Source organism: Vanessa atalanta, chromosome 14, assembly GCF_905147765.1.
Source record: "Vanessa atalanta chromosome 14, ilVanAtal1.2, whole genome shotgun sequence".
Taxonomy (NCBI): Eukaryota; Metazoa; Arthropoda; class Insecta; order Lepidoptera; family Nymphalidae; genus Vanessa; species Vanessa atalanta.
Genome location: NC_061884.1, coordinates 10,643,203 through 10,787,381, shown reverse-complemented (window position 1 = coordinate 10,787,381; position 144,179 = coordinate 10,643,203). Strand labels below are relative to the sequence as shown.

The following is a 144,179-nucleotide window of genomic DNA, read 5'->3' as shown; positions in this document are numbered from 1 at the left end:
CATATATTTGATATTCGACATTGCCTATAATTATTATAAAATGTATAGGATACACGTATCAAAATAGCGTATCACCGTAAGTCGGTTGTCAGCATTTCACGAGTGAGATGCGATGATTTTCTTACAGAATCGCACTGCTGGTAGGGCATTGTAATAGGGTTTGTTCGTTTTTTATTGCTGAATAATACTTATATTGCAGAGAATACTTCGTATTGTAGATAAGATATTGTAGCGTATTTAGGTGTATGCGTAAGTTGACACGTCTATGTTTTGTCTATGGAATGATTTGACGTATGACGTACTTCCTTTTTGCTCTTCCCTTCTGGTGTGAGCCGCGGTAACATGTGTTATGTGAGTGCGCCGCGCTTTTAAAAATTAGCTTGTATAACGGACTTATCCTTCTCCTATAATATCACCCATCCCTTTGGTTGTGTTCTTCGAGTGTTTGAAGACCAAGGAAGCTCTCCCAAGAAGAACGTGTCTTCACAAGTCAGAGCGCAGAGTTTTGAAGTAACAACCCCTTTTATACCAAAAATACAGTTTACTTTTCTCTCGAGCGTAAAGATATAGTATCTTGATTTGAGGAGTTAATAATTTCACAGTTCGAACACTGACAGATGACATCTCAGATCTCACAGTTGACATCTTGACAATGTTGAATGCGGCTCACAGTGACAAATGACTATAGGAACAGGTATTGACCACGTAACTTACCGTCTTTGCTCGCCTTCGAGTATAATACAAATTATTAAAAAATAACGTACGTCATAAATGTACATGGAAATATGTTAGTTTGTAAACGTTAAAAATTTAACATAGCATTTGTTACACGCTTATGATGTTTTATTTAACGACACAAAAGTACTATATCTTAAAAATCATGCTTAAAAGTTTATATGTACATTATACAAAATTATTACTGTTATAAATACGAAAGTAACTTTATCTATTTGTCCGTCTGTCTGTTGCTCTTTCAAAGCTACAGAACCGAATTCGATAACATTTGGTTGGCAAGCTTGAACTCCAAAAAAGGACCAAGCTTTGTATGCCTTACACCTGACGACCAATAAATTTATAAAAAAAAAATCAAAAACTCAATAACGTTATGGTTTATTTTTCTGCATGGAATTGTAAAATGAAACAACATGATGTGTCCATAATCGACGGTTTTATTATAAACCACCAATTCCAGTGTCACCAAGCAATCATACAATTAATAATAAAATCAGCCGTTATTAAATTGTTTATTATGTATTATCATTGTTTAATAGAAATTCCATTTGTTTCCGTATTGTTACATTTATTTACTCACAAGTAATGTTGTATCCGTAAAAATATATACATACATTTGATGTTTATCTAAGTCACTTGAGTGAGTTGAGTAAATTTCAATATTTCCTATACGTCTTAATAAAATATGAAATATTTAAATATGCGAAAGTCACGTTTTTTTTTTTGGCATTGATTGACGGACGAGCATATGGTCCACCTGATGGTAAGTGGTCACCACCGCCCATAGACAAAGGCTTTGTAAGAAATATTAACCATTCCTTACATCACCTATGCGCCACCAACCTCGGGAACTAAGATGTTATGTCCCTTGTGCCTGTGATTACACTGGCTCACTCACCCTTCTAACCGGAACACAACAATACAGAGTACTGTTATTTGGCGGTAGAATATCTGATGAGTGGGTGGTACCTACCCAGACGGGCTTGCACAAAGCCCTACCACCGAGTTAACCACCACCACGTGACTTTAAGAGTTAAACAATTATTATTGTTTGTTTTATAATAGGAAGTAAGAGGAATTAATAATAAGAAATTGAATAACAATTCTTCATCCAATACTGTTATGAAAGCCAAAATGGTCCAGTAGTAAGAAAATGTTAATTTGTCTAATCTGTATGATTATATAACCGCCCAGAGAAATAAGTTTCGTATAGTATAGAAATAATTAAGAGGGCTATTCGCGCAATCTATAACCTAGGAGCTAAGGAATCATTAAGGTATAAATTTAAAGAAATTAAGATATTGACTGGATTGCTTCTCAATATATATTCTGTAATGTTTTGTATGTACGGAAAAATATTAATGTTTTTTTGAGAAAATGTGATTCTCATAACATTGGTACAAGGAACAAACACAATCTTGTTACTCCTGTTACTCGACTGCATAGAATCAGTAACTCTTTTGTGGGGCAATGTATACGCTTCTACAGCAGGATCCAGGATCATGTTCCTTGTACTTGCACTGGTTTGTAACACAACAGTACTGAAGATTGAGAGTTCACGCCTAGAACAAGTACCAGTAATTTTTTTACCTGCTCAATTTGTGCGTTATGAAACTTAGACTTAAGCAATATTCAAAGAAAATAATAATAATAAATAATAAGAATATACAGACTATACATAAATTATTAAAAAAAACTACGCCATTCAAAAGATTGCCCTGTGGCATTGTTCCCAGGACAGTAGAACCGCAAGGCTCAGTCTTTAAGCTATGTTCCTAAGACCTAATGTGCTTATAATTCTGACGTGCTCCGTGGCGAAGAAAAACTCCGTGTGATATGAATATGTTGAATGCCAATCTGTCACGTATATATTAGTGTATCCGCATTGTAGCAACTGCACGTATATATTAGTGTATCCGCATTGTAGCAGCCTTACTAAATATCTTCATTGCTATTTCTGTACATTGTTATGTTTAAAAGCTATGAACAGAAATAAATGGTCTGACAGCCATTTTATTTTATTTAATAGCGATATACGTAACGTTTAAGTACCGTAAATAAATTAAATTATTGTACTAGCCTCGTAATGCACGGCGCAACATAGAATCTAAAACATAATTTTATATTTCATTTAATATTCTAAAGGTGTTAACCGTTATTTCTGATCAGAGTTTTTTTATGATGTCGGTAGGCGGACGAGCAAATGGGCCACCTGATGGTAACTGGTCACCTCCGACCATAGACAATGGCGCTGTAAGAAATATTAACCATTAGATAACCCATGCACCAACCTTGGAAACTAAAATGTTATGTCTCTTGTGCCTATAGTTACACTAGCTCACTCACTCTGCAAGCCGGAACACAACAATACTGAGTACTTTGGCGGTAGAATATCTGATGAGTGGGTAAGTACTACCCAGACGGGCTTGCACAAAGCCCTACAACCAAGTAAAAAGTATTAGTAGAGGGATATAAAATTTAATTATTGCTGTCTTAGAATAACCAATTAGTAAGTTCTTACCCATTTAATTACCAATGTAACTTAATTGTCGGAAAAGAGTTGTTGAATTTCTTGCCGGTTCTTTTCGGTAGACTTTACATTCCGAACGAATGTTAACTTTAAATTTAATTTAACTTGTAAATCGACGATTCGAAGTGTAAGTACTTTAAAGTACATTTTGATTTGATTTGATGAGCTTGCTAAAGAACGAGTTAATTAATTGGGATTTCTTAAATCGCCATCGCGCCAACAGCCTGTAGTTTCAGTGGGTCACGTATCCTTTCAAACGAGAACACAATAATAATAAGTTATACTGTTGAAACACTTGGCCCTTGGAATCCGCTTCATTGAAAATATAACACCTCGCCTTATTAACTCCACTGGTGACAGAAGGGCTGATTAGTTTTTTGCCCAGAGAATCGGAATTGCGATTCAACGGGTAATTTCTGCTAGGATTCTTGCCACCATTCCACGCGGTCAAGATTTATACAGTAACTATTTATAATATTTGTATATATTTAAGGACTTATTGCTGGTTGGTAGTAGAATATATTATGAGTGGATAGTACCAACTTAGATGGGCTTGTACAAAGCTGTACCTCCAAGTTTACACATACAAGTATATCGACATAATACAAAATATACAGAACATACATTCTCACTACAAGTCTCTTCTTCGTCTTTCACCCTTAAATTTATATTTACTGCGACTTTTACAACATTCTAAGGTGGCTTTAGTTACGACTTGAGGTCAAACTTTACACACTCCTTACCTTAGCCTTTTTAAAGGGGATTTGTATTTTATGGGATGAGTATTTTATCATTCCACTAGACTAAAGAAATTCATTTATAAATGGAATTAAATTTTAATTGTAAAGGATAACATGTAAGTGTAATAAATATTTTTGACAAGTATTATTTATAACATTCATATTATAATATTCATCCGGAATTATTATTTATTAATTTCTTATGATGAGGTGTATGCCATGTCTATAATTATACACATATTCTCGTAATACAAAGTGCTGTGATGACCCAGTGGATGACACGACGTAAATCTTCTCCGATGATTCTGAGTTCAAAGCCGGGCCAAATACCAATATCTACATGTGCTTAATTCAAATTTATAATTCATTCAGTACTTGGATGTGAAGGAAATTTTCTTTCTTCGTCGTGACGAAACCTGCACGTGGCTGATGATAATTTACCACATGTAGGCACCAAAAGGAGGTCTTAGCCCAACATTGACAGGCTTTTACTTAAAAGACTTAAAAGAGGAAACTATTCTTTTCTTCTTTATTTCACCCCACATTTATTTCTTAGTTATATTAGTGGTTGGTTTATTTACCACCAAGTGATAGTAAAAGTCGTAAGTTAACGCCAGAAAGATTTTGTGTGAATGTTTGTTTCACTATTGTGCTAAAACTTCTGGAGCATACCACCTAATTATATCAGCTTGTGATAAGTTTGGTTTACTTTTCGTCCAGCGAATCAACACCATCATGATTTTTATGATAGAGATATTTAATATATATTAATCTTCATTAATATTAATATTCATACTTGGTTGACTTTGTGCAAGCCTGTCTTCGAACTCACTCATCAGATATTTTATCACCAAACAACAGTACTAAGTATAGTTGTGTTCCGGTTTGAAGGATGAGTGAGCCAGTATAACTACAGGTATCTCTTACTACCTATATCCCATATAACATCTTGGTGCTCAAGGTTGGTGGCGCATTGTGAGGAAGTTAATATATCTTACAGCGCCATTGTCTATGGGTGATAGTGACCACTTATCCTTAGGTGGCAAATTTGTCGTCTACCTAAGGTCCTAAAAAAGGTCCTTCCTTTAAATAGTTCTTATAATTGGTCTTTTAAAAAAAAAAAAATTGACAAGTTATTTGAAGCTAATTCAATAAAAAAGCTAAAGTATTTAGTTTTGTACATCTAAATTAAATTGGATTTAAATTTTTCATAACAGAAATGGATCAGATTTTCATATATTTATTTGTACTTCAAACAGACTGCGCTATTGTCTGAGTCTGGGTTCAAAGGTAAAATACGTTCAGAAGTTTTGCCATTCATGTCGTAAAGCGCATTGTGTGTAAGCTGACGACAAACGGCAGATTTTTGAAACGCTTCAAATATACAAAACAATGATGATATTTAACTAGCTTTAAAAATAATACATACATTCGTAGAAAAATTCAAAAAGATATTTTAGCAGCGGATTGAAGAGTTACAAAAGCAGATGTAACTACATAGATTTAACATTAAATATATCTGGAAGGAATTACATTATAGATTCTAAATTCATATTTATGGTGTTGGTTGATGGAATGATTAATGTCGCTAACGGCGGCGACCACTTACCAGAACAGTATCCATGATTTTGAAAGCTATTTATAGACAGTTACTACCTACTTGGTGGTAGGGCTTTGTGCAAGCCCGTCTGGGTAGGTACCACCCACTTATCAGATATTCTACCGCCAAACAGCAGTAATCAGTATTTTTGTGTTCCGGTTTGAAGGGTGAGTGAGCCAGTGGTAATTAGAGGCACAAGGGACATAAAATCTTCGTTTCCAAGGTTGGTGGCGCATTAGTGATTATGAAATGGTTTATATTTCTTACAGCGCCATTGTCTGTGGGCGGTGGTGACCACTTACCATCAGGTGGCCCATTTGCTGGTCCACCTACCGATACCATAAAAAAACAGTACTGAGCAATCGATAAACTTTACACAAAAATAAAAGTGCATAAAACACATACCAACGTGACAGATGAAAAAATATTTTCCATCAAAAAACGACCCACTTGTTTGTATGAAACGACACGCTCGGAGAGCGTTCAGGCGTAGAACCGACGACGTGCTTTCCGAGGCGAAAGTAAACACTGTATCTTCTACATCCGAGTATACTAGACACTACTGAGAATAATGCGAGATAAACCTCTAAAACTATTTTCTATATTGATCTGGGTTTTAAGACCAGAAACCTGACGAGAATTTTTAACGTTACAGGCCAGTCAATACAGCTTAACATTACATACCAGGATGACAGAATTACAGAAAATAATAACACAGCCATATAGTCAAAATAATTTTAACTTATTTATCCAGAAATCGTTTCCGATTGTAAAATATATAAGTAGATAAGATTGAAAGGCACGTCTCGTTACGCTTCAATACATTTGAATTCGGAAAACAAGAGGCTTTATTTCAATATAATCCAGAGCATGAAACTGCTTTGACTTGTACAATTGTATTTATTTCCAAAAGTTCTTTAAATAGTTGCATGATAAATTTCGTTTATACAGAATATTATAAAATACAAGTAGCTTAAGAATAAATATTTGATAGATTATACGGTTCAGTAGCTGAATCAGCCGAATCTTGACTGATTATGCGGGTTCATATCCGTGGTGTTTATTATTTATTTCAAGCTTGATGGTGTAGAAATTATCGTCAGGAAATTTAAGTTTATCGCAATTGTGCTACATGTGCTGAACTTGCACTTAAGTGGCGTGGTATAATTAACTTCGAATCTCTTCGGGATGAGTAGAGGCATGCAAACACATTCTTAGTCGTTTATAAACATCTTTTTGTTCGATAAATATTATACATTTGATTCAGTCAAGTCAGCCTAGATGGGTGTTGTGGTATGCGTGACCCCGTGATGTCCCCGGTAGAGATGGAGTAGGTACTACTGGAATATAGTGAGTATTCTGGTGTAATCGTCACCGGTAAGCCTCACATTACTTCATGTGGGCGAAATGCGTAAATTCGTCTGTATACTATTTACACCCAACCATTGATAGTTTATTGTTTTATTGTTGTTTCTGCTTAAACAGTAAGGCCTGTGTTTTCAACTAAGGTACAGAACAAATCTGTCAAAGAACCGATAGCCACTGGGACAAGAAAGTTCTAGAGGAGACCACGAATCGGCAATCGTGTAGGACGGCCTGTGGCACGGTGGAGCGATGATGTAGGTAGGAAGTGGATGAGAAGGGCCGAAGATTGGGCTCAGTGGCGCGCCTTGGGGGAGGCCTATGTCCAGCCGTGGACTAACACAGGCTGATTATGATGATGATGACAGAACAAAATTATATATTTAAGACAAGCTAGGCAGACAAGATAAGTCTTCTTTTTTCGGTCAGTGTCTATGGGCTAAAATTAATGCTTACTACAAAATGACTTACTTGCCGTCGCAAAAATAAAAAATTTATTGAGAGAAATTATATAAGGTTCAAAGTTCTTTTGTAGTACGAGTTTATTACTTAGAAATAAATTATTTAGTTTATAAACTATATTTTCAAATTTAGCCAAATCACACACACATCCATATTCTATCGTAAATTTTTCATATTTCCAATATAAACAATATCATCCTGTTAAAATTATTCTTGTTGTATAACAAATAAAAATTATTATAGGAGAATTATTTGTTTTCTTCGAAAAGTTTGTAATGCGTAAAACTTGAAACACAAAACTAAGTATCCAACAATTAATTCAAAATGAACGAGGATTTGTTGAGTTATTGAAATTCGGATCTTCGTTTATTTAAGGACTTATGTATTTTCAAAACATAAACAATAATTTTATATCCGAATAATATTCATTCAACGAGAACTGTATTTAATAAAATCATTTATTCGCAACTTAATAATGAATATTTATTTATAATATTGTTTTAATATTAAACTTTTGGATTCAGTCTTATCTGTTTATGCTGTGAAGCAGTCGTGAAACTCATAAATAAAACATTTTGATATGCATCATAATATACAGAGGCTGAAATATAACACTAAATTATAAAAATATATATAAATTAAAAAGTCTTATATTTATGGCTTTACAGTTTGGAACAGAAAAGGAGAATAAAATCAAAAAGCAACAAAACAGTTCGCATTCATTAATCAATTTAAATTCTAAATACTTTAATCGCGTAGGCTATAAATGACCCATTGTTGGGCTAAGACCTCCTCCTACTTTTTGTAGAGAAGATTCGAAGCTTACTTTAACGCTGTCTTCATTTCGGGTTGGTTTGTGGCAGATTCTCATCCGACATATGCTGGTTTCAAACTCACTAGTTACTTCTTTATAAATTTAATTATACTTTACTCATATACAGTGGCGTAGCTTGGCGGGCAAGTGCCCCGGTGCATAGAAAAATAATCGGGCCCTCACACCCTCTTTAACTTATATTGTTCTTCAAAATCATAGATAGGAATAAGAATATGAGACAGGATACAGTGAGTTGATATTATAATTAGTAGGTTAAATCTATACGTCATCTCTATTCAAAGCTCTTTTTTAAGTTTAGGTTAGAGGGCCCTCTGAGCACCGGATCCCTGGTGCACTGCACCAGCTGGCCCTACGATAGCTACGCTACTGCTCATATACTCTGTAAATAAAATGGTGGAAAAGATTAACTATTGAGTTTCTCGCTGGTTCTGCTCAGTAGAATCTACACTCCGAACCGGTAATAGCGTTATTTAATATAGTTTTAATAAACCTCACATTGTCAACAGGTAGCCTCATTCAAACTTCGTTCGGTAGAAATAATTAATTATTTTTACGTTTTTGTAAAGAAAAAAATAAAGCCCAATCCCAGCGCCCCTGTGGAGTCCATTATCAAGCACCTGAAGATTCATACAAAAATAATAAAAACACTTAAAAATTATTTCCGCCGCTCAGGAGTTCAATGACATAATCACAGAAGAAATAATAATAATACTTTAGAAGTTCATAACTACTAGTAGAGGAGTTTTCAAGTTCTAGTGATAAAAAAATAACTGATTTAATATTCATATTCATATTTGAAGATTTGTAATGTTCACAATAATTGAAAACATATAAGTACTTATTTCGAGTGGCTTAGATTTGAATTCTCAGTGATGACAAGGGAGACCAGGTAATTATGTCAGACATATTGAAGTGCACAAAGGCATGTGCAATCACATGTGGACCTTCTAGTACCTCACTCTAATAACCCAATAGGTGGACAAAACCGATAGATCCGGAAAGAGTTCAGTTGTTTTCAAGGATTTAAGTGGTTTTCAAGGTGCGAGAGTGTATACTTCTTTACTATCTTCCTGTCTCTCATTGGCCCAATCCAATACCCCACCAGTGGTCTTATATGCTAGCCATTAAACCAACTAGGCAAACAAGTAATGCGTATTCATAATGTAAAATAGCGAAGTGGATGAAGATTTAGCCTTAGCTAAACCTTAACGACGCAAATACGAGTCGTCATCATAAAATACTTTAAGCGAAAATGTGATAAAAATGTCGCAAGCCGCGTTAATTCCTGAAGTTTCTTAAGAAGTTCAACATGAAAAATGTTGTTCAGTAACTCAAAATATGAGTGTCTAATTCACAACTTGCAAGCTGTGCGCGAGAAGTAGGGTGAGCAAGCTCAGTGAATACTAAGGATTTGCTTTTATATAATTTATATTTTTCTGTAATCATTATTTATATACGACTCATTTACGAGGTCTGAAACTCGTATAGATATACAAGTCAAAATTAAATATCGATACTGTAAAAAATTGACACTGCGTGGAAAAATAGATAGGATGCATCGTTTCCCGTTTACCATTCTGATTCTCTGGACGTAAAATGAACCAGATATTTTAAATATTTAGCAAAACGGCTATTTACATTAGAATATAACAAGTAATCTAAAATAAAAAAAGCGAATAAAAATATATTTTAATCAATTAAACTCGTAGAACTTTTGAGTCTTCATGTTACAGGATTAAATTACAAAAATTACAACCAATAAAAATACATTAGTTATTCTTCGTTTCAACTGAAATTATACTGTCAACTAATGACGTTCACATTTTTATCATATATATAATCTCATATTAAGTAAATGCGTGGGTACTATAGTTTTCGTGTATTAAAGGGAAATGCTAAAAATATTTCTAATATAATACGTATTATGATTACACAACAAACCAAGCCTATCAAATTTGTATTCAAACCTATTAATTCATCCAATCCTATCACATTATCAGGATCCAATTTCAAATAAATTTAAATTATAATGAATAAATAATTTGTTTGTCGAATTCTACTGACTTGTTTCTCACTGCTTGCCGTCAACAATAAATACTGACTTATTTATTAAAATTTTGATATTCTTGAATATCAAAGCGAGATGTGGTTAGTAACTGATTTAGTCGTTAGTGTTTATATTTAAACACTAAAGGCTTAATTTATAAGACATCTTATAATAACTACCCCTTCGTGAGCGAAAATATCCATAATAATATTAATTCATTACAAATAATTTAACGTCGAACTTGTATTATTATGGATGTCAACCAGCATTCAAAATCAAAATATACTTTGTTTAAGTAGGCTTTTACGAGCACTTTTGAATCGTCCTTTAACAAACTATATTATGTGAAGCTACCACCGGTTGAATGTAGATTCTACCGAGACGAACCGGGAAGAAGCCCAGTAGTTTGTCTTGTCATATATTTATAATATGTCAAAAGCATTTATCTTCTGAGGATGAACAGTATAATATCAAATCAAATATTAGTAATATATTAAGATATAGAATAATATCATCAAAGACCTAACAAGATACAGAAGAGTAATCATATGTATTCGTGTATGACTTTAAAATCAAAGCACATCTGTAACAAGCCATGAATAAATTAACAAGTTGTTTTGAATCTTTGAACACGTTCCCTTTGCAGCGGTTATTATTCAATTGTAAGCACGTCTGTTTATCGACAAACATAAGTCAAATACGTTTACTTTAATATGAGGTATTTCTTAAGCATACTATTATTATAAGTGTATTTTTCTATCATTACGTCTTCAACCCACGGAATTCTTAATACTTGTTTTGTAAGTTTAATTTTCTTTTGACATTAGTAAAATGTATAGTGATAATACTAAATTTTCAGTTTCATTTATATAAAACTGGCAATGTTGGCAAAAACTGCCAGTCTAGACAACCTTGTAACAAGCTTTTGGAACTAAATACGGTACGATATTACTGTTTATCAAGAAAATGCTACAGACCCACACAGCCCTGAAACAAGTTCTATCACCGCTTACATGATATTATTTAAATTACTCATATAAATACACAAGATTTTTTACATACTTTCTAGATCTTATATTAAATCGTTTTTAAGTTATTAATCTTAACCTTAAAAGTTTATTTAAACGTTGTACTCAATATGTAAAAATCATTGTCACTCTCGTACCGAACGGGAGCGTCACGTTCCAACATCCGCGACGTTCAAAATCAAAGCACTTTGAGTTCAACTTGGTTGGTTCATGAATAAATTTGCAGGTTGTTTTCAACGTTTGAGCGCATCCCCTTTGCACTGCAAGCGTTTCAATTGTTGACACGCATATTCATCGGCTTGCGAATAGAAATGTTCAGGAAGTGAGATTTGTAAAACAATAGCACTGTGGTGATTCGAATGAAATCGTACAGCTCCTAGAACAGACTTGATTACAAAGCAATGTAATTTTTTTTTATAACGATTCAGAAGTTATTCATTCCCAAAATCACTTTCAACTTCGACCTTGGCTATGTTTTCGTGGCCATTTGGATTCGATTCAAGATTGTATAAATCGAGCCAATCGAAAATGAGCCGAGATGGCCCAGTGGTTAGAACACGTGCATCTTAACCGATGATTTCGGGTTCAAACCCAGGCAGGCACCACTGAATTTTCATGTGCTTAATTTGTGTTTATAATTCATCTCGTGCTCGGCGGTGAAGGAAAATATCGTGAGGAAACTTGCATGTGTCTAATTTCAACGAAATTCTGCCACATGTGTATTTCGTCAACCCGCATCGGAGCAGCGTGGTGGAATATGCTCCAAACCTTCTCCTCAAAGGGAGAGGAGGCCTTTAGCCCAGCAGTGGGAAAATTTACAGGCTGCTAATGCTAATAATGCTTGTATAAATCCAGCGCTTGACCCGTACTCGTATTTTCTTTAAAATTACTCTTTGCCATCTCTATTAGAACCAAGTTATTGTATCCTATTTTTTTTACATATAGATATTACATTTCGATGAGAATACAATTTTGATAAGCATGATCTGATTCTCCATCAATTATTTGCGCAAAATTATTTGCGAATAGAAAACCTTAATAATTATGATAGTTCTTTTTTAATTTTACTTGAAATTAAGATCTTTATTTATTAATTTTACTGTTTCTAGTTCACTTAAAATGTGAATAAAAATATAAAAAAAAGTAATTAAACAAAAGTACTCATATGTCGGACAAATACATCTCCAGTTACAAAAATAGAAAGTAATAATTTTTATTTACATAATAATGAAAATAATAATTAAAAGATAGTGTATCTATTATTTATTGTAAAATAAAATATATAAAAAAACGTTATTTTCTAGACAGACAGAGCTGATAATCAACTGTTTTGATTCGTGAAACGCATTCATGCCGAATGCTCTATTGAGATTTCAGCACAGAGCGTAAGGCTTACTTAAGACGACCATTTAAGGTTCTAAGTTTTGTCTCACTTTGGACTCTATGTCTGAAGACTTGCGTTTTTGATTTGATTTCCAATAAAAATTGTTTTATTCTTAATAATATTTTGAAATTACTTGGATGTTTTAAGTATACCAACAATAGGACATCATTTGCTATCCTTACGTTCAATGTTAGTAATCGGTACAATTCCAACATGCTCAACTTATATATAGTAACTATATGACAGCCAGTAAATAGGCCACTGTTGGGCTAAGGCATCCTCTCCGTTTAGGAGTTTATTCCACCTTGCAGCTCCAATGCTTGATGGATTTTCTTCCAACAGATGGAGGTTTCCTATCGACGTTTGCATTGTTGAGTACAATACAAACTTTAAATACAAATTAAGCACATAAAATTAAATGTTGCTTGGCCAGATTTGAACCTGTGTCTTCAGATAAGATTTCAGCTCTCATTACATCATCATTATAGATTAAAGTAAGCCCGACCGCTAGGCAAACTGAAACAAAACCTCTGCGCCTTTTTCACTAGTCGGTTAGTTAAATAAGGGTTTGTTCATAAATTGCTTTTCTGAATTATCATTACGCGGTGGACATATCGAATTACAATCTAATAATTGCTGTTAAAGATAATGATCAGCATAAATTATAACTATTAAAATCTTGTGAATGTAATTATAGTAAGTCAAAGTCAAAGTCAAAAATCTTTATTCAATATAGAAGTGTTTGCACTTGCTTATTGATTGTCAAAAATCTACCACCGGTTCGGAATTTAGCACCTCGGACCTGAGAAGAACCGGCGAAAGAAACTCAGCGGGATATATTTTTTTTATTTTTTTTAACCATTTTCCATGTAGGTACAATGATAAGTATATTTTAGTTGTTTGAAACAGCCTGGATTTGAAGGTCTCACATTTATCAAATTTGGTAATGGCCTCTGCGTCATTATGGTTCAATAAGCTCGCTTGATATGCACCGGTAGCATATCATCTGATGACATGAACATAATTGTATTAGGAAATGGAAGAAATGGTTATCCTTACGATGCAAATGGCTACTGGTAGTTGTGATTACTTACCATCAGATGGCCCTCTTGCTCGCCCTTGAATTCGTTAATCAGTAAGTAAGTAAGTGTGTATAGTAATAAGATTTTTTTTAATACGTCAATTAAATTAATAAATTGAAAAAACACTTTTAACCAGGAATTTGTATTTCCATTCGCTTCACTATGATGTTCCATGCGCTCCATTTGCCATTTTTTTAATAACCTTCCAATATTATATTATTTAAATAAGTTTTTTTTTAATTATATATATGCACCTGATAATAATAATATGTAACCGGACTGTGAATAAATAAAAATACATCTAAATTCTTCGCAGTATTCATTCTCAACTCTTCAGAACTTTTCATTTAAGCCATACGTAATAAGCAAAGAAATAATATATTGAAAAGAGATTAAAAATAAATAGCCTATTTTGTTTTCATAAGGGGCGTATCAAAAAATCGTTTATTCGGAATTCAGATAAAATATCCTCTTGTTAAACATTGCATGTAATCTACACCCGGATGGCAATTTAAGGCTTAATATCTGGACGATTAAGTTTATTTTAGATCAACGGAAATTATTAACATTCATTGTGGTGTTTTTATCCATGTATTGCAGTTTTATGTTTTTTGTTTTGGTTTTTACCATTTGTTTTAACATTAAAGAAATAAATATTAATCACATAATCATAATATTTTTTAATTAAATTATTAAATAACATTTAAATAGTGGAAAAGAATAATTACTTAGTTTCTTGCCGGTACTTCTCTGTAGAAACTACTTTCAGAAACGATAGTAGCTTTAGATTTAATTCAACACTGTAACTTGTAAGATGTCGATTCTAAAGTGCTTTTATGAACCTACTTGAAAAAATAATATTTTGATTTTTAAATGTAATGTCAAATATTATTGAATGTTATGAGACGCCAAAATGGTCATAAATATGAATAATAGTAACTGATTTGAATGTTTCGTTAGTGGACAAATGCCTCATTTCCTTATGGCGACAGCGCAGACTTGGACACTCTTGTGGCTGATTCCGTTTGACGCACGCCGGTTTCCTCATACGTTTTCCTTATATTTTGGACGTGAATAAATCTAATGAAGCTCATACAACTGCGTTATGCTTACTACGACTTGAATCTGACTTCTTTATATAATCATAAGTCTTAATAAAAAAAAAAACCTATGAAACGACAAACTGAAATGAATCAAGATATTTCAGGACTAACCGCTCACCGCGCTCTCGAAATTAGAAAAACTCAGCCTTGGACAACAACACAAATGATTTATTTGTCCATGCTTATTGTAACAAGAATTTACTACCAAAGATTTATTTTGTGAGGAATTCTAAGATTTATTATGTAAACGCTTTCTGGGACAGTAAACGGCAGTCGAATAAAAATTATGTCGCTTTTGTTCTAAGAGAAACCAAGAAAGTGTTAGCTAAAGAATGTTTACTTTTTCTGTGATTTATATAATTTCCATATTAAAGTCCATCATAATATGAATACAAGATAGCCGTTCACCGAAAATTCATATACCATGAAATACCAAACCATGCAGGAATTAAATCCTAACCACTGTAGAACAAAATGACCAAGTTACTGGATTTGTGGTAGAATTGCATGTTACGCATCAATCTATTCACCTCATCCTAGCCTCTGAATAGAGCGTTCACTTCGGTTAGTGTACCAACGTAATAGTCTACACAAGTAATATACGTTCATTTGTCTTTACAACTGAAAGTTCTACGTCTGCAAATTATTAATATAATTTAAAAAAATTGAAGTTTACTGAATCCAGGATCGAAGTCTTCGCATTAACACAGGTTGATTGAAATGGTGAGATCTTTTGTGTGACAGCAACAGAATACGCAACATGTGAAGGGACAAGTGAATAAAACCACTGTCTTTCCACTGTCATACGTAGGCCTGAATGTTGGTCAATAAAGAAAGCCCGCGCCATACAATTGTAAATGACGGAAATAAGGATGTTAAGATTGGCAAGATATTTTACTCAACTCGATAGGATGAGCAAAATAGCGTATCTATGGATGTGTTCAGAATCCAATCCAAGAAAGAATCACGGCTATGGTGAAATGTTATCTAATGATAACCAGATAAGTGCAGATTTTAAACACCAAAAAAGTAAGAAAGTCTAACGACATGTCAAGAAGACATCTCGATGACCGAAAATAGACACAATTGGTGAAAAATAACGAAAAGAGCTACCTCAAATTGATGAAGGAGATAATTAAATAATGTAATATTCCTCATTAAATTCATTAATTTTTTTGCATGAGTGCGTCATTGTTAATCAAAGCACAGCCTATGAACTGATCCGCAGACGTCTATGAACAAAATGTATAACTTTTGGTAAAGCTTACTCGAATACTGTGATTTATTGGTAATTTAAAATATTTTTTGAGATTTAATTTAGATTATTTAACTTTAATTGCTTTATTCACTTTTGAAGGTCTATTTTTCGATTGAATGAATTTATAGTTCTTCATTAAGACTATTTTAAATTGAAAGTCGATTGCTTTTATGTTCACTAAAAGGATTATTTTTACAGACAAAAGAAAACTGCTTTTAAATTTTCGTAATTATTCTTTAATTTAAACGCAAAAATAATTTTCGTTATGCTCACAAACTTAATGACAGGACTTGATAAATAAAGATATATTTTCGTTATACAATAATGACTCAACTTTTCGAAGATTTTAATTTATTTTATTTGGTTTTTAGCAGGTGTCATAAAATTTCACATATACCGTAACTTATATCATTTAGGCATGTTAATATTTAAGCTTTTTCATATTACTCTCACCTCTTACCTCTTTTGTTTCCGAATACAAATAAAAAAAAAAGAATTGCTTTTTATTAACTTGATTTTTTGTTTCTAAGTTTTACCTCAAGAATAATTCCAATTTTAATTTGAGCAATAACACAATTCATAATGTTATATTTGGTTTTATTATTACTGTTAAATATTACTGTTAATTTAGTTATTACTATTATATTATCAAATTCCATTATAATCGGCTGAGCAATTTAGCTGATATAATAACTTTCATTACATAGTATAAAACAAAGTGGCTTCCCGCTGTCCATATAATTTATTTAACTTTTTCGGAAAAAAAGGTAAGCTATTGTTCTTCGTTTTACTCAAGATAATATTTATTCTGTAACAGCGTTGCTAAACATTTAATATTGTTAACTTACAATTCAAGGATACTTGTTAAAGCCTTCTTGAACAATAATCCTCCGATAATTCTAAAGTAACTCTTCCAATTCTAATACCTTTGCGTAAATGTAACAGAAGGTCAATTTCAGATGTCAATAAAAAATATAATAACGTGAATAATATTGAGAAAAATAAACAATTGCCATTATACGAAATCGGAATCTTTTAAAATAAGTACTGTTAAGAAAAAGTTTTTTTTTTTTTTTATCGTAAATATAAAAGAAAAAAGAGTCGAGAAATAGTATCTATCGTGTTATTGTCAAGTTCAGCCTCGGTTTCATTGTTATCAACGTCTTAAACAGATGAAGAGTTACATTTTTATCGTCTGATATTATTTTAAAAGATTTTCTCGACTTGAATAAGTCTGAAGTTGAATTCTAATGGATCTAATCTAAAAGTTACGTAACAGATGTTATTGTAATTAATTCAGAATATCTAGGAATTTTTGAACGTGTTTTCCTCCAACCGAATAAAAACGCGAGATTGTTTTTTTTTTTTTTGTAATTATTTTTTGTAAAATCAACTTAATATAAGAGCAATATTAAATAATATTAGTAACGATTTCTCTAATGTTTATCATAGTCCTTATTACAATATAATTAAGGTTTTAATTAATATTAAAAAATACGTACATTTATCAACAATAACGAAAAAAATTGCTCCTCCGAATTTTCATTGTAATAATGAAAATTGAAATACGAATCACGATAATGGATATTAAAATTGACGCAAACAAAACGTTGGAATTATTACCAACAATTGCCCGAATGTTATGGAAAATGTAACGCTATCAATCACATCCGCGGTGACTGTTGCGAATGACATACTGTTTAGTCAACACAGGTAACAAATTTGATGAAAAATAGTTTTTTTTTTTCGAATTGAGAATTGTATGAATTAGTTCATTGAGTGAATTAGTTTTAGTTGATTTCTATTGATTGTTTTTGATATTGTTATATTCTGGTTTGAAAGGTGAGTGAGCCAGTGTAATAATAGCAAACGAAGGCACAAACAGTTCTTAAGGTTGGTAAGGCATTGATGATGCACTACTGACCTTAGGAAACTTGGTGATGGGGCCTTTTGCAAACTCGTCTGGGTAGGTACTATCAATTCATTAGATATTCTACTGATAAACAGCAGTACTCAGTATTGTTGTGTTCCAGTTTTAAGGATGATTGAGCCAGTGTAACTACAAGTACAAGAGACATAACATTTTCCCTTGGGTCCATCACCAATGGGTCACCCATTGATGATGTAAGAAATAGTTAACATCTTTCAGTGCCATTATCTATGGACGGTGGTGACCATTTGCCACCTGGTGGCATTTGCTCGTCCTATATCATAAGAAACGATGTGAGAAATGATAGTATTTCTAACACTGCCAATGTCAATGAGCGGTGGTAACTGCTGGCAATTCGGGCAACATATTATCAAAAAACAAAAAAATGGTTAAGATATTAGCTTTAAGCTATTGTACCATCGTTGAATTTTGTACCGAACAATTTGTTTTCTTTATTATTGTTTATTTATTATGAGCATTAAATCATTTTATTAATTGGAAAATGCTAAAACAAAATTAATATTCTATTTTCGTCATACAAAATACATAATCAATTCCAATTTCAAATATTATATATTATTTGGTTTATTCTAAAGGATAGAATCTAATGTTTTATGCATTGGATTCTATCCTTTAGATTAAAACGATATCCTGTAGATGATTAATTAATATTTATATGATCATTAATACAAGATTAAGCGTGAGAAAAATAGTAAAGGAAACTAATTATTGACGGCTTTACCTCAACGATGCTCAGCAGGTGTTTCATTAAACGTATTCTGACATCGTTGATTTGACCATCCAGAGAAGATTGTTTAATTTCCATTAAAATATTTATAAAAAATAGTCGTTATTATCTGTCATTCAAATAGTAATAATTTGTTATCAAAAAAAAAATTCAAGGACGTTAGCCAGTTCTCAAAGGCTTGAAATTGCGTACCGACCATAAAATAGCGGAATGCACACCGCGCTAATTTTATTTTGCGAACAAACCGACAATGGAAACTGGGATAGAGAGTGTAAAAAAAGGTAGAAAAAAAATATAGTTTGGAAACTCAATCGACTTCCTTTGAATATGCATGGTGTAACTATTGCAGTTTTTTTACGCGTTAACTAACGAAAAAGCGATGTGAAAAATTATTTAAAGTTATAACTAGCAGTGCGGTACAGTCTGATGACAAATGGATGTACTTTTGAGTTCAAAGTTTTGGCATAAATCTGCTTGTTTTTGCAAGATGCTTGTGATTATTTAAATGATATATTTGTCTTTTCTCAGCATTTTATTGAGTAATTTAAAAAAAAATTACGATCCATTAATCATTAATGTCTTTTCGCCTTGAATTCAAATGCACAAAATAATTGCACTGATGGTTAGTTTACATATTCAACATCTTACTGATTCGTTGGTACATAAATAAACTTGTAGGTAGTTGTTAATTTCGAAGCTTGAGTGGGGCCACTAAAAATGTAGGAGCTTGACAAACCTCGGAAATCAACCCCCATCCTTAGTTCTCCACCTTAACTCTCATGGATGGTGGTGTCGGATTATCGTTTCATCGGAATATCTGAGTAGGATATAGTACTTAGATATTCTTTACGCAGATTTCTTGCCTTGCGTTCTTGCCTTGCAAAATAATATTAGTATAATATGTCCATATTACACTTTCGCGGTACAAAATATCCATGATTTAATATTTATTTAGTTAAACTACGGTTACGCTATATTCATTATTTTTACTGACAATCCAACAAAGCCATATAATAAATTCGAAAGACTTTACTAGTTTTATAACTTAAATCAGATATTCTCAGTATCATTACCAATCTACCGACATTCCGACCTACGTATACTATTTAAAACCCCATATATTTGCAATTAACGGAGCGAAACAATACAAAGAAAACCTCGGAATATGGCACGAACGCAAAAGCCTGTGGAGATAAAATTATTAATAAACACAATAAAGAAAACATATTAAATTATGGTTGGATGCACACATTGAATGAGTTGCTTTAATGCATACAAGGAAATTTACTTGGTGGTAGGGCTTTGTGCAAGCCCGTCTCGGTAGGTACCATCCACTCATCAGATATTCTACCGCCAAACAGCAGTACTCAGTACTGTTGTATTCCGGTTTGAAGGATGAGTGAGCCAGCGTAACTACAGGTACAAGGGACGTAACATCTTCATTCCCAAGGTTGGTGGCGCATTGGTGATGTAAGGAATGGTTAATGTTTCTTACAAGTCCGTCCACCGATATCATAAAAAAAAATATATGGAAGATATGAATCATTTATTATTAATCCCATTTACCTTTTCATCTTAATAGTACTAGGAGTAAGTAAGAGCCTATAAAATAATGTCACTATGCTAAGGCCGTATCTCCTTTGGAGGAGAAGAAAATTCTTAGTTCAAAACCTCTGAATTTTCATGTGCTGTTTGTGTATCTATATTAATCTCGTACTTGGTGATGCAGGAAAAGTCGTGAAAAAACCTTTCCTAAAATAATTATTTATTTAAAAAAATCGTAAAATTATTAATAATAGTATAAAGTCATAAAAGTTTAAATGTCGGTTCTGTTGGTTGCTTCTTTTTAAATAGTGAATGGTTTCAGATACGCTTTAAATCCTATTATTTTTTATTTTTTTCATTTTTATTTTATATACCTTTTGTTGAGTTCCAATCTTCGTTAGGACTTTTGTTTGCAACAATATAAAAATATATCCCAAAAGAATAAAAATATATCTTTATCAGAAAATACTGATTACCTTCAGCATAATGGTATACCAGCTTACACAATCGAAATTTTACATTTCGGAAACCAAAAAAGCAACAATAAAGATTCGGAATAAAAAAAAAACAAAACGTAAACGTCGTTTTATCCTATCTATACCTTTAATTTTACCGCAACAAATCGAATACATTGATTCCGATACCAATTTCACAGTCAACAAAGAATTGCAATCGGCACAGCGCTCGATACTGTCTGCGGGTGACGTATTTTAATTGAGACCAGTTCTTTTGTTTCGGATCTAGCCGTTGATCTGAAGGAACGGATGTTTCTATTAAGCAATCAAATATTTAAAAAAAATAATTGTTAATTTTTGTTCTGTGGACGATTGTCAAAACCGTTCTGAAATCACGAAGAAAATTCTGATCATTTAATTCTTTATGATATTATTCAGTTAAATTTGGAATTTGAATATAAATATGTAAATATAAATATTATACAACATCACATACATTACTCTGATTCCAATGTAAGTAGCTAAAGTTTGTGTTATGGAAAATTAGAAGTAACGACGGTACCACAAACACCCAGACCCAAGACTCTAAAATAAAATTCAAAATATAACATTTTATTTCTAGATATTTTAGTTTGTTCAATTAAAGCTTTCGTTTTAAATTTATAGATATACATTAATATATAAACTATATATAGTGAAATATATAACTATTTATCGTTTCTATAAGTGTTTTGAGTAGCAATATTGTTAGTGTGGCTGTGGTAACTTGACATGACTAGTTACTGAAATCGCAATCATTCCCTTGTCACAGTTTGTCATTACGATAGACGTTGAGTGACCATTGAATAGCCTAACAACATCGGTACAATAATCACTCAATATTGTCACAAATATTGAAGTGTTTGTGAAGTCCAAGCGAAGTAAATTCAATACAGAAGTTATATACAACTGTTGTTGTCTTTGAAAATATATATTACAAGCCGCTAAAGAATCGCATCTGTGTATCGCTTATTTTAATATTAAAATTTAATCAAAAACCAAAAGATTAAATTGGTAACTAGAAGTAGTTACCAGTTTCTAGCACCGAAAGACATGAATGTAATTCATTTTAGTTTAGTGTTTGTAATAAAATAGTGAGATATAACATTATATAATATCTTTAAATGAAGTACTAGTAACTACTGTTACTGTATGGCCATCAAGAAAAAAAAAATATTAGCGATCTAAATTTAAACGTAATTTAATCAAGAACGCTCGTGTTAGTTAAATCTTGTTTCTATATTAAATTAAATGTATGCTACTAATAGTTTGGAATTTATATTTTATTTAGAAGAACCCGCGAGAAGTTCAGTCGTACTCTTTTCCACAAATTTACCTAAAATATTTATTTATCTTGCATAAAAATTTACAAATTCTACCTCTATGCTTTTAATCATCTGTATTATAATAGTATTTAATCGAATAGAATTATTTTTAGCGTGATTTTTCAATTTATGGTTAACCTTTTTAAAAAATTATAATAATTCCATTAAAGAGTTATATACGTCGTTATGAGTTAAAAGCGGATTACGGTTATAGGCTAGGCCGTGACATTTGTATCGTTTCAATTTTATAAATAAAAATCTCAGTATCATATATATTGATATATGTGGGGACCTTTAGTTTAGTATCATGAACATAATAGGAATTCATTTTAAAATAATAATTATATAAGTGAGATGCGAATTGAATTATTCCAAAATATTTCTACAGTTCGTTAAGAGTAATCTAAAGTCGGTCTAATAACAAATTACGCGACGTCATTCTTTATCTTTTCATGTCTACATCCATTCTCCGACAATACGTCACAAACTCGAATAGATGACAGAAGCACAATGCTAAAATGTAACTCTTATCTATTTTTCCTTACAAAGAAATATATTTCTCGCGATGCGACACTCGAAGTTGTTTATGTAATCGTTTATTATATGTTAGCCTACTTTTTGAGGCTGCGGCTGTGTTTATACGTAGAGGGGAGAAAATAGGATAATAATAAGAGGGATTTGAAGTTTTCGTGTTGATTACAAATAAATACTTCTTTATTTCATGAAACATATCAAGGGTCTTTTTTTCAGTTTTGATGCGTGCGTGAGTCGAGATGGCCCAGTGGTAAGAACGCGTGCATCTTAACCGATGATTTCGGGTTCAAGCCCAAGCAGGCACCACTGAATTTTCATGTGTTTAATGTGTTTTTATAATTCATCTCCTGCTCGGCGTTATAGGAAAATATCGTGAGGAAATCTGCATAGGTCTAATTTCAACGAAATTCTGCCACATATGTATTCCACCGAACCGTATTGGAGCAGCGTGATGGAATATGCCTGAACCGTCTCCTCAAAGGGAGAGGAGGCCTTAGCCCAGCAGTGGGAAATTTACAGGCTGCTAATGTATGTAATGATGCGTATTTTGTAGAATAGTTGATGGTTACAGACAGCGGCAGACAGATTCGTAAATATCACATAACTTTGAATCAATTAAAAAAGCCATCGTAATTTCAGTTTCACTTTTATGATTTGTAAAACTTTGCCACAATTTTAAAAGATTTTCTTCATTATATTAATTTTATTCAATCGTATTCGAATAAAGCACACGGATATGCTTAGCACCATCAATCTAAATGGTTTTATCAACTCAATTTTCTCAAAGGATATAAACAAATATCTTTTTATTTATAAACGATACCCTGCAGAACGTAACCGGTGATTGAAAATAATTTTAGTGTTTATCGACAGATTAATATTTTATATTTACATAATATAATTATTCTATGAAAATGTCACATAGGACCTTCATCAACTGATATTGTTTTTGATTTAAATTAAATTGAACTAAATAATAGTTAATAGTAGACGACCACCGCGGTCGAGTGGTGTGTACACCGGTTTTCATGGGTACGCCACTCCAAGGTCCCCATTCGAGGGTTCGATTCCCGGCCGAGACGACGTAGAAAAAGTTCATTAGTTTTCTATGTTGTCTTGGGTCTGGGTGTATGTGGTACCACGTTACTTCTGATTTTCCATATTAAACTTTAGCTACTTACATTGGGATCAGAGTAATGTATGTGATGTTGTCCAATATTTATTTATTTATAGTCTTAAGTTACGAAAATCATACAGCCATTTAAATGATTTGTAAAGTTAATACCTTTTATGTATAAGTAAATTGAATCAGCTCGTGGACTTGAAATAAATAATAAAATAATTTCAATAAGTTTGTTGCACGCAGACCTCATAGAAAACTATAAGTAAGAAAATGTTTTAGACATTAAAGGTCAACAAATGTGTATTATTTGCTTCGGAACAAAGTTTGATGGAGATATATACAATTGTGATTCAGTGTTATTTATTACAATGTACTCATAACTGAAATAACCGTAAAGTGGATCGTAGACAAAAAATAATTCTCCAAATGCTGGTTTTGTATAACTTTTTGACTGTTTGTGATCATATACGAGATGTTACCTCCAAATGTTGGATTCTAGGCGCGAAGTATTCCACTTGAGCTTATTTATGGTCTACCATTTCCTTTCGTAATATCTTTATTTTTCTTCTCAAGTATAGTTGCGTAAGGGCTCTTAAGGCACGTAAGTCGGATATGAGGAAAACCGATTGCTTGGATTTGGTTCGTAACTCGATTGTGATACGACTTTTTTCTCCTGTTCTTAGTGGATTTCGAAACAGTTCTTGTTTCGCCTGTAATGTACTTACATAAGAAACTGCTTTGTATTGATTTTTAAGTAGAGGATTTCAAGGTCAGTTTCAGGTTGCAACATACAATATTTCCGACCCAAAGTTATACTTATGCAACGTCTGCTAAGTTACTTGTGCCCTTTTTACTAACAAATTCTATATTCACCTCTAGTTTCTGAATAGTGATCAATATCAGATTAATTAATTAATTTGACTTTAATCTGAATGATCACTGGTCGGTAGTAATTAAATCGGATAAGTCGTTGTGACTTTGCTTACGACTTCAAAAACTAGCGGGTAGTTAAAATGTGTATTCAAAAAATATTAATAGCAATTTGTAAACTACAAGTCGTATAATTGTGAGCTGAGTCTTAGTGGTTATAACACGTGAATCTAAACCGAACATTGCGACTTCAAACCCGAGTAGTTGAAGTTGCTTAATTCATATCGTGAACTTGCGTTCATACAGTATATGTACATTATATCCTCTTTAGATGACTAATCATTCATAGGCCGCCTTGGCTGCAATTTCAATCGTTAGAAAGTATTAACCGTTTTAAAAATAAATCCTATAAATAATAAAATGAAGCGCTTTTTATTAATAAAATATTCCGTTTTTGCTTTTAAACTAGTAAATTGCAGAAATAATTATGACATATTTTATTTAAAATAAAATGTTACAAATATTTATTAATGTAACCTTAAAGACTTTGGTTACCAAATAAACTTAATATTAAGAATATCATCATTAGCTACTAAGTTCTTTGCCGGTTATTTTCGGCAGAATCTATATTCCCAACCGGTTTCAAAATCTCTTGTAAAATCCTACTTGAATAAAGTGTATATTGATTTTGACATTGATTTTGAATCGATATAACAGTTTTTACCCATGGGGGGTGATAACGGTAGGTGGTACTTTAATAATCATTTACCATCAGTTGGTCTAGTATTTGAATAAAGCATGTTTTGAATTTGATTTCATGTACAACATACTGCATTTAATAGATGTTAATTCTTGACATTAGAGATGTTAATTTTTTGTAGTTATATCTTGCTGTGATTCTCTTTAACGAAGATTGAATCGTCTCCTATTTATTTTAGTAATCACAATACCCCCAAAATCTAGTTCATGATTTCGTTCACAAATGTATTGTATTTGGGAATAGAACGAGACTCTTAAAAATCGAATTACGAATCTAAGCATTTCGTTGTATACGGCATGTCTTTAATTATTCTTGGACCTTTTTTGAATTTCCTTGTATAGAGCTTGTGACAATTTCGTGTATTGTTTTAATTAGATATATTTCAGATTAAATAGATAAATAAATTGAGTATATACTTTTGTCAAGTTGATCAAAACAAAATATTTATTATTAACTTTACCTTTTTACATGATTGAATATTTATTTTTTATTATGCGTATGCATATGCCATGTAAGGACGGGACTAGGTAAATGAAGTAGATGTTTAAGGTTTGAAGATAAATTTATTACTGCCCCTCAATACCATGTGTCATCTGCACTTTATATACTACACTACAGCACATTAACGCATTTTAAACAAATAAAAATTACTTTATAATTCACGACCGCATGGAATGATGTCAAGAATGCTAGCAGTATATCTTCGTTGGATCGTAATTTGAAGAAATAAAAAACCATTCGTATACGGCACAATCTCAAAGAAAATATTAAATTATGCATATATATATATATAATATGATAATAGCTTAAATACTTTTTAGAATAAATATTATTAGCATTAGCATTAGCATTAGCAGCCTGTAAATTTTCCCGCTGCTGGGCTAAAGGCCTCCTCTCCCTTTGAAGAGAAGGCTTGGAGCATATTCCACCACGCTGCTCCAATGCGGGTTGGCGGAATACTCATGTGGCAGAATTTCGTTGAAATTAGACACATGCAGGTTTCCTCACGGTGTTTTCCTTCACCGCCGAGCACGAGATGAATTATAAACACAAATTAAGCACATGAAAATTCAGTGGTGCCTGCCTGGGTTTGAACCCGAAATCATCGGTTAAGATGCACGTGTTCTAACCACTGGGCCATCTCGGCTCTTATATACATTCAGTTGGCCGCGATCGTCTAGTGGTTAGGACCCTACGTTGTGTATAAATACTATAAAAGTAAAATCATATATCACTATTAAGATGTTACCAGAGGGACCAATTGCATATCCTATTTCATAGAATATTAAATGGTAACATTTACGCTTTTTCGAATACCAAATATCGAGCATAAATGACATAAATACTCTTTTATATTAAAATATCGATTCGAAATTTGTAAAAAAATGACAAAACATGATTCTTTTTTTTAAACAATTCTTTTTTTTATATTATTCGCTTTTGTCCATTGTAGGCCAGAATTTTCAACAAAGGCTGCTTCGAACTTTTTTCTTTTTAATATCACATAAACCAATAAAATCTGTTTGCAGTTGGGACTACATAGTAGGTATTATTTATAGTCACTATGAACTAGCTTGACTATATATTATTAATTTACTAGGATAAATAAATAAGATTTATGTGTCTAGCAACATGCTGAGTTTGCGTAGATTATCTAAGATTTAATCTATTGCCAAGCCGTCAACGGCCATTAATTTACTGAATACATCAATATACCCCAAACGTATGTTAGGTTGCATAATCATTTTACAAGAGAATACGATGAGAATTTTCTACCCAATATTAATCTTACTTCAAGTGTTTTTTTACTATAATATATCATTTGTTTTTTTGCCACTTAAATTAGCGCCATTTATAATATCGAATTAATGGAAAAAGATACGCCAATAATTTAATGATTATTGGCAAAAGTATTATGTTAATCAAATATGATTTGATTCGCAAGGCTCATATTGTTAATAATTAGTATTGATTATCGCTCGTAATATATGTAAATAAATATATATATTTTTATGAATGGATATACAGACACACAATTATTCATGTATGATTTTTTACGTGTCCATATAAAAAAATGTAAATAATATAATTATAATAAGAACGTTATGTTACATGCATCACGCAAAATATAAACATCAAGGAAAGCTTGTTTTTTCCTCTTCTGGTACATTTTAATACAAAAAAATAATCATTGATCTCGAAATGTTTATCATGTTTAACATAATGAAATATTTTTCAGTTAAAACTTCGCTTTTTGCTGGTCTGGGACGAAATTTCCTTTAAGTTGCTGTAGCGTCGTTTCGAAAGCCTTTGAAAATTTCTCTTTTTCATAACATAATACAAAATTGTTGATGTGTTTGTCCAAGAAATAGTGTGTGAAAAATTAGGGCCTTTAAAATGATTTGTAACGAGGGTGTTATATCCTTTGTGTAGTTGAGAAGAGATTTGCGATGGAGATTGGGTATAATTAAAGAAATCATATCGATTGCTGTCGACAGCATGCTATAAGTCAATCTTACTCATAAAGCTGGTGAAAAGGTAACCTCAAAAGTACTTAGATTTTGATCAGTCAAAGATTAAATCAAATATTATATACCTAAAATTCGGCAAGTTAGAAAGCAATGCGATCCCCAAAGTCTACGGATAACATTGGTTCCGCTTCTCGGACAAATGATGTTCATAAAATAATAGATGGCAGTTTTATTGCGTTTTCAATACAAAAGCGAACCGTTGAAACATCTAATGGCCGGTAATTCCTTTAATGGCGGCGAGGTAAGTTCGAACGGGACCCATTGACGTTTTCCAACGATTTCTTGGTATTTGACTTTTTGTTGAAATATTATCGGATTTTTCTTTGACGCCGCAAGTAAATGACTTTTCAAATCAAGTCGTAATTCTCACTGAACTCTGAGTGATAGAAAAACAAATAATAATAATGTGAATTCTATAACAAAGAAGGAAGTTTGTTTGTCCGATTGATGGATAAACTATATTACAATGATATCTTACAGTGTCAATATAAAAAATGCTTCAAGCTATAGTATATGTAATGAATGACTGTCTGCCTCGTATATTTCTTGGCTAGCTTAGAGAACAGATCTCGAGGTTCAAACTCTAGATCGGACCAATGCAAATATATACTGGGTTTTTTGTCAAGAAACACTCAGTACCAGCCTGAAGTCTAGTTGGCAATGTTTCTTCTATCGTGCCTCGAATAGCACAGAAAGCCGTTAGTTCTGTGTCTGAACTAGTTTTAATCAAGTGAGATTTACTGCGCTGATTAAGAGAGTAAGAGGATAGAAAGTGTACCTGTATTCTATAATATGCTACTTGGGTAGCGGTAGAATTTCTGATGAGTGAGTTACCACTCAACAGTAGCAATGCACCCGAACAGCAATACTTAGTCTAGTCTAGGAGGACATGATAAATGCTTTTTATTAGCAAATGTTGAAATAAATTATAACTTTACATGAAGAATTATTACACGATAGAATATATGTCATATATTCTATCGTGGATTTTTGGATATACTTAATATACGTTAAATATTAAAACTGTCATTTAAATGTTTGATTTCAATTCAGTTTAAAAATGATTTTATATAATAACGACATTCATTGAAAAGTTACGGTGAAAAATACATTAAACATATATTTTAAATAAAATTTTATATAAATATTTGTATTTAGATTTTGTTTAAATTATAAAATCGCTTTTAGAATATATCATAATTAAATTGTCATCTAGTATTATTCTTCATAGAGACTTGTCAATGTTATTCATAAACATTAAATAATATAAGGACGAAATCACTAATAGGTTGTTTGCAAGTCAACTTAAATTCACCCGAAAACACTTAAGATGTAAGAAAGCCAGGTAACTATGTTAAAGTAACATTAAATTGCCGAAAAATGCTGATATTTCCTCGACTGCGAGATATGTAGGTCGTAAATATAAATAAATGGCACATTCAGCTGGGACCCTTCCTAATCTAGTAAAAATGGCGAAAATCACATTAGTAGTAGGACAAATCTTCACTTATGTAAAATATTGTTTTATTAAAGATTTTAATGCTTGGGTGGTAAATGTGCTTTGCAAATTATTTTTGCTTTTCTTTCAGACTAGAAAAATAATGGAAATCACGTACAGTTTTATGCCGTCAATAAAATGTATTATTTGCATTACCTAGATAGATTTTGGTTTCACAATAATTTAAGTCTTTATTTAAGAAATAATAATTTTTAGTAGGGATTTAACTGAATATAGGAAGTTATAGGCTATAAATGTTCTCTGCTGTGAGAATACTTTCCTTCCTTTTGAGGATAAGGTTTTAGAGGTTAACTGCTCCAATTTCATCCAATAAAAATGTTAAAGCAATGTTATTTTACATGTGGAAAACTATGTGTCATGGTAACATGTGCCTCTCTGGCTTTGACACACAATGTTCGATCAAGATTCAATTGTTCTAGCTACTGGATCGTCTTGACTTCAAATATATACAAGGAAAAATTAATAAGAGCTACAAATCATGACCGCCCGGATTGCACGAATGCTAGCCGAAATTCTCAATTGAATCGTAATTTGTAGTCGTAATTCCATTTTTCTGTGTTAAAAATGATCCAGTCCTTCTGTCGTAAATAAAAACAAACAACGAGATCTTTACTTTACTATTGCAGTATTGGAAAATGACACAAATATATTTGGAATTTATGACAAATGTTTTTGGAATTCGCTTACTTCTGTGTGTGCGTCCTGATACTTTAAGCTAATGGAAAATAATATATTAGAAAATTTGCACGAATCACTTTAAGTAAAATTATTTGATTTGTATTTTTATTTCCAAAATTATGTATTGCATTATTATCAATAGCTATTATGGCAAGAAATAAATCTTCATCGACTCCGCAGTGGGAAATATTTTGGAGAGTTATTTGGCTTGATAGCTTTTTATTCCGATCACAGTTTTTTTTTTATGAAATAGGTAGGCGGATGAGCGTATAGGCCACCTGATGTTAAATGGGTGACCATTCACCTCTGGTCAGAAAGATTAACCATTCCTCACACCGACAATGCGTCACCAACCTTGGCGACTAAGATGTTATGTCCCTTGTGCCTGTAGTTACTATGGCTTATTCACTCTTCAAACCGGAAGACAACAATACTAGGTACTGCTGTTGAGCGGTAGAATATTTGATTACTGGAAGAAAATTATGGCGTCGAAGATTTTTTTTCCTGCATTTTCTGATTTTACTTTTTTTTAATGTTATTCTTGGTCTTTTCTGCCAATACTTCTACTGTGTTCTGCCAAAATTACAATATTTAAGAAGTGGATATATAGAGATGTACCGAGATGTACCGATGTATGAGAACCGGCAATGCAATTCAAATATTCTTTGTTCAAGTAGGCTCTTAAATCGTCATGTTATAATAATGAATTAAATGTTAAATTACAACCCGTTCGAAAATAGATTCTACCGTTAACAAATACTAAGTGCACGCTTTTTTGTCATGAATATGATTTTGTATTGAGTGTAATGCCTTATTTATCATTTCTTTTTTGACATGAGCTTTAAATATATTAATAGGCCAAGCTTGTTATGTTAGGTCCTTTCCGGGTTCTGCTACTGTTCATTACAGCGGTGATCAAATAACACCAGGTTCGCTTGCTTCTATCCTAGCAAAACTAATTTAAAAAGATCCCCTGTATAATCAATTCAAAGATAGACATTACAAAACCTATTTTTGGAACAAAATTGTCTTTCAAACTTGTATTTATCCGATACAGCGTGTTCCCTCACATTATCCCGAGCTCAGTCACACAACAATACAAGGCATAATATGTCGAGCAATCTCATCGTTCGAATCTAATTAACACATCTGTCTAGTCTTTCATTAATCACGCTGCCTTCACAACTTAATCAGACGGCTTTTATCCACCGCCTCGTTCTCTTGCACCTTTCTTTATTACGCTCAATAGAAAGATTAATTTTACGGTACAAAAGACGACTACGACTTCATTTTTAGTTCAACAAAAATACTGAACCTTTTTGAAATTCATATTTAGAATTGCATTGTGTAATAAATTCAACAATTTTGCGAGCAACATTACTTTGATATTTTTATAAAAAACATTTTTTTATTCAAATACAATTATAAAACAATATTGTAGTTTTTAATGAAAGATTTTCAGGTGAAGCTCGTAAATGTTAATAAGTTTTTTGGTTTTATATTAAAATTAGTCCTCAAGTCATACGATTTCTTCTTCAACAATTCTAAAGAAATTTGTGATAGTGTATGTGTATCTACTCAGTAATGATGACTCTGTGAAATCGAGTTGAGTTGCTAGTAAAAAATAATTTAAAAAAATTTTAAATTATTTTTTAAAAACAAAAAAATTTGCTAAAAAATTAAAAATAGAATGCTCAAAACGGTCTTATCACTTACAGTGATATCTTCCAAAGAGTCTTTATTATAATAATATTAATAACAAATCTCAATAAATTCAAACAATGTATAGAATAAACAAAAATAAATAGCGTTAAAATAAGAAGCGATATAATAAATGTATAAACTCAGCATTCAAGATAACAATGGATTCCGTCTTCCAAGGGTTGATACAATGAAAAATAAACCGTAATACGTAAGTTTATCTCAGAATGGAATGATTGTTTTGAAACAATTTCGGGGGTGTTTGTTTTATGGACACTGTTTGGTCTGATAAGCGGTTTTGCTTTAGGTCCTCTGCATACTGGATACGGTAGATTTAGGGAAATTAGGCTTAAGTGGGACAAGAATGGGGAATATTGTGATTCCAACGATTTTGTTCAATGTTTATTTCATGACACAACTTCTAGAATACGTGTAACTATTGCTGCTCTTGAAGATACATATAAGTTTATCACAAAGTGCCTTAATATATCTCGTCACGACAACAGTGTGTTTGTTATCATATATACAACAACAAAACGTGTCATCAAAATCAATCTTTTATTTTTTTTCCTGTTTTTATAACTTTTATGTGGATGAATTTTCTCTTTCTTTTGTTCTATTTACGAAGATATCGGTCAGTATGAAAGAATCGGCTCTTGTGCCAACTTCAACACCACTCAATAATACTGACGTTGGATTTTTCAAGTATTTCATGCGGCGCAGTCTTATGAGCAGTAAACGTAATAATTGATTTTGTTCTCGATAAATTTTCTTGGATGGCTTTGAGTAAGAACAAAAGGGTTCTCTGTCATCATACATTTGACCTTCAAACAGCAATACTTATTATAGTCGGGGTCCGTTTTGAAGATTGAGTGAGCCAGTGTCTGAGTAGGTATCACCCAAGTGAATAATCCCTTACCAAGTGGCCCATTTGCCTATTTGCCTTCTAATACAAACTGAAGTCAAAATTATTTTACGATTGAATATGAATATAAAAAAAATTATTCCGACCATAATCGGCTATTATTAATCTTTATCTTGTTGCTTTGTTGGTATAGTGCCTAGATATATGGCTGCAGATCTCGAGGTCCTGGCTTAAAACCCCAAGTCGTGCCAATAAAAAGATTTTGGGTTTTGTTATAGAATTTCTCATTAACAGCTTGGAAGTTGAAACTGAATACCTGTGCCTTGGAAAACACATAAAGCCGTTGATTCATTTACCTTTAAATATACGTAAATCCGGAACGGAACTTTTTCTGGTTGTGTTGGATTCACCGTATCATCGGATTATGGAAGTGCATCTGTGTTAGCGCAAACCCTTATCCACAATAATACGTCCTTTGAAGTTGGCGGTCTGAACGACAAAATATTACTAATCTTAAGGTACAATGAACAAGTGTATTGCCAGCTGACGTTTGATTCGTTCATATTATTGAATGACAAAATTCAACAAACAATTACATTAGACAGGGATTTTTCCCATTTGATAATTTTGATAAAGCGACAGAATTTATTTTTAGAATGACGTACTCTTACATGTTATAATTTTATGACTCGAATTCAGGCTTTATGATAGGCACGTATCAAAGCTTTTGCGATTAATATCGTTGGTACGTTATAGCCCTGATACATAATAAAATCAAGTGAGAGGATATTAACTTGTATTTCGCGGGACATTGTCTTGTAAGGCGTTAAGTGCGGTATAAAGACGTGATATAATGTAATTTATTATGATAATAAAGACGCAAGTCGTCGGTTCCAAGTGCCTATAATAAAATGTTAACTGCACTTCTAGGGCTAAAGTCCGCCTAATTTTAGTATGGGTTTATTACTTGGTAAAGGTTATCATTTCTTGATAAAGAGTATTATTTGTGGTATAATTTAATCATCAAAGATAAATATTTTCAATTGTTTTGTTTAAATTACGTTTTAAAAATACGAGAAAGAAGCCGCGAATAAAAAACATCATTTGATTTGATCTGTTTTAAATAGCAATTAGTTGACGGAGCTACCCCCGGGATTTCATTTGCCCTTTTTCTGTACTGTATTATAAGCAAATTAGGTCTCTAAATGAGACAATTATTTATTTTATTTATCTAGAGAGATGAGCAATAAGTCCCTTGATGGTAAGTGTTTACTTTAAAGAATTGATATTAAGAAAATATTAACTTTTATCTGCACGACCGTCGACTATAGAAACTAAGATGTTAACGAAAGACCAGTCTAATAACTTATGACCTGGACCTATCCAGACAAACTTGCACGTTTACCATCAAGACAATATTGAACCTAATTTTTTAGATCATAAGAGTTATGTTATTAGATCATTTTATACGATACGATTCGATAAACATCTTATACAACTAGTCGTACAAGAAATTTATGTGATATTGACAAAAGTTTCTTTACATTTACAAAATGTTATGTTTTTTACGTCGAGCGGACTGATCATCGCTCATTGATATTGGTGTCAAAAATATTATCCATATCTCATCACCACCAATATTGGGAAATAAGATAAATAAAACATTTTTAATGATGTGTAGATGGGTAACTACAGTCCGTTTTGCAAAAGGCAAAAAAAAAATTAACAATCTTTAAAGCATAAATAATGTACATATACAAAATAAGAATATAAAAAAATAAAATCAATTGTCTGAAACAAAATAAATCTCGGGACTCAAAGACGTATTGAAACGAACATTCTTAATTGACGAAAATTAATTGTTTGTAGAAAATCGTTTTTTAATTTGCTGTCAACGGAAACACTGGAACCAACGTTCATTATTATTATTAATGAGTTTAATGCTTTGTGTAAGTTATTACAAGATACAAAATTCGCTTCATATTAAAATTTATCTTTACTATTTAGGTAACCCAAATCGCAGAAGGAATAATAAGGTCCAATTATAATAGAGAAGAAAAATAATTCTTACAAAAAACCGTAACTTACTAGTATGTCATTATATTTCTAGTTGGTTTAATAGCTGATTTTAGGACGATGATTCAGGACATTGTATCATACGTCAAAAAATGGCTGGGTTTTTATTCAAGTGATTATATACAGCTACATGAAGTTGGAAGGTCGTTATAGAGGTAGGTCCCCGTGTCTTGAAAGGATTTAAATCTTTGGATCTACGTCTGATACCTCTACGATCATGTTGAATTCCCATCCCATCGGGCTTTTAAATTAAATGTAAAGAGTTCGTCTACATTTTGCGCATACATTAGTTACAATAACATCTTCGGTGCCGTTAAATAAATATTAAAATTGGCCGTCTTAGCGAAATTATTTAGGAGGGCATTATTAATTTTAGTAATTTAAAAAATCTGGGTATAGCAAATATTTGTCGATATTATATTATTTATATCAAAATAAATAGCAATTTAATAGATATCTTAGAAATTTTTCTTTAGTTGGAAACTTGAAGGACTGGAAAATGCTCACTTCCTTGAGTTACTCACCTAGAGTAGGGTTGACTGGTATAGATTAATTCAAACCAACCTCAAAATTAGGTCGTACAATGTTGGCATCTGGAAGTTTTTTGTGTACAAATTTGTTTTTTCATCATTTATGCCTTCTTATGAATAAGTAAAGTTTAGTTAAACGCCTAATTCAAACAAGAAATTGTATTTGTCATATTAAATTAAAATAGTCATTAAATGAAAATAGTTATCGTTTTGTTCTTATTCCAAAACCTAAAAACTAAATAGAATTGGAAGAATTTCTACGCTCTATTTATTGCACTTTTTCAATGTAAGTTGTTTCAGGTGCGATATGAGCAAATCTTCAAGGTCGAATTTGAGTAAATCGTGTACATGCAAAGTTTACTAAAACACTGAATTGACATTGACCCAAAAACGTTCTACTGTCACGTGTTTTAAGTTACACGCGTTTTCTTTTTTTTTCAATCGCGTCATAAATATTTTGGACGTATGAATATTCAATGTCCCGCAAAAAAGGTTGAGAGGATATCATTTCGTTCTATTATAACTTTTCAATTGCAAATTCTTGACCGTTTCTATTTACGTCATGCTAATATTGGCGGTTCAAATGTCAATTCATTCAGCGATCGATCATCTTAATCATTGTTCCATTAATCACGACGCAGCCAGCGCGTCCCGAATTGATAATGTTTCGTTAAAAGTGATTGATGGATGTTTTTTAATAAATACTACTCAATACAATACGGATGAGGAACACGAATATTTGTGTTAAAAAAATAAAATGTAATAAAAATGTATTATTTAAATGAAAAGATCGATGAAAAAAGTGAATGGAGTTTGAAGTAGCTCAAAGTAACCCAAGTTTGTGGCTTCTCGAGTATGTCTCCTCACATACTCTTGCGAGGAATATTGAGTAGGTAGCAGATATTGGTTGAAGTTAAGCTTTTGACTTAAATGTATGTATAAATTAACGCCATATATGCAGTGGTGCTTGCCTGGGTTTGAACTCGCAATCATCGGAATACACGCGTTCTTACGACTGGGTCTTTTTTCTCAATGTGACAAAATGTGCATGATATTTTAATTTTACAGTCTGAAAAAATTAGTAAGTAGGTTTGATTAGACTTTGAGATTTAAAGACATGTCTTCTATTACTTAGCAATGATTCTTTTATTTTATTAAGAATTATTAAGAGCTTACTACTACTTCTCATCACATTGCATTGAGGGCCGGGGAAAAATAATAATGAAATATTTTACAGTATTTTTTTTATTTATAGTAGTTAGATAGATTGGCAAACTAATAACTGACTAACAAATGACAACCCGTAGATATTGAAATATTGTGCACGTTATTACACTGGCTTACTCACCCTCTAAGCTGGAACTAAACAATACTAAGTATTGTTATTTGCCGTCCGTGATAAAAGCTTGGTAAATTTCTAGAAGGACTTGAACAAATCACTACCACCCAAAGAAACTTTTTTGTATAATTATATGTATAAGCAGAAACTTGAGATAAATGAGAATGTAAAGCAATTGTTGCTAGATCTATTAAATAATATCCTTTAAAATATTTGGTAAGATATTTAGATATTTGGTATTTTATTCAATGAATCGTATCCGTTCTTATTTATAGTAAACAAAGTAATAAATACTGCTTGGCACTGAACTAATGGCACGGCTTTGATGGTTTATTCAAATTCAGAACTGTTTTCAATATTTCCTGGAGAGGTCTCATCAAGCAATTTACAATAATTTAAAACCAATAAATAGGCATTGCGTTATATATTTTCCAGTTACATTGAAATCGGGATAAATATTATGGGAATAAGATTTCGTAGAGTCTATTTATTTTGTCGCAACATTCGTAGTAATGACAATTCCCAATAATACATTTTCTAATTCTTTCACGTATCGAGGCTGTAGAGACCATGATGACGTCATTAGAGCAATATTTACATAATCGTTTCCACTTTGTCTTTACAACAAACGACCAAATTCAATACTTAACACCATGTAATACAGTTCTAATTGTATTGTCAACGTTTGGGAATGATTCTCGTTACTGGTGTCCTTTATTTGACTTAAATATTCAAAATTATAGGTAATGACAATATCACAGTGAGCTATTCGGGGAACAGTGTTCAATCTTCAGGGATTTATGTGAACGCAGGGAATTTCTCAATGTTAGGGCTAAAAGTTGCTCGTAAAGAAAATGTATTCGATTTCACATTGTAAGTGAAGTATAAGTCAGCGGAGGATCGCTACGATATTCGTGCATTTGAATGTTACCCAAGTTTTATTTTCGGCCGAGAATATTTTGTGAAAAATATCGAAAAATATCGCTACCAGAAGATATAAGATATGTTTTGCGGATTTTTCTCAATTAACAAGCGACTTTTAATAATATCAACACAAGTATAAGGCAATGAGATTTATTTAAATACTAACAATATACAGACTGACGTTTGCGGGTAGATGTTGATCAACATCTACCCGCAAACATCAGTCTCGTGAACAAGACATTCGTAGATAATGTCGAAATATCGAGCTCCACCAAATAAAAATAAAAAAAACATGGTAAATAACCCGTTTTAAATACTGTTAGTAATAAAAAAACCATATTAATTTAAAATCTTATATTAAAATACTGTTGTTAATTTTAAATGTATTGACAATTCAAAATTCAATTAAGTGCGATAAAACAAATTGAAAGCTAAGAAAAATAATACTAAATGTAACAAGCCACGAAGTCATATTAAATTTCTCGTAGGGTACGTATTAAGCGAAAAAAATAATCCCTAACCATGCAATTTTCATGATTTCTTTATTACCGAAAAATACTGGTAATCTACCATTAACAAGATATGACGAGGGTTTAGATGTCTACGGCGCAGCATTGCGAGTGGATAAAGACTCACATATATTATCTCTAGGACGCCACTGACAAGCCAGCTTAGGAAAGAAATTCGGGAAACATTAAGAAACGAATTTTGTATCCGCGTAAAGCTAAATATCATGACACATTTGGAATACACGATGAGACGAAATCGTTCCAATTTATTTTATATGTTAGTAAATCATGTTAGCGAAATGTAATTCGTATTTATTATACGTGAAATGAGATTTGTTTTGAAGTAAAATTGTTTGAATTTATTGTTTTGTCACGAGACGTAAACAGGATGATTGTGATAGAAAATTAAATAACTGTGGGTTTTCTGACTTGCTTTATTTTATTTTTGCTTGCTTTATGATATTATTAAAAACGTTTTTATTTAAAACAAAATAAATTACAATTCGTTCATAGTTACTCATAAACAGAACTGAAATACCCCAAAGGTTAAAATACCTGAACCTTAACCGATGACTGCGGGTTCAAACCAGGGCAAACACCAAATAGTTTTTATATGCTTAATAGACTGTAGCTAATAAAAAACCCAATCCACTAAACTACAAAGGAACGGCGTAATGGGATCAGTTTTAAGCTAACTCTTTAAGAGAGAAGGCATTTGCCCTATTAGTAGGACTTTGATAGGCCATTACATTAAATGTTTTGGGAATTATGTATGTTAGAGGAATAACCATAAGCGAATTTTTTTTTTATAATAATAGTAGGGTTGACGAGTAAATAAGTCTCCTAGTTATAAGTAGTCACCCCCAGCTATATAGATTGGCCTATAAGAGATATTAATCATTTCTTAGATCGCTAATTCACCAACAATCTTGGGAGCTTATCATTAATATGTCCCTTGTGCCTGTAGTTACACCGGCTCACTCACCCTTCAAACCGGTATACAAAAGTATTAAGTATTGCTATGTGGTGGATTATTTGTTAAGTGGGTGGTACTTACCCAGACGGGCTTGCAAAAGGCCCTTCTATCTTGCAAATACTTGAAGTACGTTTTAATAAGCTTGATATAATATTACAGTACAATACTTAAGTATTTGTATAATATCACAAATCTAATTTAACTTTTGCCTCTTTGTATTGAAATGTATATTCTCGTTGTATCGATGAATATTATATTTAAAAGTCAAAGTTACTTCAAAGATACGTAATTCATGTATCAAAAATTACTTTCATGAGTTTATATTAAATTTTGAGAAAGGTAATTTAAGTCGTCAACGATGTTTATATTAATATGAAACAGGACAAATACTGAGCTCTAAAACAATGTTGATTCGTAACTTCACTCATAACCTATGACTTTACAAGGAAAACAAAGATATGTAAACTGATATAAAACAATTGTATACAATGTAACAATTGTGCTAGTTCTAAGCGTCAACTTTGAGTTGGACGAATCGACTATACAAACTGGGAATTCTGAGTGTCTGACTTTCGCTTCAGGATTATCGCACTTATGATTAGGGTCGTAAATGTCATCGTTGAGTGCGTTGTTTTCTGTTCCGACGTGTACACAATGTATGTTTTCACGCTTTGAATGTGGGAGGTGGAATTGTTTGCACTTTCTTGGACTGTCGTCTCGGTCTTACATTTTGAAAGGATTTAGAGGAACATTGACAGTTTTAAATGCACCATTCATTGTATTATGTACTCAAACAAAAACTCTAACTTTACCCAAAAATAATAGTGTTCGAAAGGAAAAAGGAAATTTAATTCTTTTAATAAAAAGAATAAATTATATATAATGCAAAAAAAAAACCTTAAAGAGGATTGAGTAATAATGGAACATTAAAAATATTATTGATTAATTTTTTTATTTTATCAATATTTAGGAAACAATTATATAGCTCAAGAACATTTCTGTATTAATAATTGCTAGATTTATAATACAGTTATTTATCTATTATTGTGTCAGAAGTAATCTTCAAAATCACACTTTCTTATCGCATGAAAAATTGATAACTTTCAATTGAGATATTTAATACAAAGTAATTATATTAAAACAATCTGTTTTCTACTAATTTTTGTAAGTTAGGAAGCGTCAGATTTGTAAAAGATTAAATCATGTGGATCAGTTGTGATCCCTTCGGTATAAATTGTGTATGCCAAACTTTTGTCTAACATAACATGATTTTAATTAAATCTTCTAGGACGCTTATGTAAGTGTAAGGTCTCTGTGTGTATCCAACACTTCATCGTTTGATATATATACATACAAATTTTCATCATAATAATAATGTAGTATTGTGAAATAAATAATTATAAATATAACTCACACAAAAATTATACTTAAGTTCAAAAAGTCATAAAATCATACAAACAATATAAACGAGCTACACATATCTAAAACACAATATATAAAGAACATTTATTAATAATAAGTTAAGTGTACATACCTATTAATTATATAACTGTATTTAATTGAAACAATATTCAATAGGTAATCAATAGTTTATATACATAAAAATTATAAAACCCAAAGTTACTAAAAATAATTACGTAAAATAAGCTAGTTGTAAACTTGCTTCCATTATGTGAACTATATTATTAGTAACCCATTAATAATTAATTACTTTTGGTTTTTTCAGCAGTACTGTTATATTATTTTTATCAAGTAACATATTGGAAATATAAATTAAATATTATATCAGAGTTAATCGAATTGAATTAAACATAAAAAAGAAATGAATGAAATGAAATAAAAAAAACTAAATCATTGAAATTACTATTGATAAATAAATTTTAAGCATACAATAATACGTAACATACTAAATATAATATATATATTTTTTTTTATTTCAGATTGCGCTTTTTATCCCGTACATCGACTTTCTGCTAATGCGTTGAGTTAAGGTATACAATTTTATTATTTACAGTAACTAAATATATTGTTATGAGACCTATTTAGTTATACTGAGTATCGAATATCTAATATTTATAATAATTATAATTAGTATTGAAAATATATTATTTTTATAACAGAAAATGCTACATTTACAACAACATTTTTCATGAGAAATTCAATCAACACCGTTTCAAGAAATCATTCTTATAAATGAAGACAATTATTATCTTAATTTATAAAATAATTACATCTAGTCTTAAAAGTATAGCGAAGAGCAAATAATTTATAATTTTATTAAAGTTGTGATTTGTCTACGCTCTTTATTCTAAACCAAGATCATTGGTTAAATTGGCTATCTGGATTTTTTTTATTTCCTATTTGTTTGCAATACTATGTGGATATTTCACATTGACGGTTTTAAATTTGTTATTATTTTTATAGATAACAATGAAACCAGTCGTTACCAAACAGAGAAAAAGGATTTTGAAGTGATAAATAAGCCGCTTCGTTACGTAACGCGTTACGGCACCAGTTTGGCGAGCTTCCCTCTCTCTTACGCATGTTCAACTTAGATTAGTTTAAGTTATCACTTGTGTCAGCCTCGCGAGACGCACACGTATTTTTTTGATATAGGTCATCAAAAGGAACTTGTCAGGGCGTTATGATAGCTTTCGCAAGCGATCCCATGACGCCCCTCGCAGAGACGGAGTGACGGACGCTGGTGAGTCCCACATACGACCCCCCAGCCCCTTATCATGCGCGGGAAACGCGAAAATGCGTTTTATTGACGAAAAAAAGAAAAAGAGGCGAACGGGCAAAACGGCCACTTGAACTAAGATGTTATGTCCCTTATCATGCCTGTAGTTGCACTCGCTCACAGCACAGCCTTCAAACCGGAACACAATAATACTAAGTATAACTGTTTAGCGATAGAATATTTGATATGTGGAAGGTACCTACCCAGATGGGCTTGCACAGAGCCCTACCAGAACGTAAAATATTGTTTTGTCTTTGCCTTTATATAAAGATGTATTTGTATATGAGGTATTTAAAAGTAGACTGAGTGTTATCTCAATTAAAGGCGGATCGACGTTTGTTTACAATTATGGTGATAACAACTCAATTAACCATATATAATCTAGATTTCCATAAATGTATGTAATAATAAAATAATATTTAACAAAAAAACGAAAGAAAACCCGTTTTTATTTTAATTATATAAATCCGTTTACATTTAACAATTTGAATAAGTATTTTTAGAAGACACACGAAATAAAAACACGTGCAGCGTGCGGTAACACAATCTGGATCGAGAAAAGCGATATTGCTTATATACGGATATATATCCGTCCGTACTCTGCTAATATATCTTGCTAACGCTTGGCACGGTACTGATTGTGCTGTGTATATCTAATAGTATATGTATTTATGTCATTATGCTAATATAAGTAATTAGGATAGAATCTTACAGTAGCTAGTACTAGGCGTATATCATAAATAATACGCCTCTAACTAATTAGCCGAACTATATTAATTTATTGTACGGTACATAAATTAAACAGAAATAAAATAGAGCAAAATAAAAAAAAATTGATGGAGCCAAAATGCCTAAGAATTTCTTCAAGACAACCTATGTTCTAATCCATAGATTAGAACATATGAAAATCAGAGAGGGCAGAATATACATATATACTGATATAAAAGAGTAGATATAAAAAGTACTCATATATACTGATGCAGTTAATAAATACGTTCTATTACACCATGGTAGCAAATCGGTCACCTGATGGTAAGTGATCACTGTGCATAGACATGGGTAGTAGGAAATATCAATCATTCCTCATATTATCGAGAATGCGTTACCAACTTTGGGAACTAATATATTATGTCCCTTATGCCTGTAACATAGGCTCACCCTCCAAACCGGAAGAAAACAATATTGCTGCTTGGTGATACAATATTTTATTATGATGAGAAGGTGGTACCCACCCAGACAGGCTTGCATTTAGACCTACCAACAAGTATAGTGTTAATACTAATAAATAAAGATCTAGATATAATTAATTTAATGAAAAATAATAATGTATTGGAACAATAAAAGTTAATATATAACTTAAAGGGGAAAGTCAAAAGTTACGAACGCATCACTCTGGAGGGAAGGAAATAAATATATTTACAAAGAAACTTAAAGAAAGATGTACAGAGAAGTCAGAAGAATTAGAGTAATTAGAGGTTTTCATTTGTTCATGCGAAGTCCCCGAAATGAGAAACTCTCTAATTAATAGGAACTGTACGGTTGGCAGAAAAAAATATAAAGGTATATCGCGGCGTATAGAAGAGGAAATATTCTTGGACATTATTCAAGTAAAGTTTGTGATGCAATAAGATTTATATAATTTAAAGAAGAATATGAAATTATTTGGTTTTAATTCTAATTCAAGCGATTTCTGTACTCTTACTAGCATGGCTACCGTATAAAGTTATACGAGCCTGAACCACCAGATCCGCTTTATTGGCTAGTATTTTAATTGAATTCGAAACACTTTTAAAAATATGAATACAATTTTAATAAATCAATTACAACTTGATGACTCGTTAAAGAATTTATATTGAAATCAAAGTTTTTTTTTGTAATAAATTTAGAGTGGGTAATCGACATTCAGATTAAATATTAAATTAATAATGATAAATAATAAATTTAATTAATACTTACGTCTAATGATACATTTATTTTCATATATAATGTTATATGTGAGAACTGTTATTGGCCTAATAGTTATTAAGTATATGTTATTTTTGTTTATCAACTATATATTCTCCAATTAAATAAATAAATAAATATTATTGACAACAGTAAAGTGATGTTGTTTCGAATCGTAGACGTAGCATTAATTATGTTTTTATTGAGAGTTAGTTAAAATAAAAATCAAAAATACTTTATTCAAGAATTGTCATTTTACAAGCTATATTAAAAGTCAAGTTACCCCCGGCTCGGAATATAGATTCTACCGAGAAGGCAAAAAACTCAGTCGTTACTCCTGTCTAACATTTGAAATACATTATGTTAGTTCACTAAAATTATATAATTATATATTACCTGCCTCAAAGTCAACAAGTATTAGAGCCACGTTTTTTTATTATCTATATAATCTACTGTTGAATAATTTGTTATTATTTTTTTAATAAACGATTTGAATTAATGAATGAAAAATACGAAAGTTAAAAATATCTGCGGAATTTTAGTACACAATACCTTATTCCAAGAAGGATTTATTACCATTGCGCATTGGACACTGAATGATTATTACTGCTTCCTTCAAAGCGATCAATCGACTGTGAATGTACATGTTGTAAATATATATTTTCTCAGTGTACCCCATACCTAACAATGCTTGAGCAAACTCATCGCGGCCTAACAAATGGGACCTTTAGTCGACGCGAGTGAAACACTCTCGGCAAATGAGACTTCTTTCATGCTTCTCGGCTTATTTACGTATGTTACACGTTTATGTACAACCGGCGAAATAGTTTTATCCTTATAAATGACTTCGATTCGTATAACTTACTCAGAAACATTAATTTGTAGAGCTTAATATTTGTTGATATGCGTATATTTGTTCATTTGAATTTCACTGTAGCTTTTACATACTGTAACAAGATGTAAATAATTGAAAAACTTTATTAAAAAATATGAACATTGACTTAAAAATAAGTTTTTTTTTTTAACTAAAATCAATATGACAAATTAGATACACTTTCAATACGCCACTAAACATGTTTAAGAAAGTTGTTCCCTTGCACGTGTAATCATCACTCAATATCATATCAAAACACAGCAAGCCGTAGATTTATTTGTAAGTGATATTTATGTAAGCGGGCCTGCAAAGGATACTAAACAAAACTGTGAAAAGTTCTGTAAAAGAAAAGATATGGATTTACCAAAAGATAGATTTAAATGCAATATGAATAAGATCCTGGATAATCATATATATATATATATATATATATTATATGCAACTTTAACAGATATACTTATGTATATTGATGTTGATCTAGATAAGTACAGTGATTAAGATAATTCCACTTCTCTACTCTATGTGCGGTTAGTAATTAGTTAAATAATTTGTTGTCGGCCGCGGCTTCGATCGTTAGACCTTTATTGGATTTTCGTCAGGCGTTAGACCTAAAAAAGTCTATGTCCTTCCTAGTAGTTCAAGATTGCTTATTTTTTTAAATAAAATTTCATCTAATTTGGTTTAGAGGCTTGTGAAAGAACAACAGACAGATTGGCAGACAGAGATACTGTCGCTTATAATATTAGTATTAATTATTGTATTGAACGAATCGACACAACAGTAGATCTATAAATCGGTGATGTATGGGCGGAGTGACATGCAATTAATAAACAATACGTTACATACAAATTTTTGTTTCGAGCTGTTCTTAAGGAACATTTAATACGCTATCATTAGATACATAGTATTTGATGATACGCGGAGCAAGTTGCAGACATATCTCATCATATAGTACGTTTTAGTTCTTTTAATTAAAACGTCAGCCTAAATGCCCTAGTCTCATTAGTGTTACGACCAAAATGTGTCAAGATAAGACTAGAAGTGACGTGTCTGTGGTTTTAGCTTTGAATTTACTAACTTTTGGTAGCGATTGTACGACTGAAGTTGAAACAAATCTTCAGTTTTTGTAGCTGTGACGTTGATTAGTTTTTGTTTACAGTTAAAAGTATTTTCTTAGCAAAAGTTCGTTCATGTCATCTTATATTATTGTATAAATTTTAACAATTTATCGATGTCAAAATGCTTATGTCGTTTAATCAGTTTTGAGTTATCGATTGATATAAATTTAATATAAGTTTGGAAAAATCAACAAGGAGTTCAGGATAGCTAGATAAGCTTTTAAGATTTTTATTATTTTATTTGTTATATCGTTTCACCGATGAAACAGATTTGGTAAATATTGATAATTGAAGATGTTATAATTGAAAATTAATTTTGGCCAATCTATACAAAGTGCTATCACCAAAAATTGATTTAAATGTATATTTATGGTATAAGCCAACTGTTACCATAAAAATATAAATGAAGTATACACTTTTTACTGTCATATCATCGTCCTGTCCTTATCCCAATTTTACTTGGGATTGGCGCATGTCTTCTTCTTCCATACTTCTCTGTCGGACGTCATCTCACAAGTAACATTCTTGCTAACTATATCGTCTTTCACCCAATTCATCCATCATTTCTTTGGTCGTCCCCTACCTCTATATCCATCCACAAGCTCAAGACATTCCTCACAACATGGTCCCCATTCCTCCATACTCTTTACTATCATAGCTTTAATTAATTTAAATTCATATTTTATAGTTTATCCAGCATTTTATTTACTAGGAGTTCAGTAGAATTTGAAAACCAGCCGTTTCGTTTAATATTAATACTATTTTTGTTAAACGTCACTTGTATATTGTCGTGTACTAATTGAACGAATGAGCAAGTACAAGCGTAAATTAAAATCTTACTTATAATAATTACTAGTGCATTGACTAAATAGTAAGTAGTCTTTAAGCAATAGTTAATACATTTTAATATTAATAAATATTAAATGGCTAGTTGTACTAATACAAAGCGAAGTAAGAGTCTGACTCCTTGGATAAGGTCCACATCATGAAAATGTGAAGTTTATTCTTCTATGCTGCTTCGATGGACGTTGATGGGATTTGCAGTAAAATTCTAAAAATGAATTTGATAATATTTCTTACAGTGCCAACTACTGGCAGTAATTTTTTCTTTTTTTTTAAATTTATTTATCCATTTAAAATGACAGTACAATATTTAATATAATGATAGCAGCTAAAAAACCACTAAGGTTAATACGTGTGCCATCAATAGTCTACACTATAAATTTATACATTTAAATACTATCGCTATACTACAGATCTAAATACGTACATACACACTTAAAGTAAATCTAAAAAATATTGCTTCAGTTTATGCCTAATGTATATGTTCATTAACTAGTTCATTAGACAGTCTACATATGAATATAAATATAAAAAATGATGCTTGTCCATGCATAAGTGTGCACTATTAATTGGCTATTACGGCTCTTATTTCCAATGAAAGTAAAAAAATATATTTACGACTTAATTTGACCTAGCAACAATGTTTGTGTAATGTACCAAATGTTCTCTCATACCAGACTTATCCTTAGTCTCTCGTACTCTGTTTTTATCTGAACCAGCTATATATTAAGCTTTGTTAATTTAATCCACCAAATAATACATTACATTCCTTATACATTACCAACTAAAGCATAACCCACTTGCAGTCATTTACAACGCTTAACAAGGCCGCATCTTAATGAATGACCTAAATAACACCTTCAGAGCTGGACCGAAGCCAGCCCGCACTGCCTGAATAACGCCTGACGAATGCTTGTACGGAACCACTACTTCGGAGTTTGAATGTAAAGATGACACCGAAACGTGAGATTAAATCTACTTATATCTACTAAACTGTGTATTTTTTTTATTATAATATATTAGGAGTAAGAGATGTATCATATATTTTAGAAATAAATAGAAATCTGCTAAATGTTACAACTAGAGAATAATTCTCTAAAACATAATCAAAGTCACTTTTGCACCTTCAATTTTAGAAACTATATTTTAAATATATTAGATTGAGATTAGGATTGATGACTTTTTTACCTGAATGTTTATTGATCGGCTGTTACGTCATCAGCTTCTATCGGCCAATGATCATTCACTTTTTGGCTGAATTTTTCCATTTTATTTGGTCAGCGTTTCAGGGACTAGAGTTTAGTTAAAATATGCCATGAGCTTAGTTAAAATATGTAACGATCAGTAATTCTTGATTTTTACATCACCGGACACTATTTTATCACTTATTCTATTAAAGACCATTCTAATATTAGAATGCTCATTTTGGTAAAATCGGGACTCCATATGAAAACATTTTTAGATTGCAATGAATACCTACCCCGTGACACTTTCAAGTCATCACGACTACATTGCGCATTTAGCAAACTTAGACTGATGAATCGGGATTATCTGGATTAATTGCGAAACATAAAAGCTATACGATCTTTTTATCAAATATGGTTTTCTAGTAGTGTTCGATCAATGTCCTATGTAACTATATACATAGGTCGGAAATGTCAACACACGTAATTATATTTGTTTGTTCTCAAATATGTCATTAGGAAAGCTATCCTAATGATGCATTTGAAAATTATTACTAGCATCATATCTTAATTACTAGATATTTCACAAGATGAATGAAGCTAATTAGCAAAATCATATTACACCGCACAGCATTGTAATTAGCTCTTTGAATGAACCTGTATAATTGCAAGATGCGATATATTTACAATATTCGAATAAATATATTCAATAAAAAAAAAGTCATCACTTATTTAACGATAGTGTATGTCAATTTGCGTTACTCGTTTTAGGTGGAATGTGTGTGGTATTTAGGTGGAATTTGTGTTACCTGCTTAAATTCGTATTTAATGACGATAGGAAACGTTGTGGGAACCTGTATGGGATGATAAAATGTTTTTACGTATTTATTCACCATCTGCAGCGAAGCAGTCTGGTGGAACGAGCTACAAACTTTCTGATTTACAGGAGTGGGTACAAATTCTAATTTTGTTTAGAATTGGAACATTTAGAGGCTGTTACTGCATTGAGTTCGGATCGCTATCTACCAGACGCTATCTTTAGAGGAATCTTTGAAGAATTCCCAACTATCTTAATCTTTGGAAGATTCATTTATTGAATTCCGTGATGATATTTTTCATTTTAAACATATTTAAAAAAAACCTCGATAGCTTTGTAAAGTTATCGTTGTTGCAATAACTTTATTAGCAACAATGCAGAGTTAGCTCCACTCGGGTTAATTCGCTAAACCGAGTAATCTCATATTTTGCATACGACTAAAACTTGTGAAACAGTAGTAGTTAATTATATTTAGGATAGATTAGATACCGACATTCCTATCACATAAGACTTAATAAAAATAATCATAGTGCGTAAATCTCAAGCAAAGGTTATTGTTTCAAATCATTCATGATTCTATATGGACTTGCCTTTATAATATGGATTTATATTTATAATTAATCAAGAGATTAGAAAAAAATTGTATTTTTAGGATATTTTACAGTATATACGACTTATATAGGAATCTGGCATTAATCATACTCCGATACTAAATGGTGCTGGATGAAGATGGTCTGTTCTTACGAGAGTATCATGTCGCACAAAACAGCAGTGGAGTGAGAGCGCGAGGAGTGCACGAAGATGACCGGGGACAATAAAAAAATACATAAAAAAAGTTACAATGAAGTATTTTGTTGAGATCCTAACTTCTTACTTGGTGGTGGGGTCACCCACTCATCCTGCCATGTACTGCCAAACAGCAATATTTAGTATTGTCGTGTTCCGATTTGATGAGTTAGTGACAATTTATATTAGGTAGGTGAGACATGAATAATATTCCTTACAGTATATCTATGGAAAGTTGACCACTTACTCCACCAGACAGTCAGTCCACCTACCGAAATGTCATCTATCTGAAAGTTCTTCTTGAGAGAAGAAGAGGAGCCCAGCAGTGATACATTTGTAGTTATTTTTTACTTTTTATATTTATAAAATCTTGCTGTATCGCCTCTTTTGATACCGCTATGTATATGAAATCTACATTTATCTCAGATTCACTGCATTCAGAATTTATGATTTGAATGGAACATTAATTATTCTAAAGCGGATAGCTGAAGTACACGAGAGCTAAGGCAAATATCGGGAGAGTAATGGTTTGCATGATCCAGCTTTCCTGTCCCTCATAAACAATAAACGTTCATTCTTGTATTAATATCCGTATTTTGGTGCTGAAAAATCAACAGTTTCTTTTCTTGAGTGTTGATAGTAATGTATCAGCTGATAATTCCATTTAGAATAAAGTTTATCATTGAAAATAATCTATACAAGAGTATATTACTGAAAATTAATCCTTTTAAATCTTAGAGCTTGACTTGTTGGCAAAGATCCACCTCCTTCAAACAACCGCGTCATCACATTTTTTTATCTATTTTGAAATAAATGTATATAAAATAAATAATAGGAAATAACTGAAACCATTAAACAAATAATAAACGTACAACTATTTAATAAACCCTTTTTAGATAAATTCAAACAAACATAAAGAGAACATTTTGCATAATTTCGCCATTAAGCCAGCCGTATAGAACGCATGGGGCCGTTTGTTTTCACGTAATTTCCGTTTTGGATGTAAAGAGCAAATATATGAATATTAGGGAAAAATCATAAAGTTTAGTTTCGATTTTTCAATTTCGATTCAATTCCTTAATAAATGTTTTTGTTATTTTACGTTCAATTTTTTTTCTTTTAAATTTTTTAATGTATCACGACTGATTAGACTTTACCCATTTATCATGTTTCAGGCCAGTGGTAGGCACTAGATTTGGTTAGTGTAGGTATATAATAAGTTGTGATACATATATTCTGAATTTCGATACTACAGTTGAAGTTTGGAAGTTGACAATGTTAACTTTCCTGTGCCACGGAAACTAAATAAAGCTCTGAATTCTTTCTAACGTGTCGAATAACTTTGCCGTCAGATAATGTCAGTGAATCTGTGCTTAGGTATTGACAAAATGAGCAAAATTTATGAGGAATACATCAGTGTCAGACAACCAGCTAATCCTGTGCGACAACGTTTTAAAACCACAGATGCATTCTCTGTTTCCTCAATCTCATAATCCGATGGTATGGCAAAAACTAGAACACCTTTGCGTAATTTTCAAAATGTGTACCGAGAGAGTGTACACCCATCCAAACTCTAGACTGTTCTATTACAGAGAATTTTTCGACTTAAAACCCAATAACGTTTTATTGGCCTACCTTTGGGTTAAACCCAGGAATTAGGAATATGTAGCTACTAGACCAATGAGGCAGTCAATGTTTCAAGATTTTAATAAAAATACCAATCAGTTTTTATCGTATACACGATATATATGTACAAAATTTACAATACGTATTTGGTTCATTTTAATTATAATGATTCGCTATAAACCTCAAAAATGCATTATCACATCACTTAAATTTCGACGATAATTCAATGCCCGTAATTTCCTTCACGTCATTTCCACGCCAATACCCGGCATCTAATCATGTCGGCGAGTCGATGGACGATGTCCATCCCTTTCATATATTTTACGATGGAACGAGAGGACCGTATTCAATCGGTTCCGTCTTGATCTGCAGTGATCAGACGATGGCTTCTGTGTTTGACATTTGCGGTTGAAACTAAATTGACGGTGAATTTTAATAATGCTATCTATAAATACAATAAGGCAGATGAATTTTTTACAAATATAATATTTTAAAAGAAGAGCGCAGAGGGCGTCTATTTTATTATTGTTAAAAATTATTTTATTAACTTTTGCGACTTTAATTTAACCTCGATATCTCAATCATATTCTTCATATATTTCACTATATCTCATTCTTCTAGATAGTTTATAATACTGCATTTTCGGAGTCAAATATTGGGTTGGGTCAATTTAAAGTTATTACGTTTTTCAATCAAGAATTTCTCAGTAACAGTCATTGAAATTAGAAATTTAACTGAACAGAAAACACTCTGTATACAAAAACTTAAGTCCCACTATCAGAAAATTGGATTTTTTATATTAAAAAATATTTGTCAACATATATATACATTATACACCTGCACTGTCAGTTTCTGAAATAACTAGCAAATAATCAATTTGCTAGTCATTTTAGACAGTCAATTAATTGAAAAATTACTAATGATAACCTTCAAAATAATTTAATGTTATGATATTTTATCATAAATATCACATAAACATTGTTGGGAAAGAAACCTGGTCATTTTTATTATGGGACATTAAACTCGTTTTACATAAGAGCGTCACTCTGAAAGGCTACTAGAAAAGAAGGATGGAGCTCTTTAAAGCCCTCCTTTCAACAGAAAATTGTTTTCCGCTATGAAGGTTTTAAACAGACCTCGAATTTAGAAGCGTTTACAAAGCAGGCTTTGTAATGTACACTAACTTTATACCTTGGAGCGTGACCAAGCCGCGCTAATATATTGGTATCAAGTGAAATAAGTGTATAATGCGACGGTTTTAATTAATTATTTAACATGTTTTCAGATAAACTGCCGTTCGAAAACACGTAAATTAAACTGAAAAGTTGTGTTCATTGTCGTTGATCAGAATTAAATTTTCAATTTTAAGTAAGTGATGAATCGGTTTTGTAACATATTAATTATACATGGATTTCTGCATTATTTTGATGAAAAGTTTTATTCAGTTCAACAATGTAATTTTAATGTAATAAACTGTTTACTTATTTACTATATAAATATAATTATTCCGCATTGGTTCCGTGGCTGGGAATTAAGCGGCAGATCTCGTTGTCCTGGGTTATAACCCCAGGTCGGGCGGATAAAAAATATTGCGTTTTTCCGTCAAAAAATTCTCAGTCCGTCTCCATAAATAAAGATTAGCCACCGTGTTCGAAATCGGTAATGACGATATCATCATCATTTTCTACTGGGATGAGATTATTGGATTGCGAATGCGTAGGTCTTAAGTGAAGATCACGACTTCAAATTCGAAGCACCGTATACAATTGGACATGGGTCAATTAACTCTAACACGTGTATCTTCCAGCCAGCTCTATTGCAGCATGGTGTCTTCCAATTGTGTAATAGAAAAGTATGTTACTCAATAAAATACTACGCTTATGATAAAAAAGAATCAATCAATCAAACAAATCAAAATATTGAACTGGTAGGGCTTTGTGCAAGCCCGCCTGGGTAGGTACGACCCACTCATCAGATATTCTACCGCCAAATAACTGTACACTGTACTGTTATGTTCCGGTTGAAAGGGTGAGTAATATAACATCTTATTTCCCAAGGTTGGTGGCGCATAGGTGATGTAAGGAATGGATAATATTTCTTACAGCGCCTTTATCTATGGGTGGTGGTGACCATCACCATCAGGTGGCCCATAGGTTCGTCCGTCAACCAATGCCATAAAAAAAAAATTTTTTTTGGTGTTTCCTCATATTTATAAATGGCCTATTGGTACGTGTGTATGTAACTCTTTCTAAATGGTTAGATCGTTTTCACTGATTTTTTGTCTGTATTTGATTGATTCCTGGATTCAGATTGGACCTGATAGGTGGCGCAAATAATATTCTTATTTCATCTCGACAAAAGTGTTACGGACAGCTAGTAATATAGTATAATTTATGTTCGGAATGGATAATGGATTTTCATTTAATACGTTCTTCGAAAATGAATTAAGCAAATTCTCTATCCGAACATGTGTCAGGTATAAATTATAGAGTACATATAAATAAGAAATTATCTGTCTGCCCTACCTTAAATCTCTATTTATGTTATTATACATTTGTCACTTATATTATATGTAATATCACTTATTGGTAGTTGGAATTTTTGCAAGCCCTTTTGCAGAGGTATCACCAACTCATCATATAATCTACTGCCAAACTGTAATACTTAGTTCCCAAGGTGATATGAAGAGTAGCTAATTTCTCTTAAAATATCAATGTCCAGAGACAATGGTCAGAATACCTACCCATTCGACATAATTTTTTTTTTATCATAAGAAATAAAGATTTTCGTTTGAATTTATGTCACTAATATCTATGTAAATATTATCCTTACGAACAAAGTCACGCGCATAAACAGGACAATAAACAAATATAATTGATTATACGTTAAAAGCTACAAAAGTACCAGGCCATCATGAAATAGCAAGAGCTAAAGCTATTAAGTTATTATCCACTCAGTACTGAAAAGCCGTTTAAAATCACAAATGCACTACGATATACGGACTGTATTCAATAAATGCCATTGAATTTAGTAACATTTCCAAAGAATTTATTTTAACAAAATATCCGAGACTATTCTACCGAAATTATATTTCGTATAATATCTGGTAGAGTCGCGAATTTTGAGTTAATATAAAAAGTAAACAAGAAAACAGATCTTCAAATTTCATCGTATACTCCGAGAACTTTTGCACATCCAAATATTCGTTCCGACCTCACTTACAATGATGAAAATTCAAGCTGTCACTTGTCGAGACGTTGATATATATGTACCTAACTATTTATACAAAGCGAAATGTAAAATAACGGAAAAAAAAATATACGAGAAATCTCTTGGATGTGAGTGCGACAAAGGCGCAAATTCAATACATTTATTACATCATCTTTCAAAGGTATTGACTTATTTCATTATCTTTTTGCCCTTGTATTTTCTCTATATTTTCATAGAACATGTTTATCATTCTAATCTACAAGTCCACAAACAATAAATGGATATTATTTCCTTCATTATTTTCCACAACCTTGTATAAGAATACCGTACAACTATATCTTTGTGTCAAGTTTTCAAAAAGTCTTTATTCAAAATTAATTATGTATATAGTATATATATATAATTAATGTATATAATATGGAAAAAAAATGGGATATGTAATAAATGTGTAGACACAGCATAACAGTGATTCCAAATATTCTAAGAACATGAACATCACGTTTAAATATTCAACAGAAATTATTTTTTCCTATTAACAACATTGGGATCGATCAGAAATAAATTTAGAGAAGACAAACTAGCGTATTGAATTTGAATCCATACTTTTATGTAATATAAATTTTATTTAGACTGTAAAAAAACAAAAGCTAGAGGATTCTAAACCAGCTATGAAAACAGAATTGCGAATGAAGAAAAAACAGAAGGTATAATTGCAGCACTAAGTAACCCGCCCCTACAGCGCGATATCACAATAGTTTTGTCATGGATAATTAAATATACTTGGCGAAAAAACTTGTTTACCATTTTTCCCCGTCCTGGAGGATATTAAAACTTTTTTTTCTATTTTCGCGAAGGGTAGCGAGGCAGGAAAGATATATGCCACTTTCATTCCGCCTCTTACCTGCGGATGACCACAAAAGGAAAAAAACATTCCTTTTAAAACAATGTTATCCAAGTTTGACCGGTAAACTTCTGGGTCCTTTCGTATAGTACCGGTAAAAGTTTTAAATAAGATTGCCATTTTTTTCTTACTCTTCAAATAAATCTCCCTGGAGATGAAAAAGGTGAAACGTTTGGATTTTTGACCTGCTTCCTGTCAATACGTGTAGTCGATTTGATTTCAACGAGTGAATTTCAGCTATAAACAAAATAATAAATTAATCTTGAGTATAAATAAGTATTGTTGTTTTATTGTGTGTTTCATTTTAATTCAACGATACCTAATATCAATGTATAACCTTCAAACATGATAGTTTGCGGTTGATACTGATATTAGTCATCTTTATTAGGGAGTTTTTTATCATATAGGTAGGCGGATGGGTAAATGGGCCACCTGATGGTAAGTGGTCACCATCGCTTATAGACATTGGCGCTGTAAGAAATATTAACAATTCCTTACATCGCCAACGCGCCACCAACCTTGGGAACTAAGATGTTATATCCCTTATAAAATCAAAATATCCTTTATTCAAGTGGGCTCATAAGAGCACTTTTTATTCGTCATGTTACAGTGTTGAAGTAAATTTAAACCTAACACCGGATTGGAAAGTAGATTCTACATTTATATAGTGACACTGGCTCAATCATACTAAAGTAATATTTATGTTTGGTGGTAGAATATGACTGGGTAGCACCTACCCAGACAGCTTTAATACAGCCCTACCACCAAGTAAGTAGAGAACTATTATTTATTGCCATTTTAAGGATTAAATTAGAAAATATGGACGAAGATTTTTATAAAGGACTATAAATCTTTAGTCTACCAAAAAGTTCTTAAGACCAACTTCAAATCATTCCTGATCTTCCCTACAGTCGTTTGATATATGGTTGTTCTAATTCAGCTTCTTTGGACATAAGCCAAACCATCCCTGACAATACTGAAGTACGGACAGCATGAAAACTAATATTAATACTTCATACTAAGTTATAAGTTTATGCTTTAAGACCATTCATAATCGAATGTTATTATGACTGTAATTTTTTTTTTTAAACGTATACTGTCTTTAGGTTTGGTAAATTGAATTAACCTAATAAAATGCTAGTATTGGATTTCAGCTAGAATTCACTTCATATCTCACTCGTAAAATGTTGACATCGGGTTACGATGATACGCCATTTTGAACCGTGTATATTAGCGATTTTGATCTGTTCTTCCACACGTGGACGACTATTATATAAACATATATGTTCTTTAAATACGGTTTTCAAACACATGACATGACGTAATTATGCACTTGTATTGATGAAACTGTTTAATTATGATCATATTTTATAACATTTATCGATGTAAATTATTAATAAATTATTAGAAATGTGTGTCTGGCAACTGCGAACACAATATCACAGTTATAGCTGTTTATTGAAGAAGAATATTTCATTAACTCATATTTATTGAAGGAAATTTTTCGTTCGCTTAAATATTAACGCTCCAAATGTGTTCAGATGTCAACAGTACTAGTTCGTGGCAAAGTTTAATATTTGTCGTGGGAAATATATTGAAGTTTACGGCAGAAAATATTAGGTGTGCCTTTGTGGTCCCTCCGTCAATGAGCTCATAATATGCTATTAAATGGGCACAAATACTTCCATATTTCCTTCTCATTGTTCGTGAAATATTGAGAGACTGTTATTAATAATTGTATTTGGGAATATTAATTTTATTTCGAGTTCCCATAGAAATTGAAATGGAATCCACTTACACATTTTTCTCAATTAGATTTTTTCCGAGATACAAGAAATTAAATAAAAATTTCCTTTCTTATTTTATAATAGATTTTTGTAAAAAAAAAATGAGGCATTTTTTTGCGAATGGAAGGTAGTCTGTAATATAAATAGAAATGGGCATTGTAAGAAATTTAAACCGTTCCATATAACGTCAATGCGACCAACAGTGGGAATTTATGTGCAGTTTAATGTGCCTGTAATTACTACATCGATTCACTCACCTTTCAAAATAAACACAACAATACTTACTGTACTGTATTGCATTTACTACTACTTTACTTTAGCGATACAATGTGACGGGTATACCTATATATTAGTAAAAAACTAAATTTACCAAATAAAAGCCAAAATTATCAAGGTGTCGGTAAAAATACGTAAACCCTAACCGATAATTGCGTCTTTAAGACCGGGCAAGCATGACTGATCTTTCATGTACTTATTTTGTTTCTGTATTTATCTCGTGCTTGGCTGTGAAGAATATAGGAAACTTCCATGAGTTTGATAGAAATCTGTAGACATATACATTCACCAATCCGAATTGAAATAGTGTAATAAGTAAACTCCGAATCTTCTCTTAAAAAGCAGAGGATGACACTAATATTTTCAACATTAAAACGATTATAATTAATTATTTATTCCTGATTTATACATATAACCCTGCTTTTACTGCACAAGAGCCATTATATCCCAGTGGCTACAAGACTTGAATCTAAGCCGATGATTCTGAGTTCAAAATTGGGGTAAGCAATATTTAATGTAGGTCCTTCTTTCATAATTCATCTCGAGGAAGAAGGCGCGAAAGAAAAGGCAAAGGAAAAATGCATCTGGTAGATGAGAATCTATCACGTGTAACAAACCCGCATTGTAACTCTTTGGTGGAATAAGTCTACACAGATTTTTGTCCAACAGTTGAACATTAACAGGGTGTAATTTTTTTTTTTTATATATATATACAAAGGCAAAAAAGTAAGCACAGGAGATTACTGGATTCTGAATTTATTTTTTAAGATCTGATCAGCTCAGTTGGAAGGCGGAATCTTTTAAGGCGATTTCACGCTCTGTTAGTCACTAAGGAATCAGTGCAAGCCCCGAGTCTCTAGGATCAAACGATTTTATATGAGGGAACATTCTTGTATAATAATGCCACTGACCATTTTTTATTATCATTATAGAGTTTCTTCTCGCCGTAAAAAATTTGAGCATCGTCGATTACATATTTTAATTTCCATCATTATTAGAAAATTATGCCAAAAATATGTTCCTTTACTTGGTGGTAGGGCTTTGTGCAAGCCCGTCTAAGTAGTTACTAGTAGGCACTTATCATATACTCTACTGACAAACAGCAATGTTTGATAATATTGTATTCCGATTTTAGGAGTAACTATGCCAGTGTAACTACAGGCACAGGGGTCATAACAACTTAGTACCTAAGGTTAGTGGTGCATTGGCGTTGTAATGAATGGTTAAAATGTCTTATAGCAATATGCTTTTCTGGGCGGTGGTGATCACCTACCATCCCGTCCAACAAATATTTCAGTACAGTAAAAACAAACTTCAAAGCCTTCTCCTCCAAAGGAAATAAGACCTTACAACCAGCAGTAGTAGTAGCAATGCAACGTAAAATTTTAAGGTTAACTTTACATTAACTGTAAGGCTGTAAATATCCCACTGCTGGGCTAAGGCCTCCTCTCCCTTTGAGGAGAAGGTTTGGAACATATTCCACCACGCTGCTTCAATGCGGGTTGGTGGAATAGACATGTGGCAGAATTCGTTGAAATTAGACACATGCAGGTTTCTTCACGATGTTTTCCTTCACCACCGAGCGCGAGATGAATTATAAACACAAATTAAGCACATGAAAATTCAGTGGTGCCTGCCTGGGTTTGAACCCGAAATCATCGGTTAAGATGCACGCGTTCTAACCACTGGGCCATCTCGGCTCCCCCACTTTAAGTATGAAGTTTTTATTATTTAACGTATTATTATAGCTCTGCGTTAATATATTACCTACGTTCCACATAACTTCGGTATGAATCGTTTCTGATCCAAGAGTTTAAAGATTATTATTATTTTAAGAACTTTATACATAGAGCTGTTACTTATTGCATTTTCTTATTGCTTGTCAAAAGTCTTCCAAAAGAAAAACCCCTGACTTGACCAGAGACTCAGAAAATACATTGATATATCTGTATATCTGTAATTTTATTGTACATACATAGTTGTATTTTTAATATTTTTATTAAAACTAAAATATCAACAATGTTGTTATTAGTATAAATACATTTGAACGAGCTGTACCACAAAGGAATTAGAATCACAACAAGTCACAAAGGGAGTCCTTTAAAAATCGCTCGGAAACCATGAACAAGTCCCACCGAGAGATGTTTACTTGAGTAGTGAGACTAGATGTTAGAGTATCGTCACACGGATATGGAACCGCACGGAAACATAGAGACAAAGAAACGTGAATTAACATAAATTGAATACGCTTAGTGCTAGAGTTTCACAATACTCAGATTCAATTACGTTTTTATTAAAGACAGACAGACAGACATGAAAATTACAATTAATTATGCAATCTCTGACAGCTTCTGAATCTATGATTAATACTATGCGATTTATTACAGAAATGTTTATTTACTTGTGAAATAAGTTTCTGTCTAAGTCCTTGGTTTAATTAAAAGTTTATATTATTAAAAAGTTTATATAAAGTAATTTAGCAAATCTGTTTTTTTTTTTTTTTAAACTAAAATCTTAAGTATAATTGTTGTTTTTGAATGAATAAGTTTTCTTTGTATATTATAAAGGCTATTCACAAAATTCTTAATCATGTTTCTATACAAAGTTAAATTTAGCAAAATTATTTTAATACACCTTCATGTCTGTTGCCGGATAAAGTATTTGCAACTTTATCAAACTAATTTTGATTAACTTTGGTATAGATTTAATATTTGTAATATAATATATATTTGAATATTATAATTATGATATTATTAAGAGGATAATATATTTTAAATTTAGAATAATTAATTAAGGGCATCATTCGAATTCGAGCCGTTTCATAACGAACCCAGAGGTGGCTAATTCGCTGAGATAAGTTTTCGTAGTAGGTCACAGAGTAACTGCTGGTTTTTAATTATATATTTATTAAATATAAACAGCTGGTGTATATTAGTATCATTTTAAATAGAATAAAGTATAATTAAGTAGATCACTTTTCATTTATTTGTAAAGAAAATATTATTATTACAAATCTATAAATAACAGAGTAGGGACGAAACGGAATTAATTAATACTTTTTATAAATAAAATATTTTGTTCGACTATTGTTTTATTATCCTTTTTATAATAAGTATATATTATATATTATTTTCAAGTTAATTGTTATTGAAATTTTTAATTAACAATTGTATACAGACTTTTTTTCAAATGGTGTTTTGTTGTTCAATGCAATAATATAAGTTTTAATATAGAACGTTACAGATGAGTTCGAAAACGGATCACATTCGATTGGACAAAGGCTGCGAGGGTACAAAGAGCGAATGACTACTATGATCAGATAAGAACATTTATGTTTGATCTGCAAAAATCAATTCATAAATATTCTTTAATATGATTGAAAATTTTAAATTTAATTGAATCAATAAATGTATTTTAAAAGACGATAGATTTGTAAATTTTGATTAAAGTTTAACTTATTCAGAGTTAATATGTTAGTTGACGATTAATGTTTTTAATCTGGAAATAGGATTGATTTTAGATATAACGGCACAGTGCATAATAAAATCGAAATAAGAATACTGATTTTTAATTTAAAATGTATTATAACAGAATACTATACATATCTTTGAATTTATTTTTTGAATACACGGTATGTGATAATAATAATAAAATAGGCTATTTGACAATGCGATAAATAAAGTGTCAATTATTGTAATCAGTACATATTATGAGTTTAAAAATGGTTATTTATTAACGAAAGTTGAAAATAATAATTAATTTATTCAAAAATCCATAAATTTTGCATTTTTTAAACACAAAACGCTCCTGATTGGTCTGGTTTATGATGACGTAACTTGCTTGTTAACCTACTGTATCTGGATTATATGTGCCACAGATTGTAATACAGGCAAGTGACGAAACCGATCCCTTTGCATCGCCATATTGTCAAAGTTGCGTTATCGCGCGCTATTTAAATATGAAATTTTTAATTTGATATTTTTTAGCAAATATGTACTAGAATTAAAAAAAGGAAATTTTACTGGATTCCTTAACGTCTATTAAATAATATAAAATTAATTTTAAAAACCAGTCAAAAGTCCTATTGTTAAAGGTATGTAATGAAATAGTTATAAAAAAAAATCGTTTAACTCGATTACAAATTAGTAATTGTAATTTTATTTTTGAGTTTATGATCATAAAATAATCATGAATATAAAAAAGCATAATATTATTCCATACCCGATAAGCGCGGGGCTAATACTTGTTGATTTCCAGGCAGGATATATTATATAATTTTATTTTATTTTAAAATCAAATCAAATATATTTATTTAACCAACATGACTTAGTATTTTATATTTAAATGTCGAAAAAGAGTAACTGTTGAGTTCCTTGTCTGTTCTTTTCGGTAAAATCTACATTTCATATCGGTGGCATGATCACTTATATAGTTCTGTAAAAAAAATTACGATTCAAAAGTGCATGTAAAATCCTGCTCTAGTAAGTAAATGTATATCTTGATTTCGATTTATTAAAACGCAGCGAAAACGTTCCAGTCTTAAAGCCCAACTGTTTTTTTCTCCTCATAAGTGTTGGACCGGATAAGAAACAGACTGGGATACCTCTTTGTGGAGTGTTCTCGAGCCGACAGTGACATGTCGCGATACACAAGCCTCCGTTTTGATGAAGGGCTCTTTCGTATTAAGGTTTTAGAACTTCGCTATTTTCACATATTTAGTTGACGTGGTCATACAAAGAAATATTTTTAGATGACTCTGAAATCTGTCATTTCGTATCTCGTTTGATGTTGTTATTTTATTCGTATACAACTTAAATACTAATTACTATTGAAAACATATTAAATAAACTTTTATTTCGTTACTTATTGAAGTTCAATAAATACATGCATCTTTATTTTATTAAAATTATATTAATAACAACAATAGATTTATTATAGGGAGTCATTATTCAGATATACAGTTCGTTCACTTATTGAAGATAAATAAAATACTGGATGTGTCTCTTGATATTCTATGACGTGCGTACCCACCAATCCACAGCAGCGAGGTAAAATAAGATATGAATCACACTCTTAAAAGAGTACCTCTAACTATTATGGGTAACAACCCTGTACTAAAGATTATTATAATAATTAAATTGTGCTTCTGGTTACGGCGCGAAATATGTCACGTGCAGACACGGTCCCAAAATATTGCAATTTATAATAATTATGATTTAATATTTATAATTAATGGCCGAGATGGCCCAGTGGTTAGAACGCGTGCATCTTAACCGATGATAGCGGGTTCAAACCCAGGCAGGCACCACTGAATTTTCATGTGCTTTATTTGTATTGATAATTTATCTCGCGCTCGGCCGTGAAGGAAAACATCTTGAGAAAACCTGCATGTGTCTAATGTCATTAATTCGAACTAAAATCTATAAATGAAAAAATAATATCTTAAGGTTTTTAATTGCTGTTTCGTTTTAAACTCAAACAATATTTGATATCATTTTTTTATATACAAGTATATAAATTCAGGCAAACATCATACAGATACAGATCTAAAACGGAGTTTCAGATATATTTAACCATTATCCCTTCCATAGCATCGAGAGCACGTATCTGTATCGATACAAATAATTCTAAGACTGTCTTACAAAGAAAGCCTGTAGCTTGTAAGATTTAAAATATTCTATGGATAAATACGTGAATATTTATATTTTATTATATGCTTTATGTTTATTTTTTTAATCTAAATCCACATATTATAAATATATTATTATTAAGACAAACAGAAGCGACTTCGTATCTTTATGTTTATTTTTTATAGGTCGGCAAATGAGCAAGTCGATGGCAAGTCTTACATCGCCAATGTGACACCAAACTTGGACCAATAATTTATGCCCCTTCTGTCTATATTTACACTGGCTCACTGATCCTTAAAGCCGAAATAAATAAACTGTTGTGTGGTCGTGCTGATTAGCCATAGCATGTATGTTTACCAAAGTCTTAACAAGTTCTTGTGTTGGCAAAACTTGTAATGATAAAATTAAAAATTTATCATGATATTATATTTTTATGATATTTTATGATATAACTAGCTGAACCTGCGTAGCACACAAATTGTTACCCCATATTTTACCCCTCGAGTGAAAGAAAAAAAACTTCCTTCCCTAGGACTCAAACTATCTCCGTAACCAATTTTATCTGAATTAGTTCAACCGTTTAAGCGTGAAGAGGTAACAGACAGAGTTACTTTCGCATTTATAATATTAGTAGGTATAGATATTAACCATAATTGTCTAGAGATTGAGTTATGCTTATCACGAGGTCCTTGGTTGGTTGTTGTATCTGTTGAGAAATTCCCGGTTAGACCACAAGTTGTCATATTTTGCCTGTCGAGCCTCAATAATGGTGTAAAGCCGCTAGTCTTGCATCTGAACTCTTTCCAGTGGTAATCAATTTAGCATTCCACCTGTTTGAATGTGTGAGAGAATAGCCAGTGCACTTGTATTTATTTGCACACACATTGGTGCTATGTAATATTGTATTCTAAGTGGTCAGCTACTCTCATGAGTATGGTCACCATGGCTGAATGGATATAATACATCATCATCAATATAGATATATTTATGAAAGAATATATATATTATGAAATTCTGATATATGTTGCTAGGGGATACAAAAATGACATAAAGTAACTAACAGGGGAAGCCCTCAGGCGTGAATGTAGCCGGCCAAAAATAGTATGAAATAAAATAAAAATAATTTTCAAGGCAATAATATCCCTTATCGAATAAATGATATAGTAATTTAAAAATAATTCATTACAAAATAGCCTTCGTTTAATGTTCCTTTTGGAAATGTTATTAATATGCGAGTATGCTTAAAATAACTGAACTGAACGTTTGATAAATATTGAGTATACATAGTATATTATGCGAGAGAAAGCCTGCAAACTAGAGTTGTCAACCGTCCCGTGTTCCCAGGATACGTCCTGGTTTTTGTAGTGTGCTGGGATGTCCTGGATAGCTTGAAGCGCTCTGATAAAGTCATGTATTTTAAAATTCGCGCGCCACTTTTGCAATCCTTACGTCACGGGTGACCTCACGGCTCGCGAGTATTTCCGCTGCCCGGGCCTAAATATAATTATTATAACTTGAATTTCATTTAACCTATTTTCACTAAAAAAATAATTTAACTATACTACTTTATATTCTATATTTAAACTAACTCGTCCTACTTTTTGGAAGTATGTGATATGTAAACATATTTTAATCGCCTCTAGTGTCGTGGCAAAATAAAGTATTAGATCTCTCGAGTTGAAATTCGTGGTACTAAATGTCAAAGGTCTTTTTTCAAAAGCAGTCCCAAATCGGGAAATTTACAATTAAATTGTCCCTTAGAAATCAGAGAAAGCTCTGTTTTTTACATTTATTCATTCTTTGTTTTAGTTGTGTTTTAGTGATTAAGTACTTTTTTTTCTTCTTGATTTGTTTTTTTATAACTGACGTCCTGATTACTTCTGTACCGACTTCAATTGAATAGGATATAATATTACGCACTATGATTATAAATAAAGTATCAATCAAGTTTAAATGATTGTTAGTGTCTTCCACATATTTAAGTGTAAACTTTTTCCCTTATTAAGGAAAATAAGTTTACATTGGCTGGAATCTTTTTAAAGTAGTATTTGTTTTATTAACTTCTGCATCGATATATTTTATTTAAGATACATATATTGGAATAATAATAAATAAATAAAAAGATATATGTGCATAAGGATTTCGAATATTTGTGTCTATTTCTATCAATATGTTGTGTGTACACGTGTTACGCAATCGAGAGCTCTTAATATAATTATTTGAACCCCACTCTACGGACTCACGTTAATTCCACGAAACTGGCTAAGCATCTTATCGTGAGTATACCGTTAACAATACGAGTCTAAATATATATACATATATATTTTTTATATAATTTAATAAAAACCCTTATTACGAATAAAAGCGAATCTGTTTTTGTTTTATTACAACGGTTTGTGCAAATGTTTTAAAAACTCCGTTCGAATTCTATTTGATGGATGAACTTTGTCCCTTTTGACGAAACGCAAATTTCCTTTGTTTGTTATTCAACGGATACAATATTGGAATTAGAGATGGTGATAATTGCAATAGATGAAACAGCGGACGTTATCTCTGTAGTAGACAAGCCTTTGTAGAGCGTATTATTAGTATAATATTATTCATGTACCAATGATTATTTTATGTGTTTGTGCGAATGACTTTTGATGTTGCTTATGCTTTAACAGAAAATGAAAGGTTTTTCCGCCAGAAAAAAAAAGAAATATATTTAAAAAAAACATATATATATATATATATATATATATATATCTTCCTACTTGACTATATTTACAGTCATCTGAGTATTAAATATAAAATAATACTAAACACTACATAAGAGCCGAGATGGCCCAGTGGTTAGAACGCGCGCATCTTAACGGATGATTTCGGGTTCAAACCTAGGCAAGCACCACTGAATTTCATGTGCTTAATTTGTGTTTATAATTCATCTCGTGCTTGGCGGTGAAGGAAAATATCGTGAGGAAACCTGCATGTGTCTATTCTGCCACATGTGTATTCCACCAACACGCATTGTAGCAGCGTGGTGGAATATGCTCCAAACCTTCTCCTCAAAGGGAGAGGAGGCTTTAGCCCAGCAGTGGGAAATTTACAGGCTGCTAATGTAAAAAAATGTAATACTACATAAAAATACTTAATATGTAATTAAAATCTCACAGTAAAAACGAGTATTTTTTATGAATACCTTTATATTCTTATCAGATCACCCATTTTGAATTTAAATGTTCATTGTCTGTAATTTCAACCACCTGACAAACGTATACTAAACTAAATGGATTTAATTAAACTATACATGGTTGTGTGTTATGTTCTCGGTTATCTAATGGAAACTTTTTGTCCAGTATACACCAAAGGATTCCAGAGAATTGTCATAATCCTTATCTCAATATACAGCTCACAAGTATGAAGAAGCGAGTCTTGTAATTCGCTGGGAATGTATGAAATTTCAAATATTTGCTGTCGTGCAGTAGCTACATTTATTTATAGCTGACTGAACAGTTATTGGTACTAAATTTAAGACAAATAAATAAATACTTTATAATATTACACATAAAGTTCATATTTGTATTACTGAATATGTGATATATAACCGTCTCTTGAAATATAAGCTTTATCTCTATAATAATTAGACATTATTCTAGTAGCTTAAAAGATCTGGAGTTTAAGCCCCGGGTTATGTTATAAAAAGTTATATTGGCATCCTCAGTAGCAGTTGAAAGTTTGGAATCGGGTAGTATTTACATTCTCATGGCTTAGAAAGTATATGAGGCCATTTGTTAAAAGCCTGATCTCTCTACGGTCATGACTCCCTCTAAGAAATTGAAGGAATCTTAACCTGTATATATTCGAATGATGGTCTATGGCCTCCTCTCGTTTTTAGGAGATAATTGCACCACACAAACACAAATGCAAGTTTTTACACAAGCACAAGATGAATTATAAATACAAATTAAGCACATAGAATTTCAATGAGACTTGCCTGAGTTTTGAATCCGCAATCATCAGTTAAGATGCACGCGTTCTAACCACTACCATCTTGGCTAAAGAAAGGTATTTTATAAATACAGATTGCAATTTTGTACAGAAAAATGGTTTAATTAAAAAAATAAAAAAACCAAATTGCATCCTAAATCACTCTTATCACTAATGAAGATCTCTTAAGATAACCACACGTATTACCGTAAAGAGACCGAATTATACTTAAATAAATTAGTACTTAGGGAAGAAAAAAAAAATTTTTCTTGACTATTAAAAATTATGAATATCTATATGACTATAACTTTGTCGGGCGATTTTCTGTATTTAAAAACGTTTTCCTTGAAAGGAAAACACCTTATTCGCCCAGCAGTGTGCCTTATGTAATTTTATTGTATTGTACATAATTAAATAAATTCGATTCTTCGAAATTTGTGTGATAATGATACATAACAACAAATTTTCCAAGAAATATTTAATGTAAAAATACAATATCATTACAGTTATTCGTAGACTAACTTTCAAATAGTCTCTAACGTTCTAGTAAAGATTTAGCAGTTTTGTCGTAAGCGTAGATCATTCTATTTTTACTGCAAGTATAAATAAAACCACTATACTGCTTATAACATCAATTTTATAGACAAATATTGCTTATAAACTATTTTATGTGCCAAACTTTTTATAGTTTCTGAACGAAATCGAGATATAAGCGTGTATGTGTTTTTTATGATATATCGTTGAAAGTTTTATATTTCGCTGTAAAATACTTAATGATAAACGTCAACTTGGCTTATGATCTAAATCAAAATGTCGTATGAGCTTATCTTATTCTTAATTCCACGAACTATTCGGTTATGAGAGGTCCATTGTATCATAGCTAAAGAAACATACAAATAGTAAAAAAGTATGCTTGTATATTAATAAAATATAAACAAAGACGGCAATTTTCTAAATGATGAATTTTCCTATATTGTTTTTTTTAATAGGTATCACAAGTATGGGGACTGGCAAATAATCCACCTGGTGGTAAGTGGTCACCACTACCATTATCCTATAATAAATATGTTATATCCCATGTGCCTGTTACACTGGCATACTCAACCTTTAAACCAGAATACCACAAAACTATTCTCTGATGTGTGAGTGGTAGCTACGCAGACGGGCTTGCACGGGCTTTACCACTAAGTGCTAGTTTCCTTTAAGAAGAAGGTTTACAATACATTTAGGGAATATAGAAAATTCTTAATTTTGAATTATCCTATATCAGTTTGGTAATTAAAATTTGTAAATTAATCAAAATAATAAAATAAAAATCACTCAGCCGATGTACTGCAAATAATAAAATGTAGGCTCGATTGTATTGTTAGCAGAACAACCGTGTAAAAATCCAGTTCAATCGATTTAGTGAAAATGGTTTTAAATTCAGTTGAATGACGAACATTCATATTATCATTTACAAGCTTTATCTCTAAATTAAACGATATATCAAATATAGTATTCTTTTCATTCAAAATTTTTATTAACAGGTAATTCTCAAAATCGGGTACAACTGGGATTTTCAAGCAGTCCGTGCTTAGAATAACTCATTTTGTATTTGGCGGTTTCAAAGAGATATCGTGATTTTTGAAGCAACAAGCTTTGTATTATATTGGAAAAATCCTAATTAATTTTATCAGATTCAAGATATACTATACATAATGAATTAAATGAAATTAAAACAATATATTCGACGACCCTCGTGGTCGAGTAGAGTGTACACCTCTATGGTATGTCTCTCCGAGGTCCCTGGTACGATTCCCGACCGAGTCGATGTAGAAAAAGTTCATTAGTTTTCTATGTTGTCTTGGGTCTGGGTGGTGTGGTAGCGTCGTCACTTCTGAGTTTCCATAACACAAGTGCTTTAGCTACTTACATTGGGATCAGAGTAATGTATGTGATGTTGTCAAATATTTATTTATATTAATAAAATTATATGAGTAAAATAAGCGAAAAAAATACCAAATATTCTGTCGTCTCGTCTCTTGTTCCAAATTACTTATTTGTCCGATTTGCAGTTGAAACACTTGGGGCTTGAAGTAGCAGTGCCTTCAGTAAAAGCATAACACCTCAACTTAATGCTTCCACTGGTGACAGGAGAGCTAGTTCATTTTTGCCCAGTGTATCGGAATTGCAATTCAACGGGTTAATATCGCTAGCATCCTTGCCACCATTCCACGCGGTCACGATTTGTACAGTAACTATTTCTATATTTTAGTTGTAGTAGTTTAAAGGTTTATAATTATTTTATTTATATGTATATATTTTATCAAATAAGAAAGCTGGTGTCATATTTAAATGCCATGAGACTAAAACTATGTACTTTCACCAATGTTGGTGCACCGGTTCTATATGTAACATTTTGGTTGAAACTCTCCGATATAGGAATGCGTGATTCAATAAATAATATTACTATTTCATAATAGTATTTAACTTAAAAAGGAATATCAAAAATTTTATAAAATTCTAAACACAAATAACCATCCCACGAATGTATTGTACAAATAATAAATCAATAATTTGAGAGAAAACAAACTAAACGTCACAGTACATTAATTTCTTGATCGATTCATACTACTGAGACTCTCGTATAAAACACGGTCAATATTACGTTACGTATACATGATTTCAAACATCAACACACACCCCCTGGGATCCATTTACATCCTCTACAACCGCTTTACATTCCAGCCATCTCATATCCGAAAATATCCTTAAATGACAAGGAAGGATGACAAACGGCGTTGGGTTCCCAGGCCACTGATTTTTAAATAAAACTCGCTACACGTAGAGAATGTGACACGGTATTATGCGTCTTATTTTATCTGAGATACGTGTTCAAGTTCCGTAAAACCTTTTGTTTGAGCTTAGGCACGTTTTTAACGCTTATGTATGTAGTAAATGTGACAATTTTAACAGCGGTTAGTAGGATTGTATGCCTTCATTGTGTGGATTCCGTTGTATTTAAAAGAGGGTGAATTTAAACAACATTATCCGGTTTAATTAAAAAGGTGTAAGATTTATTTCGGTTGCGTCTTTTTAGCTTACATTTCATTTTACGCATACTTATAAATATTACGCTTGTTTTATATGGCTTACATTATTCTTCTGGTACGTTTAACAAAATTGTTGTAGAGTTGTGTCTGTACAGGAATTTTTACTTGTGTCTGATATTTGCAAGTATCTAATATGTATTTAAATCTTTGAATAAAAATGGTGGCAATGTGGCTTGATTTAAAAGAGATCAGATACAATATTTTCTCTCTTTCTCTTTCTTTCTCTTTTCAAATCGTTGTGGTCAATCGTCAAGTTTTAGATATAAAAATCTACTTCCTACTTTGGGGTTCCAGCTTTCTTCACACAAAATTACACTTAATTTGGTTTTGTGGTTCAGCCGTGAAAGAATATCAGGCAGAGAAACAGACAGAGTTACTTCACATTTATAATATTAGTATAGATTATATTGTAGAAATCCATAGCTTACACAAGGATAAAATATAGCACGGGATTTGAAAAAGTGCCCTTGGAATACAAAAGTCTGTGTTTCTATTTCCTCTCCACACGAATGACCTTAACGTAAAGTGTATTATCCGTAAAAGAAAATACGAAAATAAAGAAAAAACTATCGCTTAAGATATGAAAGTGATATTTTAACACGATTACGTTTCCAAGTCAGCGAAAAAAAGTCTTATGAGCTGTGATATGACGTAGGATATAAAATTATAGCTATCTCACTCTAGCTTGAGATATATTTATCGAGATATAGTGAATAATTTGTGAGTCGTAACTATTAATTATTACTAAAAGTTTTTAAGAAATATTTTCAATGATTTTGTGTATTATTTTCACAGGGGGATTTAATTGGATTTTTTTTTTTATTATTTATGAAAATATTAATCGCTTAAACTTATTACGTTTTAGCAATGTGTAGTATTCGTGTTTGGTCAGTGTGTAGGCAACAATAAATAATGCAGATACTGGTCGTCCGGTATGCTTAGTTACTTTAAGTGAATGTTCTATAATACTTTACAATACTGGAATTTAATCTAGATTTAAGAACTCTATTAAAAAGTAAATTAAAATGCGAATGCGTTTTTGTCAAAAACGCATTCGTGTATTGAAAACTTAATATTATCCTCTATCCCACTTACCCAGTGACCGTATCCTTAACAGACCGTTTCACAGAAGGGGTGAAGTTACCGTTGACAGAGAAATATTAACGCTTTTTATGGGACAAGTTTCACGAGACTTTTGCTTCCGAAAATGTTTTATTTTTATTCAACTTTCAACCTCGTCTTCGTTATGAATATTTTTTTCTAACTTTCCTCATTTTCGGGCGAGAGTAACTTAGTGTTATTCAGTTGTAGTAGATAAATAAAGTTAAAGAATGAAACAATTAAGATCGTATTTTATAAGACTTAACTGCCTTTGACACCACCAGGGATCTTCATTATCTTGGCCTGTGAACATTTTAATATTTAAAAACAAAGACGTACAAAGTGCCTTAGTAGCGACTTGGATTTCATATAATAATAATTATGATTCTTTATTTAAAATATAAAAATCAAAATTAAAAATAGCTACCGTCGAATCAAAGAATAAGTAGCGCATCCCCGCTGAATCGCAATTCGGAAATATTAGGTCTTAAAACTGAGTACAAAGAAACTGCTACTCTCAGCTAGTATTAATTTTTTATTGACAGCCAACGATAAAATGAGATCAGTTTATACAGATCATCACGGGCGGATATAAATTTAGAATCAATCAAACGATTCATATTTTTCTATATTATAAATAAACGAATAGTGAGTTAAAACTAGTTAATATTTAATACATAGCTCTGGTCAAGATAAATTCATATATGAAATGAAATCCTTATGAACAAGAGTATCAGTAACTATTTCAGTCACACGTTTATATCGTAAAGCTGTCGCATAAAAAATATAGTACATTAAGCAAGAACATGGCTGAAGAGCGTTTTGATGAGTTATGTTAGGATGCATTCATACTAGTAATGAAATTAAAATATATTTCAACAGAGATAAAATGAGTTTATCAGAATAAAGATACAGGGTTAAAATCTCTGATGATGATTATGTCTTCTTGACCGATATTCGCCACGGTGACTTTTCTCAAGGGAGACTAATCAACTGCGATAAACCCTAAGAGACGTTAAATTTTGAAATGATGACTTTTTATTCTTTTATTTATATAATCGAACGGAATAGACCGGTAAATTCGACAAGAACGTAGAGTCGTCAGATGCAGAACAAATCGCTTTATGTGATTTCCGAGGTAGGAGAAAGTAAACACTAGCAACCTAAAATTGAGAAGCTACTAATTAAAAAATCCTGACAGAAAAGCCTTATATCTAGTAATTGGATTTAACTGGAATAAAACCTTCGTTATATATTGTAAAAGAATAAAAGGATTAAAAAGGGTAAATAATTTTATCAATTTGTGACATAAGTCATTTACATAGAGCAAAACTAATGTTGGACCAAGAATACCCCCTTGTAGTACACCCGAAATTTTACCCTGTACTCTACTTATAAAATTGCTTTCTTTAAAGCTTGTGTATTGTTTTAAAATATTTCGGTCAAAACAACCATTTAGTATTGGGGTTCAGTACGATTGTCAAAGCAAAGGTAAATCATAAATGATGTAGTTGATTTAGATATAATATCACTCAAAATTGTCAACAAAATTACAAAAAGTGTTGAAAAAAACTTCGAAACGTATCCAACACTGCTACAAAGTAGTAAGTCTTGATGCCGAGCCCTGATTAATTACTGTATGTCTGCTTGGAATGAAACGACTAAAACAAATATTTTAGAAGTAGATAAAGCTCAAAGATCGGTTTTAAGGATAATTCTGAATAAGACATATCTTAACATTAATTTTTTTTTGTTCACTAAATATTTAGGTCAACGTCACTTTGACAAAAAATAAATCGAGAGAAAAGAGGAATAATAAATTTGTTTTTATATTTTATTAATAAAATGGGTAAATACAACTTAAAAATACTAAGAGATAACCTTTATAAATGGACATATTTACAACCAATTTTCGAATTGCTTTGATCTTAAATCATGCACGATTAAGCGAGCTCCATATACAAACTGGCTTTAAAAAATATCCTATCAAATTTATTAGCATAAAAAAAACAAACATTTTTTTATATATTTATCATTATTAACGTGTTCATTCTTATATTCACAATTATAACTCTCAAATTATCATTAAAAAAAATCCTAAAAAATATGTAGTAATTTAGTTTACCCAATTTATTTATAAATGCAACTGATATCACTACAGCAAAAATAAACTTAGCCTTACGTTTTAATATGAATTATAAATTGTACCAAAGGACCAACGACATGAAGTTTTTTAGTAATATTATACAAAAACAATGAAGCCTCACTATAAAAAAATGACTTCATTCCATAATAACTAGCTCTATACAAAAAGTAACGCATATTCTTATCCCGTTGCTATGTTGAAAATTAATTTTATCCATTTTTAATTTTTTTAATATTAATATTAAAATATTCACTGTAATTCTAACAATTTAAAACATTTGGTAAAAAGAAAAGAGTAGATGAGATTAGCTTCTAAAAGGCCAATCTGGTCAAGATGCCCTTTTTTTGCGTAGCACTCAAAGCTAGCGTGAAGTTCGCTTGAGGGTTTACGAGTGCGGAAGTTAAGTCTAGAAATGCCAAGGACTGGCATTGTTTGATGTGAACAGACCCTTACGAACATGAAAAAGGTCACTGGTATATGCAACGTGATTAAGAATTTAAAGTACAGAGTTGGTTGAGAACAACTTTTAAAGAAAAGTTTTAGTTCTAACTGTTTTTACGTCTTCGTTTACAATGACTGTTTTTTTTTTCAGTGAATGCCTAATAATCTACAATAGAATGATTTATTGAAGTACAGTAACCATAATGGCCTATAAATGTCCCACAGCTGGGCATATTGCACCCCGCTGCTATAATATGTTTCAGTATATTTGGCAGATTTTCGTCACGTGCAGATTACTTCAAGATGTTTCCTTTCACCGCTACGCACTTGATAAATTACAAAAAAAAAAACAGATTTTGCTTACCTGAGTGTAAACCCGTTATCTTTGCTTAATATTCACGTGTCAATTTTACATACACTGGTCATTATAAAATATTTTAAATATTAATTAATTACATTAAAACAAACACTGCACAATGTTACAAGTATCCAACATTTGAAACCGCATGTATTTGATTGTATATAATAGTAAGCTATGTGTTCAAGTATCCAGTTATAATATTAATATATTTCATATTTAAAACTTCCTTGACTCGTGTGTATTTAAGAGCAAAAGCAAAACTCACAAACCAACATTTTCCAATGTTATGGATTTCCAATTTACGTAATCCAACTTTAATAGTAAAAAGAAATAAATCAACTAGGCTCAAAACATCGCACGTTTATCCCTATAAGCAAATATTCGGAAAACCATCAAAGTTATGGCATCAAGCGGTACAAACAAATTGCAGCCATTTTTATCCTTGAAGATAGGCAAGGATCTGATAAGCTGTTTCACGTGATCAAGGAATCTGGGTAAAATTTATAAGGGTCTGATATCATGTGGGCTATTATTTTTTTATAATTTTGAACACCAATATTAATCAAAAACGCTGGTCCTATGACCATATCGTATATGTAAATATTCCAATCAAGGACCTGAAAGATGTTGTTCATTGGCACATATTATATATCATTGATCGTTATAATTAAAAGTGATAGTATATAGTAAAGCCCAATTCAAGCTATGTGGTAGTTTTAACTTATCGCTATTTTTTTTATCATAACAGTATTATTCTGTGTTTGTCCATATCATTAAGTGAGTGGGTGACACTTTTTTTTTCTCGCAGGAAAAACGCATTACACGTTTCCCCCGCATGAAGTGGGGGGTGGTCACGGTAGCATACCTACTATACCTATTCTATACAAATTTACATATTTACGAAAAACTGATCAAAATCTACTCAATTAATTACACTTTAATCAATTAATTATTTAATTACAAACCTTATTTATATTAGTAAAATAATACCACGAAATTACACAACCAAACGTAGGATCCATTATAAAAATATATCTTAAAAGTTGAAACTTCAGGGCCTTATCGCTTATAAAGATTAAATAAAATAAATCCCCCAAACAATTTCTCATAAAAATTTAAATTCACATCACAGAGAATGAAATATGTCATTGTGCCAAGACCTTTAAGAATAAGCCTTAGCTCTTGGCAGGTAAAATTTATTGGAGTAGATGAAAAAGGTTCAAGGCGCCATTATCGACAAAATCTAAATACCAAGAATGTTACTATTTTTTCCATCGGTGTAAATAGCTGAGGTAAGTTCTATTCAATTTCATCATTCACTTCGGAGTCAGAAGTCAAAACGATTTATTTATCCTTTTAACAGTTTTCGTATTATATTTAAAACAGCTGTTAAAACATTTTAATTATATTAGTTTCGGTATTAAAATTTCTTGAACATAATATTAAATAGAGAAGCAAATTCGAAGTGTAAATGACGTTAAAACGGTTTTAATGATGCAACAAATTCTGAAAAAGTTCCATAATCTAGTTTTAAACCCAACGATCTTTCCTTTTAGAAAGTTAAAGAACATGAAACTAATCTCATTAGTGATTTCCTCGAAGATATCTCTAGTTAAAATCCTTAGATAAATTCTGCAAAGAAAATGAACGAATTAAAAAAAAAATCTCGCTGTCCGGTATTGAAACGTGGCTCCGGTGTAATTAACTTACCGAACAATGCGCTTAATAGCTTCGAACACATTGTTCGAACTAATACGAGATCTCTAGGGAGGCTGCCGTTTAAGATAATGATACCAGTATAAAATGGATCCGTTCACTCTATTGATCATATTTGTACCGATCTGATAATAGTTTGTTCAAATTATGCCTCTAACTTAAATCTATAAATATTTATTCAAATGGGACGAAGGGATTACGAATTATTATTATTTTAAACTACAGATAATATCTAACAATGATTTAAAGCAACGGGTGATTTATAAAATGTCAATGTTATGAATTAGAAAAATAAGTATAAGTACCGTAAAATACGATATAGTTTTCTATTCAATGCAATTCTATCTATTGAGTTAAAATATATATATATTTAATATTAAAAACAAAAGACGAGACAATATTCAATAAAATGAGAATGCCAATTGCAATAAAAGCGTATTTTAGTTTCTGTATAACGTATAATAAAAAACAAACGACATGAGTTTCTCTTTGGTACTTGTCGTCAAAGTCAATTTAAACCACCCCTGAAAAGCGCATCGAACCGTAGTAACGGAAGTAAGTGCACCTGCGACAACCAGTCTGAGGCCTACTATAAGTCACTGAGAATTGTTACGTAAAATGAAGGTGCAAGCAATATATATTAAAACTGCATCTACAATATATACTGGTTATAACTGGTTAAAGATTTTATCACAAGTATTCCTGAAGATATCAAGTAATATAATTCAGTAATTGACTTGTACTCTTAGAAGGTTTTACTCTGTTGTTTGATTTTTTTTTATTGTTAATTTTTAAAGTAAATTGGGTTATAAGATTGTCAACAATGCTGATAAAATTATAATGATTGTACTATATTATTTCACATTGGTCATGTAAATACTTTAACTTGGTGGTAGGGCTTAGTGTAAGCCTGTCTGGTGGATATGACCCACTAATCAGATATTCTGCCGCCAAACAACAATACTTAGAGTTGTTGTATTTCTAGTTGTGCCTGTGTAGTACAAGAGACATAATATCCTTCTAAGCCCCAAGGTCACTGGCGCATTGGTGATGGACTGAATACTTAATATTTATTACAGTGTTAATGTCTATGGGTGGTGGTAACCTCTTATCATGGCATAAATAAGGTTCTTAATTTAAATATTTCTTATAATTTTTACTTTGAAATCGAAATAGACTTATTGACAAGTTATTTGAATAAACTTTAATAAAAAACGTAAAAAACATTCATTAAATTTAATAATAGTTTTTAAGACACAATTTTATATTATAAAAAAAAGTATAAAGGTATCATAGGTTCAGTGTCAACTGTATCAAAAATACTAGTTAAACTTTTCTAATAATATTCTATATTATAGTTTGCATGCTCAATGCTTTTATCTTTATAAATATCTTGTATTAATAAAGAGTCGTAATTTGTTACTGTTTATAGCACCTTGCCTTATTGCCTCCACTGCTCACTCACAGGAGGGCTGGTTCGTTTTTTGCCCAGAGGAGAACAATTGCAGTTTAACGGGGAAATGTTGCTAGCATTCTTGCCACCGTTCCACGCGGTCAAGATTTATACAGTAATTATTTTTAATTCATATTTGTAAATATTTAAGGACTTAATGTTAAATAATTCTTATGTAAATAAAAAAGGGTTTTTAAATAATAAATATAATATCCGAAATAATTGGAATATCTTTTACTGGTTTAAATTTTCATCTCCAATTTCTTTCATTGTACATGATTTGCCGGAAGCAGATCGCGAGAACCTTTCAGATCCGTTACACGTCATACACGTTTACATGTTCCCAAAAGCTTTTGTATGTCCATAAGTCTAATAACAAAAAAAAATCCTACGCTCTTACAAAAAATATATTATTTATAAACAATTCATCGCGCGGTAGTACTAACAGTTTTGTATTAAATAATAAAATAGTTAATTCTTGTTGACTTTCATAGTAGGTATATTTTGTGGTTAGTCGAATAAAAATAAAACCTACTAAGCTGACAATAAAAAGAACCCGTGCTACTCCAAACACGTGATATAAATTAAATACCTTTTTGCGGCAAAAATATTTAATGACCAACATTAAAATGTTATGTAAATATAAGTTGACCATGAAAATTTCATTTTTCATTATATTTTGTTACATTATCTCTGAATGTGACTGTCTCGTTGATGCTGATAAAATGCCGCAGATTTCGGGGTCTTGGGTTCACCTCGGCTTCGGCCGGTAAGAAAGTTAATCTGTTTTTCCGACGGTAAAACTGTCAGTAACGACCTAGAAGTTAGAAGTGCTGTCATGCTTCAAACCCGTAAAGACGTTGGTCCTAGAAATTGACTATTTTCAGTCATTTGACGTTCCATCTGATTACGAGAGTTAAGGAATAGAAAGTGCATCTGTGCTCACCCGAAGACTATAACATGTTCTGCGTAGTTGGTTGATTTTACATTATTATTTTTGCAATATTGTTATTAATAATTAATTAAAGTTTTTTTACCAATAATAGTATTATATGCATAGACATATCACTAAACATTACGATACTCATATCATTGTAACAACTTTACCATCCGCTTAAATCCCGGTTGTATTTAAATGGATGGTAGACCTTTTTGCAAGTCCGCCAAAGTAGGTACCAACCAGTCATCGGATATTCTACCACCTAAGAGCAATAGTTAGTATTATTGGTGTCCGGTTTAAAGGGTTAATGCGCCAATGCAACGACAGGCTCAAGGGATATAACATCTCAATTCCCAAGGTCGGTTGTATATTGGTGATGATGGTGAAGTTGGGAAGTGGTTAATATTTCTTACAGCGCCAATCTCTAAGGCTTGTTGTCACCACGTGGAAAATGTGCCTTTCAATCTACCTATTAAATAAATACAACATTTTTTTTTCTAAGTAGATTCTTGGTTGGAAGATAGCATGAGCGTTTTTGTAACTTTCACTTTTGTTGATATTTATCAACGTCGTTACAAATTGACGATAAACGTCGTATTTTTATAATAGTGCACGACAGGCTTAAAGGCTTTATCGTTACGCCAATGTAAAATCAACTACGACCACGGATTATGTTACTGAATTTTAAGGGTTAAATGGGCGTATAGAAACGAAGTAATCGTGTTACCTGTTCGGATAGTATACTATTTCATATTTAGAGGGAAAACCAAGGGATTTTTTTTCAAATTACTATTAAGTCTATGTCATTAAGCGATATATTTTATTTCTTACATTCTAAACTTGATTTACAGCTTCACTTTGAATGTAATGTGACATTAATGTTTTACAATGTTCAATGTTCTACATCTTTATGAACTGTTTTAGTAACTGGTGTACTAAAAATGTTAAACGAATTGGATATCAGAAGAACATAAGCAAAGTGAAAAATATACCCATGAGTTCTTTGCATATCCTTCTGAAAAACATTACCGCTGATTTCCAGCCGGTAATGCACAGTTTGGACGTTAGTAACTCACCATCAAAAATATTCTCAAGGAAGGTTTGTTTCAAGCAGTCGATCGATCGTGAATATCTAAGAAATCCTTCTGCAGGATGTAAGATGCATGCAATTGACATTCGCGTAATTTATTCTCCACTGCAGTGCGATTATGTACGACATTACTTCTTAGAGCACTCGTGAAATCTTGACAATCGACTTACGATGATAAGCCCTTTTGATACATCTATGAAATTTTATAATAATTACAGTCAAATGCTGTATGTCACTTTTTGACATTTCAGATTCATCAAATTCAGTGAGTTTCAAGTTTTTTCTTACATAATAGCTTTATTGGCTCCAATTAAACGAAAAATATTGAATAAATATTTACTTTTTAGTGAACTAAGTGTATCAAATATAACTGCATTATATTTCTTTTGTTTTATAAATAATTAAAAAGAAATAGGCATTAAAAACTTTTTAGTATTCCAATTTTAAACTTAGCTATATTTATTTCTACAAAAAGACAAAACTGAAAATGGCCTTCATAAAGTTTAGAAGTAGGACTTTCATATAGGTTTACCTTAAATTAGTTTACATTTGTTTTTTTTTATAACACGTGCTACTGCCTTCGCTGTAACTTTCAGTAATAGCCAGGTTAACTATCAACTAAAAATATTTTAATGTTAGATCTAAGAAGTATCCTGTGCCTCTCGTATCCTGTTAACTTGGTTTTAAGATATTATCATTTACCTGCCAAAATGTATTTTCCTCATTTTTTGAGTCGCCACAATGGTCATTTTATTCTGAGTATTTTTTTTTATTTAGCTAAGCGAACAGGCAATTGAGCATATATGGTGGTCGCCCATAGACTGCACTGTAAGGAATGTTAACAATTATTACATTTTGCAACTAATCTGTCACGGACGTTGGAAACTAAGTTGTTATTTTCCTTGTGCCAGTAGTTAGAATAGCTAACTCACTCTTCATCGGAACACAATAATAGTATTGCTGTTTGACGGTAGAATAATTTTAAGTACTACCCACTTGCCCAGGCGGGCTTGTTCAAAGCCCTACCTCGCTCACATAGTTAGTTTTTCATTCGGTATTTCTCTTACCCAAGTAAGTAAAGTTCTTACCAAAGTTAGAGCCGAGATGGCCCAGTGGTTAGAACGCGTGCATCTTAATCTCAGGCCGGTACTAATGAAATTCACGTGATTAATTTGTGTTTATAACTCATCTCGTGCTCGGCGGTGAAGAAAAACATCTTGAGGGAACCTGCATGTCTAATTTCAACGTAATTCTGCCACATGTGTATTCCACTAACCCGCATTGGAGCAGCGTGGTGGAATATACTCTAAACCTTCTTATCAAGGGAGAGGAGGCCTTAGCTGAGCAGTGGGAAATTTACAAGCTGCTAATGTAAGTAAGTAAATGACTACTATAGATATTAGATATACTTATTCCGTCTTTCTTTATATTCTTAAGATGTTATATCAAGTCTACGATTTATCCTTGAAAGCGATAGCAAAAAATACCTTTTGTTTAAGGCCCAATTAATGGAATAACAAGTTGATAAAAATGTCATTATCTATGTGATATTTATGAGAATAGTATGTTTTTTGGGCATGCAAGGATTGTAAAATTATTGTTAAATGTTCAGAACAATTTTATTACGATGTGGCCTAGTCGTTTGTATAAACTTTCAACATAACTAATCGAATTTGATACTTATTTTCTTGTTTACGTATATTTTTTTGCAAAAGAAAAGATATACAATAATAATTAAGGAATTCACGCGGTGATCATAAAACTTTGGTTTTTATTGCTTCGGAAAGCAAGGGAAAAGTTTAATTTGTCCAATATAAATTGGCCTGTCCAATTTATTTTCAATGGTTTATAGGGTACCGTTGTGTATTATCACATCTTTCTTTCTTTTGAGAATGCTTTGTTAGTAATTTACCCCAGAGGAGTCTAATTATATAAGTTAATTTTGTTATCGCATCTCAGATTTTGATTTTATGCATATCATTCTTCTTCATTGGAACGACTTTGATGTTTATTTTCGGGATTATTTTGATAGGACTCAGCTGATGCCACTGCAATCGGATTCCAAGATATTATAATTTTAATTAAAAAATAAATAAGCAAATATCTTAATTTATCCATATAAAGTCTGGAGAGATTGCTGGATATTTATTTTAAATTAGATTTAAATGTATTTCATGATAGCTCAGCGTTCAATAGAATGTTTTACCCGTGCGAATTGGAACGACGTTACCGCATCATATAAAGCCCCTGACTATGCGCCAATCAAACGTCAAGTATGATGTTGGTGATATGTTTAAAGCATAATTTGTGTTTAAATATAATACAGAGCAATAGCAATGATGACTTCACGTGGATCTTCATGTATTTTCAAGGTGTTAGACTGTGTTTTTAATGAATATGCGGTGAATGAAAACATTATGAGCCCGGAACTGCTTTAAGACATGTAATTCTGTTGAAAGGATGAATTGATTTCCTTAAAAGTCGACGATTGACTTGTTCACAAAACTGTCATTTATTAACAATTCATACTAAATGAAATAATATAAGTCTTACTCAAATAAGTGCTGTAACGACTATTTCAACAAATATCATTTCTTAGACTATCATTCACAGAATTAAAGTCAACTTAACCAAAGAAAAGAAGACAATCAATATTACACATTGAATTTTAAAGGTGTAATATGTAAATATAATTTAATTATATTTAAAAACCTTCTTAAATAAGTATTGTTATACTAATTTCAAAGAAAATTTGTACGGATCCCGTTATAATGGCATAATTTAACTTAACTTTTTCCTTAATTCCGAAACCAAAGGTTCCGTATTGCTGGATAAAGCGCTAACCCCTGCTATTTTACGAGCTTTATATCCTTAGAACAAATAGTACAGCGGAACTGTAAGAAGTATATTTAGCTGAATAAAAGCAATAATAAAGCTGTTTTCGATTTAAAATATATTATTTTAGGAAAGGTCGATACACACACGAAATAGACTGATTTAGTGTATTCAAGGACTGTTGAATCGTCATTTTACAAAACTTTATTAGGTACAGCTACCACCGGATCGGAATGTAGATTCAACTGAGAAGAATCTCTCGTAAATGACCTCACAATCTTAGATTTTGAGTTCAAACGTAATTTAGTGATTTAAATTGTCATGTAAGTAATTCACATACGTTAAAATGCCCTTGGATAAATATTATATAAACACTGTTCTCATTAATAGTATTAGATATGATTGAGGTTCAATACATTGTCGATACACGGCCAATCAAAGAATACACTTTTAAGATACTAGCTGAACCTGCGGCTTTACCTACGTCGTCTACGTCATTATAAAACTTTACGGCGATCACACAAACCGTCACACCGATTTTACAGCCTCGAGGGGCAAATTTAAAAAAATAGCCTTTGCCCTTTCCCGGGAATGAACTATTTCCGTAACAAATTTTATCAAAATCGTTCCAGCGATTTAAGCATGAAGAGGTAGGTACAGAGTAACTTTCACATTTGTAATATTAGTATAAATTAATCGCATTTAAAGTAGATAGCTTATAAAAAGCCCGGTCACTGTCCATAACTCTTCTGTGACGTAGCTGCTCTATATTGCCTAGTATATGTAAGAACTACAAACAAGAGTTTTATTTTCTTCCGAATCATAATGTCGTTAGTACAGATAGTAAAACTTACAAGGTTTTGTTATTTGTATTGGATATATTTGATAAATTTAATGTTACTAATTCCGCCTACGGCTTCTCCCGCGTGTTAGGGTGGGGTGGGGGTGCAGCTACCCTATGTCCTTTTCTTTAACATTTCGATATATTTTACATGCTGGTTTATTTTAATTTTAACCTGAGATTTAAATTATTAATTTGTCAAAGCGAACGTCTTACCCAAGGAAAGTTAAATTATAATGTAGAGCAGAAAAATTGGTGGTAAAAATTTTGATTTTGTGAGGATATAAATATAATGCAAAATTTGTGAGTCCATTTTCTAATCTCTCACTCTAATAAAAAAAAATAGCTTAGATTGGCGGACGGGCCAATGAACCATCTGATGGTAAGTGTGCCCTACTGCCCACAGACATTACATCACCAACATATGTAATTACACTGGTTTACTCATTCTTCTAAACAGAACCTGGTTATGTTAGAAGGGTGAGTAAGCTACCAACTAACATCAAGTTAACTGATAACTCTTATAATCCGATAGGATAGGAAATCCGACACGTCCGAAAACAGTTCAGGCGCAGGAACAACGTCTCTACGTGCCTTTTGTCGCACGGGTGTACACAAACTTCCAACTGTCAGATTCCAGATCGTTACTGAGAATTTATAGAAAAACCCAAGTCATCAGACTTGGCTGCCTTATATCTAGCTACTAGACCAACAAGGCAATCAAAAATGTATATAATATTTGTTACAGTCATATCAAAATAACATATATCCTTATAAACATAGGTATGTTTATAGCGATGTATGCCGCTAAAAACTTTCAATATTATTGAATCCATTCCAGAGGGACTCTCATGCTTAAGTATTGTAAGTAGCCGGAACAGTTCCTTTTGACATTATTCATTTGTCAAATTTATTTCCTTATTTGAAACAATCTTATATCCAATGATGTTTGGCCTATATACAAAAATAATTTTTAAAAGTAACATGGTCGTACTATTTTCATGTAATATAATTCCGTACAAGCGTACAGTACGTTAAGCCACGTATCGTACACGAACACACATTATAATGACACGGCCACCCGGCCGGGGAAATGAATCGAGAAAGTTTAAATGTACTTACGGTTAGGTCATGGAGTTCGAATATAAAGGTACTTTCACAAGGACTAAAATATAAACATGAATTTTTAAAGAAACAGTGAAGACTATATTTAATGTAAAAGAAAAGAGGAATATTCGTAACTCATAAAAAAACAAGCATTATTCTGTAAATAAAAATAAAACTATGTGTACAATATTCAATAAATCTAATATAATGTGGTGGTATATTGCGTATTACATTTATATTAATTTTCAGAATAATATTTTGCCCTATGTTTTCTTGAGCCTTCAGTTTTACGTCTTAGAGCAACAATGATATATAAAAACAATATTTTTTTGAGTTCCTAACACGCAAATTTAATATAAGTATTCCATATACAGTAAGTGTTGATCTGTATTCATAATTCTATCAAAGACTAGTCTAGTCAGTAGTTGGATTACCGCTTGCGATATTTCAACCCAGATTTCGACCGAAATATGATTTCATACTGAAATAATCATTTTGTTCCTTATATACGATATTTTTAACGTTCTTATAACAATATTTTATTTATTGTACACTTAAATACCATATCTATAACTAATTTCCACCCACGGCTTCGCCAACGTTGAGGTAGAGGGGGGAGGGATTATTTGTTCGGTACCTGTGGTGTCACCTGGCAACGTGTATTTAATTTCATAATGATCTGTTTAGTCATTAATATGTGAAATACGTAACAAATAAACTTTATTTAGGAACACACAGAGTGATTTAAAATAATCAGTCGATCGTTTAAACATTAAAATGTTCAATTATTTAAAAATATATAACATATATAGTCAATGAAGACTGCGGCATCGTTTTCATTTTCTTAAAATTTTCATTAGTATTTCCAAAAGTCCTACCAACCTTGTAATAAAATTGTATTTATAAATAATTCCCGTTTTGAAAGTCGTAAGTAACCCCAATATCCGGCTAGAATCGACGTAAAGTATTTGCCAATCAAACTCGCCCCGGGGGTCGAAGTCTTGCCAGAATCATAAAACATGATCTTTACTATCGGGATTTAGGGTACATGAGGGTTAGAACTAGAGACTATAGATGTGGCATTTGATATATTACTTAGCAGAAGTTAACTGAGATAAGCTTAGCCGCTTCGGTCCAGTGATTAGGGCACATGATTTTTAACCGATAATTGAGAAAAAAGGCTCAGGCAAGCTTATAGCGGCGTGTCAAAATAATCTTCAAAACTTCTATTTAAAAAGTGAGGAAACCTTAACCTAGCTCTGGAATTTACAGGTGTTGCTTTATTATATTTTTATTTTTAATACAAAGATAAAAATTTGGACGGAATAAATGTTGCATCTTCATTTTGAGCCAGTTAATTTATTTAAAATTATGGATACAATTATATACTGGTAAGATAAGCAGTATAATAAATTCGATATAGTCTATGGTTGAAACAAAGGGTTGTATTTAAAAATATTTTAATGAAGTTAACTTACAATAATACGAAACTTTTTTGGTAATCAATACATGCATGATACACAGAACATTTAAAAAATACATATAATATTTTAAAAAAATGAAAATAGGAAATAGAAAAAAGTGTGACGCGTTTGGCTCTTCTAGAAAACATAGAAAAGTATCGATGTTTTCAATAGACGTTTTAGGAGCTATTTTGCCTGCTCTAGAGACTCGAGGTGTTTTGGTTGTTATTAGAAGCGGTGATATATTTTTATATTTAGAAAAACATCTCCGACACATTCTTGTTATAAAACATTGATTTCTTAGTAAATATTTTTGGGACGTCAAAATAGCAAGACTTAGTTACTAGACCAAAAAAATAAATGGACCTATGAAAAGGATTTTTCATAGGTCCATTTATTTTTCGGCCTTGAAAGTAATTCGTTAGAAAACCTTTATGAGACAAATAGATTACTGCTATATGTGTCCAACAATTTGCATCAAGGCATCGAAAGCAGCGTACAGAGTAACTGTTCGACAACTGTAACGAGCAGTGCTTCGACTTACTAGCTGGTCCTTTTTATTTTTATGAACGTTCGTATTATATTGTTTGTTGCGGAAATATACAACATACGCGAAGCTCAGGACAACATAGCTTATGAAAATATTTGGACAGAGTTCGAGCGGAAAGTGACCATTAGTGATAAAAGTCAACTTCAATTATATCTATCAATAACCGCTTTCCTCATTTGTAACGTATATAAATGTAATAACGTAATTGATGTATGTACATTGAGCTTGCAATGCTCACAATACATTAGCAGCCTGTAAATTTCCCATTGCTGGTCTAAGGCCTCCTCTCCCTTTGAGGAGAAGGTTTGGAGCATATTCCACCACGCTGCTCCAATGTGGGTCGGTGGGTACAAATGTGGTAGAATTTCATTAGAGCACGAGATGAAGTATAAACACAAATTAAGCATATGAAAATTCAGTGGTACCTTCCTGGGCTTGAACCCGAAAAGATCGATTAAGATGTACGCGTTCTAACCACTGGGCCATCTTGCTTTAAGGGTTTGTAAATTAAAATATAAATTTGAATTTCATGTCAACTTTTCTTTAGTAGTTTTAATTTTCCGAATAGGTGATCATATTTTCGAAGTTAACATTATAAATCAAAGATTCAATAGTGGTTGTCATACACTACTTATTATAACTTCATTTAATTGTGTACACCAAAACAGTCCATATAAGTGTTTGTTTTTAAATGATATACTAATATATATATATATATATATAAGTTATCTGATTTATGTTAAATTTTAACGTTATTTTATATAGCTAATCAAATGAATACAATCGCAGAGAATATCGAAGAGAGGGACCACATACTTATCTCATTGCTACAAAAAGTATGACGTTAACGAAGTGATAATTTAAGCGTCAATAGCGCAATAGTTTACCGGCCGCCTAGTGATGCAAAAATTCGCTGGATCGATCCTGATAAATTGGGTTATTGTCGTCCCCACTCCTAACACAAGCGATAAGTTTAAAAGGAGGGGTAAATAGGGATATTAGTAATTCCTTAATTAATTTGGGCCAAAGCAACATTTATTTAAAAAAAAAAAACAAAAAAACTAAAGAAAAAAAATTATGATGTCCTCCTGATTGATTACAATGTGCCACTCTCGAGGAAGTAAAGCCAATACAGGACAAACATTTGCATGCTCTATTTTCTCAAGCTCATGATCCGATGCAATAGCAAATTCGAAATGACCGGAATGAATTTAGATTCAGGTCCAACGGCTTTGTTGCTTTCCGAGACATAGCATATTTGCCAACGATCAACTCCGTGCAAACAATTAATTTTATCTGTCTTTGCTTATAAACTAGCCAAATTATAAATTATATTATTTTTGATAGATCAGTATTAACATTGACAGACATTAAATTTAAATAAATTAAACATAAAAACTCTTTACTTAATAAATTTATTTATCACCCTATGAATAAAACAAAAACATGTTAATTTAAAAAATAAAATTGATCTAGGTAGGTAAACGAACATCGATCATCTTATGGTTAGTGATTACCAACGACCATAAACATTTGCAAACATCATAAAAGTTCTTACACTGTCAATACGCCCCCAATTTTAGGTAATATGATATGTCCATTGTATCTATCATTACACTAAAAGACACTGGCTCACTCACCATTCAAACCAAAATGTTGTACTTAGTTGTATTTATTTATACAATACTAGTATTGATGTTTGGTGTGTAATTATGATGAGTGTCAGGTCCTACCAAGTAAATATTAAATATTACAATCCCATCAAAAACATAAATGTAAAAATGAGAGCCAAGTTAAATATTATGATATATACCTTGGTTGTTGTCTTCAACGACAAAAGAAGTGAGATCTAAATTTGCCAAGTTAAATAGTCCTTTCTGAAATTTATTTATAACTACATAAAATATCATTTCTTCTTATAACTTGGGATATATACCTTGGTTGTTGTCTTCAACGACAAAAGAAGTGAGATCTAAATTTGCCAAGTTAAATAGTCCTTTCTGAAATTTATTTATAACTACATAAAATATCATTTCTTCTTATAACTTGGGGTAATATATTGTTGCCTAAGGTCTGACTTGGCTAGTTCTTATATGTTTATAAACACAAATTGTAGTTTGTGTTTAGAATAACAAATTATAACTCAGAACATCTAAGAAGAATGGAGGACAGCTCAGTATTGCTTAGTTAGTATTAACGTACATTAAGAGCTGCGATGGTCCAGTCACTAGAAAACATGAATCTTAACCAGATATTGCGAGTTCATATCCAGACAAGTACCATTGAATATTTGCGTGCTTAATTTGTGTTTATAATTCATTTGTAACAGGCTTAGAACTTACGAAGGCTATAATATAATTTGTATATGAGAACTAGCCAAGTCAGATCTTAGGCAACAATATATTACCCCAAGTTATAAGAAGAAATGATATTTTATGTAGTTATAAATAAATTTCAGAAAGGACTATTTAACTTGGCAAATTTAGATCTCACTTCTTTTGTCGTTGAAGACAACAACCAAGGTATATATCCCAAGTTATAAGAAGAAATGATATTTTATGTAGTTATAAATAAATTTCAGAAAGGACTATTTAACTTGGCAAATTTAGATCTCACTTCTTTTGTCGTTGAAGACAACAACCAAGGTATATATCATAATATTTAACTTGGCTCTCATTTTTACATTTATGTTTTTGATGGGATATCACTACTTTTTGTATATAAATTATTAGTATGTACTTATTAATAACAAAATTAATACCAAATGGTTTTTGTTAAGCTATTCTATTTTCTTATGTTTACGGGGTATAATTGTCTTTTTTTTATACGTTCTTATTTTTCTTGTAGGTACCTCTTAAATGTTCGAGTGAATTGCCCATTCAGTGTCCGGATATTTTTTACGCGTTTTCTGTTTATACTTAACTTGCCCAAGTAGGGGTGGTATAATGTGCGCAGACGGTTGTACTCTACAATAGAGCTCTCTTGTGTCTTGATTTGACTTGGACCTAAATTGATAAGATGTACTCCATCTAAGTTTTTAACTCTAAAGAGGCCAACGTAAGCCTGCTCTTTACTTAATATAGAGGAGCCTATGTCGAAAAAAGCACCGTCAAGGCGAAGGCCTTGTGATTTGTGTATAGTAGTAGAATATGCTAAGCAAATAGAGAATTGTTTCCTTTGAACATAAATGTACATTACCTAATATCTGTAACTTGGTTTGGCTTCTAGTTCGCAAATTAAATTATGTTTAAATTGAATTGTTATTTTACGTGCGCTATTGCTGTTGTCGACGTCCTCAATGTACTTTCTCTATTTTTCCATTGGACCCATTCACCAGTCCTTTGCTGACATCAGCGTGCTCGCTCGATACTGTTCTTCCAAGCAATAAGGATCCCCGTTTGTAGCGCTAGAGTACAAACTTAAATCATTCCTGTTATGATATACATACTCTACTACAGTCTCACGAAACCTATTTTATTGTTGTATACTAGTATACTCAAACAAAAAATATGCAGTCGAATAGACTAGGCAGTTTCCATCGGAAGGTATTGAAATAATTCTTATGAGCGCGGTTGCCACTCTCTCAGACACGTCCGCGTAAAGGTTTAATCACAACGCTTCTATCCCGCTGCTTCGGCGTCACGTCGCGCGCCGTGTACCGAAATGCCTATTATTATTATTTTTTAAAGTATATATATAGATTTTGCACCATTGATGTGCGCTAAATGCTAGTTAATAACGTAATAAATACCAAAGTCATCTATACTAATAAGTAATAATAAAACGGAAATATTTGGATTTAAAAAACTTAAGGGTGGTATTCAACTTGTTATATATTCACGTGAAGACCTTAAAATCCACATTAAGACCGGCTGTCATAAGTTTTGATTGCTGGTTCTTACATAACTTTTTTATTACAGTTATTAAAGGAACTAAGTATATAAGTGTTCCTATAGACCCAATAAAATGAAAAATTATAATAAAATGATAAAAAATTACCAGTTTCAGATTTTTTCCTTTATATTGGCCTAATTATCTACCTACATGCTAAATTTCAACTTTCTAGGTCACCTGGAAGTAGGTTATAGTTTTGATCTATAGGTCAGTCAGTGATAAAAATGACGATTTTTAGACGTAAAAATCTAAATAACCATTTGAGATACGTTTATGAAATTTGGAAAACATATGTATCTCGCGAGTCTCAATATATGAGCCAAATTTGACACATTTATGTCAAATAGTTTTTGAGTTATGAGGAGGTCAAAAGTGGCTCCAAATGGTTCGTGTAATATTACACACGGTGCTGCACGCCAGTTCTGTTACTAGAACTTGGCTGACACGCTACCGCGTGTCTAGATGTGCATTAACATACTTTGGACGAATGAACATTGCTCTTTGCTTATATAATTTTAATTAATAAATATATTATTTTTATTTAGTTAATTTTAAGTCTTTTAGTCCTACTTTAGAATTGTAAAACTTCCTAGAAAATCAGTTATTCATAATGCAAGAGCTTCACTGCGAAATAGAACACACGCAAAAATGCCATTTCCCGTTTTTTGCTTTCTAAATACTTAGGTACTTTTCTCGCAAAAAAGCTCCATAATTTAATTATGGTATTAGGTATTCCGTATGTCATATAAATACGGTTTTAATACTTAATTATATCTAAAATAGATATTCATTCAGAGCTTAAACTAAATAGTACTTCAGTAGCATTATAACTAATAGAAGATTCCATTTTTATTTGAACAAATCCTCACAAAAACCTTATTCCAAAATAAAATAAAAAAGTGCCTACAGGTTTTATGAATTGTCTATTATCGTCACTAATAATACAATTGCTAAGCTATCCCCGTTTATCTGTCTGTTTGTCTATTTCGCTTTCATGGCTAAACCACTGAATCAAATTTGGTGAAATTTTGTATGGATCAAGGTCGAATTCAAGTAACGACAATGGTTACATTTTCGTACCTAAAACCTATGACTTAACACTTTAGGAAAACCGGGGGTCAAAACTAGTATATCATATTTTACTTATGCGTAACTTGGATGAGTTTTTTCAAATTGTTGAAGATACCCCTAAATTAAACTTTTCGAGATCCTGTTACACTGTCTAGGGATATGGTATGGTGGTACCGAACTTTCAACGATATGTCTAACTTCAAACATCAAATCTTTGATAAGCTTCACTGAGCCATGACCAGAACACAGCAATACAGGGACAGAAAACAACTCCGTAGTCCCGCAGTGACCTGGTTCTACCATCAGGATCAGAATACATATCAAAGATCATACTCCTAAAAAAAAATCACAATAAAAGTAATATTTATACAGATTTTTGGTTGACTTCTTCTAAATATGATTCTACTTAACATATTCTGGTGAAAACTTTTCGTCTGCCACCTTGTAGTGTAATTGAATTTAGAAGCTGATTATTTAGCCATCATTAATCACCTTACACCAACAATTTTGTCTGTTTTTTTACTTCCACCAAAGTGTTTTTTTTTTGTTCGGATATATTGGAACGCCAATATTCATAAAACTCGTACCAACTCGACCTATAAGTCCCGAAGTGAATTTGTATCTGTTGAATTTATTGTCTAATCTCCAAAACCTTTTAATAAACATGAGAGTTTCCATTGTCCGCCTACTAATAAACATATCCGAGAGGTTGTCTTTTCGATTAATCGATTACTTTAGTTATTTATTTATTTCGAAGTAAAAAAATATTTACATTTTACAAAGTCATTATTTTCAGTTTAGTAGAATATTTTATTTGGGCAACGCCGCCCAATGACATTGGGCAAAAAATTCCTTACATGCCAATGTGCCACCAACCTTGGGAGCTGAGATGTTATGACTCAGAGATGGAACACAAAAATACCAAGTATTGCTGTCTAATATTTTGTATGGTGGGAATAATCCTCAAATCTTGCCCGCAAAAGATAATGTTATATAAAAAACAGTATTTATAAATAATTATTTAAAAAGAAACAAATCCGCGGCATACAGCTTACGTAAAAGTTAGCGTCAATTGTCCATCTATGAGCACAAAAACACGGGTGTGCAGTATTGAACTTGGACACAATCCAAATGCGGCCGTGCCCACTCAGCGGAAACCAATTTTATATTAGAAGCCATTTATGTAATAGTTATTATCCATTGAGCGCGGTCTCGACTAGAGCTCGATACGAATATTTGAAAATATGATTGTGGATTTGTATGGAGTTGCTATTTGTAATGTAATTGACTTAGTGGTAGGGCTTTGTGTGTTTGCTGCGGAGAATAATAATATAAAAATTAAAGTAACATCATGACAAAGGCAATTTCTCTATTTTGGAGAAGAAGGTTTAGAGCTTATTCCACAAGGATCTACCAATGATGGAAACACATGCAAGTTTCATAGAGATGTTTTCCTTTATCGCTGATGAATTTTCGCGTGGTTGGTAAAGTATTTGTGATATATGGAATATTATTCTTATTAGGTGAATATTTAAGGTTATATCTAATATATCTGACTGTAACTAACTGTGATACATAGACAAGTGAATTTTTAAAGAGACCTTCGTTTTATAATGTAGTGGCAGAACTATTTGAAGTCGGTGCCAAGTTCTTGAGGAATTAAAAAAAAAACGTTCACTTACATATAAATAGAGCTATGCTGTATATTTTGAACCTCGAACATGTTCGTTAAATAAAATTATAACATAAACGCAAATGACGTATCATATGATCAATTTTCATCACGTCAACAGTCAAATACGAAGGGCGTTCTTACAGATTATACAAATATGAATGCCGCTTAGCTCGACACCCACATTGACATTACTTAAGAATATTTATAATATAATAAAAATTACCTAATATTAACTCTATGATTTTAATCATATATAGAATATTCTGAATTTGTTTTATGGCAACATTATTATTATTATTTATAAAAATTAAAATATTTTTGTTATCAACTCAAGCCTATGTAACAAATACGATGTCGTTAAATACGTCCCTTATTAGCCAATACCATTAGCTAATTCAAGATCTAATACAGCGTAGTTCTGTATTGCAAAACCCTTATAACCGTTATACGTGTCTATTAGCCCAATATCATTAAAATTAATTGTCAACATAGATTAAGGAACGTTGCAATAATCGCAGTTTGAGTCCGTCTTTCGTATGAATTCAGACTTGTGATAAGTAAAGTAACAGACTATAAATGAACCACTGCTGGGTTAACGCCTCTGTTGACTTCTACTTAAACCTTTGGAAATTGTTATACCACCCTACTCTTAAACTAATCGAGTATGAAATTAATTTAATTTATTAATAAATACAAAGGTTTGAACTCACAATCGGAAATGCGCTCGTATGGCCACTGGTCGATTTCGATTCAAATTGATTGCTTTTAAATATATATACATACCGAAATTCATCGGTAACACACGTTATTTAAATAAAAGATAATATTGTAATAATATAATCTATATTGAAAACCGGAGTTGAGGTTTCATCAACATCCAACTGAGTGGTAGGCCAATTTGTTACATTGCTGTGCCGTTAAATTATAAGTACTTCATTTTTGTATTTTGTTTTTTAACAAAATTTTGTTTACTTTATATATATTCGCTCAGAAATTACGTACGGGAATATACCTATTTTATTTATTAACCAATTACAGAACGCCCACTGCATAATATTACGAGTATCCAACATTTTCATTCGCATGAATTAGTTTGTGTACAATCAGAGCCCATGTCTTTAAGAAAAACTTGCTCTTAATTTTTTTTTAAAGCAAGTTAAGTTATTTGGGATTCCTACTGTCTAAAGCCACAACGGATGTCTATCGAAGAGGGGATCGTGAAGGTATAATTCGCGGCTCCTCCCGTGCTGTGCTCAACTCGTGGCTCGGGAGATCTGTCCTCGGGGGAGCACGTATCGTATGCCCTATTCCATCCAAGAGAATAGTAAAGACCAATAAATAACATGTAACATCGAATTGCTGCAATATCATTGGTTGATAGCTTGAATATTGGAATCATTATGGGTTCGACGAAGCTGGTAACGAAACGTTTTATGCAAAATTAAGAAGCTAAATGCGGATAAATTAATCAAGTGCACAATATAGCAAAGCTATTAGCTAATCTGATTAAATACGTACATCTATTGTTTGTTTATCTTTATTCCTTCGTTGATTGGAATATGCTATACATCGCAACCAAACGTCACAGGAATTAAAATTAAACATTATTAAATAATAAAACATTGAGTTATTCTTATTACTTATTGCAATTAAACTAGTATTAGAATGATAAAAGATATAAAAATATTTTTTTTTTAATTCAAGTAATTTAAGAGAGTACTTTTTTGCTTCCGAATTTTTCGAATCCACAGTAACCCACCGTTGAACTAACCTAAGAGATCTGTAAAGTAAGAGACTACTCAAAAGTGTTTGTTAATGCCTACTTGTATATGAAGTAGATTTTATAAAATACATAATGAGAAAACCACTCAAGAGCGTACTCGGATATAATGAACTTAAATTATGTAAATGAGATAATATTTTAAATAAAATAGAAGTACACTATCCAGATAAGTATCTCTCAGTGACCAAGTTAGCAATTTTTTATGACGTTATTTGTATCTAGCAAACGGAACGTAAGCGGATGAAAGAGTGAGAAAGTGTACGCGTAAGGGAGATAGGAATGCCATTACAAGAGGGAAAGGTTTATAAAAGACTGTTCAGAAATAAAAGACCGTTCAAAAATAAAAGACTCATATAAATCACTACATCCGGCAACCATTCTTTATTAAATAGGAAGACAAAAAGGCCACCTGATGTCACCACCATTAGCGTTGAAAAAATAATAAGCATTCCTCATATCGCCAATACATTGACTCGCTAACACTTAGAGTATTAGTTATGTGAGTAGTTTACAAGAGCGGACATGACCCAGTGGTTAGAACGCGTACATCTTAACCGATGATTGCGAGTTCAAACCCAGGCAAGCACCACTGAATTTTCATGTGCTTAATTTGTGTTTATAATTCATCTCGTGCTCGGCGGTAAAGGTAAACATCGTGAGGAAACATGCATGTGTCTAATTTCAACGAAATTCTGCCACATGTGTATTCCACCTACCCGCATTGGAGTAGCGTGGTGGAATATGCCTCAAACCTTCTCCTTAAAGGCAGAGGAGGCCTTAGCCCAGCAGTGGGAAATTTACAGGCTGCTAATGTTGGGTAGAATATGTAATGCGTGGTACCTTCACAGCCTTACTTGAACAGAGCCCTACCACTAAGTAGAATTGTGTTGTATACATGTCTGATAATAATTTATAAAAAAGCCTGAAGTTTTTATAAAGATTGAATGTCGATAGGAGAATATTCTAGAGAGCACTTATGTTCATATTTTTTATGACTACTACGTGTCCAAGGGCAATGACCTGACCTAGGGGCGGTTTATTTATCTTTCTTGAAATCCTTATATTTATTATTCTTGCTCAATGTGAATTATTCTAGAAATACATGCGATGGATACAAATAAACCGACTGAAATAAATCATTCGGAATTCTATCAATATATTGAAATTATTATTCATTACATTAGTACTGATTTATATGATGTTATTAGTAATAGTTTTAATTCGAATTCAACTTTAGTCGAACGACTTTTAATTTAGTTGCTTAATACTTATAATTGAAATTGTTTCAACAAACGATAAAGTATTCAATATATTTTTTTGTTTCAAGTTAATTGAAAGTATATTCGGACGATTTATATGTGGCAAGTTAAATGTCTGTAAGTTAAACAAGCTTGCTAATACTATTTAAATTTAATAAAAGGATAATTATTCATTTGTTTCATTTTAAAAACAAAATCAGACGAAATTATTCGTTTTGATAATAACTCAATACATTGCATAGATTACAAAAATTGTGGCGTTAGTATTTGTTGATATGTGTGTCATTTTAGTGGTGGTAGTTTTTTATTTAATGGAATTAGTTAGCGAAACCCAATTGGGCCAACTCATGGTAAGTGGTCACTGCCCATAGGCATTGACACCGTCTGAAATTATAATGTCTGACCTTGGAAAATAAGATGTTATGTCCCTTGTATCTGTAGTTACACTGGTTCACTAACTCTTCAAACCGGAACACAACAATACTAAATATTATTGCTTGGCGGGAGAATATATGTCGAGTGGGTGGTACAACCCAGACGTGCTTGCACGCTCAACCACCAAGTAAGTAAGTACCAATTATTTCTCAGTAGAGTCCACATTCCAAGCAGGTGGTAACTAAAAATTTAATTTAATTGTGTAACTTGATACAGATATGTTACAAAGTCTTGGTCCCTTCTCACATTGGCTCTGTAAGTAGTGTAAGCAACACACAAATGATACGCCATCAACAATCAGATCTCATATAGGCATATTTCTCTCGACTGTAATTAAAAATTAAAATTTACAATATTTCGAATAAATACAGGTAAAGATAAAGTAAATGACAAAATACATAAAATAATTAAAGCACGTCACTTTATAAATTTTGAAGTTTCATTATTTTGCAAAATTCAAAAGAGATTTTAATATTAATTACTCTTTGTTAAACGTTTAATACTTTAAGAGTTGTTTTATTATTGTGCTCTGAGAGTTTAAGACTTAATGTTTTTCATTAGTTCAATGTGGAGACCTCGCTATGTAAATATTTAAACTACATAAAATTAGGGTATTATGCATCTTATTTTAGTAAAATATGCATTGTCTTTGTAACCTCCTTTTTATTCTGGTAGCCTAGTGTGTTTTTAGTAAAAATTTTTTAGCCTTTATCAAGATATTTAATTGGCCTAGGGTTAGAAACAAGATTGCACTGGCGTGTTTACCATACTTTGGGAATTTTGAGGAAATAGAGTGTACTTGTTTTTATGTACTCACTTGAAGACGATAATATCAGCGTAGGGGGTTATTCTTTCAGACTATGTCGGCTAATGAAGTCGAAAGGCCCGATGTCCCTTTGAGGAGAAGGTTAGGATTATATTCCACCACGCTGCTCCAATGCGGGTTGGTGGATTCATATGTGGCAGAATTTCGTTGAAATTAGACACATGCAAATTTCCTCACGATGTTATCCTTCACCGCCGAGCACGAAATGAATTATAAATATAAAATAAGCACATGAAAATTCAGTGTTGCTTGCCTGGACTTGAAACCGCAATCATCGGCTATGATCTACGCGTTCTAACCACTGGGCCATCTCCGTCCTTTTTCAGCCATATTGTCAATTTATTGTAAATATTTCAATATCATTTTGATCTTTTTAATCATAAACATAGGAATATTGAAAACGCTCCTGAATTTCAATCTTAATGGTTATTGACATTGAAAGTCCAATCCGGGGTAATTCGATAGCCGTCGTTTAGAATCGGTTACGGATAAGCCGTTTATTGTATTTATATTCACATTGCGTCCGATCCCTTTCTGAGTCGACTCGAATAATTCCGCATTTATGACCATCGATATTTGTATGAAATAATTTTTCATTGTATCGCTTTCGTATCGAGTCAGCATAAATGATATCGCTTTTATGTATCTTAAGTCTGCATATCGATTTTCACACATTTTTATTAAAATAATTTTAATAACTTGTAGTGTTTAATTTAAAGATCAATAAATAAGCGTAATTCTTCTGTATTGAATAAAGGAATTTAATTTAAATTGAAAAAAACGTCTATAAGCCATAGTTTATTTTGCTATTTCACTGCTGTTCGAGGACATATACATAATTTTTATCAATAATTTAAAAATTTAATCAAACACTTATAAGAATAAATGAAAATCAATAAAGCCTTTCTACCTTCGTACGTGAACCAATGGCGTAGAAGATATTATAGCACACCCACACAACACAGATGCACTCTATATTAATCTGATGGGACAGCAATCCGAGATCCGACCACGACCGGAGAGTTTTCAGGCACCCGCTTTACGTACGTTTCGAGGAACGACAGTGTAAATATTTCGAATTTCTGAACATCAGGCTACTTCTCAGAATTGCCTAAAAAGCTAGCCAGATCAACGAGACTGTTGACATCAATGATAGTGGTAAATTAAATGTATCGCTTTATTGATATCAAACACAGCGCTTTTGACACACAACTTAAATTTTGGGTATAATACAATTACTGTTGATACAATGCATGTATACTTAATTATCAAGCCTCAATTGCTTAGTCCTCGTTAAGATTAATATCAATTTATAAGAAAATAATTTAATATAATATGTTTGCGTCACGAATATTATAAAATTAAAAAAGTAAGCAAGAGTAAAAAATAAAAGTAAGAGGAAAAAACAAAGACAGCAAATTAAAAAGAATAATTATCGTTAAATAATACAAAATTCATCAGTATATCGACAAAACATATTTTCATCGATAAAAAAAAATATATCCAACACTATAAGTCGATTGAATTTCATCGAAGGATGATTTATTTCACTTCTGGATGATTTGGGTTATAAATAAGGGATCAGTTGCGGACACCGCAAGTTTTGCTACTGATCAATGCGACCGAAAATGTGTGTTCGGAATATTCTTGTGTTCTTTATTGGCTACCCCGACTCAGCTTGTGATGAAAATGTATAGACGGTATCAGCTTGACGTGTACATGATAAAATGAATGTTTCAGCTTGTATTTATGTGATATAAGATTTTTTTCACATGCCATAATAAGTACGTGTATATTTTTAAGGCATCTTAGGAAGTTTGGTAATCATTCTCACCCATATCTATTTTGACGTTGACGCTTAAATAATTTCTAAAACGTTGGAATTATTTCAGATGGCTTCTTGTAAAAACTTTGTATTACAGAGATTTTTTTAATCCGTGTGAACTCAGTATAAATGGTTTGATAATAATTTGTAGTTTAATAATATTACATAAATAATTGATGATAGATGAAAATTTAATTAGCATTATTTCATGAATGAATAATTACAACAATTCAGAATCAATTTAATGGAAAGTTACTATGAATTCATAAGCAATTTATAATTTATTTAATAATCGTTGTATTATAGGTAAAAGCTAGCCGAGATGGCTCATCTCGATGGGCATTTGAAAATAACATCTTCGACAAAAAAAAACTTGTAAATTATAAATCAAACAATTTATAAATTCATCTTATGCTTTGTGGTTAAGGAAATTAACTAATATGTTGGATTAAATACTGCCACAGATATATTCGCCATTACTGAGACCTGGAAGTGGACTATTAAGGACTGATACAACACAATACAAATACAATTTACTATACCAACAGAATTAAGCTTGGAAAATTGAAGAAAATAATACAAAAGTCGGTCAAATTGCTAAAACATCAATTCAAGGCCATATAAAAATGTATGGGGCTAAGACTACACGTCTTATTCTTAAGAATATTTTATTTATCATATTAATATCAAAAATCTTATCTGTTATTATAAGTGAGACAGTAACTCCGTCTGTTACCTCTTCACATTTAAACAACTCAACAGATTTAGATAAAATTTAGTGTGGAGATTGTTTGAGTCTCGGAAAGGAAGTAGGCTACTTTTTTCTGTTCACTCGTAGAGGAGGTAAAATGGGTAGAGACAGTTTTTATGCTAAAGGTTCAGCTTCGTACATATATCTTTATACGTAACGTGACATATATCTTTTTTTTATAATATCGGTAGGCGGACGAGCATATGGGCCAGATGGTAAGTGGTCACCACCGCCCATAGACAATGACGCTGTAAAAAATATTAACCATTCCTTACATCATCAATGAGCTAACCTTGAGAACTAAGCCGTTATGTCCCTTGTGCCTGTAGTTACACTGGCTCACTCACCCTTCAAACCGGAACACAAAAATACTGAGTACTGCTGCTTGGCGGTAGAATATTTGATGAGTGGGTCGTACCTACTCAGACGGGCTTGCACAAAGCCACCAAGAATCAACATTTATCACATTATATCAACTTAACAGTACCAATAATTAATTATACTAAGTGTAAGTAAATAAATAGTTGGGAGCCATTCATTGTTTCGCACATAAGCCAAACTCGGACTACCAGTTAAACCACAGCAAGATCCAAATCTTAGCACAACGTACTAATAATTTAATAACTCAATTTGGCAACTCCACGTTCGCTAAGTAGTAGCAATTCATAAAATAGTTTTTGATGGATTTTAAACCATGATCACTCGTAACATTTTTCTACAGCTTGGCACCAAGATGACTGGGTGCTGCCAAAAAAGGTTTCCAGGACGAGTTATAAGATTAATGTGTCAAGAATTTAAAATAATCTCGTATTATGCGATTTTTATTAGGGTAGTAAATTGGTTATTTATAAATTTTGGATACTTTATAGTAGATAGTTTGATTTGGGTCAGTAACTGACGCCCTGCTGTGTCGATATTATTACTCGATAAATCACTTACGTAGAGCAAGAATGACATAATAAATTTACATATTGATTATATACATATTCATAGAGACATATCACATAGAGAGCCGAGATGGCCCAGTGGTTAGAACGCGTGCGTCTTAACCGATGATTTCGGGTTCAAGCCCAGGCAGGCACCACTGAATTTTCATGTGCTCAATTTGTGTTTATAATTCATCTCGTGCTCGGTGGTGAAGGAAAACATCGTGAGGAAACCTGCATGTGTCTAATTTCAACGAAATTCTGCCACATGTGTATTCCGCCAACCCGCATTGGAGCAGCGTGGTGGAATATGGCCCAAACCTTCTCCTCAAAGGGAGAGGAGGCCTTTAGCCCAGCAGTGGGAAAATTTACAGGCTGCTAATGCTAATGCTATATACATATTTTATTCAATAGTGGTTGCTTCATTAGATTTAACTTAGGTTAACTCCTCCCTTTACATGATTTTTAAATAGCCTAGAAACTTCTTCAAGAGTTGTGATATTAAATGCCATATTGAAGGATAAAACTAATAAGTTCTTAGATGGTAACACACCTTGCGAATGAATCGATCACCTGCAGGTTATTTCAAATAGTAATATGAACAATTATACTGTATATACAATAAATAAATAAAAAAAAAACGAAATAACAAACAGAAAAGTTCCGCTGAATTTCTTTGAGGTGTTTCTTTCCGAAGATTTTTTTCAATAAGTAAGTGTAATGCTTCTATGAATAAAGATGTTGAATTTGAAAATGAGTTTATTAAACCCGACTGCCAGCTATAGAAATTATTAATATCAAAGCATTCAAATAAAAATAAAAAAAAACATTCCATCATTTTAAAAATATATCAGATTCAAATATAGTTAAAGGAAATCAATAACTTTTTTGGGCTCTATGATTTTCTCACAAAATTTTTTACTTTCACTAAAACTGAAACTATTTTGCTGTTTCAAATAATCGTATGAAATAAAAGAAAAACTTGAAATATTTTATCAATAACCAAGCCTTTAGCATCGGAAAAAGATATTTCATTTTTCTGTTTTGTCTGTTGGCTCCAATTCAATTTGAATATGCTAAGCCGACGAAACTCCACCGTCAGCCATCATTCACATAGCACTAAAACGCATGCGACCATTCTTTAGACATAGACGGCGCTAAGGCGACCCATCTACATATTTTCATCCGGACGAGCCATATTGAAAACCGTCAATACTAAATTTATTTTTAAATTTAAATTTTTATGTTTTTTTTTATATAATTTTAAAATTAGAATTTGACGTGTGTCACATAACATTCATTTTATGTATAATAACTCATTCTAATAATAAATTAAATTAAGTAGTTTTGAGTCCCTTGCTGGTTATTCTTCGATATATTTTTTTTATGGCATTGGTTGGCGGACGAGTATATGGGCCACCTGATGGTAAGTGGTCACCACCGCGCATAGACAAAGGCGCTGTAAGAAATATTAACCATTCCTTACATCACCTATGCGCCACCAACCTTGGGAACTAAGATGTTATGTCCCTTGTGCCTGTGATTACACTGGCTCACTCACCCTTCTACCCGAAACACAACAATACAGTATACTGTTATTTGGCGGTAGAATATCTGATGAGTGGGTGGTACCTAACCAGACGGGCTTGCACAAAGCCCTACCACCAAGTAAGTATACTTTACATGGTTTTAAAATGATTCAATTTTTAGTTAGAGTAGAATATAAGATATCCTTTAAGAGAATAATAATAAATTATTATTAATAGTTTATTTAATTTACCTTTTTTAAAGCATGAAAAGGGGCGACTATTCAAATACTAAAGAATAACACCGTTCTACAATATATTTTTAACATTCTTTGAATCTAGTGACTTATGAGTGAATACGAACAACAGGGAAAATGTGGAAATAGAGAGTCCTAATAATGATATATTGTACAATAATATTAATTGCGATTTGTGACGTTGTGACCTTTGATTAAGGAATTATCTTTAGATTATATGGAACATTATATATATCTGTAACGTTAATTATCTATTTTATTGGTGATCTAATAAGCAAGACAATAAGATTCAAATTAAGGTAAAAGTCAACGTAATTTAAATGTATTTTGACTCCTAATTAAGATTAAAATTATTCAATTACATTTTAAACGTAAATAATTGGTTTAAGAAATTTTAGTTGTGTTAATAGTTATTATTAAATATTGCAATGGCTTTAGTTCAAATATGGTTTTTGAATTAAATTACAGAATGTCTTTGACAACTAAAGCAGACTTAAGACAATTTTTAGTTCTAACTATAATAAGTTCATGTTTTCTTGGAGCTGGGAGGTCAGTCTGTCTGGTTAGGTACTCTTTAATTACATAGTCTAACACCAAATGGCAATACTTTGTAGTATTGTGTCCAGGTTTGAAGGATGAGTGAACCAGTGTAACTAAAGACATATGGAACATATCTTAACTCCCAAAGTTTGTAAGGCATTGTTGATGTAGGAATTGTTAACATTTCTTAGAGTTTCAATAGCTGGTGACATACTAACTAGTGGCCCATTTTCGAGTTTCATTACCTATTTTGAATATCATAAAATAATGTGTTTAGTTAATGGTATACTAGCTTGTGTTGTTTATATTATATAACTAGAATTGTATTTCGAACGTCATCACAATCAATTGATATTAAATTCATTTGAAAATTGCGTAGCTAGAGTTGATCTTTCAAAACAAGCGAGCTATAAATAAGAATGAATGGATGTATGTACAACTACTGTATCCTCCATACGCTGATAAACCATTCATTTTTATTTTTTTTATTTGAATGGCACATCAACAGTACATACATTAAACACTTAACACTAAACATTTAAAACTGACACTTATCTGATGTATGTACCAATTACAGACGTACACAGCACTGCTGAAGATTACTGTCTAGCTGCTTAATAATAATACTTATCTTTTGACATTACAAAAATATTACAAAAAAAAATAAATAAAGATAACAAAATTACAAAAATATTACGAAAAAAATACAGATAACAAAAGAAGAAAGAATATCACATAATATAAACTACTACAGCTAAATTTTATTAACAGAACTTGACAAAACATCACAAATTTTTCGCTTAAACTTCGGCAAGGGATCGGATAAAACATCAATATTTTGTGTTAATGCACACAAATCGTTATACTGTATATATAAACCATTCGACTGATTACGATAAAATTCAGGTAAGTTGTTCTGCGTACGTTCGAGAAGGTTCCGAAAGGACCGCAAAAATACAAGAATATTTCTTTGTATGTACGCCCTTCATTTTAAATATTTTATGTAGACACTTATTATTCCAATGTGAAGCAAAGGTAGTTAGTTAGTGGATATTTTAATTGAATACAGCAATTTCAAAAAATCATCACAAATGGTTACGTCTACATATAAGTACGTTAGAACTGGGCGTCTGTTCATCAATATAATACCAATCGACAGGCAGCCAATATCTGCGGTTAGCAAACAAGGGATTGGCAACGCAAGCAACGTCACGTGCCAAACATTAACTATACCGATACAATGTAGTTACTTAGCGTTCGGGCTTTTTGGTGCGAATGTCAATTCTTGTTTGATTTAAGAAAACGTCCGAATGTTACTGATATTTTTGTTTAAAATACTCAAAGATACAGTGAAGGTTTTGTTGACATTATTGGTTGGGTAGTTAGTTACATATTCATTGGGTTTGAATGAAAATAGTTATAGTAGTTATATATTCATTGGGTTTGAATTTATATATATATATATATATATATAATATAGTTCTTAAAGGCGTTCGTTATTATACAGACCATTGTGCTCGAAATTTCTTTCAGGATTTTTTTAATGTAATAGGAATAATTACAGTTGCCAGTTTATACGATATACTCGTACAATATTTACAATAACAATGATTTTTTCATACAAGTAGTGATCAGTGATAGTACGATATGATAAAAAATATAGTTTCCACACACGACGATAAAGCTAAGAAGAATTAATTTCAAATGAAGTTAAAAAATATCTTTAAGTTTACTAATTATAGAAACTATGTTAATTAATATACATATAAATATTAGTCGTCAACGCCATATGTCTGACAGTTCATATAAGGAAAGGTGGAATAGTCTAAATTAAACTGTATTTTTAGATATTGAAAAAGAGTAACTACTGAGTTTCTTGCCGGTTGTTCTTTGTAGAATCTACATTCCGAACCGGTGATAGCTTTACTAGAAATAGTTCGTTAAATTACGATTCAAAAGTGCCTGTGAAAGCCTACTTGAATAAAGTATATTTTCATTTGATTTGCACAATTTATTATGACTTGATAAAAAATCAAATCGTAAATATATTCTCATGACATATATTCTTAACATATGAAAGACAAAAGAAAATTCGTTTAATTTTCATAACTTATTACATTTTGGCATTCGAACCGGCCATCCTTGCCAGGTCTATCATGACATAATTTCTATTACATATTGCAATTTTATTATAATGTATTATTTAATGTTATGGTAACAGAATTGAATTTCAAATTTCGCCATACAGTCGCTTAGAATCTTCTGGAAGTAATCCAAGCCTAATTGAAAATTTACTTAACGCTTTACTGAGTGATTGATATTTTGAGTTCGAACGTCATCTAAAGGACATTTTATATTCGAATTAAATTAATAAGTTTATATATTCACTGTGATTTGATCTTAAGTACTATGCGGATTCAAACCAAGGCAACCATGAATGATTCGTATACATTTTTTTATAATTCATATCTTCTTTGGCTGTGAAGGAATCAATGCAAGAATGCAACCTACATGTGTCTCGGGATATATATCTCATGTATATCCGCGTTGACCAATGTGGTAGAATAAGCTGCAAGTCTTTTGTCAAGAGAAAAGATTGCCAGCAGTAGATCATTTTCGTAACTTAACTAATATAGACATTGTTTTTTAATATTGTTTGCGTATATTCATTTTACATAAAATATTTATGAAAACCTCATTCCTGATACAATTGAATGTAGTCAGCCAGTTATATGCTAACGCGATTACATATCCCGTACTCTTTTCCAATATATTATTTTATGCTTATATGAAGTAAACCCAAGGTGATTAATTATTACCACTGAATAATTATTTATTAGATATCTTGTAGCTTGTATTCGTAATTTTTTAGCATAAAATCTTTAGATTACTTTTATAGATGAGTATTAATAAAGGATTTTGCGCACATAAATAAGAATGAGATCACTGCAAATTTTCTGTAAATGTCTCACTTCTGGGCTAAGGCCTCCTTTGAGGAATACGCTTGGAGTTTATTTCACCACGCTGCTCCAATATGGTTTGGTGGACATACGTGTATTTCATTGATATAAAACAGCTGCAGGTTTCTTCGTGATGTTTTCCTTCATAGCAAAAAAAGAACATGAAATTTCAATTGTGCTCGCCCGAGTTTGAACCCTCAATCGTCGGTTAAAATGCGCGCTTTCGAACCACTGGGCCATCTCGACTCAGTTCGCTGTACATCATCTGACACGAGGCATTGAATATAAACAAAATATAGTTCTAAGCCTATATTTTCCTTAGTAAAGTCAATAAGCTTAATGGTATTTTATACAATAAAGCGATGTCGAAGTCACTTATTCAATGATTTGTTTAGTTCTATTAATTTGTCACAACAGTATTGTTAAACAAATTCAGCGCTTCAGCGCAGCTATTGCTTTTAATAACTATTTGTTCAAACAAAACCGCTGGACATAAATGTGTAATATTAAATCAATTGCATCAAATTCGACCTCATTAAAACTGTGCATGTGTTTGTTACGTTATGCAATTGATATAACGCACACATACAAACATAGCTTCTACATAAAATTATTTCTAAAATATACCACAAGACTAACATAACACAATGATTCAAACATAATTGCCCGTTTTAGTAAGCCGCTGACGTGTTTATGTATTATATGTAATATGTATGAAATAATTTATATATCTTGAACAGACATAGGTAGATAAATAGCGTTTCGTTTTGCAAGTTTGAAATTGCTTTAAATTTATAACTACCTCGTTGGTTAAGTGGCTAAGATTAATTTATACAATTAAAAGTTTATTTTATATAGTATTGTTCAGTATTTTTGAGTTCCGATTTGAAGTGTGCCAGTGTAACTGTAGGCATAAGGGACATAACATAGTCGCTCTCAAGATTAGAGCCGTCTCAAGCTATGCTGGGGCCATTGGGCACAAATTAATTTGTGGCCCATTTGGTAGCTATTTACTACCATGTACAAATAATTTGCTTATGGCCAGGCCTTAAGTATAGTTTCAAATAAACGGTGCGGTAATTTTCGTATATTCGTATAAATCTGATTGGTTGTACAATCTTATAACTATTTTATAGCCTTTTTTGATAAATATGTTACGTTATTTTTTACAAATATACATAGCAGTTAACGTGAGAACAAACGTGTGAAAGAAGTTAGTTCATCGGGACCCTCTCAGGATGGGGGCCCTGGGCGCGTGCCCCATGTGCGCTATGGTAAAGATGGTAATGCTCAAGATAGAAGTCGCATTGATGTTATTTAAATAATGTAAGGGAGAATATTTCTTAGACCGGCAATGTCTATGGATAGGGATTACCACTAACCGTTAGGTCCATTTACCCGTCCGTTTATCTATTATGAAAATAAAAAATAAAACTAACCTGTGAAAGTATGAATAAATACTCTAATTCATTTGTTGAGACCGAGGATTTTTTATTGCATATCTTGGCTGACGAGCATATGGGCCACCTGATGTTGAGTGATCACCACCGTCCATAGACAATAGCGCTGTATGAAACATTAACAATTCCTTACATCGCTAATGCGTCATCAACCTTGGGAACTAAGACGTTATGTCCTTTTTGCCTGTGGTGACACTGGCTCACTCAACCTTCAAACCGGAACACAACAATACTGGGTACTGTTGTTTACCCAGACGGACTTGCAATAAGTCCTACCACCTAGTATAATAACAGGTAAACTAGCGATTTACATTATTTTTACTACCAAATAGCATAAAATTTAAATTACAATTTCATCTTGTTTTCAGAAACACACAAAAACATTCACCCTCAACGTTATGAAGTTTTTTGTTCTAAAATTTCGTAATGATTCATTGTTTAAAGTCAAGCTTTGTTCTACTCGCGAAATTTCCAGCGTTCGTTTGCACTGCATGCTAAAAAGATACATGCCTTGGCCTCGCTCGTGTTTATTCAGTCTGGAAGCGGCCGTGAACAAGTATTTCACGAGGTCATCCACCCAGTGATGTAAGAAAGGAAGATTAAGAAAAACGTACAAGAAGGTCTTATTGATTAAGATCTCAAAACTCATTTATTTCAACTAATAAACGATAGTTACTAGTTAACTTAGATTATTTATATATCGAGATAGACTGTTGTCATACAATAGAACCAAAACAACAAGCCAACTTTATTATCTTGATGTGCGCGACACTTGCCAAATGTCATACTACTTTGAAGACCTCCGAGTCGAGGTCGAGGTCGAGTGTACAGGTTTTTCATGAGTATCCCGAGGTCCCGGGTTCGATTCCCGGTTGTGTCGATGTAGAAAAAGTTCATTAGTTTTCTATGTTGTCTTAGGTCTGGGTGTTTGTGGTACCGTCGTTACTTCTGATTTTCCATAACATAAGTGCTTTAGCTTGATACCTTAGTATACTACCTATATATATATATACTAGATATACTTACCTTGGGATCAGAGTAATGTATGTGATGTTGTCCAATATTTATTATTTATTTATTACTTCACTAGCGTTAACTTGGTGGTCAATTGTTGGTTGTTATCAGCTTTGACAATTTTATCATCAACAATTAATATAAACGTACTCATGATTTTGCATATGTCATAACATTCCAATGTTTGATTACATTGAATTATCTATATTTTTCAAAAGCAAAATGAAAATGAAGCAAATATGCTTTGTACACTTTTTTACGAAACTCACGTTGACGGAGTAGTATGAAATTTGACACCTCGTTTATTACAAAAACATTCAATTAATATAAAATAAAACATTACACAAACTACCGTGCGTTAGCCTCACACTCACTTAAATAAATATTCAATTCGAATATTTAAAGTTCATGTTTTCTATAACAACACGTCATGACGTATGTCAATGTTGAAAATCAATAACCCTTTTTGACATTTGAGTATTTTTATCGTAATAATAACAAGTTATCGCTCAGCTGAGCCCAATATTTCATTCTTTAAGAATTAATGTATCTTTTATTTATGTAAGAAATTAATGACGGTCGACTTTCGAGCAACGTACGACTAGAAATAATAAAATATTTATGTTATGAAATATAACTTGGTCAGAAAAAAATAGAAAGGTTTTTATTAAAGTCCGAGAGCCGACATGGCCCAGTGGTTAGAATGCGGCATCTTAACCGTTGATTTTGGGTTCAAACCCAGTTAGGTACCACTGATATTTCATGTGCTTAATTTGTGTTTATAATTCATCTCCTGCTCGGCGGTGAAGGAAAATATCGTGAGGAAACCTGCATGCAATTTCAACGAAATTCTACCACATGTGTATTCCACCAACCCACATTGGAGCAGTGTGGTGGAATATGCTCCAAGCCTTCTCCTCAAAGGGAGATGAGGCCTTTAGCCCAGTAGGAAGTTTAGGAAATTTACAGGCTGCTAATGTTATTAAAATAATATATATGGACGACTATTTACCTTGTTAATGATTATTGTTTTTTATTTATTCATTACGATACTGAAAAGTTACGTAGGAAAACTCAGTTTCTTTTTTATCTCACAGAAACCTTCAGAAAGGTATCCAGGACCCTAGAGCCTCCTCCAAGGTTATTTGGGATTCCTACCTTCTAATACCACTATGAGATCGTGTCTCGCCTATATGACGCCTCCGTAGCCCCTCCAGTGCACCGTTCCGCTCGTAGCTCAGCAGAACTGTCCTCAGGGGATGAATCTCAACGGTGAACGGTACCACAAGGCCTTCCAATTTGCCGTTAGGCTCCACCTTACGCGTCCACAGTCCTAGGGTCACGTTCTACCTTATAAGCCCCGGATGTCGGGGGATGTAGGTACTAGCCCAGACTTGAACCAACCTACCCAACATTTACGGCTTACGGTACTGGCACTATGTAGTATCGCCATATTATGTATGTTATATATAATATGCGACATCTATTCCCGTATTATTAAACTTGTATGATACTCATTTATAATGCCATACAAATATATCTTACAGCTAAAACAATAGCCATGCAATAAATTTGCAATAAAACGTTCAAAGTTACGACATATGAATTGAAATATAAATGATTTCGAAAACGCTTCATTGAATCTATAATTAATTTTACGTCTGTCTATTATGGCAAGTGCTCTCATTTTAGTTGTACCTGTATTATTGGGTTCGGTCGTTTTAGTGTGAATTATTTTCAATTTGTGGTTCGATTTAATGGTAAATGACAAATTAGATACTTTTGTGTTCAAAGACTGGTTTATTTTTAATATTATTAAAATTGAATACATAAATTGTATAATATTTAACAATGTTTTTATTTGAGCTGTGCCATATAGTATGTTTTTTTTTAATATTGTATATTGAAAACGAGTTGAGATATTCCAGAATACGTAAATCTTAACCGTGGAGTGCGGTTTTTAAATCTTATGGCACCGTTGTACTTCAATTTGTTAAATTTGTGTAATCATGTGTTCGGTGGTAAAGGTAAATATCGTAAATAAAACGGCGTACGTCAGATTTATATCCGTCACACATTTTACCAACCAGCATCGTAATTGCGTGTTGGAATAAGTTCCATGTCTTCTTCTCAAAAAAGAGAGTTTTTCTTAAGCTCAATAGTGGGGCATGTATCACAGGATATGCTTTGATAATTTCAGGCTTGTATCTGACCCCTAAGGTTGAAGTGAAAACAGTAATATTCGCTGATTAAACTAAGCATTTTTTAGCATAAAAAATATATATATATGAAAACTCCCATTTCCGACCTTTAAATATACTAAATAGGTCTTAATTAGATTCATAATTAAGTCCGATGCTTCAATTATGGTATATTTTTCAAAGATACGGTGTCTTAAATTTTATTTAAATATTTTAGATTTAATTTAACGTGGACACGTTGCACTTATTAATACGCACATATAAATACATACATACGTAGCTATTAAACATTCATACATAAACTAACCTACACATATACGTCGTTATTAAATGTTAAGCCACACACACATAGATAAAGTGGTTATTATAGACTTAATATTACAATCGCTCACTTGGTTTATAATTTGATATCATTTTAAAATGAAGTTACTCTGCAATTTATAAATATATTATAATAATACACCAATACCAAGCCAAGATGGATCAGTAGTGTATAAAAATTATATTGTTTGTCGTAAAACATCCGCGCAAAGTAAGCTTATTAAGTTTTCTTTTAAAAAATAAATTATTTTCTTACCAGTTCATATTAAACAAGAAAAGCTTAGCGTAAGTCGTACTTTTATATGTAAGATGTTCCGTACATAATTTTATTTTTTAAACTTTAACTGTTAAAATTAAAATAGTGTTTTGAAACATTATAAGTTATTTCACTTAAAAGGCTTACTAGGTCAAGAAGACGATTGAATGTGATTTAAATCACCACAGTCACCTTATTAAATAATCGTCGTTTTTCTATTAACATTTGATGATACCATTATATTGTATTAAGTATTCATATACACGGATATTTAATTTTAACTTGATAGAGAATCACACCAAACTGGATAGTTCAAAAAATAAATATTGTAATATTGGAGAAGATATTTAGCAGCAGATAAAATGAGTTATATAATAATCAATACGAGCACGAATGGTTCTTATAATATACCACATATAACACCATAGGTACTAATTTTGTATACAGAACTACTTTAATTTTAAAATATCTGGTTGTTACATTATTTTTTTTTTGTTTAAATAAATATTAGACAACATCACATACATTACTCTGATCCCAATGTAAGTAGCTAAAGCACCTGTGTTATGGAAATCAGAAGTAACGACGGTACCACAAACACCCAGACCCAAGACAACGTAGAAAACTAATGAACTTTTTCTGCATCGACTCGGACGGGAATCGAACCCGGGACCTCGGAGTGGCGTACCCATGAAAACCAGTGTACACACTATTCGACCACGAAGGTCGTCAAACATATGCATATGGTACGAATGTTACAAAATATCAACATAGTATAAAACAAAGTCCCTTCCTGTACGCTTAGATCTTTCAAGCTACGCAATATTTAATGCGGTTTTCATAGTTAAACAAAGTTATTCAAGAGTAACGTTATAAACATGATACATACATACTAAAGAAGAGAAAAGCAGAGAATTTTAAATTACCTGGCTATAAAAAAACAAGAATTTTTCCTTTTTGTTGTTCAATCTAAAAGTTGTACATGTAGGTAGGGTTCTTGGTGGTAGGGTTTTGGGCAAGCCCGTCTGGGTAGGTACCATCCATTCATCAGATATTCTACCGCCAAATAACAGAACTCTCTATTGTTGAATTAAGAAGGGTGAGTGTGCCATTGAAATCACAGGCACAAGTGACATAACATCTTAGTTTCCAAGGTGATGTAAGGAATGGTTAATATTTCTTACAGCGCCTTTGTCTATGGGCGATGGTGACCACTTACCATCAGGTAGCCCATGTGCTCGTCCGCCAACCAATGCCATAAAAAAAATTCTAGGAAGCCGGCACAGCTGAAATTTTAGCGTGATATCAAGCAATATTATAAAAGAAAAGACGAGATTTCCTCATACCACTGCGGAACCCTAAAACTTGCAAGAAAATAGCTCGAATAACTCTAGCCTGTTAATCCGCTTAGCTACATCTTAGATTAAACGTTGTAATACTTTGTTCGAACGAATGAAATAAGTCTCTGTAATACCATTTCCCCAGTGGTTTTTATGCTTCAGTGAATATTTTAATGTTTAATACTTAACCTAAAATCTAGCGTGTTATTAAGCCTTGGTTTTAAAGGGAGTGTTTGTTTAATGTATGTCATTTAGTTTTATTACTCGTTCTATGTGAAATACGTTTTTGTTATTTATTTTTTCATTGCATTGGAATTTATTTGCTTGAAGATATTAACATGCTTTGGTGCAGAGGATTGTTATAGGATTTATTATGATAATTAATTTATTCTGATTCTGATAGACAAACAGATACTGATATGGCAAGAAACGTAAATCGAAAACCAGAACTGAACTCTGGTAACTGGAATATACACGTATAAAGTTACCTACAAATTCACTTTTAAATTTATAATTGATATATGCATTTTTATATGCATATTCTACCGCCAAACAGCAGTAATCAGTAATGTCGTGTTTCGGTATGAAGGATGAATGAGCCAGTGTAACTACAGGTACAAGGTACATAACATCTTAGTTCTCAAGATTGGTGGCGCATTGGTGGTGTAAGGAATGGTTAATATTTCTTACAGCACCATTGAATATGAGCGGTGGTGACCACTTACCATCACGTGGCCCATTTGCTCATCCACCTACTTATATCATAAAAAGCACTTTTGATTCGTCATGTTACCGTGTTAATTTTAATTTAAAGCTACCACCGGTTCCGAAAGTAGATTCTAGCGAGAAAAAACTTAGTAGTTTTACCATTTTAATTGTAGAGGATATCAGTAAAGTACAATTAAATTTATATTTATTCTGCTTAGAAATCAATAAATACTCAGTTCACGCTTTTATATCTTTAATATAAACTTTTATTGATAATATGCCTCAGGTATTTATCGATTTAAGTTTTTTAATAGGCCAAGTTTAAAATAGCTGTGGAATCTTATTATAGAAACGAAAACCTAACTGGTGTCCTGCTTATGTGACTATAGTAATAATTGCAATGGCGATCGGCTCAACGGAATATAATTTATAGTTCTATGGTGCCATCTAGCGGCGAGAGCCATAACGAAGCTGATAGTATAAAAATCTTCTTTGTAAAAAACAGACATATATGCCAACTTTCACAGTGATTGGAAAAAGGTGTAAAAGATGTTAAAGTCTAATAATATCAAATAGATATAATAATTTCTATTTCCAAATATATATATATTTATAGACGATATAGTATGTTCCGTCGTAGGTGGAGTTAATGTCCGTGAATGTGCACACTCCGTTATCGTCTGTAGTTTAATAGAAAAGTTTATTATTGTCTTAATTAAATTTATATTAAGAACAAACTATCTCCGTGCGCTGGAACTTTTGACAAGATAAAATTCTCAACTATCGCTTGGAATCTCTTTTATTTATCAAGATAATTTTATCTATCATATAAAGATCAACTTACATAGTATTTACTTTTTTAGCATTTTTAGCATTAGCAGCCCGTAAATGTCCCACTGCTGGGATAAAGGCCTCCTCTCCCTCTGAGGAGAAGGTTTTGGAGCATATTCCACCACGCTGCTCCAATGCGGGTTGGCGGAATACACATGTGGCAGAATTTCATTGAAATTAGACACATGCAGGTTTCCTCACGATGTTTTCCTTCACCGCCGAGCACGAGATGAATTATAAACACAAATTAAGCACATGAAAATTCAGTGGTGCCTGCCTGGGCTTGAACCCGAAATCATCGGTTAAGATGCACGCGTTCAAACCACTGGGCCATCTCGGCTAGTATATATTAGTATTTACTTATTGACTTGAATTTAACATACTTAGTAATTACTTATTGACTTGATTTTTTTATATAAAACCTGGTCACGCATTGTGCATACCCGTCCAATTGGATGTAGTATCCACTCATATAATAATTAATCTTCGAACATAAATGCTTGAGTTGCTGCGTGTTATTATAGGGTGAGGAAGCCAGGAATAAAATAAATATATAATAAATAATAATAAAGAGTGATTTATACTTTTTATTGTAACCATTTTCACCCCTTTTCTGACCGACATAAAAGGTCGATTCATTTCTGAAACATTTTTTTTTATATATACGAGTATATGTAGGTTGGCGGACGAGCAAATGGGAGCGTCTCCTTTATGCGCCACCAACTTTTGGAACTAAGATGTTATGTCCCTTGTACCTGTAGTTACATTGTTACACCCTTTAAGCCGAAACACAACAATACTAAGTACTGTTGTTTGGCGGTAGAATATCTGATGAGTTAATGGTACCTACCCAGACGGGCTAGCACAAAGTAAATTACAAAAATCTATTTCTTTTCTATAACGCACTCGGTTAATTAAGAGCCGAGACGGCCCAGTGGTTAGAACGCGTGCATCTTAACCGATGTTTTCGGGTTCAAACCCAGGCAGGCACCACTAAATTTTCATGTGCTTAATTTGCGCTTATAATTCATCTCGTGCTCGGCGGTGAAGGAAAACATCGTGAGGAAACCTTCATGTGTCTAATTTCAACGAAATTCTGCCACATGTGTATTCCGCCAACCCGCATTGGAGCAGCGTGGTGGAATATGCTCTAAACCTTCTCCTCAAAGGGAGAGGAGGCCTTTGACCCAGCAGTGGGAAAATTTACAGGCTGCTAATGCTAAAAAAAAAACTCGGTTAATCAGTAGTGAGTCAACCAGTGTATTTAATAAGATTGGTCAAACACGCTATCGGTGTGTAAGGAATGTTTTATCTTAAATATTAAATAAATAAGTATTGGACAACATAACATACATTACTCTGATCCCAATGTAAGTAGCTAAAGCACTTGTGTTATGGAAAATCAGAAGTAACGACGGTACCACAAACACCCAGACCCAATACAACATAGAAAACTAATGATCTTTTTCTACATCGACTTGGTCGGGAATCGAACCCGGAACCTCGGAGTGGCGTACCCATGAAAACCGGTGTACACACTACTCGACCACGGAGGTCGTCATATTTCCTAAAAGGCAACGTCTTTGAGCCAAAATACATAGTAATTAGCAGGAAACAAAGCCATCTGAATAACTGGGCTATATATATTTAAAAGGAGTTCCATTTAAGGATTAAAATGTAAATTATTTATTTGACCAAATTAAAAAAGAAACAAAATACTTAAAAACTAATGATCAAATATGAAAAATGAACTCAAAACATTTTTATAAGAATACGTCCAAAATAAATTTGGCTCGTGCAGTTAAGGCAAATTTTAAATTCAGGTAACCCGTAATTCCTATAAATCGTTGTGATCTGATTGAGTTATCAGTAAAGTTTGGACAAGGGTAATAGAGAGACCATTCCCAGGAAAATTCATTAAATCTCATCGAATTTACACCCGGGCCTTGCTCCGAATCGTAATGTGCCGGGGTTGAAAAAGTTTTGCGGTTGCGGGTTTATTTTACGACGATGCCTTGAATTGAAGACTTTATATATATTCATTACATGATTTTTAATAAATAATAGTCGTACTATTTTTACAAAGCAGAAAATGAATTTTTATACAGTTTTTAATAGGAACATAACAAAAAAAATCTTCCAAGAAGACGACAAGCTCGAAGTCCAGCGAAGATCTGCTGATGTTTAGTAAAAATATAAAACAACGCCACAATTTATAAAAATAAAATGTAAAAAAAAGGCACGGGCAACTGTGAGCCCGTGAATGTTGTATTTTAAATAAAAAAAATACGAACATAAATGAAACAGATATAAAAATAATGTTAAAAGAGATCTAAGTATAAAAGGCATGCTTATCCCTGAAAGAGATTCCTTGAAAAAGATAGTTCTTGCAGGAATGAAAAAATATGGATAGATAAGTAAAATCATATAAATACATAAAATTATATAATGGGTGCTTCCGATATGTTGGGGGTACCATTGTACTTGTACAGTCTTCCTGGAACATGTTGAGTCTTCGGCGACAATTATAGTGATTGAATAGAGAACATTTAATGGTAATCGGATTATACACACTTACCTACTAAAAAAAATTATCACTATTATTTAATAATATTAGTAAGTTAGCGCTTTAACGACCCGCATACTGGCGGATGAACCAAACTAACGGCAAAAAGTAGGCCAATATAAATTCTGCCAACTAACTATTCTCAGAGTGTTATGAGAGACACTGCGATGTATCCAAAAGCACGATAAGGTTAAACAATGAAGACATGGTTGTCTAGGAGATAACAAACACTCATTCTTTTCATGTATGCCATTAGATCGAAAAAGAAATTCTCAGAATACCGGCAACATTTGGCCAAGACCACAACCAAGATTTGTTGGCCCACATTAGCCAGTTTTCCGTTTACTGACTTTTTACCATACACAATTGTGATGTCGTCAAATATTATATTTCAAATTATAATGTATATATAAATTTATAAAAAAGTAAATACAACGAACACATAATTCCAAATTTATATGGATTAAAAACTCATTAGGATTACTCGAATCTACCTTAAAACAAACTCAATTATGTTCTGAAATGTCCATGCAACGAAGTAAGCTCTCAGACGGATTTATACGACTGTATTTTTATATGTAATGAATTTATTAAAAAAGCAGAATACGTGAAATGTTTTATCTACAAACGAAATTATAGTAGATTAAAAAATACAATCCAATTTATATTCTTAGCGAACTTGACAAGTTCTTTTGTATAATTATGGTCCTGGATAGCTTCGATTGTAAAACAATTTCATTTTTTTATAGCTATTGGTTACAAAAGCAAGTTATAGTATTCTGCTTAAAATTAAATGACGACTCTAAAAGTAACTGATTGGGTATCGTAAATATATAAATATTGTTTTTCAGTTTATATTTTAAGTATAAATTTTAACAATGACAATATTTGGGCGGTGGTACTTACCTACCAAGCCCATTTGACAGTGTAGACCTATAAAAAAATACACAACATAAATATTTGAAACAAAAAAGTTTCATTAAAAAACAATGAAATGCCAGAACAATTATTAAATAATTAACGTCAATTGTTTTAATTAACAATACATTTTAATCCGTATCATATTCGAAGCGAATTGAAGTAAAACTAATGTTTAAATACTCACTCACTCTGGTGCTATGCGAGATCAATAGAAACAACTTTATGTAAATATACAAATCATCAGTGAAAGGGAAGAAATATTTGGGAAATAAGATTTCAAGTTAAAACTCTAACCTAAATTTTCCAAATGTACCATTTTGGTGCTTAAGCTTTTCCTAAGCTAACAATTGGTAAGTGAACACCGCCCGTAGACTTCGGTGTTGTGACTATATAAACTATTTCTTACATCGCCAATTCACAACAAATCGTGGAAGCTAAGATGTTATGTCCCTTGTGCTTCTAGTTGTACTACGTTAGTCAACCGACCAACTTCGAGCCTTATAAGCAACACATAAATGAATACAATACTTTTTTTTAAATCGTTTATTTGAACACAATCCTTAGTAATGCAAATTTATAGATGAGTATTAAAAATGTATAATTATATGTGCGTATGGACAAAGATGACCTTTGCCGTCAGACGTTCACAATGTCCTTTTTATATACGGATATATTTATATTTATATATTTTGCACTTTACATAACAAATTTTAAAATGTAAACATGAGCTTCTAAAGTAAAGCAAATAATATTCAAAAATTCAAGCGTAAAGTCGAATACACATCCATATTGAAATTAAACTTTATAAAAAAGAGTGACCCTCACACCGAAGAGATCTCGTACCACGAGTGCATGAATAAATCAACCGAACCCGACCGTTATCGTTTCTTAAATATTATCGCAAATTGTCTGTCCCGTTCTAAACGATCCTCTGGGAGGTGATAAGTTGAGACAAAAAACGTCATGCCCAGTGCGTTCGTTTAAGCGCCAAATCTTGATAAAAGGGTCCAAAGGTCCCTAGATATACAAGATTTATTGTTGTAAATCTCTCGAGTTGAAAATTTATCTTTGGAACACTTACAAAACTAACAGTTGTTATTTTATTCTTATTGTTGGTGTCACTGGCATCGGTGTTGTGTGTGATTTAGTATTTGGTAAATTTTAAGCTATTGTTGGTTACAGATACTCTTTCGTGTGTTGAATCCATTGTTGACATTTGTACTCTGAAATGTTTTTTGCATTTCCTCTTCAAAGAGTATTTACTTTTTAATTATAAACTGCTGCAGTGCTTATCGACCGTTGTTTTTTCTATATTTGAATTAGAAGTAAAGAAAGTTAGATCGTGTGACAAATAAAAAAGGTTATAAAATTAAGTTATTTGAGTTTATCTAATTATATTTACACGAAGCAATATTTTTATTTTGATTTTTATAAATCTAATTTATATATTTTTTAACTGAAATAGTTAAAAAGTATCTCTGTATAAAATTAAATTAAACTTGAAATTGAAATATTTTGATTGTTATACTAACTAACGAGAATAAAATAAATATCATGTCTCGTTGAAAAATATATAGGATTGTTGGTAAAAAGTAGAATAATGGAACAAAACTGTAAAGTTTTGGAGCACTAACTTTTAAATATCCACTTAACCCGGTGCTACAAGACAGCTCAGAAGCTAAACACTAAAATATACAAGACATAAATAGGTTCATATATTTGAATAAGAAGCTGCAACATGCGAATATTACGGTACGGTGTGACAGGAGGCCATTATATAAAGGAAAGAATTCGACTTTAGCTTCCGTGTGGAATTTGCATTAAGCTCATTTCACAGTGTAAAAGAACAAAGGCCTTTGATTATATTGAGTAAAAAGTTTAAAAAATCATTATTTTCGTATTAAAACAAATGCAGTTTTAAAAACGTAAACGCATTAAATTTAAAAACGTATAATGTGTAATAATTTATGAAATAATACAAAAATCTATGTTTTTTTTTCTCACTTGAACTACTCGTTTACGTATATTCTACATACAACATAACAGCTCTGAACTCACCGAAATACCTACTAAAAAACCAGCGGCACCATGTTTCTCTATTCGGAGGACGTCAAGGAATCGCATGTGCACAATACGATTTCCAGCATGATGAGCGCCATGATCAGCAACGAGACAACCCAGTACGGCTACCTCGCAAGAAGCGTAGCCACCATCCACGACAGCGTACAGTATCTACGTATTGCTCTCGCTGCAATCTTACTCACTCATCATCTCACAATCATCTCACTTAAATCTTAGCGTTTATTTTACTATACTATAAATTGTTTTAGGTAGTGAAACAGTGGTACATATTTGCGTTGTATGAAGATTGAAAGTTGTTTTTAATATGTATTTTATATATGTAGATGTAAATTTGGCCACATATTGTTAGAAATCGCTTCGTAGTCGACTCGTGAATGTTGAACGCCCGCTTACGGCGCTATTCATACGTATATCCTTCAAATGTTATAATTATGGTCACCCACTGGGTTTTATATTAAATATAAATTTTTAAATATCGCTCTATTCTATGTCCATAAAATTTAACCATTCTTCTTTTCTTTAAAGTTTTAACATCCGCGAAATATGCTCAATATGGTTATACAAAGTTTGGGTCTATACGTATTAATAATATACATAGGTATTTATGTATGTATATATCGTATATCATTTCCTGATATATCACGATCTTTTTCTGTTTGATTCGAGTTTGTTCATATAAAATATATCTGATATTGAAGGGAATATCTCTACGGTTGTTAAGTGTTCACTACCGTCTTAACGCTACAGTGGAACTAAACCTTGCGTCCCTTATGCCTATTTGCCACTGGTTCGCTCACCCCTGAAACTGGAACGTTGCAATACAAGTTATTGCCACTTTGTGGTAGACTAATTAATCAACGGACGTATTCAAAGCCCTACCAAGTGTAAGTACCGAAGAAAATCCATAAAACCGGTATTGTGACCACTATGTGTGTAAATGTCATTTTATCTTTGTGAAAAGTTTTCCAGCTCGACACAATAACTCGTTTTAAAATAAAGCTACATTCAATTCATTTATTTGTCACATAAATTTCAACCATTGTTAATCCAGTCGTCCACAAGATCAGATAGTATGACGCGGCCTTATTCGGGCTTGCTTTGAATTTCAAATATATACAAACGCATGTTTCATAACGACGCTTATCTCCTTCCATTCTACATATTACGATGAACCTAATAACTTTTGTGTATGACAACTTTGTTACGATACGTGGATAGTTATTTAGTAATATTATATATTAATTGAAAAATTTGGATCAAGTTAAGAACACTTGCCTGTATATGTTTGATGTTTGTATATATTTATGCTTTTGGTAGCTATTCCAAAACACTGCCCCAATGCGGGTCATTGGATAAATATGTGGTAGATTTTCATTCGACGCGTGCAAGTTTCTGCGCCGCAACGCCGAACATGAGATAAATAATTAGATCACAGTAACAGCTTATAAAATTCTCAATAATCTCTCCCTTAGAGGAGAAGATTTAGAGCATATTCCACCACGCTGCTCCAATGCTGGTTGGTAGATACATTTGTGGCAGATAATTTGTTACAGTGGCCCAAATTGCAGTGCAGATGCACGCGTTCTAACCACTGGGCCATCTCGGTGATAATTAGATGAATAATAAATAAAAATATATACAAATTACCCACAGCTGTTTGTTGATATTGAAACTTCGTATGAAACATTTTCTCGGCTCATAATTTGAAATTCAGAATAATCAACTAAAAGACCATCTCTTAAATATAAGATTTTACTACCGTTTACCCTTTTACCCTTTCCTTGATACTCTAAAAATAGTTTGTCTGGAAGAGATCGCTGTTAACGATACGGCCTTTGCATACTTTGTACTTATTATTACTTTGAAGTAAGTTGAGTTTTAAATACCGCGTACAATAAAAAATCATATAAAATATTTTTAGATTATCGACATTAAATATTCCTTGTAATATTTAATGTGTGTATCTTTTCGAAGCCGACTGTACATAATGCATAAATTTACATAATACGTGATAAATAACGTGACGCACTGACATAGATAATTTCCAAATCAATAGTTATTATTCATAGCTCATAAATTTGATCGTTAATTCTGTAATCGCGGATTATTGTTCAACAAATACTTATAAAGGCCCAACGTAAATATGATCAAAGCGAATTTCGTCTTGAAATATAATATATTTATAAATGAGGCACGTCCATATATAAACATAGTCAAATTTTGTGTCAGAGAACATTAGAGCGTTAGAAAGAGTAACGTCATTCTCCAATCCGGTTTCGTAATTTGCCCCTTTCGCGCCCAATGAAGTTCCATTGAAACGAATGAACGAAGCGGATCTAATATATTCTTGTGATAATAGAGACATATTTTTTTAACAAATATATTTTGTAAGGTATAAAAACAATAAATTCACACTTACAATCACAGATTATATTAATTAATATGGATAGATTTTCGTTTGATTATTTTAATATAAGGAGAATTAGTGTAACTTTCCGAACGTCATACGTCAAGGCTGTCAGATTGCTTTTAAATTCATTCTTGTTTGGGGGGAGGCAGTGCGAAATACGGACAGGCGTATCATTGTTATACTATTTTTGTAATAATATTAATAAACCAGAAATAAATTATTTTGTTATTAATTATTATTGTTTATATTGACGACCTTTGTGGTCCAGTAGTGTGTACACCGGTTTTCATGGGTACGCCACTCGGGTTCGATTCCCGGCCGAGTCGATGTAGAAAAAGTTCATTAGTTTTCTATGTCGTCTTGGGTCTGGTTGTTTGTGGTATCGTAGTTACTTCTGATTTTCCATGACACAAGTGCTTTAGCTACTCACATTTGGATCAGAGTTATGTATGTGATGTTGTCCAATATTTATTATTAAAACACTTAAATCTTAAAAAAATAATATTCAACAGATTAAAATGGGAGAAGTTATAATAAATTTATTAAAAGTATTTTTTTTTTGTTTATAATACATGAAATATTTATTATGGATTTGCTAGTGGGTCATCTAAAATGGAAATCAATCACTACCGCCTACCGCCTATTATCGATATTACCACAGTGAGAAATTCCTTATACCGCCAATGCACCACCAACCTTGGCAATTAACTTGTAATGTAACTCACTCTTTAAACCGGCACACAATAATACTAAATCTGACGGTAGAATATAATACGATAAGCGGGTGGTGCCTACTCAGGCGGTTGCACAAACAACTACCACCAATAAATAGTACTAGAAGAACTTAACATTTTTTTAGTTAATATTCTGCAGCATATGAACCAGTACATTGATATTACCGAAAACCCAAAATAATTCAAGACTGAATTTAAATATACAAATTTTGCTAGCATTCTTGCCACCATTCCACGCGGTCAAGATTTATACAGTAACTTTTTTTATATTCAATTGTGTAAATAATAAAATTGACAAAAAAAACCGCTTAGTAACTTTCGTCGTCTTCTCAGGTCTGGGTATTTTCTTTTCCGAACAGGTGGTAGTGTTTCATTTGACTATCTATAAGTAAGTGTAATACTTCTATGTTGAATAAGGGAATTTGAGTTTGAATGTTAATGATTCATATGTAAATACATGTTTTTATTTTGGTAATATACAATTAAAAAATATAATATCCTTGAAACTACTCGTGATGATGAGAGCAGTACTGAATTAAGATTTTAATAACCTTGAATAACTTTTGGAAAATAATTAAAATTAAATATTTCGTAAGATAGAATAGATAATTTCCTAGTATTGATTTAATATGAACTATTTATAGGATGTAGTAGGATTTATTTGCTGTCATAAATCGCTTTAAGAGACAAAATTCTTGGTATTTAAAAATTGAAATATTATTAGCCAGGCCCGGGGATAAGTCCGTCATGCTCCCGTCGCCTACTTCCTTGTATGTGCTTGGTACTATGTAGACTGCGTATAACATTAATAATAAAAAAAATATATATATTTTTAATCTCATATTAACGTCGTCGTCACCCGTATGTAAAGTTTAATCAAAGCTATCATTCGTAATTACCAGGCAACAATAAAATCGAGGAGTTCTTTTTGTAATTAACTCCAGCCATAGTAGTATTAAGCTACCCTCTCATTTTGTATTCATTACAGGCCTGAATTTCTGTAAATAGGTCAAATTATATGTTTCAATAAATTATTGAATTTCATTTCTGCTTAAATTTTTTATTATAAAGGCATATTTAAAAATGGAACAATGTTTTAATTATTCGTTTTTTTTTTTGTTCAATTAAATCAGCTACAGAATATTTAATTAAGCTTGAGATGTTTTTGTTTGAAAACTGTACGTTAATATTTCGTCATACTCGATGTTTATATAACAGTAAATTGAATTTATTCTTAATTCACAAAAATAATGTATTTTTCTTTTATTTTTCTAATATTCGAATTTGGTTAAGTCAATGTATTAATTAAAAGAAATATTAAATACGTACAACAATTTTGTTACGATCAGTATTTTTAATAGATTTTTTTATTTTGTTTCAGATAAAAAGAAGATGGAGCGAAGAATAGCCAGGATAATGTACATCCTAATAATATTCGCGCTAGTAAATGAAATGTCGATCGCCGTTCAAGCGAAAGATAACAATAAGAGGCGTAGTAAAGAAAAGATGGGAGGATTCCACAAGAATATCTGTGACATAACCGATCGTGATTCTAAAGTCCATTGCTACTGTGAGAATACGAGAGAACCTAGAAATGCAACGAAGGCCGAATGCTGGGTATTCAATGGCGGTATACCCCGTGACGACCTCATCTGGCAAAGTTTCGCCTCCCAACCAACTTTGCAAACTTTATCTTTTAACGTTCGTGTCGATGGCGCGCTAGGCTACGTGCCGACCAAAGCGCTTCAGTACTTACAAAGACTTAAATCTATAAATATCAAGTATGGTAACATAGTTGACGTTAGCTCTCACGCGTTCGCCAATTTAACTAATTTGAAAGAGGTATCAATTTCACAAAATCAGATTGAAACTTTGCAACAATATGCATTCGCCTACCTTCCTAATTTAACTGTGGTTAATTTAGAAGAAAATATGATATTAGAAATTGGGAGGGACTCGTTCTTTGACGTTCCGAAATTGCAAAAACTTGTATTTACAAAAAATAATATATCGACAATTAGTAACGGGGCATTTCAACATGCATTCAATTTGTTAGAATTGGACCTCAACAAAAACAACATATTCCATCTGAACCGTCACACGTTTGATGGATTGGCTAACTTAAGGAAATTGGATCTCAGACGTAACCGAATTTACAACCTGACCGAATTCACGTTCGCCGAATTGTGGAATTTACAAGAGTTGCTTTTGGGAAAGAACGAATTAAAATATATATCAGAGAGAGCGTTCGATGGTTTATCCCAACTCCGTAAATTGTCCCTCGATGACAATAAACTGGCGTCGCTTCCCTCCGGTTTATTCGAGGGCGTAAGGGGTCTCAGCTCCCTAGATTTGCGTTCCAACGAACTACACGCTTTAACTTTCGACAACATCAAGCCCATATTGGATAATTTGAAGCCTTCAGGCAGCAATTTGCTACTCGAAGGTAATAATGAATATTTAATACTTACTCTTAGTAGCCTATGATGAGCTTAAAGAACATTTTGAATGTTTAACGAGGAGAAATAGACATTTCAGGACAACTTTGATATACTTAATAGTTTGTTCGCTTACGATACCGCTGGGTGTTTTTGAGTCGCGTTGAACTATCTTTGCGATTATCACACTCATCCGAAAGTTTGCTGGCGTCGAATGTTCAGTAACACCACGCTTTCCCATCTCATAGAGATAAAATCTCGTACCTTATACGTTAATGACTCTGTTTTGCACGCGAGTTTCAAATTGTAATGTTAGTATTTTCTGTTATTATAGATGATTATCCTAATATTACATTTATGAATTTGAAAGTATTTATAGAAACTTATCCAGTAAATGAATATTTATATAAAATTTTTCTTAATATACATTTGAAAAATAATTTAATACTATTATACAATATTATATCTATGTCCATATTCGTATTCAATAGTGATTGAATTAATTTTAATGATATCCATCGATAGTTTAAAAGCTGTAACTCTTAAATACCTAATTTAAACCAAGAGTCAATGTAGATTCATAGTACGTAACTTTATTAATCAGCCCCCGATATATTTAGATTTACAAGCACTAATGTTATTATTTTAAGATTATGTAGTTTAATACACTTTAATTTCGTATCAATTGATTTATATAAATATACCTTTTATTATAATTGTTAACATATATCTTTAAGTAGAGCCAATATTGCAACTACTGCAGTAAAAAAAGCAACAATAAATTCCATACAAAGCCTTAAATTTATTTTGTTGATTAAAAATATTTCCTCAATAATACTTAAATTTTATGTTAAAATATATTTTAACTACATTTAAATAATTTACAGAGAATAACTTCGTTTGCGACTGCAGATTGCAATGGATGCATATATTACGGAACGAAACAAAAAGTCAGAATACAAAAGATTCGTTGGAAGGAGTGACGTGTAAAATGGATCCACCGATCGTTAGCTCCGCATACAACAAGATGCCAGACGTTATTACGAATGTAAACCAAAATTTATTACACGCTGATGCTACTTTAGATAAATTTACTAAAACAAATGAAACAGACAAGAAATTAGATGAGATAAAAGATATGGTAAATGAAATAAATGCTAAGAAAGGTGTTAAGAGAAATGTTTTGAAAATTCCACCCGAAACACTCCCGTGTCCTGCAGAAACGAGGAAAACAACCGAGACTCCACCATTCGTAGTAGATCCTGTGATTCCAATTCAAAATGAAATGAAGACGTTTAGATTTCAAGAGATGAATGCTGCTCATAACATGCCTTTTGTATTCGGCCTTATATTATGGAGTGTTTGTTTTGTGTTCTTCTTCACTTAGGTATTGTTAGACGATTCGACGATTCTAGTCATTATTGTAAGGGAGATACAGACTATTTTCAAATTAATTTCGAAATAGATAAACGCAATTTAAATTTAGTAATAGATCTCGTTTAAATACATTTTGGAAGTGAGATGAATTTTAAATATCGAACAACTCGTAATAAATCTTCGAATTACGAATTTAAATAGACATTAATACATAGAATTTAGTTCATTTAATACATAAATTATCGATCAACTTTTAAGAGAAAAAAAAATGCTTTATTGGTAAATTATTTTTTCTCCGAGCAATACTTTTTTAAGGTGAATTTATATTTGAATTGCGTTTATTATGTTCGTGCTAAATATTAAGATAATTATAAGCGAGCACAGATAATTAATACACATTGTATAATATTCACATAAATGTTGTATATTGTTGAGAGATTAGGATTAATTAGATTTAATTCATTTGTATGAATGTTTTTTTGTTTTTATTTAGCTTAAACTGTAATTTCGAGCACAATTTAAAAGTTGAAGAAAATTGAATCTCCTTGAATGTTAAGTAAATTCGTTCAAAATTTTTAAATGTAAAATTACATTGTTAATTAATAAACATAATCGTTCGTCATTTGATTGAAAGTGTAATATAAATAATTAAAAAAAAAAATATATACACATAAGTAAGCTTGCATTTCGTAATGTAAATATTACATAAATTTTAATCTTTTTTACATATTTAGAGTTAATGTATGATATTAATTTACTCATCAATTTCGGAACAAAAACATAATGCATAAAAGAAAGCAAAATTTTGCTCAAAATTAAAAAAAAAAAAATCTATAATGTATTAGTACCAAATCAAATAAGTTTAAATTCTCCCAATATTTCCAATAGCTATAAATATAGTAGGGTGACAATGTCATAGTATGTCTAGTCTTTTTTTTTTATTCAAAATGGCGTTGCGTCAATGATGATATTATATAGCAATAAGTCTTAAAGTTTATTAATTTAATTAGTATTTATGTGTAACACTGTATAAAACAATTTGACGAGCATTTTGTATGAGTACATTGACTGTGTAATTTTTTTACAAATGTTGTTTTATTTACCTTTCAATTTTTTTTTTAAGACTACCTTCCAATATATACTAATAAACAACATATCGTATACCAGAGAATTATTACAGCGTTTATAATCTGTGATGACAGGAACCTCGATAAATCTTCGTGTATTTATTTTGTATTGGCAAATAAAACTATTATTAAAAAAAAAACAAAAGAATGTAAACTGTCAGAATACAAATTTAATAATTGGTACAATATTAAATGCTTATAGGTTGACGTAAAATGAATATGGACCTTATTATTAAACACCAAATGCACCTTTTTGAATAAACTTTTTACTTTAGATTTATTTCTAAGTTTTATTTTTCTAAGTTCTTTTTATTCAAAGAGAACGAGATTAGTAATCTGATTGATACGTGGTCACATCCGCCTATTGACATCTGCATTGATTACTTTGGGCTCTCGTCCATGTATAAAAGAGGGGTACACGTATATCTACTTTAAGGACTCCTCTATGCCGATCCTTCATTTGTGTGATGACTTATTTTATTAGCTAAAAACATAAGAGTTCGTTCGAATCCTAAATATCATTCAAAATTTTTCTTTGCACAAAATTGCAATACCTGCGACGTAAGTAGCGTTAAATGATATTTACATAATTTTAAGCAGGTGACATTTTATAACAATACAATATCAAAAACATAAACATTCAGAAACATTACAAAATACGTAAAATATTCCCAGACTTCATTCAATTCGTTTCGGTGGTTAAACGCAATTGTAATTTTAATTTCCAATTATACCTGTCATTAGTTACGTAAAGGGAATAAAACGAAATACGAACGGGAATTTAACACAGAGGTGATTTAAATTTGATATAATTAGACATTATTAGATTTTAGTTATCAATCCATTTGACCATGTATTTCGATTATTGTATATGACTATATTCCATACATTACATTTATATTACTTGGACATTATAACATGCACTAGTGTGTGTGCACAAACACAAATAGATTCTATAGTTTATCACTGTCACTCGACGATAAATTCAACACCGGATAGAGTTCAGGCGCAGGACCAGCGGCTTCACGAGATTTTCGAACCACGGGAGAGTAGACGCTGCGAACGATCAGACTCCGGGATGCAACTGAGATTTTTTCGACGAAAAAATACATTAGTAATTAATTAGCTAAACCAGAGTTTGAATTTAGGACCTCGAGGCTTATAGCGTTACATATAAATTACCTTTTAAACAAACGAAGGTATCGTTTAGTTGAACCGAGATGGCCCAGTGGTTAGAACGCGTGCATCTTAACCGATAATTTCGGGTTCAAATCTAGGCAAGCACCACTGAATTTTCATGTGCTTAATTTGTGTTTATAATTCATCTTGTGCTCGGCGGTGAAGGAAAACGTCGTTAGAAAAACTGCATGTGTCTAATTTCAACGAAATTCTGCCACATGTGTATTCCACCAACCCGCATTGGAGCAGAATATGCCTCAAACCTTCTCCTCAAAGGGGAGGAGGCCTTAGCCCAGTATTTACAGGCTGTTAATGTATGTAAAAAAAATGTATGTTTAGTTGAAAGAGTATTCAGTTGTTATTAAAAGTTACATAGAATAAGTAAGTATTAGATGAAGATCTTGAACAATCATTATTTATTTTTTAAAACAACTTCTATAAGAGTGTTTGTATACATAAGTTTAGTCTAGACGCTATCCTGGTGGGTGTTTTAACGTCTTTGAAATAGCACGACAAAGCGTATTTACTTCATATTTAATTTACAATTGCTTCAAAATATATAAACCTGTCTTACTTAACTTACTTTAAATGTATCGTTCAAATTTTTTAATTTAAAAAAAAAAGTTTAATATTTATTAACGTGTCAGAAATACAAATATGTAAAAGAGAACTTACTAACATGTTTTAACAAGCATGCTCATTGCTCATCCCTTCAAAAAATTTGTTCCAACTCACCCAAAAAGGAGAGAATAATAATAAATGCCTTAATAATATCTAAAAAAATATTATCAACTAGTTATTGCTTTCGGCTTTTCTCGCGTTTTAGGGATTGGTCGTCTGGTGTTAGACATAAAACACTTGGACTCCAAAATGGCTTCATACCAAAAATCATCAATATAGTGGTAAGACCGTAAAAGTGTCACAAACAGATAGACTGAGTTACTTTCATTTAAATTAGTATAGACTTCTGAATTGACAGATTAGATTAACTATATAAAAGTAACATTAACTGTTAAGGTTTTTAATTAACTTATCACACCACGCCGCGTCCATGAGGCGTGTAGCAAAATTTTATCTGACACATGTATACTGAATATGCATACGTAATGGGTTCCTTCACCACTGAGCTTTAAATTAATTGTAAACACTAGTTAAGCACATGAAACAACATTGGGAGTCATTTAGCCTAAGTTTTCTATCTACTAAAATTCTGTTCTTACGAACTAATCAAAAGAAAGAGAGAAAAAACTAAGCCATCTCGTTCGCTACTGTGTTAACAATATTTAAACTAACCTTGTTGTGGTATTCTGTATGCAATATGTTGTATAATAAACATAGTAAATGTTCATAACTTTTATATAAAAATAAGCTATTGAAAATTAGTAATGTTGAATTTAACGTGTACGTAAGTTTATGAAAGCCCCTAAAGAAATCATCCCGCGGTACTGATTTTTCTTCAAATTTAAATGGGACTAAAAAGGAAATTAAAAACAACAGAAATTTCGAAAATGAATAATAAATCGATTGAGTTCTGTGGTAACGAAGATAATAAAAAACATGCAACAAAGTTTAGACCTGCCTTCTTTTGAAATCGGTTAAAGCTAGCTTTGCTCGCGCTTTAGGGATTGGTCGTTTGGTGTTAGGCATAAAACTCTTGGAGTTCAAAATGGCCGTGAAAGTGCCACAGACAGAGAGGCTGAGTTACTTTCATTTATATTAGTATAAATTTCTGACTTGATCAGATTATATTAACTATATTATTACTTGGTAGTAGGGCTTTGTGCAAGCCCGTCTGGTGAGGTACCGACCACTCATCAGATATTCTACCGCCAAATAACAGTACTCTGTATTGTTGTGTTCCAGTTAGAAGGTTGATTAAATCGGTTAAAAATAGGACGAACTAGTAGTCAAATAAATAATCTAAATCCTAGTTTAACCCCTATAATGCGTTCCTTAGATCAAAGCCATCGCATCGCTCGAATCCATCTAAGTCCCGTTTTGAAGAGAAATAAGCCTTACGATAAATTTTACCGGAGCCTAAGGATTAGGTTACGATATAGTTAATCGCGACTTAAGATAGTGTAATAATCTTCATTATATATTATAAACGATTTCATTTGCTTGACACTAAATCCCACGCCTGGGCTAAGGCTATCGCTTCTTTTGAGGAGAAGTTTCTTGGAGTTTCTTCAAACAGTCTGCGCCGATGCGAATTGTTAGCTTCATTTATCTGAAAGATTTTCATCTTTATCCATTTTTTTTCTTTAGTATGGTTAGGAGAACAGTAAAAAAGACTAACGGATGGTAAGTGGTCACCACCGACCGTAAAACATTGGCACTATAAGAATTATTAACTATTCCTTACATAGCCAATGCGGCACCAACCTTGGGAGCTAAGATATTAAGTCCCTTGCGTCTGTAGTGACACTGGCTCTCTCTCTTCGAATCAGAACACAGAAATACCAGTATATGTCAAATGTTTTGTTTTACAAATAAAACATCTGATATATACTGGTTTACCAAAGTTGATTTGGTTCAATCTCGAGCACGAAATTAATTATAAATACACATTAAAGCCTTGCAAAATTCAATAGTGCTAGCTTGGGTTTGAAACGTGGGCTTAGATTGACGTATTCAAATTGCTTGGAAAAAATGAACTGATATAAACTAAAAACACACATATATTCTTACGGAGACATTTGACAGATGCGTAGAAGATATAATAGACGTAGAAGATAACAAAGGGACACTCTGTTTTCTCACTTGTGACAAGCAATGTCCCATTTGAAAATAAGGTTAAATGGAAAATGACAGTCCGACGCGAAGAGAGATCAGATGCATGACCAACGGCGGTATTACGTGCTCTTTGAGGCAAAGCAATTTAACCAACATCCTAATTCGGGTCTGCTTTCCGCAATAAATGTAATAAGAATGCCTAAACAGTAAACCCAATAAAATTTCAGTACACGGCGATAAGCTATGGTTCATCACATTAATGTTTAATAAAAATAATAATATCTCTGTTCTGAGTATAACCATATTTTTAAATTGGGTATTCTTTTCTATATTCCTTTTATATAATTAGATTGACAAAAAAATAAGACCCGCTGAGTTTCTTTCGCCGGTTCGTCTCAGGTCAGGGTGTTTCCTTTTCCGAACCGGTGGTAGTGTTTAATTTGACTATCAATAAGTAAGTGTAATGCTTCTATATTGAATAAAGGAATTTGAGTTTGAGTTCGAGTTTAAGTTATGCGCAAGAAAGATAACCTTACAATTGAACTAATAACATTTTTAGCTGTTACACGTCTGCTTCACTTGGCATTAAACAAAAAGTATCACCGCTAGTCATTTGTTTTGATGCATTCAATGCCGAAGCTAAATCTTTCATTGATTACACATCGAGATGTTTAATCCTATCGCTATTATAGTTAGGCTAATAAAATCAGCCATATAATGAAATTGCACCCAAACGAGTGTATATTTTAAAATCGATATTATATGTCTATAAATAATAAATATAAAATTAATTTTACGTAATATCTATACATATAATAAAATTGGAGTGTCTGTTTGTAATATTAAAATAACCGCGTTTTACTAAATGCATATGTATGTATACACGGTACATATACCTAAATAACATTTTTTACAATTTTTGTTAGTCTGTCTGTCTGTTTGTTCCGGCTAATTTCTGGAACGGCTGGACCGATTTTGACGGGACTTTCACTGGCAGGTAGCTTTAGATAGATAGGCAGATAGATTCAAACGCGCACGAAGTCGCGGACACAGCTAGTCATATCATAAAATAAAAATATTAAAATTTTAACGCATTATTAAGCATCAGATTTCAATGTAAAGTTGAAATACTATTGACCTATTATTTTTATTGAATAGAATAAATATCAATATCTATGAGATTCTGATGTTATAACTTGAATTGATTGAATGTACTAGATGCTTGTATAGATACTTCAAAGCATTATAATATAATGACTACTAGAGAAACTCTTGTTATTAAGCATATTGCATGAACTCTGTGTACTTATGTTATACTTAATATTATTCAAGTGCTTAGATTGTATTGTATAGACCATTAGGTGGACTCTTGGTCGGCTAGTGGGTAGGGCTTTGTAAAAATACAACTGGGTAGGTACTACCTACTCACCATACATTCTGCCGCAAAACAGTAATACGCCGCAAAAAGCAATTCTTACCATTATTGTGTTTCGGTTTGAAGGATGAGGCTGATCTAAGGTTTGATGGGTGGGTAGACCAGTATCAAACACAAAGGACATAACATTTTAGGTTCCAAAATTGATGGCGCATTTTTAATATGAGGAATGATCAATATTCCTTACAGTACAGTCTATAGGCAAAGTATGCCAACCTACTTATCATAAAAAAGTATATCATGATTTATAAGTAAATCAGTTAGATTGTTTTTATTATATATTTGAAAAATCTCGTGCCTCACAAATGTAGTTTTTTTTTAAATTTATAATCAATGATTGCCAATCTACAGTAATATCTGATTGCCATTTAATTTAACTAGACAGTTAAGGTGATGAAAAACCAATGATGTTCACACTATCTCAATATCACGAGCCAGTTGTTAAACACAAGAACTTTAAATGCACGCTAGTCATTACAATAGTATATTATTGAAACGGGTGAAACTGCGCAGCGTAACTTTACATATAGTAAAACTTCACTTCAACGCATTGCATCTTCTTACATAAGTTCCATGTACTTGGTTCAGTAGCTTTTAAAGTTAGGCATTTCAATAGAACTCCTAATTTATTAATACAGAATTTATTTAGTTTTTTTTCCTTAATTTGAGGTCTCAAGTAATATTTTCTGGAATAATTCAGCATTAAAAATTTTTTTGGAAACCTTTATCCCCCTGTGTACCTGTGGAAGCTCGTACAATCTTTTCAAGGTATAAAAAGGTTTACATAGGTATGAGACGTTTACAGGACGTTACAGAATTACCAAGAAATATTCAATAAAATATAATATTTCCATTAACAATCAACGTCTAAATTAATGTGGGTAATACCTTACTTCAAATAACAGCCGAGCATGAACTAAGTACGACGCATCACTACTGCCTGCTTCTACATGTGCATGTTAAATGAAACACGGGCACTTTGTATAATGTGTTTACATTAAATTTGCAGAGAACACAATGTTTGATGTGAATGGAATATATAAATAAACAAACATTCACACATTGTTCCCGCTAGGATTCGTCGTGAGTCCGGAAACCTATAATAGGCTCCCATAACCCGACCGTGACGTGTCCGTTTGGTTTACAACTTTGGTCACGAAACGAATGGTTATCTACGACGTGGAATTTTACAGAATTGTCATGTATTACGGCTATCTACACGTATGACGTGTATATTGATAGATATATACCTAATATGCTATCTCTGACTTTTTAGATGTATTAAAGATCTTCGAATGTAATATATACAACGTTCTCATGTATTCAAATAACTTTGGTAGCGTTGGAAAAAACCCGAAGATTTTCACTTCACATTGATATGTAAAGCGACATCTAAAAAATTGTTCCAAATAAATGCACTTTAGTTCCTCCTAAGACTTTAACCTACCATCATGACAAAGTCCAATCAATTTTATTGTGTTTGTATGTAGCCGAAAATAATAATTTCAGTCTAATTAGAACAGTAGCGAGTGCCATACAAATTTTCGTTGAATTTTATATCGCAAATTTTAAATTAAATATTTAAAAGTAGCAGTTAATTTTTTTTTCTGTATAAATATACTTTTTACAGGTACATCTGGGTCATGGATATATATTACGCAAATAGCTCTTCTGTAAGAGAAAGGTCGTATTGATATGTGGGCTATAATATGAACGATCTTCCGTATTTAGTACAATAAATATATCTACAATATATAAAATAGTTTGATTTCATGAAATACTAAATTATACTCTTATTTTTTATGTAATCCTAATCCTTGAAATTGCCATCTGATTTCTTTATACCAAATGAAGGAGTTAATGATTAATTTACATTGGACGTTCTCAATCTAAAAACCGCTCTAATCTTTAATATTCGATTAAAGGCTCATTCTTTTTTTATGACGGGAAATGGTTTATTTGACAAGTGATAACCACCACCACCACCATCACATTGTTACTTACAGATATATTAACAATTTCTCACATCTCTAATGCGCCACTGACATATGAACTAAGACGATATGACACTTATGCCTACAATGCTAACTCATCCTACAAACCGGAACACAAATATACTAAGAATTGAAGTTTGGCGGTAGAATATTTGTATGACCATATTAGAAACCGTACCAAATAAGAGCTGTATTTGTTTGTTTAGTTTATTGTTTTTTTTTCTAATAACATTATTTTTATAAAAGCATTGTGTGCATATGTATGTATTTGTCATAATGAGTATATTATGTATATATAATATTTGTACAGCTTACGTCTTTCTGCAACTTTAATTAATCTCTTCAAAAGTTTGGAATATTGATTTGGATAATAAGATCGTATTATCCAAATCAATATTCCAAACTACACATACATTTATTTATGTTGTTATTTTATTCCTTGGAATACAAGTATTAAAAATCCGCTATTATTTACAATAGGAGAAGCCAACTGCAATCAGACATACTAAATAAGAGACGTCGTGGAAAAAGCTTTCAATCACACTGCTGTTAGGGATTAACTTAAAATGCTACCCTTGTATATTTTCTACTCACTCTACTTAGAAGAAACATAATCCCCTTATAGTCACTTGAAGCAAAATTGCAAATAAATTTTTGAAAGGGTTCCAAGAGGGGTCGGATGTCAAATTTAGTTGCATTGGATTTGCAAATGGTCCGTATAATTGATCATTGCACCAGCTTTGACTTAGTTCATTGGACCATCAAATTTCTTAAGGGTATAAGGTAATTGAACTGTGATAATAATTATTTGTTTATTATCAGGGATACAAGTATTGTTGTTTATTATTTGTAACATTGTGTTATATTAGAATACATGAGATCAAATATTATATATAATCGATTAGTATACGATCTTAATAAAATGGTTTATAATTGTTACGTTTTTATTAAGTATATTATATAATTGATAATTATGACACTAAATTATTAAATTTAAATGTATAAAGAATAATAATGTTCACATTTCCTTATATTAAAGAAATGTCACAGGAAGATGCAATTAGGTTTAAATTAAATAAAATGTTACATATAATGACAAATAGTAATTATTTATCAAAAAATGACATCAATAATAAAATGGAATTAATAAATAATTCATGTTTATTGACATGTGATAGGTGTCACCTATCAAATTTTTATAAGAGACAGATATCTAACACGCTATTACATTTTATTGTTACAAAATAAGCCTTAAGCCGTATAATTTACCTAAGCTTATGCTTGTTTAAGTTTCTATTATTATTATTAATTTAAGAGTGTATTTTTTTATTGTAATTCAATAGTGCTGTAAATACCTGTAGTGGTGTATCACACTGCATTGGTCTGTGTACTTTTGATTGAATTGTTTTTGTGAATATGCCAATGGTGTTTCGAATAAATCAATAAATAAATTATATTCCCATCCAAACGATTCGTAACTGAAATGTTGCGTTTGTATCATAAGCATTCGTCCGAACGGCGACGTTAACTTTGCGATCCGATTGTGATAAACTGTCATTTTTTTAGGAAAATTAGGGCCCAGCTTGTAATTGGTCCAAATCTGGGCTAACGGTGGTCCAATAAATAATTAAGTCAGGGGAGTTAAGTACAAGTTTTACACTAGGAAAGAAGCGCTTGCCCAAATTCGAAGCTACGGTAAATTAAGTTGACTTTTCGATTACAGGACCATTTCGTCTCCTTGTCATTTTGATTTGTTTTTGTTGTTATTATTTTTTTATCAAAGGGTAATTATACGTTTCATGATTCACACAAATTATCATTCAGGAACATATTCAGTTTCTTTTTTCTTTTCGGACCACGACCTCCGTTGTCGAGTAGTGTGTACACCGGTTTTCATGGGTACACCACTGGATTCCCGGCCGAATCGATGTAGAAAAAGTTCATTAGTTTTCTATTTTGTCTTGGGTCTGGGTGTTTGTGGTTTCGTCGTACCTTCTGATTTTCCATAACATAAATGCTTTAGCTACTTACATTGTGATCAGAGTAATTTATGTGATGATACGCAATATTTTATATTTATTTTTACGCTTTGTTTTATTACACGACTAAGACTCCGCATTTACATATAAAACTTTATCTGCATCTATTATCTGCATTTCATTAAGTATAAATCTTAATTGGATTAATAAGACAATATTGAATTCAAAGATGATCTAAAATAATCATCATTACAAAGTAAAACGTATCCTCAGCTCATAAAATATCACAACAAATCAAGTAAAAACAAGAGAAACAAATAAACATATTTTTGTTAAAAGCTAAACTCAAAACAACTAACTAAATTTAAAGGAATAAAATAACTAAGTTTAAAGGAATATAAAAACCGACGTAGGTTACCACGGCAAAACCTTATCATTTAAAAATGACCTCAAAAATACGACCTCGGATAAAATGAATATTCTTGACCAGTCAATCCTTTAAATTCTTTATACGATTGGTACATGAAAAGGTACAAATAAATAAATAATTTAACGATTGGATCTTGGAGTAAGAAGTGCTAATATTTGTATAGTATAGCGTCCGTCGTATTGGATTTCCTTATAACAAGAGTGCTGGTTCTTTTTTCGCCCAGAGAATCAGAATTGCGGATCAATGGATAAATGCTAAATTTTTGCCACCATTCCATGCGGTCATGATATGTGTTCGTAATTTTTAATCTTGATTATACTATAAGAAATAAATATAAATGCTGACATCACACCAATACGCTACCACCCTTGGAAGCTAAGATGTTATGTGCCTTGTGCCTGTAGCTACACCGGCTTACTTAATCTTCAAACCTAAATACAACAATACTAAGTATGGCTGTTCGTTGGTAGAATATCTGATGAATCATACCTACCCAGGTAATAAAAATTCAACAGATGACGGGCTAAATTCATTCTATTTAAGAATATTATGAAACCCTATAAATTTTAAGTTTTAATATATTAAGAGCAATTAGTTTGAGTTAACGTATAGATTTACCTAAATATTAAACGTGCCAAAGCGATAATGAGGTCGTTTGTAATCTAATAGCAATACAATTCACAAGATCGTCTTAATGAGATCTGGGGAGGTATGCATTTGCATACCGGAGTGTACTAAATAAGGAAAACTTAGACTTAGTTGACAGTTCTACATTGGTCGTTAGCAAGAATTATTGTAACCACCTTAGGTAAGATCGATGTGCTTTATTTTAATCGACTAATTTGGTAATTTTTATAAAATATAAGATGTACTGTTGATAATTTTATTATGTTGTGAGAAAGGTTTGAGAATGAATCTGGATGGATATAGAGGTAGGGGACGACCAAAGAAACGATGGATGGATTGTGTGAAAGACGATATGGTTAGAAAGAATGTTACTTGTAAGATGACGTCTGACAGAGAAGCTTGGAAGAAGAAGACATCTTGCGCCGACCCCAAGTAAAATTGGGATAAGGGCAGGAGGATGATGACTGTTGATAATTTTATTAAATTTTTACGAGTTTATAATTATAAGGTAAGGAACATATATATTATAAGTTATTAACGTATTTGGTTAAAGATTTGTACTAACAAAATGTGGATTTGACATCGGAAATAAATACACTAATAATTATATACATTTTGAAAATATACATGCTTGTACATCATTTAAACGGTTCATACTTCCTAAACAAAATGCAAGATATCTTGAAAGAAATTGTGATTTACTTAATTTACTAAAATCGATGGACAACAACTCATATTTTTTACGACTCCTAGGCAAGTTATTATTGTATAGTATTTGATACGTTTAAAGTGTGGGATTTCTTAGAATTTTCTTCAATCAATTTTATAACCTAGCCTAACTTTACCTTTCTTAGCCACTCCAATAAATGTGCTCAGTCTTTTCAGTCAGCTTTTTGAGATAAGTCAAAGGTATTATTGATATATCCCCTTAGAACTTTATCTTTTATCCAATAAGACGGAACTGCTAAAATGAAACGATTATTAAACTAGTATAATAAGACGGTAGATATAGCAAATGAAGGCAGTGATGAGTCGCTGCTTTATGAGTTAGTGATGTGATTTCATTATAGTTTAATTAAGTCGACATAAGCCTTCAAAAGAAACATAATTTTCTGATAACTTTTTTTTAGTCATGACTTAAATTAAATTTTATTTCTCATTTCTATATATAATGTAAATAAATATACTATGTATAGAAGATATCAAGTCGTGTGGCTGATCTATAATATAACATATATTGTTCTACATTGAATGTAAATATAGTATCTAAATAAGATATTAAGTCATCCTTGCTTGGGGCTGACCTATGACATCATAAACATTGAAAAAATTACAAACATATTTAAAATAAATCGACAGACTGGCAAGTACCCGATGACAATTGGTCAACACTGCCAATCGACATTGGCACGATGAGAAATGTTAGACCAACCCTTATATTGTCAACGCGATATCGACCTAGGGAACTAAGATGTTATAACACTCGCCCTTTTAGTAACACTAACTCAGATATTCTTCCAACCAGAACACAACAATACTTAGTATTTAGTACAGTGGGCGGTAGAATACGTATGATTTGGTATCTAATTAACTGAACTTGCGCGAAACCAAGTAGAAATACAATGAAAATCAAAATATACTTTATTCGCACTTTTGAATCGTCATTTAACAAACTATATTAAGTGAAGCTACCATCGGTTCGGAATGTAGATTCTACCGAGGAGAACCGGCAAGAATCTCAGTAGTTACTCTTTTTCAACATTTAAAAATACAGTCATGTTACTTAAATACAATTATGTATGTATGTATGTAATATATCCTGCCTGGAAGTCACTAAGTATTAACAACAAAATACGCTTTCTTATCATCTGTATATTCTTGTATTGAATAATTATTATATTCCTTCTTTACCAATGTATTTTTTACAAATTATTATGAAACGGCAAAGTTAAAAATCTTTGCGGAATTTTACTATAGAAACAATAATAAATGATATATTAAAATAAGTGGGTTTTTATATAACGTTAAAAACAAAAATAAATATCCAAAATTAATTTATTAAATGTTATCAGTACAATCCTTAAATAACCAGATTTTCAAGACACATTTTTATCAACATTTATATTGAACTATATTACCTTGAAACACGCTATGCGTTTTGAATTTAAAGTGAACGCGAAACCCATATCAAATATCGATAAGCAATTTCCATAATCAGGACAAAGATGCTGTTTCAAGATCAAAGCCCTCACCTTGGTATCCGCTTCGGTGAGCTTAGCGTAAATAATGAACATACGTGATTGAAATTCGATTATCGACAATCGACAAGTCTCTGCCCTATTCGGATGCTACGCTGAACGCCTAGCTGCACTGACGAAATCAGTTTATCGGTAAATTGGATTTTATTCCTAAGTACGTACGGTTGGTTTTTGATTGGATAATTTACGGTTATTAAAATAAACGGACGCCGGAGACAAGTGAACTAGATTAATATGGAACGAAATGAATATGAATATGTCTTTGCCTTTAATAATAATAATTGTTCGACGTTGAAACAATATTTTTTTTTTGTGGTAAAAACCCTCATAACCGATTGATTGATAGAAACTATGGTACTTAAAAGTAATATGAATACGTCAGCTTTACCAATAAATTTTATTTAGTAGTTGGTTCGATAATTAATGTTTCCTTTATTCCAAAATAACAAATCAATGATAGTAAAAAAGAAATAAGTATTTGACTAAACAGCCTCTTAAGTCGGGTGCATTTTTTTACGAAAATTTCCATATTCATTCTCTTCGTTTTGGAACGAAGTTCTTTTACGCGGCTTAGAGTAGAGTGAACTGGCAAAAATCGTCACGTAAGGAAAAACCCGTTATGCCCCCTCCAGACGATCTTTCTCTCTCTCTCTCGCCTGTAAATTTCCCACTGCTGGGCTAAGGCCTCCTCTCCCTTTGAGGAGAAGAGAAGGTTTTTGGAGCATATCCCACCACGCTGCTCCAATGCGATTTGGTGGAATACACATGTGGCAGAATTTCATTGAAATTAGGCACATGCAGGCTTCCACACAACGTTTTCCTTCACCACCGAGCACGAGATGAATTATAAACACAAATTAAGTAAATGAAAATTCAGTGGGTTTGAACCCGAAGTTATCGGTTAAGATGCAAGCGTTCTAACGTAACGTTAAAATAATTAACCTTTTTGTATTAATTCATACGAGAATTTTAATAATAATTTTGTCTTCGTCATTTAATTATTCTCAGACATTGTTAATTTATTTCATTGTGTCTGTAATTTAATACATAATATATAGGAAAGCTGCTTCGTTCCAACGGGGTGTCACAAGGCACATATCGCTGTTTATATATTCTTCGTTTCCTTTATCTAATTACAAGCGGATATATTATTCTTCGGCCCGTTTGACTAATTGACACGTGAATTAATAATATCAAAGATACAATTATATTTACATTAGGAACGTCCGTAACCAAATTCACACAATGTTTGCATTCTAATGTTTTATATAACGATAAAAATATTTTACATACACATCTTGACAAAAATGAAAATAATTGGCTTCATAAAAAAATTACTCACGTGTTATCGTTTACAATAAATAGCAACAACGAAGCAAATGTCAAATCACTGGGTAAAATCAGGAAACCTTTATCCAGTAATTCTCTTAAGGAGAAGTCTTGGACTGAATTCTATCACGCTGCCACATAAAATGACATCTGGTACATGCAAGCTTTCCCATGTTTTTTTCCGAAAAAAAAAACGAATTATAAACACAAATAGTACAGTTTTGAACACAAATTCTGAGGTTCAAACTATATTTTACCTACTGAGTTATCATATCTTGACATTTATACATTACAAACAATTATTTACTAATAATGAGTAACTTGTAAGCCAAAATTCTTAAAGGATAATAATTCTAAAACGTTCTAAAAGATTACAGTCATATTTGCACTAAATGTAAAGTAACTTGTTAATGTCTCACAACTTGGCAAAAGCCTCCACTCCAGCAAAATTCAGTGGTAACCCAGATTTGAACTCGGTATCATCGGCTTAGAAGACGTGAAGTCTTGGCTATTACGGCTTTATTTTAAGATAGAGAGCCGTGATGGATACAATAAGTTCATGCTAGATTTGTAAGTATTTTTGTCCAATCTTTCACTAGTCGCGCTCGCGTTATGATATTATAATACATAAAAAAATATTAAGATTAAGGTATCTTAATTTTATTTTAAAAACAAATGAAAAATATAAAACATGTAATATCTCGTAAGATATAATTTATGGGTAATTTTCTAAAAAGACTGATTACCTTATTCATAGATGGGTGTTGGGTAATAATTTAATTTGATATATATTCTCATAAAACCGTTTTCTTGTCTGGATATCAACGCACGGTCAAAATTACTGAGTCTAGAAAGTTGAAATTTGGAAATAGGTTTATTTTATAACATAACCAACAAAATAACAACCACTTAAGAAATACTTTTTGAAATTTCCGCTTTAAAAGGGGACGATGTTGATGTCGTCCTGTCCGATTTTGGAAAATCAGCAAATACAGATGGACTCTCTATTTCCTTACTCTTACAATTCGATGGAGGTACTCTTGGAGGTACGGGAATGTACACACTTCTAATTTCCAGACTTCAGGCTGTTGATAAGAAATTCTATAGACAAAATCCAATAACTTTTAATCGACCCAACCTATGGTTTGAACCTAGGACTTTGGGATCTGTCACCTTATATCTAGCCAGCTGTACCAACGAGGCAGTCGAGTCGCAACGAGGGAATAGATTAGTATGAATTTTACCGAACAGATTCCATTTCGAAATATGCTCAACATTGAATAACCAAACCAATAATTTACACATTCCTACGATTCATAGTGATGCCTGTTATATTATCTGTGATTATGACTATCCTTGTCAGTTGAGGGCACTTTAAATAGGCCATTTTCAATCTTCGTTTCTCGATTGGATGGACAGTAATTAGGTCGGTTTTGACTCTACAGCAGTCACTGAAGCGTGTTCTAGTAGTCCGTTATATCAAACCCTTGTGACAAAATATCAATACCATTTGAATGTTTAATACACGATGTGTATAATGAATGATGTGTAATTTACATCTTCGTTATATATGTTGTAATCTTAATATTTAAGTCGTCAATCACAATATTGTCCAACAAAAAAATGCATTGCCTCGTTTTTGTTTGAAGAGCGTGTGTTTATGTAAGGGAGAGGAAGACAGTTTGTGTGTATAATTACATGTCTACAGGGTCTATGGAATAGGCGACGAACTACTACGACCGAGGCGCGTCGGCTTTACTAAAAAAAGTGTGCATAAATGTATATTTCCCCTCACTTAAATCTTATCTGTCTTTCTTTTTTTCTTATTTCTTTAAATAACAACCCGTATTTTAGACCAACGGTATTTTTTTTTATTTTTTTTATTTTATGTCATTGGTTGGCGGACGAGCATATGGGCCACCTGATGGTAAGTGGTCGCCACCGCCCATAGACAGAGGCGCTGTAAGAAATATTAACCATTCCTTACATCACCTATGCGCCACCAACCTTGGGAACTAAGATGTTATGTCCTTTGTGCCTGTGATTACACTGGCTCACTCACCCTTCTAACCGGAACACAACAATACAGTGTACTGTTATTTGGCGGTAGAATATCTGATGAATGGGTGGTACCTACCCAGACGGGCTTGCACAAAGCCCTACCACCAAGTATAAATTTGATCTGAATTTTTTAAATTCGTGACAGTGCAAATATATATAAAGCTCAGGTAGGCAATTCGGCCTGCCTTCCTGCTATAAAGAACAATATCCGAAAGCAATAATCTATCAAAGTAAATATTAAAAAGGACCCATATAATTAACATGCAAGCATTGTGCTGGCTATCCTTTATTGCGAAAGAGTTTGAATGAACATCGACTCACAAGGGTCTGGTAGCAATATCGCATACATTGAACTCGAAGCAATCCTGCAAACAAAATATCCTTTATTTGGTATTAAAGTATCAAATTGTTGACATGTTGGCAACTTTTTGTTCTTTGAATTTTGTTTGTTCTTGTATTTATCATTTTAATGTCAACTGTTGGGTAATATATTGTTAATGTCACCGTAAAATCGTAAATACCGTTAGATTATAATCTATTTCGCGAGATTGTGACCGAAACATAATGCTTACAATTTAACGCATTATTTTTCCATAATTATATACAACTATTGTCACTATTCATAATACTACCACATATATACACCGGTTGAT

General features: G+C 31.9%; 1 protein-coding gene across 1 annotated transcript; it reads left to right on the top strand.

Annotated features, from left to right (window-relative positions):
- Positions 1 to 41,078: 41,078 nt before the first annotated feature.
- On the top strand, positions 41,079 to 126,444 carry LOC125068797 (connectin-like). Its single transcript, XM_047678112.1, has 3 exons — positions 41,079 to 41,131; positions 123,938 to 125,002; positions 125,882 to 126,444. The coding sequence occupies exons 2-3, from the start codon at positions 123,949 to 123,951 to the stop codon at positions 126,379 to 126,381; spliced, it is 1,554 nt and encodes a 517-aa protein (XP_047534068.1). The 5' UTR covers positions 41,079 to 41,131; positions 123,938 to 123,948; the 3' UTR covers positions 126,382 to 126,444.
- The last annotated feature ends 17,735 nt before the right edge of the window (positions 126,445 to 144,179 follow it).

What these genes read in the sequence shown, in the direction of transcription:
- LOC125068797 (XM_047678112.1), top strand. Translation starts at nt 123,949, where the DNA reads ATGGAGCGAAGAATAGCCAGGATAATGTACATCCTAATAATATTCGCG. An exon ending in CAGCAATTTGCTACTCGAAG is followed by an intron (nt 125,003 to 125,881) that starts GTAATAATGAAT and finishes AATAATTTACAG; the next exon opens with AGAATAACTTCGTTTGCGAC.